This window comes from Labeo rohita, chromosome 20 (assembly GCF_022985175.1).
Source record: "Labeo rohita strain BAU-BD-2019 chromosome 20, IGBB_LRoh.1.0, whole genome shotgun sequence".
NCBI classification, from domain to species: Eukaryota; Metazoa; Chordata; class Actinopteri; order Cypriniformes; family Cyprinidae; genus Labeo; species Labeo rohita.
In genome coordinates, this window is record NC_066888.1 from 25,779,126 (window position 1) to 25,911,230 (window position 132,105).

Consider the following 132,105-nt stretch of genomic DNA (forward strand, 5'->3'; position numbering starts at 1 on the left):
AACACAGCTGACCCATCAGCCCAGACATTAAACATTACCACAGAATGAAGCCGTTTGCACAACCTCTGCAATTATCCTACACGTTTAAAGCGTACATTTACAGCCTAGTGTTTTCAGCACATTTTCTATCCTGAGGCCTCCACATCTGCTTCTATTGATAGCTGCCAGCAAGCTCCGCTAGCTGCCAGTGAACTTGAGAGAGAGATTGGTTGAACTTTCATTGTGACACTCTTAGTGCTGCCTTTTAGCGGAGAGCTTTGAAAACGAATGAATGCCAGAGTAGCGTCTGCAATGCAGGGTTTTTAATTGATGGTACGGTATCTGAACAAAGAAAGTGCGGCAGGCAGGGCCGCAGCAGCTGTGCTGCGATGCGGCTCCTTTCAGGTGTCCGGCGTACTTTCCTTGAGTGGGAATCAGTGATGCATTGGGTTGGCCATCTCAGCACTTTAATATGGGATGCTGCAGCCCTGTCAAGTCTAATTACACATGAACACATCCAACAGCATTGGGCCGCGTTCAGTTCAGAGGGATGTGTTGCCAAAGAGCATGTCGCATGGCCAAATCTTTATACAGCTCCAATAATATTGTGGACTTTACAATGATGGAACGTTTGCAATTTAGCCAGCAGGAGCAATCCCAGCTGAGTCACTATCAATATCCGGCTTGCTTTTGGGATGGGCTTTTATGGATTGGTGCTGTGGATGAGACCAGCATTACTAGGTTGAATCCCAGAGAAAGGATTAAAAAAAGTTACATTTTCTATTAAACGTCATTCTTTACAACCTGTTCACTTAAACTGGTCTACGCTAACATATTAATGGGTGAAATCTGGGCCACTAAACTTATAAATTCACTTGGGTATAAATTCTGAAGAAAATAAATAATTGGGTTGATTATTAAAATATTTTGGTGCTTATGTGGGTAATGCAGGTTTAAAAGGTTACTTCAAAACCTTTGTTCATCTTCAGGACACAAATTAAGATATTTTTGATGAAATACGAGAGATTTCTGACCCAGGTTGTCTTCCTAGGTCCAGAAACGTAGCAAAGACATCAGTAAAATCATCCATGTGACATCAGGGCTTTAACTGTAATTTTACGAAGCTACGAGAATACTTTTTGTGCACAAAGAAAACAAAAAACAACAACTTTATTCAACGATTCTTCTCCTCCTCATCCCGAGGTCCTTGTAACATTCCTGGACCAGGGAACATTTCAGTTGTGTTGCTTCACCAAAAATATCTCAATTTGTGTTCCGAAGATAAACAAAGGTCTTACGGGTTTGGAACGACATGAGGGTGATTAATTAATGACAGAATTTGCATTTTTGGGTGAACTAACCCCTTAACAGAATAGTTCACCCAAAAATGAAAAATGCACTCACTCTCAGGCCATCCAAGATGTAGGTGAGTTTATTTTTTCATCAAAAGAGATTTGGAGAAAAGTATCATTACATCACTTGGTCTCTGCAGTAAATGGGTGCCATCAGAATGACAGTTCAAACAACTGATATATATTTGTCATCTCATTCATTAAAACAGTCTAAAACTCAATTTTCATAATGTAGCCCAGTTAAATCTAATACACACATTAATTAAAACTTCATAAAAGCCTATATTTTGTTTAACTACTGTTAAAAATCACTATAATTTATTTTTAAAGGTAAAAAACATTATACAATACGGCAAGGCTTATTGAGAAGTTGAAAATGACATTAAAAAAATGTCATTATTTACTCACCCAAAAATGTTATGTTTCATTAACTAACATTAACTAACATTTCATTGCCTAACATTAAAGGGTTAGTTCACCCAAAATGAAAATTCTGTCATTAATTACTCACCCTCATGTTGTTCCAAACCTGTAAGACCTTCATTCGCCTTTAGAACACAAATTAAGATATTTTTTCTGAAATCTGAGAGCTTTCGGACCATAGACAACAACGCAACTACCACATTCAAGGCCCAGAAAGGTAGTAAGGACATTGTTAAAATATTACAGTGTGACATGAGTGGTTCAACCATAATTTTATGAAGCTACGATAATACATTTTGTGGGCAAAGAAAGCACTTCACTTTTTCCACATTTTCTTATGTTACAGCCTTATTCCAAAATGGATTACATTCATTATTTTTCTCAAAATTCTGCAAACTATACCCCATAATGACATAATTTCACCCCAAAAGTGAAAGTTTGTTTGAAATGTTTGTAAACTTACTTTAAACAAGAAAACCACATGTACATAAGCATTCACAGCCTTTGTCACACTCAAAATTGAGTTCAGGTGCATCCTGTTTCCACTGATCATCCTTGAGATGTTTCTACAACTTAATTGGACATTTAGTTTATTGGACATGATTTGTAAAAGCACACACCTGTCTATATAAGGTCCCACAGTTAAAGGTGTAGTTCACTTCCAGAACAAAAATTTACAGATGTACTCACATGTCTGTGTCTTTCTTTCTCAGTCGTAACGAAATTATGTTTTTTGAGGAAAACATTTAGGATTCCTCTCCATATAATGGACTTCAATGGTGCCCCTGAGTTTAAACTTCCAAAATGCCGTTTAAATGCAGCTTCAAAGGGCTCTAAACAATCCCAGGTGAGGAATAACGGCCTTATCTAGCAAAACAATTGGTTATTTTCTAAAAATATCTTAATTTCTGTTCTGAAGCTGAATGAAAGTCTTACGGGTTTAGCATCTCATTAGGGTGAGTAATTAAAAGAGAAGTCCACTTCCAAAACAAAGATTCACATATAATGTACTCACCCCCTTGTCATCCAAAATCTTTGTCTTTCTTTCTTCAGTCGTAAAGAAATTATGTTGTTTGAGGAAAACATTTCTGCATTTTTCTCTGTATAATGGACTGGTATGGTGCCCCGATTTTGAACTTTTCTCTCTTAACTTCAAAAATCATTTCAAAATCATCCTACATCGCTGCAGAAGTATCGACCCAGTCTTTGCAAAGTGAACATGCAAAGAAGATCAAACACCCTTAACAAAAAAGGTATAAAAGCGATATAGGGTGATTTTGAAGTTGAGGGAGAACATGAGATGGGAGTTTTTCGACATACCCTAACTGTCATGAACCAAAAAAAAAAACTGTCTAGGCAGAGTAAGACAAGACGAGCATTTGACACTAAAAAAAAATATAAACGGTATTATTTTTATGAAAATAACCGATCGTTACGCTTCTTTCTCAGCTGGGATTGTTTACATCCGCATTTGGGATTGTTTGAAGCTGCATCTAAACTGCATTTTGGAAGTTTTAAAATCGGGGCACAATACCAGTCCATTATATGGAGAAAAATGCTGAAATGTTTTCCTCATAAAACATAATCTCTTTATGACTGAAGAAAGAAAGACATGGGCATCTTGGATGACAAGGGGGTGAGTACATTATATGTGAATCTGTGTTTTGGAAGTGGACTTCCTTTAACCAATTCTAAACTCTAGAAGGAAACCCATGGCTCAAAAATGCTAATTCTCTTCCAGCTTTTAGGACTATGAAGACCTCTATAAGAAGGCTTCAGCATGCTCAAAAAAAACATCCTTATTCATACATTATGATCCCATCAATACTCCCATTAAAGCAGAGGCTCAGTTTGCTCTGTTACCTATTTTCTTCCTAGTTTATGGCTCTGTTGTTGTCTAGTACGGCGAGCATCCAGATGGCCGGTTAGAGCTGACAGGACTAAATTATGATTGGATTTGGCATGGCATAACAGGGGTTTGATGCACTCATAACATCCATAACACCCCTCCCTGTGAAATACAATGACAGAGCCCATTAGGCCTATTTTTGTTCTTTTTTTTCCCTGAAATTCCTGTTCTCCAAAAGCATTTGAATCAGGGCCTGACCTCTCCTCCCATTATGGTCATTTAGCGCTGCTTGCTATTGCACTCCAGACAGACTGTCTTTAAGTATTAATGACTTCATCAGCAGTTCTTTTAAATTACCCATTAAGATGCAGTTTTGTCCGATCCTTTACTGCTGGGTCTGCTTCCTCTCAGCAACAGCTACAGATCTCACCATGTGAGAAGGAACAAAACCTGACGTCTATTAGGGAGACGAACGCTTCTTTAAGTTTCTGCCTGTGCTGAAGGATTATTTTCCAATGAAGCGGCTAAAATCTGTATCATGCCAGGTTAGTAATGCTAGTTTTACCTGCTGAATGAAATTAAATAATTTGGAGATAGGCTGTTGTTTTTCGTCTGACAACTGCAAACTGTAAAATCCTTGGTTGTCAGACAGGGAATGCTATAAAAGTGAATGCTTTGTTTTTATAAGTTTATGCATCACATTTTGTTTCACAACCTGCTGGTTTATTGCTTTCTCTTTCCAGAAGCCGCATTTGTATGGCTCACAAAAAGTCTTTTTTTTTTTCTAAATTAGTTCTTTAAAATCATTCATGTATGGAAAGAATTTGGCTACTTTGCCGAATTTTTCATCATTATAGACTCATCAGCTCTTTCATTGCTGTTTCTTTTTTACTTACTTTTTGTTGCTTTAATTTTTTATTTCACAGACCAAAGACTGAAATGATGTTAAAAAACAAATCTGCATACCTTTCATAAATCTTAAATCAAAGTTCTTCTGGCTGTGACTGCGTTATGTCACTCAGCATTTTTTTAGTTCTGCATGGACTGCTCATTTTAAGTCATTACAGACATTTTACAACCCCTAGGGTTGAAAACAAGTTCTTATTTAGAACAGGTTCCAAAGATACAAAAACACTAGAGCTGCATGATTCTTACACATGCATTCCTCTAATGGCAACTACATGTTTTCTGTGTGTACAGTACCTATTCAATGGGACTATAATACTGTTATGGAATCTACAACACAAACAATATTGTCCAATTATGAGATTCTCAGTTGTGTTTCAAAAACATGCATGGAGTCCAATTTCCAAATGAATGACTCCTACGAGTCAGTCATTTTTAGTGGGTCAAAAATCATGTAGTGTAACTAGTAGTCATATTGCCAAATGAATGACTCCTATGTGTTGTTTGTTTTCAGTGGATAAAAAAAAAGAATGACTACGATCAAAAACCATGTATTTTAACTAGTAGAGTCAGTTTTTCAAAAAGAATGACTCTTATGTGTTGTTCATTTTAAGAAGATCAAAAATATACAGCACAATCAGTGTAGTCCAATTCTCAAATAAATCAATGATGCCCCATTCACATGACGCGCCAGCGTTAACGCTACACGGAGGGCGTGTCTGTATATTTGCATAAGTCGATCTGATTGGCTGACGCCCGCTTTGGTGCTTGAAAACTTGAAAATTTTTCACTTCTGTTGCAAGCAACGCCAGTGACGCGACGCAAAAGACCCATAATTCAGTCTGGCAACGCTTGATGTCTCTCCATTCAAAGTAAATGAGAAGCGTTAACACTGACGCCCCGTGTGAATGGGGCGTCATAGTCACTAGCTTTTAGTGGATCAAAAACAGACAGCAACTTGTATAGTCTGATTCCCAAATGAAAGAATCCGGAGTCAGTTCTGGATCAAAAACATACAATGCAACTAGTCTGATTTCCAAATGAACAAATCCTGAGTCAGTTCTTTTTAGTGGATCAAAAACACAAAGTAGAAAACACTAGTAAAAAACACTATTAGAGTTCAATTTTCCAAATGAATGACCCCTGAGTCGTTTTTAGCGGATCAAAAAAATGCAGTGCAATTAGCATAGTCCGATTCCCAAACAAATGATTCATATGAGTTGATTCTTTTTTTAAAGTGAATCATAAACACACAACGCAACTAGTAGAATCCAATTATCCAAATGAATGACTTCTATGAGTCAGTCATTTTAGTGGATCAAAAACCATGCAGTGCAACATGTAGAGTCAGATTCCCAAATAAATGACTCCTATGTGTTGTTGGTTTTCAGATCAAAAATATACTGCACAACCAGTGTAGTCTGATTTTCGAATGAATCACTCCTATAAGTTGCTGGCTTTTATTGGATCAGAAACATACAGCACAACTATAGTAGTCAAGATTTGATGTGAATCAAAAAAGTTAATCAAAGTTGTCCTAGGACAAGAACAGGTATTGTTTTGGTTTTAGGACAACTTTGATGAAAGGGTTTGATCCACTTCAAATGTTGACTACTGTAGTTAGTGGATCAAAAACATACAAAGCAACCAGTATAGTCCAATTCCCAAACAAACGATTCCTATGAGTTGGTTCTTTTTTTAGTGGATCAAAAACACACACCGCAACTATTAGAATCCAATTTTCCAAATGAATGACTCCTATGAGTCAGTTGTTTTAGTGGATCAAAAACCATGCAGGACAACAAGTAGAGTCTGATTTCCAAGCGAATGACTCCTATGTGTTATTGGTTTTCAGAGGATCAAAAATATATTTCAAATGGAGGACTTCTATGAGTTGGTTCTTTTTTAGTGGATCAAAAACACAGCGCAACTAGTAGATTCCAGTTTCCAAATGAATGACTCCTATGAGTCAGTCATTTCAGTGAATCAAAAACCATTTAGTGTAACTTGTAGAGTCAGTTTTTTAAATGAATGACTCCTATGTCTTGTTCGTTTTCAGAGGTTCAAAAATATACAGCACCATCAGCGTAGTCTGATTTTCAAATGAATGACTCATAAGTTGCTGGCTTTTAGTGGAACAAAAACATAGAGAGCAGCTAGTATAGTCTGGTTTCCTAATGAATGAATCTTGAGTCAGTTCTTTTTAGTACATTAAAAACATAAAGCACTAAAACTAGTACAGTCCAATTTTCCTATGAGTTGTTGTCCTATGAGTTGTTTTTAGTAGTTCAAAAACCCTTCAGTGCAATTAGTAGAGTCTGATTTCAAAAACGAACAACTCAAGTGTGTTGTTGGTTTTCAGTGAATCAAAAATATACAGTGCAACCAGTGTAGTCTGATTTCCAAATGAATGACTCCTATGAGTCACTGGCTTTTAGTGGACCAAAAATATACAGCACAACTAGTATAGTCTGATTCCCAAATGAATGATTCCTATGAGTCAGTTCATTTTTAGTGAATCAAAAACATACAAAGCAATCAGTATAGTTCATTTCCCAAACAAATGATTCCTGAGTCGGTTCTTTTTTTAGTGGATCAAAAACACACGGTGCAACAAGTAGAGCCTGATTTCCAAACAAAGACTCCTGTGTGTTGTTGGTTTTCAGAGGATCAAAAATATACAGCACCAGGGTAATCTGATTTTTAAATGAATGACTCCTATGAGTCAGTTCTTTTTAGTGGATCAAAAAACATGCAGTGCAACTAGTAAAGTGTGATTTCCAAATGAATGAGTCCTCTGAGCTGTTGGTTTTCAGAGGATCAGAAATATACAGCACAACCACCGCAGTCCGATTTTCAAATGAATGACGCCATATGAGTCACTGGTTTTTAGTGAATCAAAAACATACAGCGCAACTAGTATAGTATAATTCCGAAATGAATGATTCCTGAGTCAGTTCTGTTTAGTTGACCAAAAATATATAGCGCATCTAGTAAAGTCCAATTTTCCAAATTAATAACTCTTACGAGTCAGTCCTTCAGACTTTTTCAGATCAAAAAACAATATACACAGTATAGTCCGATTACCAAATGAACGACTAGTAGAGTCTTATTTCAAAACGAACAACTCGTATGTGTTGTTGGTTTTCAGTGAATCAAAAATATACAGTGCAACCAGTGTAGTCCGATTTTCAAATGAATGACTCCTATGAATCACTGGCTTTTAGTGGACCAAAAACCTACAGCACAACCAGTATAGTCCGAATCCCAAACGAATGATTCCTATGAGTCAGTTCGTTTTTAGTGAATCAAAAACATACAAAGCAACCAGTGTAGTCCGTTTCCAAAACAAATGATTCCTATGAGTCATTTTATTTTTTTTAGTGGACCAAAAACACACACCATAACTAGTAAAATTCAGTTTTCCCAAATGAATGACTCCTTCGAGTCAGTCCGTTTTAGTGGATCAAAAACCAAGCAGTACAACCAGTAGAGTCAATTTTCCAAATGGAGGACTCCTATGAGTCACTGGTTTTTAGTGGATCAAAAGCATACAGCACAATCAGTGTAGTCCGATTCCCACATGAATGACTCCTGAGAGTCAGTTCTTTTTAGTGGATCAAAAACATACTGCGCAACCAATATAGTCAGATTCCCAAATGAATGACTCCTGAGAGTCAGTTCTTTTTAGTGGATCAAAAACATAGCACAACCAGCAACCAGTGCAGTCCAATTTCCAAAAAAATTCTTCTATGAGTCGGTTCTTTTTAGTCAATACATATATGAAACAGTGAAGAAACTGGAATCTGAACCAAAACTGTTAAATTATTCTCAATTCCCTGCCCTAAAAACAACTGAACTTTTTGATTTGTTTCTGTGCATCGGTTCCTATCTTCAGTTGGTTTTTTTGCTTATTTAATGCAATGACTAGTTATCCAGCTACCACTTTTAGCATGACATTCAGAGCACTGCTGATTGAGCCGTCTGCAAAACACAATGCTTTTTTTCCTCGCCTTTGCACCATAGATAGAGCTACAGATAGTTTATTCATACCCTTGGCAAAGTCTTGTCTCATTTCAGGGACTTGAGAAGCTATTCAGAGAGGCAGCATTTAGATGTAAATCTGGCTGATATAAAACCCTGCTATTGTGAGATAAGGAGGTCACAGATGTCATCGCAGTGTCTTTTATGTGATAGCTGTTCGGAGACGACGAGCTAAGATTGAACCCTGAGGTGACATAGCGGTGCACTAAACAGGACAGAATGCGTCTGCGTCAACCTTCTCCCAGCGTGGGCTCCGCACGCACACACAAACACACGCACGCGCACGAAAAAAACACCCGTGATTCGCATCACAATGCCAGTCATTTTTCCTCCTCATTGCACCCGATTTCATCAGACCTGCATGTTTCATCTTGACCTGCAAAAGGGTTGACTGACTACGACAGCAATGCAGATGAGTGGGTGAGAAATGCAAAGCTTCTGTTGTATACTAAGCTCCGAAGGGACGAGACTAAAGATGCAAGTTTGTCTTCATGAATATGGGTCTTCCAATCCACCTTATTTTTCAGTGCGGAAGTAAGCTGTTTTCTGGTAATGTGTTAGACGTCCGGTTCATAATCCGCCATAGGGAAATAACGAGAAGAATATAACAAGAAGTGCAGTAAACGGTAAAACGGTTTGCACTACAAGCCAGTGTGTTCATAATTAAGATAATACATTAAAATTATATGATAAGACACACCAGTTCGCAATTATCAAGCAGCAAAACGAGCTTTTTTGAAGCTAAAAATAGCTGGAAGTGGATGAGACCGGAAGCCAGACACAAAAAAATTACAAATAGCTGCACCCACTCTTATGGGAAAAATAAGGTGGATAAAATGAATAAGAAAAAAGGTCAAATTTTAGTGGTGATGTAGTACTGTTTTAACTATTCCTTTTTTTTTATATGTCCATAAACTCCATTAATGTCCATAAATACCATTGGTTGAGGCCAGTGCTGCTATTGTGGCTGATGTAAATGGTCAAATTTGCTTTAGTAGAAATGTTGTATTTTAGTATGCAGTATTTTAACTTCAGTTAGTCCACATGTTACCTATAATGTCATCTATATACATTACATCTACAGCTGAAGTCAAAAGTTACACTTACATACACTTGGCAGAATCTGCAAAATGTTATTTATTTTACCAAAATAAGAGGGATAATACAAAATGCATGTTATTTTGTTAGTACTGACCTGAATAAGACGTTTCACATAAAAGATGTTGAAAAATAAAGAAAATAATAGCTGAATTTATAAAAATGACCCCGTTCAAAAGTTTTCATACACTTGATTCTTAATACTGTGTTGCTACGTGAATGATCCACAACTGTGTTTTTTGTTTTGTTTTGTTTTGTTTTTTTTAAGTGATAGCTGCTCATGAGTCCCTTGTTTATCCTAAACAGTTAAACTGTCCCACTGTTCTTCAGGTCCCACGAATTCTTTGGTTGATTTAGAGATCCATCTTTCCACACTGAGGACAACTGAGGGACTCATATGCAACTATTACAGAAGGTTCAAACGCTCACTGATGCTTCAGAAGGAAACACGATGCATGCAGAGCCAGGGGGTGAAAACTTTTGAACAAAATGAAGATTTGAAGAACAGTGAGCAGTTTAACTATTCAGGACAAACAAGAGACTCATGAACAACTATTACTAACAACAAATATACAAACAAACAAACCAAAAAAAAAAAAAAAAAAAAAAAGCTGTGGATCATTCAGGTAACAACACAGTATTAAGAATCAAGTGTATGTAAACTTTTGAACGGGGTCATTTTTATAAATTCAACTATTATTTTCTCTTTTGAAATGTAAATGTCTTTTATGGGAAGTATTTCATTCAGGTCAGTACTAAATCAAAAAATTTTACTATATTGACTATTCCTGAAAAATAAGTCATGTCCCAACTTCCTGTTTTAGTAGGAAACACATCAACATAATAAAGAAACCTGTGCTTGTCAAGCGATTTAATACGATCTTAAAAGCACGCTTATGTTCTGACATCTTAGGCTTTTCCCTATTCACTGAAATATGGAGACGGTACAGCTGAAAGAATAAAATGCAATTTGCTCTTTAAAGGTCAACTTTCTAAATGTTTCATTTGCACGGTTTATGAAAAAGGTTTCGCTTGATTTGCATGAATATTTAACAAGGCACCGTAAACAGCTTAACCTGAGTTTATCACGAGCTCTGTTTCTTACACGCATTCATTTACTACAATCTTGGCTAAAAACGCCATTAAAGAAATCTTTATGCAGTATGTCATGCTTTTAACGTATAACATGCAATATTTTATTATGTAAATTAGCAGAAAATGGTGCTAAAATACATTTCAAAGATGCGTTTTCATGTGCGTGTGGTTGCCGTCCACACACTCACACCACGATGACAGCCTGGCTCCTCTTCAGGGGTAACACCCCTGGCCTAAAAAGGCAAAGCATAATGCCGTTGCTGCCGGGGACTCTAAGAATAAACCACACAGTCCAGTCACAGATAAGGTTACCTTGAAACCCGTCCTCCCCTCTCTCCCATGTTTCCTGACCCACACACACATCATGGGCTGGTAACAAACATAAGGACAACCTAGGGCTTGATTTGCTCTTTTGACAGCCTAGCCTTGTTTTTTCCCTTGCTGCTGGTACTTGGTCCCCAGCTGGAAGCGTATACTTTTTTTTTCTATGCCACTTTAAGCAACAGGTGCCATTTTTTCGCTTCCTTGTAGGGGGCCCTGGCACAAGCGCAAGTTTTATTGGAACTCTAACAGGAAAGGCACAGTGAGACATTGTGGGGCTTTCGATCGGAAAACTATTCCGGACCGGGGGAATTGACTCTTGAGATTGTTTTTTCAGCCTGTTAGTGCATGAGAGAGATGGAAGGTACTGTCAACTTCATTTTACAGTTACATTTCTAACAAGTTAGTGTATGCAATGTAAATTTTGCTACTAACAGTATACAGTCAAGTATTTCAAGTTAACTTAGTTCCTTAGTCAAGTAAACTGTCTCTTAGACAGCAACCATCTGCTTTGCAGGGGAATTTTGTGGTTGAAAGCTGCTAAAAATACACCATATCATATGGCTCTATGGGAATCTGTAGTCCTTTGAAGCAGGCCTCTGATGTTGTTGCAGCTTTTTAAGGGTTTTAAGGTAGCGTTATCAACTGAAATACAGTTCAATCATCTAGAGAGGAAACAGATTTAAAGTAACAGTTCACCCAAAATTTAATTAATTTACATTTCAGACAATTTTTGAAATAATTTACTAAACTTCGTCTCTTCTGTGGAAGATGAAAGGAGAAATTACAAAGACTAGTCACTCTTTTCCATGCAATTACAATAAGCTGAAGATTTAAAGGATTAGTTCACTTCCAGAGCAAAAATTTACGGATAATGTTAACTCACCCTCTTGTCATCCAGGATGTTCATGTTTTTATTTCTTCAGTCATAAAGAAATTATGTTTTTTGAGGAAAACATTTCAGGATTTGTCTCCATATAATGGACTTCTATGGTGCTCCCAAATTTGAACTTCCAAAATGCAGTTTAAATGCAGCTTCAAATGGCTCTAAATGAACCCAGCCAAGGAATAACGGTCTTATCTAGCAAAGCAATTGGTTATTTTCTAAAAAAAAAAAATTACAATTTATATACTTCTTAACCTCAAACGCTCGTCTTGTCTAGCTCTGTGTGAACAATTTTTTTTCCGGTCATGATAGTCTCATTTTCTCCTCTAACTTCAAAATCATCCCACATTGCCGTTTTACCTTTTTTTGGGTAAAGGGTGTTTGATTTTTTTTTTGCATGTTTACTTTGTAAACACTGGGTCGGTACTTCTGCAGCAATGTAGGATTATTTTGAAGTTGGAGGAGAAAATGAAATGAGAGTTTTTAGACGTAACCTAACTGTCATGACCGGAAAAATACAGAGTACATACAGAGCTAGACAAGATGAGTGTTTGAGGTAAAAAAAATAATAACCGATCGTTTTGCTAGATAAGAACCTTCTTCCTCGGCTGGGATCGTTTAGAGCTCTTTGAAATTTTGGAAATTCAAATTTGGGGGCACCCTAGAAGTCCATTACATGGAGAGAAATCCTGAAATGTTTTCCTTAAAAAAAAAAAACAAAAAAAAAACAATTTCTTTACGACTGAAGAAAGACCATCAAGAACATCTTGGATGACAAGGGGGTGAGTACATTATCTGTAAATTTTTGTTCTGGAAGTGAACTACTCTTTTAAAAAGGACACAACGCACCACAAAAGTGGTCCATGCCACTTATACATTCTTATTATTGCAAGTCATTGCAATATAATTTATGAATAAATCGCTTTTTTGAAACGACTTGATTCAAAACGATCACTCATTTACAAATCAACCATCACTTCTTTTCTCAAGAACGGCAGATGTCAAGATGATCAGTGCACAACTTCAGTCTGTTTCACAGTTATTGTATGACTTTTGAAAACTTAGAATAAACTAGGAACTAGACATGCGGAGCACTTTTGTGAAAAGCTCCTGAAAAGCTTCAGTCCCCATTGAAAGCTTAAGGTTTCAGAACATTTTCATTGTGGACATCAAAACCCTGTCAGCTTCTAAACCACAAAAAGAAATGCGTTTAAAAAGTTTGAAACCTTTTAAAGTCATTATCAGTGACTTGAGATTGAGTTTCCAATTATTGATGTCAAGGGCCTGCATAAATGAGCCCCAGTCTTGCGTGAAATGGCTTAATGTTGCAAAGACTTAAAAGTAAATTTGATATTCTGATTAAACTGTGAAAAGTCTTTCAGATCAGCCTGAATAAATCATATCTAAAGTGACACTTGAGGAAATAGCGGCACAGAGTGTTATTTTATGCTGACTTCATTGTCTCAACAGCTCTCACTTACTAACCTAGGATTAGTTGCCATGGATATCCACAGACAGATCAGAGGAGGACAAGGTCTTATATTAAAATAAGCAATGAGAAAAATGTCATTTTTTGTGCCACCTTCCACCGCTTTCGGGTTTACATCGCAGCGAGAGCTGAAGTGGCATTTGCGTACTGTGTTGCCATGGAAAGATTTCTCCTAAGCCTTTTGTGTACACTATCTGCGATCTTATGTTTTCTGCACGATCAGATACTGAAGCTTGTAGACAATCTGCAAGGGCAAAGTCATGATAACACATAGAAAGATGCGGCAAAACTTCAAACCAGATGCAGCTAAGCATATGGTGTCTACAGAAAGCTCCTTGAGTCAGCATTTGGATGGGACGTCTAATCCTAAGTTTGACAACTGGGACCGATGTGAAGAGCTGCAACAGGTGGTCCTAGCTAACACTTCTGGTGTGTGACGAGTGTACCAAACCCCCACACACAGGAAAACGTCATTATCTTCAAGCCAAAAGCAGAGGTAGCACAATACGACAGTTCTCAGAGCAAATGGACCAACATAAACAACCACCGTCTTGGCTCAGATTCACAATGGATCATCCACAAATGCATTTCTGTAAACACAATCACGACAGTTTGTTTGCAAGAATCAATCATTTACGATGACTTAAGTCAACAATATTGGCAAAGATCAATAAATGGGTCTAGTAAACGTAGCGGCGTGTATTATAAAGGTCACATGTGCTGTATGTTTTGGCTCTCTGAGCAGCAATTCAGACTGAGCTGCCGCAAGAATTTATATCAATTTAGAAAAGAGGCTTTTAAAGGGGCTCCGGCCAACAGATGACACAGCGCCAGCATTCCTCATGTGGCCTTGGAGATGTTTTAACGATGAAACATTGCCATTGCAGATGTGTGCCCTATCTACAGACAAGTTCAATTCAATCTCTCTGCCAGGCAATGCATTGATAAAGACAAAAAGCAAACATTCATCTGCTGTCCAGCTCTCTTTGTATTTGTAACTCTTATGTCCTGTCTGCACCGAGAGTGAGAGACGTGACAGAGCTAGACAACTTCCAACATTATGTGTGTACAATAGACAGATTCTTTGTTGTGTTTACATACAAAATGTATGTGGAAAAATCATTCTATTGCCAAACATTTTCAAACGTTTCCACCTCATGTGTTGAAAAGCACAAGAATTGAGGGCAAAAGTTGGAGTCTAATATAAATTACTTGCCGTTTAGAGTGTGCAGACAAAATACTCTTTGTTTTGTCTGTAGATGCTCTACGCAGACAAAATAAACCATTTTTGTAAACTATCACCAGCAGATGCCTTATTTCTGGGAGCTACGGATTAGTAGACAATCATCTGAACTAGATGATTTTTCACTATATGATTATCATGGCCTCAATTCACGAAAACAATATACAGTATTGTGATATCTACAGAAGTCTTAAAAATAAAAATCATCAGTCAAATTAATCTTTATTTATTGCTTTCTTTTTTTGACCAATGAATCACTTTACTGTGTACAAAAGGAACAATTACACTAAACACTTTTTAGTTAAGCAGTGTCAAAGACAACTATGAGTAACTACATATTTTTACTCCAAACTTGCGTTATAGCGTCGATCGAGTGTTTGAAATAACTTCCTTTTGTAAACTGATTCTTATTTTATAGTATTCTATCCACCTTTTTGTTCTTGTAAGAGTGGGCGTGGCCATTTGTAAATTTCATGGGTGTGGCTTCCGGTCTTATCTGGGTCCATCTATTTTTAACTGCACAAAACAGCTCGTTTTGCTGCTTGATATTGCAAACTGGTGTCTCTTATCATATTATTTTACCCATAGGCACTGACAAAAAAGGTGGATAACTTTACATTGATAAAGGCCATGTCGATTAGCGTTAGCATTGCAATATAAATATATATTATCCATATTAAAATACCTGAGATGGCTTGAAGAACGCAGATAAACGCTCTCTGATGTGGCGTTTGATTGAAACAAATCACACGAGTGTTTACGCACCATAATGGTGATGCCGCTGGATTATGTCATATTATCGCATGTGTACTCTTCATTTTCAAATATCGCCAGTATATTGCGACACCCCTAATTAACACGATAACAATATTTCATTATTTAAATATCACGATTATTATCAATATGTCACGATTTGGTCATTTACCCAGATGCCTGCCCATATTGGTGATACTCGGTTGTAAACAACAGCATGGATTGCACGGTTAATGTACTACTGAAAATGTTGTTCTGCTAATTTGTGCTGTCTAAACCATGGAAAAAAATGTGTGGAAGCTGCTAAATCATATAGAGAAGGACTTAGTAAGCAGGAAAGGGTGCAATATCTTGACAAACTAAAGTTAATAGGTGGTAAAGATATGTCCAAAGCAGTATTAATTAAGATATTAGCCTAATATTTCACCTACCTGACTGGAAATTATATAAACAACCACGAATGTTGTCCCTTGATTCTTCCCCTGGAAATCCAAGTTCAGTTTGGCCAACCACAAACACCTTTTGTTTCTCAGTTTTTTGCACTCTTCTCTTTGATTTGTAACTTTTGCCCAAAACATGAGAAAACTGACCATTTTCAGCAGTAATAATCAACAAAATATGCGGGTTTCGTTTGGTTCAGTGGGATCGTTTATGCTCAGTGCCACCAATATGGCCGATTGATGACGCGTCGTCAAAACACTATATCGCGACACCCCTAATCTCAGCATTTACTCAACCTCATTTTGTTTTAGACAGGTGTTTTTCAGCTGTTTTTGTCACTATTATGAAAGTCAGACCCAAAATTCCAAGAAAGATAAAGATAGTATGCAATTAATTTATGAATTCTATATTGTAGGTCCTCTGAAGTGACACAATCACTTTGTATGATGAATATATGATCAAATAAAGCCAAAACATAGAGGAACTGACATAATTTCTATTTTATGGTGAACTATTTCTTTAAAGTGGTCATTCTACCTGTTTTAATATTGGTTCAAACTCCAACCATCTAAACTCTAACACAACTAAGATGTCAACTCCACCAGTGACTACTACTGTATAAAACTGAAACTGGACTAGATATTTACCATAAGTTACCAGCTGGAACCAGTTTGAAACCATGTAGAATGGTTTCTTATGGTTTAACCTGTTTTGTACCCTTCTTGTTTGCATTTATACATTTCTGAACCTCCATCTGTCCCTACAGCGCGGTCCTCCACCACCACGACTACCATAGTCGAGACCAAGAATGACGTGAGTGCAAATCCAGCACGTTCATCCAAACGCACCTTAACCGATGACCTGCACTCCACGTTCAGCTCCCCCATGGCCTGGATCCTCGTGCTGGCTCTCATCGTAACCTGGTCGGCTGTGGCCGTCATCATGTTTGACCTGCTGGACAGCAAAGGTCTTGAAGGTAGGTTCAGCTCTCTTATCTTGGTCCCTTCGTTTGAGAGTTATTTTGGTACAGCTGTTCTGAAGAGATTGTAGGTTGAACGCAGCAGTCGAGCATTACATAGACTACCTGATTGTGAGCTTTATATTATTTATTAACTCCCAGCTTAAAAGCAAAACAGGACTCAGATGAGGTGTAATTGGATGTTTGGACGAGTCTTTATGACGCGATAAAGCTTGTTTTCTTGCTGGAAGTTTATCAGCAGTGCCACAGGGCAAACTTGTGAGGCTTCTAAAAGAGCGGAAGGGAGGGATATTGACTGGTTCCTGATAGCATTGACAGTGACAAGGATAGATAGGGTGTCCCGTTGGCCAGGCTGCTATCAGCCACCGCTGCATTCATGTGGAGTCCTTGTAGGACAACGTTTTACCTTGTTACCACCTGATGATACATTAGATCCATTGTTGATGCAAGGAAGATGATTTGATGCTGAATTGCTTGAAGTTGCAGTCACCTGTTCCTCATTGTGTCAGCAGTTTGATAATGACAATTTTGAACTCCTTCAACTGAAAAAAAAATTGTCATTGTTTAGATGGATTTATCACTGTCATTGAGATCACATCTCATTCACAAATCATTTCATCACCCATTTTTGAAAGTATTTCAAAAAGCAAACATTAGACTTTCATGTCATGTAGTTCACTACATGATTGCACCGCCCCACATTAGGAGTCACATTTACATTTACTTATTTCTAATAAGTTTCCCTCCTTTTTTCACCCTGTCCATCACCATGTGTCATCCTGTTGCCATCCAATAAAAAGCCCATACATTATACTGTGACGACCCCTGTTTGCCACCTGGTAAAGACTCTTTGCCTGCAGTTCAGTGCTAATGCCAGTTTTGGTGTGTGTGTTTGTGTGTTTTTCCTGCATGCAAACAGGGAGCAACTGTCACTCTCATCTCTCGTTCGGACATGCAAATTTACTGAACCATGTAATCTGTCTGTCATGAACACGACATCACTTCCTCTAGACTGTCATGCATTCCATTCAGTGTGACACTACACCTTTGACTTTACCATAATGGCAAACTGAATTGTGGAACTAAGTTCACTTTAAAAGCAGACTGCACTGTGCCTTATGGTATTAAAAAAGTAATTGCTTCAGATTTCAGACATCTGATCGGGTTTTATATTTACTTCAGTCACCTTCATAAAAAGACAGTGCACAACTATGGCATTAATATTTCTGTATACAGTACAAGGAAACATCAGAATTTGTGTACTTCTGTCCATTAGTAATATCTAAACACCTGTAAAACAAGATAAATTTACTTCAAAAGCAAAAATAATGTAAAGTTTTGAAAGAATGCATCTGAATCACTAGCAAAGAGTATGATATGCTGATTAAAAGAAAAACATTTGCCAATGAGGTAAATATATAATAATAGTGTGTGATACATTCTTTGAAAATCTTAATACCCAGTTTGCTTCAAGTATATTTATCTTGTTTAAATATTTAGATATGTTAATTAAAATAAGGCTTTTGCCTTTACGCAACAACAGTTAACAGTGCATATTAAAAAAAAGAAATAAATAAAAAATTAAAATTAAAAAAGGTGTTGTGTCACCAGAATGTACAAGAGTGTTTGTATTTCATATTCAAGTGCATAAAATAATGGTTTATTTTGGTCTCAAACTTAAATATACACATTGCAAAAATGCAAAAAAAAAACAGTAATAAAAAAAAAAAAAACAGTAATAATCCATGTTTTTTTGTTTTGTTTTTTTTTTTTCAAATAAATCTGTGACCCTGGACCACAAAACCAGTCAAAATTGAGATTTATACATCATCTGAAAGCTGAATAAATAAGACACTGATTTGTTAGGATAGGACAATATTTGGCAGAGATACAACTATTAAAAAATCTGAAATCTGAGGGTGTAAAAAAAATTAAAATATTGAGAATATCGCCTTTAAAGTTGTCCAAAAGAAGTTCTTAGCAGTGCATATTACTAATCAAAAATTAAGTATTGATATATTTATGGTTGGAAATTTACAAAATATCTTTATGGAACATGATCTTTACTTAATAATCGAATGATTTTTGGCTAAAAAAAAAAAAAAAAAATAAAAACGATAATTTTGACCCATACAATCTATTTTTGGCTATTGCTACAAATATACCCATGCTACTTAAGACTGGTTTTGTGGTCCAGGGTCACATTTGTAGTTCCAAATGTTGCTGTGCATTGAAATGCAACATGAATCTAATTTAAGCTCAAGAGACAAAGAAATCTTCTTACCTGTTATATTAAAAAATATGTAGGCTAAGTTTATAATAAACGTTATAAAATCAGAACTCATATCATAGTATGGGCTTGATATGAGGGGCATAAAATAGTATGGCATCATCAAAAGGCTTGCGGCACTGATTTCATCAGAACTGCAATAACAAAGGGAATGAACGCATTTTGATTCTAAGTGCAAAATGCTCCAAAAAACCTGCAAAGTTGTTAACAAGAACCTGAAACTCATGCATGACATCAACACGTGCCAATTGCTCCCTTCCACCCTATGATATCCAACATGTTGACGTCTACTTTTGCGATATTGCTTTCAATAAGCCTCAAATTATTTACTTCAATCAATTAATTTTACTCTAACATCGATAACTATGCTTTGAAAGCAGTGAAGCGTGACTTCATTTATTAACTGTGTGGTATTGAACGGCAACTCCTCTTTGCCATGCAGAATGATTTGATTCTTTTTTTGTCATTAAATGCATTGAGCAAAACAATGATATTTTACCTGTAGAATATTAATGAAGTATTCTATGTTGCAGATTTCTCACGTTCTTTACAGGAGAAGGAATATATACTTTAATTTCCCTCTCAATGCACAGCTAAGCCTGGAGAAATGGGCTACGCGATGCGGAATCATGGGGAGGAAGTTGGCACTTTGGGCCGTCTTAACACAGCCTTGCATTTACAGAGTCTTTACCATTTGTCTTCAGGTGGTCTATAGTGGTGGTTCTCAACTGGTTTAGCTTCAGAACCCAAATTTTGTAACGATCCAACGGTTTTAAAACGGACAACCCTACAAAAGTAAACAGAAATATCCATACAACAAAATTATTATTACTTTTACCTTGTGTAGTTTTTTTTAATGTTTTTGAGGACGAAGAGATGTCATGCAACATTTTCGTGCTGGCGTCTGTCTTCTTCGTTTAATTTGCACCAGAAGTTAAGCCAGTTGAGAGCCACTGGTCTACAAAACAATAAAACAAAAAATACACAAGAGAACATGTATTTTCACCAGTTACGTTGAATGGTACGAATACTGTGATGACAATAAAGATTCTTTTAAAGATATAAGACATATCACTGTCACAGATAACAGGAAATTATGTCACATGCACAAAAAGTAATTAAAAAGTAACACTTTGTGTATAATATATACACAGTTCATGACTGATACCAAACTTTTCTAGTTCCCTTTACTGTTGGAAAGCTGTGGTCATGAAAAGAGGAGTATAGAGCGCAGAGGACTGTGCAGCGAAACTGGAGGGTGAAGCTTCACTCACTTTCAAGACAAGATTCAAAGACCACTGTGTTCCCCAGTGCTGTGACTGAGATTCTTTTGGGAATCGTCCCCCTCATGCCTGTTTCTAAGATGTGGAACAGTCTAGTGTCCTCTTTTTGCCCTGGAGCCTCAGTCACATGACTGGTCTATGCAACAGTATAATTCTAAGAACAACTTAGATCAACATGAGTGGTGCACATACTCACTTTCTAAGCAACTGCATCAGAGTTCCTCAGATAAAACTGAAACAAAGTACAAAATATTGATAGCTACTGTATAATGAATAGAACCAAACCTAATGTATGTCTGTTATATGCTTTTTGTGATTTTGCCAAGTAGGTAGGGCCCTATGATTTCCGCGATGTGAAAAGCACGGACTTTAAAAATTTAATTTTTGATAGCACTACTACTACTAATACAATTATTAAAACATTATTTTTAATGAATATTTCAGAAAAATGACTTACCAAAATTTATTTACCAGAAAAATGTAAATACACAACAGTTTTTCTAGTAAATAAATAAACAAGAAATAAATAAATAAATACATTCCTTTTTTTAAAAATCAATTCATTAGAGATGCTTTTGATTATTATAACTGAATAAAACCATTGAAAATAAAATCAAGAAAATAAATATATTTTATTCACTTTTAATAAATTGCTGTTAAATTGTGTATGTTTCATGATTTAAATTATTAGACATGCTTTTTGATTAATATATTTTGTAATTTAACCATTAAAACAGAGTCCAGAAAAATGTTTTAAAAAAAGGAAAATTTAAAAAAAAAAATAAATAAATAAAAATCGGAATTTAGGAAAAAAATAAAACCGATTTCAAAGGGCCCTTAGTAGGGCATGTTCATTCATATTTCTTGTTGGTCGTGTAACAATATTATAATCAACCTATCATTTCTGTTTTTCATTTAGGAGCATATCCTACTTGGCAAAATCCCAGTCAGCATATCATAAACATGACAATTATCATATTAATATTATCATGCATATTAAGAAATTGATTTTTACCATCAATGACAGTACCACAAAAAAATAAAATAAAATAAAATAAAATAAAATTCTTGCTAAGAATTTTCAGCATTGTTTTCCATTATTTTTCGTACCCAACTGGCAAAAAAATATTTTTTTTTTTCCTTGCATGCATATCTAACAAATTCAGAGTGGTTTAAAAAAATTGCCAGAAGGGTAAGAAAAGTATTTAATAAATATTTACTAGGAAATAAAGTGTAAAACTACATTAATTAACATGAACTAAGAGAAAACAATACTTTTACATTTAATAATATTAGCTAATGTTAATTTCAGCTTTTACTAACACATTATTAAAATCACAAGTGTTTGTTAACATTAGTTAATGCACTGTAAACTAACATGAACAAACAATGAACTGTATTTTTATTAACTAACATTAACAAATATTAATAAATAATGTAATAAATGTACTGTTCATTGTTCGTTCATGTTAGTTAATACATTAATGTTAACAATTGACACTTTATTGTAGTGTAACCAAAATATCTTGTGATTTTCCTTTTCAGGTATTTATTTTAAGGATGTTTAGGCAAAAAAATCCAGATTGGAAAAATTATTTCTGCATTATCACAAAGAGCAGGCATATTACTATATCACAGATAAGATTAAAACCACCACATTTGTGTACTGAACTCTCTGCATTTTGCCCTCAAGATATTTAAACGTCAAAACATTTAGTTTGAGCTCATTGTATCTTTACTTAAAGAGACAGTGCACCCAAAAATTAAAATTGTGTCATTACTTACTCACCCTTGCTGTTTATGGAGGCTCAGAAAGCTATCGGATTTCATCAAACATATCTTAATTTATCTTACGGGTTTGGAATGACACGAGGGTGAGTAATGACAGAATTTTCATTTTTGTGTGAACTCTTTAAATATTCATCTGTATAGCTTTGTGTCTCTTATATTGATTTCAATGGTTCAGCAGCACTGCTCAGAGAAAAATAGCTTTATAGCTTAGGAGATTTATTGGAATAATTTGTTACGTTGATATCAACTTTGTCTAAGATTTTATAGCATGTCAGATTATTGGTCTTCTTTTAATAGCAGATTTTGGTCTCTTGAGAAATCTAGAAGAGTCACGTGAGATTATAGGCAAAATATATGAGAAGTCATAAGCAAAAGTCTCCATTTGCTCTCATTTTAATGGTATTGCTATCTAGAAATCTCAATTGCAATTTTCCTTTCCTGTGAGTTTACACGTCACACTCAAGCAGCCGAAAACGTAAAATGTTGTCAGTTTTGAGTGTGAGAGCTTAGAGGGCAATACTGAATTTCCATAAAATAGGTTAAAAAGTTAATCAAACAAATGTCACTGAATTCATCAGTATTGCATTAGCATTTCTATGTAAAGGAGATGTCACAATTACGTTATGAGGCTTGAATTTCAATGCAGCCGGAAGGAGATGTGAGAGAAAGGAGAGCGTGACAATTTAATTTGCTATGAACCAGTAAATGCTATAAAAAAGGAGACTTACGTAACACATTCACACTATACACATGTATCCTGACTCTTGTACCTGTTTATTTTCTTGCCAAATGTCAATCTTTGCAATTTCATTTTCACTCAGCTGAAGTGTTTTTGTAATCACTGTGACATGGATTAATGTGATATGTCTCTTTTCACACCTTCCCTGTGATTTTGTGCCATGAGTGTGATTGTGTTTTATTTATGATGGTGGTTAAATTACCCCGATTATCCTGCCTACAGTTTTGACCCAATGAGCTGTATGCGTGTGTTACTATCCCACACCTCTGCTTCTGTGTCTCTCATCCTAACAGGACCTCAGCCACACCGTGTCAGGAAAACATTTAAGGAAGCAGGCAGCCTTAGAGGCAAGCCATCTTATATCTTATATCTTACACATACAGTAGTGGTCTTGGTAGTCAACAAATTTGAAGTAGTTATTTAAATGACTAATCCAAGGTCATTGTAAGGTATTAAAAATGTGACTAGAAAAAGAAAATTGATTGTAAATTTAATTTAGTCATCTTGAATGGCATCTTCAAGCAGTGTTTTTTTTTTTTTTTTTAAAGAAATAACGTTTTTATGTCAAGGTGAATGTTTTTATAGATCTATGAAAGTGATGTGTGCAATTTTTTGTCTGCCCTAAAATACTGACTCCTTTCCCAATTTAATTTGGAAAAATAAGCTATTCACATGTCGATTCCAAAGAAAAATACTACAGTCTATGGTGCGAGATCTGTCTGCCTTGTCAGTGAAAGAAAGGTTTTTAAAAACCTATTTAATTATTGAAAATAAATAAATTAATAAATAATATAGTAATATAGTATTATTTATATTTATAATATATATTAATTTATTTATTTTATTTTATTTTTTAAATATTTTGTTTAATTATTAAAATATGCAAAAACAGTTTTGGAGCCCAGAAATCACACACTTCACCTTTAATTAAGAAAATATTAGTTAAAAAAAATAAATAAATAAAAAATAAATAAATCGATAACAATTCAGACCATCTTATGCATTACATAACATTATGAATTACGATTATGCAAGATTAATTATTGAAATTAACAATAATAATAATAATAATAATAATAATAATAATATAATAAAAAAGTATTATTTTATTATAACTATATATATATATATATATATATAGTTATTAGAATTAGAATTGTATTAATATTAGAATATTAAAATTATATTAAAATATATATCATTTATATATCATTTTAATGACAGTATAACATTTTTTTTATTTTGCAGATGTAAAATATCTTTTACCTTTATCATTTCTCTCTATTTTATTTTATTTTTTTAATGAATTAGTTATTCATTATAATTTATTGTAATAATTATAATTATAATTATAATTTATTGTTTTATATATATATATATATATATATATTTTTTTTTTTTTTTTTTTTTAAATAATTAATAAAATATGTAATGCAAACAGTTAAACAGTTTTGGAGCCCAGAAATCAGGCACTTCACCTTTAATTAGGAAAATATTAGTAAAACAAAACAAATAATATCAAATCTATAACAATTCAGACCATTTTATGCTAGATAACATTATGAATTCCGATTATGCAAGTCATTATCAACCTAATAGGCTTTTTAGATTTACAACATTTTAAAAAATTAACATAGCTTTACTGCCCATCTAATATAATTTTAACACATGCTTGAGAATTTTATACCTGGTGCAGATTATAGTAGCTGGCCGGAATATTTTATAATCAAATACTAATTTATTCTAACAGGAGTAGCGAACATGAGGGTGTTTAGAGGCTATAATGGAGGTCTGAGGAGTCTGGAGTCTGTGCATGCTGTCACGTCACCCCTGCATAATGGCTTCTGGTAAAATGGCTTCGACTCGGGTCATGCTGTTCGCCTGCTGATAACTGCAGACAGACAGGCACTACATGATGATGTGTGAAATATGATGAGTATTCCTGTCGATGGGCAGTGAAAAGCAGGAAAACCCAAAAGTCTCCCTAAATGAAAATTGGTTTTACTGACTTGGCATTTATATTTGTAGCCGCATATGCAAACATACACGCACCTAGTATTTTTTTGTGGATGCTGAGACATTTTTTACTGCTAGATTTGCAATCATTCGTTTGTCGTCATGAAGATGTCATTCAGGATAATCTGAAAAGAAGAGCTTCATACAGTACATGACCAAAAGTATGTGAACACCTGCTACTGTAAATAAATAATTAATAAAAACAGCACACAGTCAAACAATTTGTTTAAATTAGGGCTTTTCAGAGTTTCTAATGGCAAGGACACCTGAAAGGACACCAAAAAGCTGCTTTGTAAAAAAAAAAAAATTAATATAAAAATATATATTTATATTTTTTATAAAGAGAAATGATAGCATAAAAATATTAAGATATTTATGATCTCAAAAATCTAAAATATGTATTTTATATTGTCATTAAAATGATATATTATATAAATAATACATTTAATATTTTTCAGATGTGTATATATATCTGGAAAACATTTATTTACCTACCAAATATAACAGTAATATTTATATTTATATGCATAGAAACCCAAAGAAACATTTTTAATTCCACATGATATATTATAGAAATACAGTATAATAGGATCAAAATTTATGCACATTTGTTTACTGGTAAAACGTGACTATTAATAATATGTCTCATACAACTATCTACAATAAATTATAATGAATAAATAATTCATTTAAATAATAAAAAAAGTCAGAAATTAATGATAAAGGTAAAAGATCAAGATATTTTATATCTACAAAATAAAAAAAAATTAAAATGTAAATAATAAATAATAAATATTCTAATTTAATTCTAATATTCCAATATTAAACCAATTCTAATTCTAATAACTATATATATATATATATATATATATATATATATATATATAATTCTACTTTTTTGTCAGAATTTAATTTTATATTTATATTATATAAATAATATATTTTGTAATAAGTTCATATAAATTCCAATATAATTCTAATATTCTAATATTAATATAATATGTGTGTATGTATGTATATATATAACTTTTTTCAGATTTCAGATAATCAAATTTATGCACACTCGTTTACTGTTAAAACATGACCGTTAATAATACATTTCATACAATTACATAGAATAAATAACAAAAAAACCCATCACAATTAATTGCATTTTTTCTAGGCTAGTAAGCAGTATGAAAAAGTAATAATGTCCCACAACAAGTGAACAAATTGAATGTCCATGATTTTAAAATGTTTAACCACATATTTTTAAAGTGTTCAGGTCTCCACATACTTCTGGTCATACTGTGTATTTTGTTAGCAATTGTTTAGAGTCAGATGATACACAGATAAAGATTTTTAAGTAGTTTTATAGAGTTTTGACAAACAGCTGTGACAGGTTGAATTTTTTGGCTGTTGTTAGAGCTGGTTTAAACAACTGTAAGTGTAATGCTCTGTCTAAAACGTGCTCTTAGGAGGTATTCAGCACATCAGCACTGATCCCATGAAGGCGGTGAGCGATGCCATGGACGACTCTACCGACTGGTTAACGTCAATCTTGACTTTTATGACTAATTTGGTAGCACCAGAAGAGGAGGAGGAGGAAGGTATATTGACTTGTTGTAGCCTTCATTCAACAGTAGCAGCATGATTCCATAACAAAGTGTTTACTGTAATATCAACAGCATCTCAGAAACCACAGACTAACCCGCAGCGGTTTGATCTGACGAGCCATGTGTACTAATAGGCCTTATTAGAAATCTGAGCTGGCTTTTATGGTCACGTTTTCCCCCTTCTGCAGAATAAACCTGCTTTAAATGGTTTCCCAAAGGGTTTGAAGAATATCATGAATCATATCTGTGCCAATATCTTTTTTCAAGCAATCTATATTCTGACATAATAGTAGATGAGCAGCTTGAAAATTCTAAATGATGTGTTTCATAAGCAAGAAATATTAAAGGATGGGTCACTATTTTACAGCTTTACACTACCTTGAAGAGCTTTGAGAAAGAGGATGAGGAATTTCTGGCAGGAACAGTCAACCCTAACTCTGTGTGCCACATGTGTGATTCTACAAAATAACAATAAAATTCAAACAAAAGAGTATCAAATCTCTGTCATTAATCGTTCTTTCTTTCTTTTTTTTTTTTTTAACAACATAGTTATTCGGTGTTTGTTTCACAAAGACTCATACACATTATTCTTGGTAAATTTGATTCAAATTGTGATTGAATATGTTTATTCATTTATGACATACATTAAGAAACTTCCAGAAAACAAAACAAGCATTAGCAAAGTATAGAATTTCATTCATATACTAGAGTATATATAGAGAATAGATTACATTATATTAAAAAACACTTTGACATAATATAGTATAATATTATACAGTTTATAACATATACATTTATATATATTACATTTGAAATGTAATGTTTATATTTTTAATATAATACAGAATATTATTTTAAATATAGTATAATATTATAAATAATAGAATATAATACAATATAATAAAGCAGGCCAAAGTTATGTCCTGTGGTTTGGATAAATGAATAAATAAATGGATTAATAAAAACTACTGTATTGATAAAGATTGTTGTATTTTCAGGGGTAAAAAAACAAAATAATGCAAGTAAAATAGCATAAGATAACACTTCTTTTCAGAGAATATATTACATCTATTTTCTTTTACACAATTGACATTTTAAGCTAAGTTTTCAAGAAAAGGCTATAATATAATATAATATAATATAATTCAATGTTATAACGAAGGCTAAAGTTGTGTCCTGGGGTTGAGGATAAATACAAACATTTTTATTGTTTAAGATTGTTGTAAAATACTAAAATTAGACAAAATAAAAGTAAAATTGCTAGACTTCTAGACTTTTAAGATATGATTTCTTTTCAGAGAATATATATTACGTTTATTTTTCTTACACAACTGGCAAACCTTTCAAGAAAATGCAATAATAATAATAACTACTAATGATAACTCACAACTAATAGCATTTTCAAGTATACTGAAAGAAAAACACTTAAAACCCTAAAACACTTTAAAAAATTAATACTTAATAATAAGTAATAATATAATATAATTAGTGCCGGGCAATGATTAATCACAATAACTTGCATCCAAAATCAAAGTTTTTGTGTACATAATATATGCGTGTGTACTGTGTATATTTATTATGTATATATAAAAACACACACACACACACACACACCTGTGTGCATATATTTAAGAAAAATGTTATGTTTATGTTTATATATTAAATATATATTAAATATATATATTGATATATAACTTTAATATGAATATAAATATTTTCAAAAATATATACTGTATGTGTCTTAATAATACTTACTGTATGTGTCTTAATAATACTTAATAAATATACAAAGTACACACACAATCACAATTACTTGTTGCCCAGCACTAAATATAATATAATATAATATAATATAATATAATATAATATAATATAATATAATATAATAATGTTATTACATTGGCTAAAGTTATGCCCTGTGGTTGAGGATAAAATAGGATAAAACAATATAGTTATATATATATATATATATATATAATATATGTGACCCTGGATCACAAAACCAGTCATAAGGGTCAATTTTTCAAAACTGAGATTTATACGTCATCTGAAAGCTGAATACATAAGCTTTCCATTGATGTATGGTTTGTTAGGATAGGACAATATTTGGTCTGGATAAAACTATTTGAATATCTGGAATCTGAGGGTGCAAAAAAATCAAAATTTTGAGAAAATTGCCTTTAAAGTTGTCCAAATAAAGTTCTTTACAATGTATATTACTAATCAAAAATTAAGTTAAGTTTTCATATATTTACAGTAGGAAATTTACAAAATATTTTCATGGAACATGATCTTTACTTAATTTCCTAATGATTTTTGCCATAAAATAAAAATCTATAATTTTGACCCATACAATCTATTTTTGGCTATTGCTACAAATATACCCCAGCGACTTAAGACTGGTTTTGTGGTCCAGGGTCACATACATTTGTAACGCCAAGCCAGCAGAGGGAGCTCTCACCCTAGGACTGCCTGCACGCTCCCTCTGCTGCTTCTACTGCTGCTTCCTGTTTGGGACTATATAAAGACTGACCATGTGCTCTATACTTTGCGAAGTATTGCCAGTTTCACCTGCCTTACCGAGCATTTATATTTACTCTGTTGGATTACCTGTTGCTATCTTGCTTTGTTTATGGACTACTGAGTTTACGGATTACCCCTATTGGATTGTTTGCTGTTTCTGGACTGACTTCACGGTATTTGACCCACTGCCTGCTTTATCTCTCTGCTGCTTGGATTACGTTTATGTATTGTATGCTGTTGGACTGCTTTTCTGGTAATCGACCCTCTGCCTGTTTCCACGTTTATGTGTGCTGTCATTTGTAATAAACTTCCGCAATTGGATTCAAACGCCGCCTCAGCGTCCTCGTTACAGAATACTTCGCCTACCAAGAATCCAGCGGAAATTACAGAGTACACGACCAGCTAACATGAACCCTGCAGTATCTCGCCTCCTCTGCCTTCGTCAAGGTGACAAGGCTATAGAGGAATATGTGGGGGAATTTTGTGGACTGTGTCACCTGGTTGACTTTAATGACGTGGCACTGAAAGACATTTTTCGGGTGGGTTTAAACGATCCCATTCGTTCATGGCTACCTGGGGGAAAGATTCATTGGTCACTAGAGAAATATATTGATCATGCCCTGCTATTAAGTGGATCCACGTTTACTGTGGGGATCGCGGATGAGGGACCCCGTGATCCTCCAGTAGCTACCCCACCACAACCAGCTCCCTTCACCTCCAGCAAACCAGAGACCCGTCACATCCCAACCTTCATGTCCGGTATCATCACCGTCATGCCAGAGGCTCCTCAAACCAAGCCTGCTAAGCCACAGCTAACTCAAGTCACGTCAACCAAGCCAAGGCCTGTTCACGTCATGCCTGCCAAGCCAAAGCCAGCTCAAGTCACGTCCACCAAGCCAAAGCCTGCTCACGTCACGCCTGCCGCTCCAGGGCCTGCTCACGTCACGCCTGCCGCTCCAGGGCCTGCTCACGTCACGCCTGCCGCTCCAGGGCCTGCTCACGTCACGCCTGCCGCTCCAGGGCCTGCTCACGTCACGCCTGCCGCTCCAGGGCCTGCTCACGTCATGGCCATCCGTCCAGAGTCTGCACCTGTCATGGCCGCCCGTCCAGAGCCTGCACCTGTCATGGCCGCCATCCCAGAGCCAGTCCACAAGATGGCTGCCATCCCAGAGCCAGTCCACAAGATGGCCGCCATCCCAGAGCCAGTCCACAAGATGGCCGCCATCCCCAAACCTGTTCACAAGATGGCCGCCATCCCAGAGCCTCTCCACAAGATGGTCGCTGTCTCCAAGTCACGCTACATGATGACCCACGTGCTGGACTCATCCCTAATGGCTGTATGGGCAGCTAAGATGGCGCTCCCTCATGTCACGGCAGCTACCCCTGATTCAAGTCCAGCTGCAGAGCCAAGTCCAGCTGCAGAGCCAAGTCCAGCTGCAGAGCCATCTTCAGAGTCAGGTCAAGTTGCAGCTGTGTCTCCTGTGTCAAGTCAAGCTACAGCTGCTGCTCCAAAGTCCAAAGCTTCCAAGTCCAGTCAAGCTCCAGGGTCAAGTCAAGCTCCAAGGTCAAGTCAAGCTCCTGTGTTAAGTCAAGCTACAGTTGCTGCTCCAGGGTCAAAAGCTTCCAAGTCCAGTCGAGTTTCAGGGTCAAGTCAAGTTTCCAAGTCCAGTCAGGCTTCCAAGTCAAGTCCAGTTCCAGGGTCAAGTCTAGCTACAGAGCCCGGTCAAGCTACAGAGCCCGGTCAAGCTACAGAGCCCGGTCACACAACAGAGCCCGGTCACGCAACAGAGTCAAGTCAAGCAACAGAGTCAAGTCAAGCAACAGAGTCAAGTCAAGCCAAAGCTACTGTTCTCCATGAATCAAGCCAGGTTTCGGCTGTTCCCCATGAATCAAGCCAAGTTACAGCTGTTCTCCATGAGTCAAGCCAAGATACAGCTGTTGTTCTCCATGAGTCAAGCCAAGATACAGCTGTTGTTTTCCATGAGTCAAGCCAAGACACAGCTGTAGTTCCCCATGAATCAAGCCAAGTCACAGCTGTTTTCCACGAGTCAAGCCAAGATACAGCTGTTGTTCTTCATGAGGCAAGCCAAAACACAGCTGTTGTTCTCCACGAGTCAAGCCAAGTCACAGCTGTACCTCACGAGTCAAGCCAAGTCACAGCTGTGCCCCACGAGTCAAGCCAAGTCACAGCTGCTGTTCTCCACGACTCAAGCCAAGATGCAGCTGTTGAGTCAAGCCATGTCGTTCCTGAGTCAAGCCATGTCGTTCCTGAGTCAAGCCATGTCGTTCCTGAGTCAAGCCATGTCGTTCCTGAGTCAAGTCACATTGCAGCAGATCTTCACAAGTCAAGTCAAATTGCTGCTGTCTTCCCTGAGCCAAGCCACGTCACAGTTGATCTCCATGAGCCAAGTCAAGTTGCTGCTGTCGTCCATGAGCCAAGCCAAGCCACGGTTGTTCTTCATGAGCCAAGTCAAGTTGCTGCTGTTGTTCCTGAGCCAAACCAAGCCACAGTTGATCTTCATGAACCAGGTCAAGCCACAGCAGAACTCCCTGTGTCAAGTCAGGCCACGGCAGGCCTCCCTGAGTCAAGTCAAGTCACGGCAGTCCTCCATGAATCAAGTCAAGAAACCGTTGTTCTATCAAAACCTCACCAGATCCCCTTTGACCTTCTCAAACCACCTCATATATCAGCTGACCTCGCAGAGCCCACGCTCCCAAGCCACGCAGAGCCCACGCTCCCAAGCCACGCAGAGCCCACGCTCCCAAGCCACGCAGAGCCCACGTTCCCAAGCCACGCAGAGCCCACGCTCCCAAACCACGCAGTGTCCACATTCCCATGCCACAAGTCCATAACATCCACACCCTCGAGGTCAACAGACATCCCACTACCTACTGTGCTACCTGTAATGGCCATCGCCATTTTCAGTGTGTGGGCTGCACACTGTGCTCCAGAGGCCTCGCCTGTCCACGAGTCTGCTCCAGAGGCATCGCCTGTCCACGAGTCGGCCCCAGAGGCCTCGCCTGTCCACGAGTCTACTGTCAAAGGGTCTGCGCCAATGCCCCCAGAAGTGGCAGCTCCGGCTGCAGAACCTCCTAAAGGGGCGGCGTTTCCCCACGGACTCTCTGTCACGGCCATGAAGGCCATTGATAACTTCCCTGCCACACCTGCCCAAGCATCTGCGCCCATGCCCCCAGAGGTGTCAGCGCAAGCTGTAGATCCTCTTATGGGGGCGGCGTCCCAAGATGAACTCTCTGCCTGTCATGCCACGGCCAAGGAGATTGTTTGGGTGCACACCGCTCTGCTATGCATGTCATTAGGCCCACTATGGATAACTCTACTCCTGTGTGCTCTACCTGCCCTGCAATGGCTCCTTGTTCTGCCTGCTCTGCCTGCCTCGCCATGGCTTCTTGTTCTGCCTGCTCTGCCTGCCTCGCCATGGCTCCCTGCTCTACCTGTTCTGCCTGCCCCACCATGGTCCCCTACTCTGCCATTGCTCCACGGCCCAGGCCCTCCAGTACTTCACAGTCTACTACTGCTCCACGGCCAAGGTCCTCCAAGGTTCCACTGTCTACCGTTGCTCCATGGCCCTGGTCCTCCAAGGTTCCACTGTCTGTCACAGCTCCACGGCCCTGGTCCTCCAAGGTTCCACTGTCTGCTATTGCGCCATGGCCCAGGCCCTCCAGTGTCTCACGGTCTGCCACAGCTCCACGGCCCAGGTCCTCTGAGGTTCCACTGTCTGCCACAGCTCTACGGTCCAGGTCCTCCAGTGCTTCACTGTCTGTCCCTGCTCCACGATCCAGGTCCTCCAGTGCTTCACTGTCTGTCCCTGCTCCATGATCCAGGTCCTCCAGTGCTTCACTGTCTGTCCCTGCTCCACGATCCAGGCCCACCTGCTCTACATGGACCTGGCCCTCCATCCCACCCCCTGTTTTGCCTCTGTTCCCCCACCCACCTGGACTGTTGTTGTTGTTGTTTTGAGCGCCAGGAGTCGCTCCTAGGGGGGGGGATTCTGTAACGCCAAGCCAGCAGAGGGAGCTCTCACCCTAGGACTGCCTGCACGCTCCCTCTGCTGCTTCTACTGCTGCTTCCTGTTTGGGACTATATAAAGACTGACCATGTGCTCTATACTTTGCGAAGTATTGCCAGTTTCACCTGCCTTACCGAGCATTTATATTTACTCTGTTGGATTACCTGTTGCTATCTTGCTTTGTTTATGGACTACTGAGTTTACGGATTACCCCTATTGGATTGTTTGCTGTTTCTGGACTGACTTCACGGTATTTGACCCACTGCCTGCTTTATCTCTCTGCTGCTTGGATTACGTTTATGTATTGTATGCTGTTGGACTGCTTTTCTGGTAATCGACCCTCTGCCTGTTTCCACGTTTATGTGTGCTGTCATTTGTAATAAACTTCCGCAATTGGATTCAAACGCCGCCTCAGCGTCCTCGTTACAACATTATTTTATCCTCAACCACAGGGCATAACTTCAGCCAATGTAATAACATTATTATATTATATTATATTATATTATATTATATTATATTATATTATATTTAGTGCTGGGAAAAACTTTAAAATTTCATGTTTAATTGTTTAATGTGTTACATGCCGTTTTTGTGATTAATTGTGAAATTTGGGTGTAAAAATAATTTCCACCCAAATTTCACAATTAATCACAAAAACGGCATGTAACACATTAAACAATTAAACATGAAATTTTAAAGTAGAGAGGCTGAAATAGTATTTTCTTGTAAAAGGTACTCCGACAGTATGTATTTTTAAATCATTTTTACATTGTTTAAAAAAACAAGACAACAATACTGACTAAGAATTTTCTTTTTTCAGCGTTGAACAGATGATGCACTGTTTTGGATAAATAAAATGGGTTCTTTAATAGACCTTAAAATAATGAGAAATTGTCAGAAAGGGAGAGTAAATCTCAGAAAATAGGCTTGCTTAAGAAGCAAAACAACCTCTTAATCTCTTTAATTTTGGAAGCTAATGGGTCACTGTGGTCTCATTGAGGGCAGCTCATATGGCTCTGTCTTCCACCACAGATGCACTTAGAAAGGTCATAAGCAATGTTCATTAGGTGCTTTATCTCCTTTGCTTTTTATCCTGATTTTGTATCAGGTTTATATTAGTGGAGTCCATTTTCAATTGACTTCCATGACCTTGAAATGATGCAGAAAATGCATCTGTTACTAGACTACCCAAAGTAACCATGCAGTGAGGGCGGTATAGACTAGAAGAATAGCAAACAAAGCTCCCATTAAAACTGACACTTTTATTATAGGCAAATATAAGCCTATTTGCTTCAATCTTCAATTAAAATCTCCAAAGAAAAATAAAGCCTATGAAGATTAAATAAGGCCTATGAAGTAATGAATCCACATTTTAATGACATTTACTTTCTAGTTAATTACCAGTGACCACAGAACTGTAATCAATTAAGAAACCCCCATAATGACTCAAGACTCATTAGACAAGCGTTTTAAGATCTACATGATTTGCATTACTACATTTAGTAGTATATATCATTAGAGCACAAGTGTTTGGAATCATCTAGTAGAAATACAGCAGAAATAAATGTTTATGGAGCTGTCAGAGAACAAATGAAGTACACATATTCACAGGGAACACTTTCAGAAACATTCATAAAGAGAGCTCAAAGCTGAGAGACACACAATAGTGACATTGCCAAGACTGTTGAACCAATAACACGCTTGGCTAAGATTCCTCATAAAAGTCACCTTGAGGTGCTCATTTAAAATAAATGCAAGTGGATTGACGCCACATTGCTTCAATAGGTCCAGTTATCAATGAATGCTTTTCAAATTGATGGTTACCTAACATACCAACAGCATCTTATGTAGGATATATCATCTCAGCAAAACAAAAAAACAGTGCAAGGATGCAAGGTATACAAACTGATAACAACTCTGTGTGCACACATATTATACAAATATATGTAGGTGATTCATACATAATAAATGCATAATTTCACAGAATGCATAAACAGTGGCAATTCAAGCATACGTGTATAGACTACTTGAAAAATGCATTTACCTGCGGTATGAAGTCGTTCACAAGCTGTACGTACAGGTGTTGAACATATAAAGACATTTTTTCCATCACTGTAAATAATAGGAAGTAGTTTCAGTTTTTTTTTTTGTGGATTGTAGATAAATATACAATGAATATGGCACTATATTAGCTCCCTGTGCACGTTAGTTGGTGTTTATGGCAGGAGAAACTGCTCCTGATGCTTTAGTACGCGAGTGAACTAAATGATTCACTTTGAATCATGAACCAATTCAGATCATTTGTAAAATCCTCTGAACGATTCAATAATAACAACAGATTCAAAAGGGTGATTCATTTAATCTAGTTTTGATTATAAATAGTGGACAGAAAATACTGAAATATTGTGAGGTAAAATGTCTTTCGGTTCCCTGTGCACTTTAGTATTCACTGTTTATAAGAACTGATTCATTAATAAGAACTGATCCAAAAGTGTAAGAATCGGGCCTCGCTGGTTTTGATTCTAAACAGCTGACACAAAATATAGGCACATACCAAGATTACTGAAATATTGTGAGGTAAAATGTTTTTCGGTTCCCTGTGCAATTTAGTCACTGTTTATGGCAGGAGAAACTGCTCCTGACGCTTTAGTATGTGAGTGAACTAAAATGATTCACGTTGAATCGTGAAATGATTCAGATCTTTTGTTAAATCCTCGAAACGATTCATTTATAAGAACTGATTCAAAAGTGTAAGAATCAGGCCTCGCTGGTTTTGATTCTAAACAGCTGACACAAAATACAGGCACATAACATTACTGAAATATTGTGAGGTAAAATGTTTTTCGGTTCCCTGTGCACTTTAGTATTCCTTGTTTATGACAGGAGAAACTGCTTCTGATGCTTTAGTACGTGAGTAAACTAAATGATTCACTTTGATCATGAACCAATTCAGATCGTTTGTTAAATCCTTTTAACAATTCATTAATAAGAACCGATTCAAAAGTGTGATTCACTTCGAATTGAGAAACGATTCAGATCTTTTGTTAAATCCTCTAAACGATTCATTTTTTAAGAACTGATTCAAAAGTGTAAGAATCTGGCCTCACTGGTTTTGATTGTAAACAGCTGACAGAAAACAGACACATAACAAGATTATAAATGTTTTACGGCTCCCTGTGCATTTTAGTCACTGTTTAAGGCAGGAGAAACTGCTCTTGATGCTTTAGTATGAGAGTGAACTAAAATGATTCACTTTGAATCGTGAAACGATTCAGATCTTTTGTTAAATCCTTTAAACGATTCACAGATAAGAACCAATTCAAAAGTGTGATTCATTTAAGAATGGGGCCTCCCTGGTTTTGATTCTAAACAGCTGACAGAAAACATAGGCACATAACAAGATTACTGAAATATTGTGAGGTAAAATGTTTTTCGGTTCCCTGTGCAATTTAGTATTCCCTATTTATGGCAGGAGAAACTGCTCCTGATGCTTTAGTATGTAAATAAACTAAAATTATTCATTTTGAATCGATTCAGGTCTTTTGTTAAATCCTCTGACTGATTCATTGATAAGAACTGATTAAAAAGTGCAATTCATTTAAGCATAAAACATCACTGGTTTTGATTCTAAACAGCTGACAGAAAATACAGTTACACACGACAAGATTACTAAAATATTCTGAGGTAAAATGTTTTTCAGCTCTCTGTGCACTTCAGTATTCCCTGTTTATGGCAGAAGAAACTGTTTCTGACACTTTAGTAAGTGAGTAAACTTAACTGATTTGGTATGAATGGTGAACTGATTCAGATCGTTTGTTAAATCCTCTGAACAATTTACTGATAAGAACCGATTCAAAAGTGTGATTCATTTAAGAATCAGGTGTCGCTGGTTTTGATTCTAAACAGCTAACAGAAAATACCAGACACACAATATGACTGAATTACTGAAATAGTGTGCGGTAAAATGTTTTTCGTCTCCCTGTGCACTTTAGTAGGACTATTCCCTGTTTATGGCACGTGAAACTGCTCCTGACACTAGTATGTGAGTAAACGAAATGATTCCCTTTGAATCATGAACCGATTCAGATCGTTTGTTAAATCTGAATCGGTTCACTTTGAATCGTGAACCGATTCAGATTGTTTGTTTAATCCTACCAAATTCATCGATAAGAACCGATTCAAAAGTGTGATTCATGATGAACACATTTTTATTGTGAGATACACCCTATTTATAGAGTTACAAACAAATCCTTGTCATTTTACAATACTGAATTACCCTGTTGTATTGTTTTTGACAAATGACAGACAAACTTACAGGGTCAAGAGCAGGTACGAGCAAATTTAGGAATTAAATAATTGGCTCCCTTTCAATTCAAAAGCTGGAATTTGGATTTAACTGTCCTCACTACAAAATAATTTGAATTGGTATGACAAGAAGAGGAATTCACTGAATTGCAATTCAAGTGATGCATACTGGAAAATTAAGTGTGCACAATATATCAGTTTTTCCACCCTGGTCTACAAAGATGCTTTTAAATATAATGAAATATATAAACTCAATACAAATTTCCATATAGGTGTCATTTCAGTTGTCAGCTGTGAATAGTGCACGACCTGATTTACTAGATTGTAGTACTATATACAGTAATGGGAATTTATAAACATATCATAGATATTCAAAACAACACAATTTAATAATCATTTCTGCAAATTAGAAATGTCATAAAAATCCTGAAAAATATTACTCAACCCTCTATATAAAACTACAATGCTGTGCTCTTCATTTGAGCACTGACAGGTGTATTTTTGTACCACACTGGAATAAAACATGCTCGCCAGATCAAATCGCTCAGCAGACAAACAAGCTGATTAATTAATCATTTTAATTGTACACATGTAAATGCATTACCAGGCATAAATGTATCTTCACAATAATTTAGATTTCAACCTGTTATTTGCATGCAAATTAAATGTGTAAGTGTGAAAGACAAAGACTGCAAGAAAACACTGTGTGTGTGTGTGTGTGTGTGTGTAGTAGTAGTAGTGTTGGCATGCCCTTTTTATTTTACAGAAGATCTTAGATGCTAGGAATAAAGTGCTGTGGATCGCAGACAAGCCTTTTCCCCTCTCTGATCCACATTTATAATTTATTCAACCCTCATCAATGTTTCAAAAGATCTATTTTGTAGGTTCTTCTCTAACACTGTCTTCTGTATTCCTTCCTCTTCTACCAATTTAGGTGAGCGTCATTTTGTGAGGAAAAAAGGTTAGTATCAAACTCTGCTTCACTTTGATCATGCATCCTATACAAATAAGAAATGCATTTTAAAAAGTGCACTTTGTAAATTTTCCAACATTAAAAAAGGTTTACACACAAACCAAGATGAATAATCTAGTCAGATCTGTAAGGGTAAGATAGTGTCCATAGCCTTCTGCACATCTTTTATACATAATATATTTTTAAATATGGCTACGACTTGAGCTTTTCCCCTCTAGAGTGACCTTGTGAGATGTGTCGTTCTTCATGGTTTTCTAAAACACTTATTCTTCATTTAAAGTGGAGCACGACAGCACTTACAGGGTGTCAAGTGGTGTTTGGCACAAATAATGATATTCAGACAGATGTTTTGAAAATTGATACATTACTGCTGAACTAAATAAGTATGCAAATCTCTCCACAAAACACTTTTCATATTAGGTCTATGAGACTTTCAGCTGTTAATTGGGGAAGTATTATGGGTGATATTTGAAGAGCAATCATTAGTTGCCTGGGAGGGTGAATATTTTGTCAGGCTGTTAAAAGAGTTCTTTTTTTAAAATAATATTTGCTATATTTGGAGTATCACAAGCCTTACAAAATGTACCAGACTGTAAAACTGCGTTCTCACAAAAGGAGTGTATATTACCATATGTGACCCTAGACCACAAAACCAGTCATAAATGTCAAGTTTTCAAATTTGAGTTTGATACATAATCTGAAAATTGAATAAATAAGCTTTCCATTGATATGATAGTCCAATATTTGGTCGAGATACAACTATTTGAAAATCTGGAATCTGAGGGTGCAAAAAAATCAAAATACTGAGGAAAATCGCCTTTACAGTTGTCCACATGAAGTTCTTAGCAATGCATATTACTAAACAAAAATTAAGTTTTGAAATATTTACAGTAGGAAATTTACAAATATCTTCATGGAACATGATCTTTACTTAATATCCTAATGATTTTTGGCAGAAAAGAAAAATTGATAATTTTGACCCATACAATGTATTTTTGCCTACTGCTAAAAATATACCCATGCTATTTAAGGGGCCGTTCACATATCGCGTCTTTTGCGTGCTCAAATTCGTTATTTCAAATGTAGATGCACGGCAGCCATGCTCAAAACGGAAGTGACGCGCACGCGGTGCGACGCATCGAGATAAAAACATATCAACTTTTCAGAATGCCGCAAGCGCACCATGGGTCATGTGGCAAGAACCAACCAATTAGCTTCATCCTTTCCCATAACAACAGTAAAGCTCAGCCAAGATGGAGAAACAGTTGATCATAGCTGTACAGGGATAGCCATTTTTAAATAAATTTAGTAGCAGAGCTACAGCAAGAGATATTTAGTTCCATTTGTCCTTTGGTTGCTTAGCAAAGGCAGACGCCACGGGAGCACAAGCTACAGAGCGCTTTGGAAAGTAGGAGAAAGCGGAGCGCCTAGCGCTTTTCATGCGTTTCAGGTGCGACATGTGAACGGCCCCTAAGACTGGTTTTGGGGTCCACGGTCACATTTATGATCTTAAAGGAGAAGTCCACTTCCAGAACAACAATTTACAGATAATTCACTCACCCCCTTGTCATCCAAGATGTTCATGTCTTTCTTTCTTCAGTTGCAAAGAAATTATGTTTTTTGAGGAAAACATTTCAGCATTTTTCTTGATATAATGGACTGATATGGTGACCGAGTTTTAACTTCTAAAATGCAGTTTAAATGCAGCTTCAAACGTAAACGATCCCAATCGAGGAAGAAGGGTCTTATCTAGCAAAAGGATCGGTTATTTTCATTAAAAAAAATACTATTTATATACTTATTAATGCCAAACGCTCGTCTTGTCTTACTCTGCTTGGACTGTTTTTGTTCTGGTTCATGACAGTTAGAAAACATGTCAAAAAACTCCCTTTTTTCTCCCTCAACTTCAAAATCGTCCTATATCGCTGTTTTACCTTTTTTGTTAAGGGTGTTTGATTTTCTTTGCATGTTCACGTTGTAAAGACTGGGTCGGTACTTCTGCAGCAATGTAGGATGATTTTGAAATGATTTTTGAAGTTGAAGGAGAAAATACGATTGGAGTTTTGAGACATACCCTAACTGTCCTGAGTTCAGAATACACGGAGTTCATGGAGAGAAAGGCAAGACGAGCGTTTGAGATTAAAAAGTATTTAAATTGTATTTTTTTTATGAAAATAACCGATCTTTTCAGTAGATAAGACCCTTCTTCCTTGGCTGGGATTGTTTACAACCGCATTTGCAATTGTTTGAAGCTGCATTTAAACTGCTTTTTGGAAGTTCAAAATCGGGGCTCCATAGCAGTCCATTATATGGAGAAAAATGCTGAATTTCTTCACGACTAAAGAAAGACATGAACATCTTGGATGACAAAGGGGTGAGTAAATTATCTGTAAATTTTTGTTCTGGAAGTGGACTTCTCCTTTAAGTGTCGTGACAGATCGTTGTAGCGCCTCAGTTCAGGCGGTATGTGAACCAATCATTTCTTCCGCTTTACTAGCTATAGCTTGAAATAAACACGAATAAATATCATAGTCTAACATTTGAACATATGAACATCTTGGATGACAAGGGGGTGAGTACATTATATGTTAATCTTTGTTTTGGAAGTGGACTAATCCTTTAAAGAGACTGTTCATTATCAATAACCCACTCCCATGTTGTTCCATACCCTTGTACAGATTTTTTCTTCTGTCAAACACAAAAGAAGATGTTTTGCATATAATGTATTTTCCATACAGTAAAAAGTGAAAAGCGATCAGGAGCTGTTAAGCTTCAAAAATGATAAAAAGCATGAAAAAGCACATAAGCAACAGACTGAAATTCTGCTAATTACTAATAATTTTCTCCTCTGTTACAGCTGTTCATGTGCCAAATTTGACAATTTGCATATTCAAATTGCACAAATGAGACAAGGAGAGGAAGATATGACTATATAGTGCATTGCTTTTCTGATACTTTCATGTTTTTTTTTTTCTTGTTGTGTCTGGAGCTTGACAGCCTTCAGCATTAACTTTCATTATATTCATGAATATCCCGTCATACGTCTCCTTTTGTGATTTATAGAAAAACAAAATTATTTGGTATGACAAATGTTGAATAAATTCTGAAAATGTTTTGGGCGACTTTTCCCTTTAATTAATTAAATAATGTTAGTATCATAGTTTAAAGTATGTTACACTGGTATGAAGAAAGTGTTTTTTAAACACTTTTTTTATTACGAAGGACCCAAAAATTAAACTTGATTACTAATAATTAAAGAAAAATATTTTAAATAAAAATATTTTTTATCATTTAATTATCACAATTCACTTAAATAGTTTTTTACATTTCAATGAAAATATAAATTAGAAATGAAGATGTGCTTTAATAGCTTGTTTCCCCCCCCTATTTTTCCTCTTGTGATATGGCATGGCGGGCCAAATCAAATGTCACCACAAGCCAACTTTGGCTCACAGGCTTTACTTTTTCCACCTCTGTGCCGCATAAACAATTGCATTTTTATACCATGCATTAAACCTTATATTAACTAACTAACTTAATGAGTTGTTCTTATGTTCTGTCTCACTCCTCTAGGAGAATTCTTGCCACCGAGGAAAAAAGGTTTGTGTCTTGAAGAGCGCTTGATGAGATTGCATTCATTAGAGAATACATAAGCCATCAGCATAACAGATAACAGTTTGCTTGAGTCTGTAATTAACACATTTATATTACAGTTGCATTAGGAGGGCAAGCATTAGAGTATTTTATGGAGAATGGGCATAATGCTGTCATTGATTGCGTTGTTATATTTGGTTCCATTCATAATCATTTCCCTTTGTTTTCACACACCCTAATTATGCTCCCCATGCTAATCAGTGTTCCATAAAGCTGCATGTATTTGTCCATTAACATCTTCATGAAATGATCATTAAGCCGTCTCTAAATGGTAAAGCTAATGCAGAAAGCATCTAAACACCATTATCAGTTTCAGCTAATGCAAATGTTTGTGAATAAAAATAGTCTCACATATGTATAATAAAAGTCTGGATTTGATTATACGGGCGACACATTTGCTGTCATTTGTCATATTAACACTTAAGGGAACTCTGCGAGCCTCATAAATTGGTGTGGCCTGGTTTTGCTTTAAAGGTACAGTCCATAATTGCTGACACATGGACACCTAAGAGAGCAGGAAATTAGCTGTGCACTCCTTAGACATATAGGCAGTGTCAGTGGAGGAGTACGATAAACCATAATTATTGTTCTAAGAGGATGCTATACGCCCTGCAGTCGCAAAGTAATTTCAGATCCCGTGAACTGCCCTTTTACAATGCATTTTATTGTACAGTGTTCTAAGAAACTCCTAAAGACACAATGATATGGGTTAAGACTGCTGTTTCCTTCCTGTGTGGAAAAAGGAAATTAAGATGGGACGTATTTTTTAATTAACCACACATAATGTATTTTCGTAGGCTAAGACCTGGAAACCATTTAGCATTTTAGCACTTCCAGTTCCAACATCCTGAAGTCAGTGGGTTTTCTGAATTTTTTTTTGTTTTTTGTTAAATCCCTGAAATATGCTCTGTGGTTAACACAAGAACAAGATATTTTAACATTTTATTCTGCAAAGTAAAACACATTAGTAATACCCCCTGTGATTTTTATAAAGCTTTTACTTGTGCTGAAAAAGGCGGTTGTTAACCACTGACTGAATGGGACTACAGAGGTTGTCAGGAACATTAAACCTCATCATGCCGAACAGAAAACAAATCATCCATTCACTATTCTGCCTTTACAGCTTGACTACATTTATAATCATGCTCTTGCAAACCAACTTTTTATGATGGCGCTCTCAGAAACTTAAAGGGATAACTTACACAAAAATGAAAATTTGTTCATGAATTACTCACCCTCATGTTATTTCAAAACCATAAGACCTTTGTTTGTCTTTGGAACACAAATGAAGACATTTTTGATTAAATTCAAGAGCTTTCTGACCTTGAACTGTCACATATGTATCAGAACAGGAAAGAAAAGATAGTCGCAATTTCAGTTCCATTTCATTACAACAGACATTGACTAAAATCCACAAACAGTTTGACAGTCTCTAATTTTGCCAAAATAGTGGCAAAATCATCATCATTAAAGGGGTCCTATTATGCTCTTTAACAAAGTCTTGATTTTGTTTTGGGGGTGTACTAGAACATGCTTTCATGCTTGGTGGTTTGAAAAATTTTTTTTTAACATAATTTACATTATTACAATACATTTCTCCCAGCCTGGCACAATAAGGCTCGATTAGTTCCGGGTTTAATGAAGGCCCACCTTCCGAAAACGAAATGTGTTGTGATTGGTTAGCTGTCCCACTGCTTTGCAATTGGCGAACAGCTTAGACGGTATTTCAGTACTGCCACGCCCCTTGTCAAAGAAGCAAGTTCCGTGTACAACTGTTACATTAAAGTGATTCTTATATATTAAATATGGATATTTTTCTTACAAAAATGCATCGATTCACTACAGGAGGCTTTTATTAGGGCAACCCCCCTGTACTGCACACGTCTGCGGCATGTTACTGCTCTGAAATGGCCACTCTAGTCAATGCTTGTAGCGGTTCTCGTCCCTACCCTCCCTCCAACAATTCAAATTTCCGTGGGTGGGATTTAATTTAATGATATTCTTATGGACCACGTTGTGACATCATTGCATGCGGAAAACAAACGCTGTAGTCCAAAGAAGCTGATCATTGTAGTTCTTGAAAAGGGATTTTTTAAAAACTATATATCTCACTTTTGGAGTGGACTTTGAGATTTGTAACTTTGTAGATCTTTATGCCCAAAGATACACACCACACACTGACTAAAGTTCAGAAAGTGAAAAAGCATAACAGCAGCCCTTTAAGAGGTCTCATCAAGCTGAGCGATGTATTCCATCAACATTTATACATTCTTTCTGAAAAAGACGTTAACAGTTTGCATGTTTTCAACTATCAATTAGCATACTGAAGGCATGCTATCACCGTAAAGCGTAAAAGTCTAATTATATGTTATGCATTGCATTGTGTATGTCTAGCCAAATATTATTTTGCTTCTCTCAAATCTTGTGGGTCTTTTGAATTGAACCCCACACATCACAGCTTCATTGATATTTCTGAAAACCTAATGATATAGTTGCAGAGATACGAGCCAAGGAGATGTTAGAAGAAGAAGGGGAATATGATGAGGAAGATGAAGAGGAAGAGGAGGAGGAGGAAGATGAGGGGCTTGCTGATGAAGAGGAGGAGGAGGAGGAGGAAGAAGAAGAAGAAGAAGAGTATGAGGATGACGAAGAAGAAGAAGATGAAGATGAGATTGAGGAGGAGGAGGAGGAAGAGGAGGATGAAGAAGAAGAGGAGGAGGAATTAGCAGAGGAAGCTGTGGTGGAGGAAGAGGAAAAAGAAGAGGAGGCTGAAGAAAAGGAGGAAGAAGAAGCTGATGCTGAGGAAGAAAAGGAAGATGAAGAGGAGGAACCAGCAGCAGAAAAAGCTGTGCAAAAGAAGCAGGAAAAAGAAAAGGAGGAAGAGGAAGCTGATGCTGAGGAGGAAGAGGAACATGAAGAGGAAGCTGCTGCTGCTGCTCCTGCTGTCAAAAAGAAAGTTTCTTCCGTCCCTGCTGAACCCGATGAAGAGAAAGAAGAAACTGCAGAACAAGCCACTTCTAAAGAAGCTGAGGCAGCTGATGATGAAGAGGATGTAGATAAAGAACCACCAGAGGAAGAAGATGAAAAAGAAGATAAAGAGAAAAAAGATGACGACGACATTACTGACCAAAAAGATGACCAAAGTGAGGAGAAAGATGATGACGATGAGGTCCAAGAGGCCGATATCGCCATTGCTCTTGGTATTGTAGCTGATGCTGGAGCAGACACTGATGTTGAAGCACAAGAAACTGGTGAGGAAGCTATACTTTTTAAAGCAGGTGGTGAATCAGAGCTATTAACAAGCATAGAGGAGAGTGCTGCTAAAGCTGATGATGCAGTCGCTGATTTAGCTGACTCACAAGATGGCTTAAGCGCTACTGATATCCCATTTGATGACCATGATGATAAAACAGCAAAAGAGCTAACTGACGATCATGGTGAGGTGACAGAAGACAGTCTTAAAGATGAGACTGGTGCTGGACTGAAAGACGCTGACGCTGGAAAAGATATAACAAGTGAGGGTGAGGGTGTTATTGAGGAGCCTGAGCTAGCTGATGATGTGGCAGATAAGGAGGAGCAGGAGGAAGAGGGAAAAGAGGAGGGAGAGAAACAGATAAGGGGTGAGGATGAGGATGATGATATAGTAACAACACCTGTAGTTAGTTCCGAACCAGGTGGAGATGAGACAACAGTTGTGGCTGATGAAGATGATGGCTCTTCACCTGAGCAAGGTACCAAGATTATTTTGGTTATTGACTCTAAAAGATATAATTTTTGTTTTGTTTTTTGTTTTTTTTTAAATGTGTCCATGTCAAAATAATAGATAATCTAGCCAGTGACATTTAAAATATAGACAGCAATTACCAATGTAGTCCAACTCCCGAATGACTCTTATGAACTGGTTCTTTTCAGTGAATCAAAAACATATAATGCTACTAGTGTAGTCTGATTTCCGAAGGAATGACTCTGGGTCTGTTCTTTTTAATGACCCAACCTAGGTAATCTGATTTCCGATGGAGTGACTCTCAGTCAGTTCATTTTAGTGATACAGAAACATATAGCATTACTAGTGTAGTCCAATTCTTGAACAAATCACTCTGAGATGGTTCTTTTTGGTGAATCAGAAACATACAACCTAACCTATGTAATCCAATTTCTAATAGAGTGACTCTGAGCTGGTTTGTGTTAGTGATTCAGAGACATACAGCCCTACTTGTGTAGTCCGCTTCTTCAATGAATCACTCCGATTTGGTCCTTTTTAGACAATCAAAAAGATACAACCCAACCTATGTAATCTGATTTCCAATGGAGTGACTCTGAGTCAGCTTGTTTTAGTCATTCAGAAAAATACTGCACTACTAGTGTAGTTCAGTTCTTGAACGAATCACTCTTAGATGGTTCTTTTTAGTGAATCAAAAACATACAACCCAAGTAATCTGATTTCCGATGGAGTGACTCTGAGTCGGTTTGTTTTAGTGATTCAGAACATACAGTGCTACTAGTGTAGTCTGATTCTTAAACGAATCACACTGAGATGGTTCTTTTTGGTGAATCAGTAATATACAACCCAACCAATGTAATCTGATTTCCGATGGAGTGACTCGGAGTTGGTTCGTTTTTCAGTGATTCAGAAACAACCATGTTACTAGTGTAGTCCGATTCTTGAACAAATCACTCTGATATGGCTCTTTTTAGTGAATCAAAAACATACAACCCAACCAATGTAATCTGATTTCCGATGGATTGACTCAGAGTTGATTCGTTTTAGTGATTCAGAAACATACAGCGTTACTAATGTAGTCTGATTCTTGAATGAATCACTCTGACATGGTTCTTTTTAGTGAATCAAAAATATACAACCCAACCTATGTAATCCGATTTCTCATGGAGCGACTCTGAGTTGGTTCGTTTTAGTGATTCAGAAACAACCGTGTTACTAGTGTAGTCTGATTCTTGAACAAATCACTCTGATATGGCTGTTTTTAGTGAATTAAAAACATACAACCCAACCTATGTAATACGATTTCTGATAGTCACTCTGAGTCAGTTCGTTTTAGTGATTCAGAAACATACAGCGCTACTAATGTAGTCTGATTCTTGAACAAATCACTCTGATATGGCTCTTTTTAGTGAATTAAAAACATACAACCCAACCTATGTAATACGATTTCCGATAGTCACTCTGAGTCAGTTCGTTTTTGTTTTTCAGAAACATACAACGCTACTAGTGTAGTCTGATTCTTAAACGAATCACACTGAGATGGTTCTTTTTAGTGAATCAAAAACATACAACCCAACCTATGTAATAGGATTTCCGATAGAGTGAATCGGCTCGATGTAGTGATTCAGAATCATACAGCACTATTAGTGTAGTCTGATTCTTGAATGACTGACTCTGAGCTGCATTCTTTTTAATGAGTCACACAACACAATCTAATTCCTGAATGAATTATTTTTGTTTATGCTTTTTTGTGAATTTATTACATTTTGTCAATAGCACTTTATAAATTCTCAAGAATTCTTTACAATCTGTAATTGTTATATCAGTTTGTAACTTCGTTTTGAAAACTTTGTAAAAACTTATAATACTTTAATCATTTAGACATCACTTGCTACCACACAAAAATAGTTTACTCTAAGTTTGCAGCTATACATATCCAAATACGCTGGTAGGAAAGGACCCCATTTGAGTTTGTGATTGAAGTCAAATTCATGCTGGGTGGATCAAAGAACAGCAGCTGGTGCATTGCTGTTCAGCTGCCAGTGAAACGGTTAGAATCCATGAGAGACTGCTTTCAAGTCAGCTGTCACCAAACACTTGTCTCGAAAGGGGTCATTCAAGGGCATCAAAGTTCTGGATGATCAATGAAAACACTGGAAAGAGATTGCGCCAAATGAAGATGCATATACAAGAGAAGATCAAAATAGGTTACTGTGGCCAAAATGAGTAAAAAGTTACAGCAGCACATAAAGCTATTAAAAACTTTTATGTACACCGCTTATACCTTTTGCTTTTTACTAATCGTAGTTGAACATAGGGCAGCTTGCTAAATTAATTTAGCTGATTTCTAATTCACTCTGTGCAAAGCTAAACCACCTGTTCCAGCTCCTATCTCGCCGCTGATGTTGCTAATGGAATCTGGAGGATCTGTCTCAATAGAATAATTGAAAAAAAAAAGTTCTGTATGTAAATTAAATCTGATTATATATCTTTGTCAAAATCGCTTGGCAGAGTTTAAGAATAACAGGTCAAAGGAAAATAAATTGTTACTGGTTGCTAAAGGTTGTGAAGACTTCGAAACAAAATCACAAAGACTTCCTGTAGCCTTATAAATATATTTGCTTTTCTTTCAAAGACATAACAACCCTGAAAGAAGAGGAGAAAGATGAAAGCGCAGAGGAAGTGGAAATAGCAGAAAAGGCACCAGAACCTGAACCTGTCCCTAAAGGTAACAAAGATAGCAATAGTTTGCTTGCATGAAGCATATAAAATGAACCAGAATTAAAATGAGAAAATTATTCCAACGCTAATGAGCTCCAAGGTTATTGGTTATGGAGGAGTGATGTTCTAGACAAGCGGAAGCCTGATGGTATTGGATGACGGGAGAAGAGGGCATGTGTGTGTGTGGCTGTGGATGTGAGGGTTAAGCAGACCCTTAGGCCTCAAACTTTGATCTCCAAAGAGTTCCTTACGGCTTATTTTTCCATCTACTTCACAGCATTAGAATGATGCTGGTGTGTGTATAGTTGCTTGATGTTCTGTGCTGGTCTCTGCTGCACTCTCAAAATGCAGTACTCGTTCAGAAAGCACACTTTTGTACTATTTAGGTACTAATGTACATATTAATATGTACCTTTCAGGTACAAAGGTGTACCTATTGAAAAGGTACCGCCACAGTGGCAGATTTTATACCAAATTTTTTTTTTTCAGAGAGTGTGTAAGACGCGAGAGGGAAATTGTGCAGCTGCAAACATGTGCCACTTGTTCAGCTACAGATCGCAGGGGTCTGACTTGATTAATTAAATATTTGACCCCCTATGAAACTGTTATATTAAAGTAGCCATTTACTGAACTTTATTTATTGAACTGAATATTTAAGATTTTTTATATATTATAGTTTATTTAATAATTATTTATTTAATAATTATTTTTGAACAGTTTTTGAAATATTTAATTTAAATATTTAATATTTTTAATGTAATAAATATATTTTTTATTATTTACTTAAAATATAAGTTATTTGATTAAAATAACTTATTGATTAAAATAATTATTTTAAAATGTATATGATTTATTTATAGATTATACTTATTCTTCATTATTTTTTAAAAATACATATTTTCAATTATCAATTTAAAAAAACTTTAATATACAGACGTTTTTAAAATGCACTGATTTTCTAAATTAATTTTTAATATTTTAATTTTAATAAATGTGTTTTCATTATTTACTTAAAATATATATTTTTAAAGATTTGATTAAAATAATTATTTTAATATTTATATGATTTCTTATGTATTAATTTTTATCGTTCATTATTTATTAAAAATACATATTTTCAATTAGCAATTTAAAATAATTATTTTAATATTTAATTTGAATTAATATATAAGCAAATATACAGATGTTTAAAAATGCATTAGTTTTCTTTTCCTCAACAGTTTTTGAACAGTTCTTGAAATTAATATTTTTAATGTAATAAATATATATTTTTAATTTTTTACTTAATATATATACATTTTTAAAGATTTGGTTAAAATAATTATTTGAATATTTATATGAATTATTTATGTATTGTATATATTTTTCGTTTTCCCGCAACAGTCTGAACAGTTAAATGAATATTGACTATTTATGTATTAAAATCACACACACACACACACACACACACACACACATATATATACATAAATTATATATAAAATATATATACATTATATATATATATAATATAATTTTTTGATTTCCCTCAACATATCTGGCTAAACACCACAAAATCATAAATAATGCAAAAAAGGTATAACCTCGGCCATGTTAAAATGAACATTAAATTAAAGCACAAAAAGCACAAAGACCTCTATAATATGATTCCCTCCAGTGAGATGTATTCCTCCCTTTCCAATTATTCTTGTTATTTGATTTATCGATATGGTGTTGAACTAGAATTTTTCTGAATTCCTCCTGAGGGCAAAAGTTCCGACTGGGTATCAGATTAAAATCTGGAGAGGAGATTGGGGATAAAGCCATGTGTGTATTGCAAGATGGAAATCTAATCCCGCTCTGAGACAGTGTATGACACAGCAGTATTACAGACTCAGAGCTCAGATGAGTTCAGACGACTGACTGCTGCTGCTTCTGTCAGGGAACAGCAGAATGAGGTGTACTTGTGCCTGCAGAGACGACACTGGAACACGATGAGACTGTGGCTACACACGGTGCCACAGCACTACATGAACAACTCGCACATATATATTATACAGAGAGGTTCAAATACATTTCAGAAATGAGAAAAGCTCATTATACTGGTAATTCTGCAGGGTATGTGGTTGCTAATGTTTTCTGACTTGTTGCTTGGGAGTCACGAGGCTGTAAGTAAGGTGTTCTGAGATGTTGCAAAGATTATATAAAAGTCACCTTTATTTATATTGTGCTGGATCAGCATGGTGTGGTTTAATTCGAGGCTGCAACACAAGTCAGGTTTTTTTCTCTATTTCTATTACGATGGAGTTTGGGTTCCTTGCCACTGTCATCTTTTGGCTTGCTTATTTGAAGAAACATATCTGGCGATATTATTGACTTGTTAGGCGGAAGACCAAAGAAAGACCAGGCAGATTGGTCTGACTTGAATCCAAAAAGTAAGGCTGATTAGCCCTTACTGCTATTTGGTCAGATTTCTTAGGACACTCTTAACGTAGTGGCTATGTTTATGCACCAGACCCATAAATGTTTTTATTTTATTTTATTTTATTTTATTTTATTTTATTTTATTTTATTTTATTTTATTTTATTTTATTTTATTTCAGCATAGCAACTGCATTTCAACAGCCATTCAGCAGACTAGGCAACTGTAGCAATCATGGAGATAACAAACTGCTCAAGTAAGCCAAAATAGCCTGTCATAAGATGTTTTTAGATTATTTAAACTCTCAAACACGTTTTTGTCAAGAATTCAAACTTTACTTTTCTAGTTAAATGTGTTCAGAGTTTTTCCACTTTCAGTGGTTTTGCAGCTACATATTGATTTGCACTTAATCTCCTGCTGTTTGTGAAATGAACAGATTTAAAAAAAAAAATGTATGTAAAGTCTGTGGGCATTTATGCACACTGAATTTAATATGTCTCATGCAGATCTCAAGTTAACTGTTGCCTTTATGATGTGAAATTAAATCTTTTTATTTTTAGCTATGCTTTCATTAAATTTCCACAGCAACATCCCTGATCGCTACACAGGTGTTGGCATAAAGTATTTTATTTTATTTTAAACAAACAAAGAATAATTCATAATTATTCATGAAAATAAATATGATAATAAATGCATTGCACTTTGTATGCGTCCTTTGGCCCCTTCATAATTCTGATTTTATTTATTTATTTATTTATTTATTTATTTATTTATTTATTTATTTATTTATGTTTTTAAAAAACAAAAATATTCACACTGAATTTAATATTGCTCATGTAGATTTTAAGTTGACCATTACCTTTATGAAGTAAAATTAAATAATTTTATTTTTAGCCATGTTTTCATTCAATTTTCACAGTAACATCCACTGATCACTACACAGGTGTTGGCATAAAGTTTTATTTTATTGTATTATTTTATTTTATTTAAAAAATGTAATAAAAAAGTTATATTTAATTTAGTTTAATAATTGAATTTAATTGAATTTTATTGAATTTTATTTTATTTTATTTTATTTTATTTTATTTTATTTTATTATTTAATTTTATTTAATTTTTTAATTAACAAAAAAGTTGATAATTCAGTATTATTCAGTAAATAAATATAGTAATAAATATTGCACTGTGTATGCTTGCGTTGATTCCTTCATAATCAATCATAATTTTGTAGTCTTTTTCCACTTTTTAAATTTTATTTAATTTTATTTAAAAAAGAATAATTAATAATTATTCATTAAAATAATAATTATGATAAATACATTACACTGTTTATGCTTTCTTTGACCCCTTCATAATCATAATTCTGATTTTATATTTAATTTAATTTAATTTTAAACAAAATAAAGTGGATAATCCAGTACTATTTAGTAAATAAACAATAATAAATACATTGCACAGTGTAAGCTTGCTTTGGCCCCTTCATAATCATAATTATAATTTTTATTATTATTTTATAATGCTTCTTTTTTATTATTATATATATTAATAATTATATATTTTATGTAATAAAAAATTATAATATATTTAATTTTTTATAAACCAAAAAGTTGATAATTTAGTATTACTCAGTAAATAAATACGATAATAAATATAGCACTGTGTATGCTTACTTTGACTCCTTTATAATAAATCATAATTTGGAAGTCTTTTTCTAAATTTTTTTCTTTATTTTCTTTTATTAAAAAAAAAAAAATTCATTATTCATTAAAATAATAATTATGATAAATACATTGCACTGTTTATGCTTGCTTTGACCCCTTCATAATCATAATTCTGATTTTATATTTAATTTAATTTTTATTTTATTTTATTTTATTTTGTTTTTAGTTTATAATTTTGTATTATTAACCAAAAATGTGTAAAATTCAGTATTAAGTAAATAAATGGCAGCAATACAGTCTGATCATAATGTGTTCAAGGTGCAGTGCATGTGCTTGCTTTGGGCCTAACATAAAGAAATGCATATTTTTTTTATATATATATATATATATTTTTTTTTTTTATTTTATTAAAGTGTATAATCCAGTATTGTTCAGTAAATGTGTGCGCTTACTTTGGCCCCATCATTAAGAAGTATTTGGGAGTCTTTTTCCACCCGTTCTTGTCCAAAAATATCCCAGGGTTTTGTCCTGCTGATCTGTTTCATTGACAAGGTTAACACAAATAGATTTGACTTGTTTTTGACTTTACTACTTTGTACTTTAGTTCTTTAAAATGTTGTGCTCCACAGAAAATTACAGCAATAACGTCACCCCATTCCATTTACTGCAGAGAGCAGGCCAGAGAAATGAGAATCTCGGCCCTGCCTGCAGGCAAGCAGCAGATACTCTGTCATTCCTCTATCAAGAACATCATTAGATATGTTTCACACAACAGAATAAATCCCTGCTGAGAGAAAGAAGCCTGCTGGTAGGGGAGAGAGAGCAAAAATGTGGGACTTGAAGAGATCCATTTTGACCCATGGGGTTGAACAGTCTGCACAGAAAGCACAAACAAAGTACAAAAAGGATCTGAACATCAAAGTTGGCATTGTGTGGATGTGTCTGTGTGTGTGTAAGCAAGTACATGTCTGTGTCTTTTGTCTTTCTATTTTCTTTCTGGGCTGCAAGACTCACACCTTTTGTTTTGTTTGCTTTATTCCTTAAAACAGGGGCAGCCAAGGAAGTGAAAGAAAAAGAAGCAGAGGAACCTGTGGCGGAGGCTGAAAAAGAAGGTCAGGACATAATTACAGTGCTGCTATTGTTTCTAAATAGAGAAACTATTTTATTTTATTTTATTTTATTTTATTATTATTATTATTATGTTTGTTTTTGTTTTTTTTAAAGAGAGTCAGTTTAAGTACAAATGTTGTCCCCAAATTTATTTTGTTTTATTTTATATTATTTTATTTTAAAAAGAAGGTCAGTACAAAATTACAGTGTAAGTGCTGCTATTGTATCCTATTTAATATATATATATATTTTTTTTATTATTTTATTTTAAAAAAAGAAGGTCAGTACAAAATCATAATGTAAGTGCTGGTATTGTCTCTAAATACAGAAACATTTTAATTTATATTTTAAAAAGAGTGTCAGTACGCAATTACATTGTAAATTGCTTATTTTATTATTATGATTATTTTTTTTAAAGATTACAATTACAGTGTAAGTGCTGCTATTGTCTCTTATTTACTATTAAAATATTTATTTTTATTTTATTTTGTTTAAAAAAGAAGGTCAGTGCACAATTACAATGTAGGTGCTGCTATGGTCTCTTAAGTAGAGAAATATTTTATTTTATTTATTTAATTTTTTTAAATTATTTTATTTTATTTACAATTATGTTGTAAGTTGCTTATTTTATTCTATTTAAACAAAAAAAAAGAAGTGCTACTATTGTCTCCAAATTAAGAAATATTTTATTTTATTTAAAAAAGGTCAGCACAAAATCTTAATGTTAGTGCTGTTGTTGTCTCTTATTTAATATTACATTTATTTATTTATTTATTTATTATTTGTTTATTTATTTAAATAAGAAGGTCAGTGCACAATTACAGGTTAAGTGCTGCTATGGTCTATAAATAGAGAAATGTATTTTAAAATGTTCATTTATTTAATTTTTTATTTTATTTTTTAAAAAGAGTGTCATTACACAATTGCATTGTAAGTTGCTTATTTTATTTTGTTTAAAAAAGAAGTGCTACTATTGTCTCCAAATTAAAAAACAATTTTAATTTATTTTATTTTATATAAAAAAGATCAGCACAAAATCATAGTGTAAGTGCTGCTATTGTCTCTTATTCAATATCATTTTTTTTTATTATTATTTAAAAAAAAGAAACTGAGTACACAATTACAGTGTAAGTGCTGCTTCTGTCCCTAAATAGAGAAACATTGTATTTTATATTACATTTTTTATTTAATTACATTTTGTATTGTTTTTTTAAAAAGAGTGTCAAAATGCAGTTACATTTCTTATTTTATTTAAAAAAGAAGGTCAGTTCACAATTACAGTGAAAGTGTTACTATTGCCTCTACTATTGAAGTGCTAATACTGTCTCCAAATTAAGAAACAATTTTTTTTTTTTCATTTTAAAAAGGTTGATACACAATTACAGTGTAAGTGCTGCTATTGTTTCATATTTAATATTACATTTTTAAAATTTGATTTTACTCTATTTTATTTTATTTTTAAAAAGGTCAGTACAAATTCATAGTGTAAGTGCTGCTATTGTCTCTAAATAGAGAAATAATTTATTTCAGTTTTATTTAATTTATTATATTTTTTTTTGTTATTTAAAAAAAAGCTCACAATTACACAATTATAATGTAAGTGCTGCTATTGTTTTTAAAAAGAAACATTTTATTTTACATAAGGAATTATTTTATTTTTTATTTTTTAAGTTTAAAATAAAATAAAATAAACTATATTTTATTTTATTTTAAAATAATTTGCAGCAGAAATTAGTGGCAATGACTTTAAATACACATTGAGCAGTGCTACACCAACGGAGACAGTGTCTAGTTACACTGGATTGGGGTTTAATGCGTAAAAGCGGCACAACAGTTTGACAAATTTATCCCAATGTCATTTCATACAAGAATTTACACAAATTCAATATATGAAGTTTCACTGGCAAATCAAAGTCAAAGCGATAATATCCTATCCTACAACTTCCAACGCCCCTGCTGATCTTAATCAGAAAAGAGTAAATGCATTTTATTAGCTAATAAACTTCAGCAGCAAAGGTCAGTGAAAAAACAAAGGAAGAAAGAATGCATGCTGTTTTAATAACACAGATCATGTACTCGGCTGCAGGGTTGACTGATATCAAAAATGGCATTAGCATTTTAGGTTAAAGGCATTTTGAGTGACACCTCCCTGTAATTCCCTGCAAGCATGTAAGCACAATCAAATCCGGCTTTTTGAATTTCAATATAATTATTATTCAAAGAGACTTCTTGGAATTCTCGCAGCCGCTAAAAACATTTCCCGGCTTCTCAGCCAGCATCCTCAGATATGTCATTATTGTTAATCTCCGTTTGTTGGCGAGCACGTCAACCTGTTTTTATTTTTAGCTGGTTTCCTTCTTACTATAATAATCCAATCTCTTTACAGATGGGGTGGTATTTCATCAAAAATTGTCACATTAATTCTGACAAATTTATGCAATCCAAACTTATAATGAAGGTGTCATATTTGTATCCCGTGATTTACTACCACCACTTTAAAAATTAATTTTGGTAATAACATTTTGATTTATGGACGTAAAATCTGGCATTGGCCTCTGATGTCATAAGCACATTATGGGTTTTAAAGATAATGACATCAATATATTAAGCTGTAGAAGACATTTATCTCCGTGTTTAGCTGCCAATGCGATCTTTATCATCCAGTGTTGATTTAAACAAGGCTAATCTAATACATCTCTCATTAGTCTGTGTCTTTCATCATTTTTTTTTCATATACATCATAATAATTTTCAGATTTAATAGACTTTTTTTGCGATTGATTTGATGTTGGTGTTGACAAGCAAGTCTGAGTATGCCAGGGAAAAAAACACAACGTCAGAGCTGATGTTTCATATGAACCAAAGAAGACTAAAATAGACAAGAAATTGAATGAATCACTAGTCTAAAATGACACTCACTATTTTGCATTTGTTTGTATCTAGACAAACAAAAAGAGCCCTCTACCTGTCCTTGTATGGATTCAGTAATACATAAAGAGCCTCAAAAAGCCCAAGACACTAAACCAAAGGAACAAAAAGGTACTTGGTATTGACTTGCAAGGTCAATATCATGCATGTTGTTTTAAAATATAATAAAAAAAGCCTGGGCATATTTTCAATTTTCTGCATAACACAGCCATTCTAAAGCAAATCACACTGGCCATGTCTCATGGATAAATCAGAGACATGTCAGTATATTTGTGGATTCAGCTCTAACAAATATTGCGAGCTTTTCATGCAAAAACAACTGACCAAGAGGTATTTTGCACATGCAATAAATTGCATGCTAAAAATGTATTGGATTGGTGAATGATGTGTACCTAAAAACGTATTTGCATCAGTGAAGTGACTGAACAGGTGAATGTACTATAAATTTATGAAGACAACATATGCATGCACACAACATGGAAAAAATGTACATACAGCGTATGCATTAAGTATGGGCCTTGTGGGTTCATTTCCGTATCATAATATTTGATTTGATATAATGTATATACACTACCAGTCAAAAGTTTTTGAACAGACTTTTTATGTTTTTTTTAAAGAAGTCTTTTCTGCTCACCGATCTTGCATTTATTTGATTCAAAATACAGCAAAATCAGTAAAATTTTGAAATATTTTTACTATTTAAAAAAAAACAATTCTATTTTCATATATTTTAAAATGTAATTTATTCCTGTGGTTTCAAAGCTGAATTTTTAGCATCATTACTCCAGTCACATGATCTTTCAGAAATCATTCTAATATTCTGATTTTCTGCTCAAAAACATTTATTATTCTTGTTGTGTTAAAAACAGCTAAGTAGAACTTAGGTATCTTTGATGAATAAAAAATTCAGAAGAACAGCATTTTTCTGAATAGAAATCTTTTGTAACATTATAAATGTATTTTATCATCACTTTTGATCAATTTAAAGTACCCTTGTAAAAGGCTTTTGAAAGGTATAGTGTATAATGTTACAAAAGCTTATTATTTTAGATAAATGTTGATTTTTGGATCTTTCTATTCATCAACAAATCCTGAAAAAATTTACTCAACTGTTTTAAATATTGATGATAATAATAATAATTATAATAATAAAATGTTTCTTAAATAGCAAATCAGCATAATCAGCATATCAGAATGACTTCTGAAGGATCATGTGACACTGAAGACTGGGGTAAAATATTTAGACAGAAAGCAGTTTTTCACAATAGCAAAAAGCAAAAATGTCACAATATTACTGCTTTTCTGTATTTTGGATTAAACAAATGCAGGCTTGATGAGCAGAAGAGACTTCTTTAAAAAACATTAAAATCTTACTGTTCAAAAACTTTTGACTGGCAGTGTATTTGCTCTCCTACTGACCCTTACTCCTTACTTTAAACTCATTTCTACTAAATACCATTGCTTTTACAATTTAATTTGGATGTGCTTACAGAATAGCACATGGAAAAAAACAGCTGTGCTTCAAAATTACATTTTGTTCCTCTCAGTAACCATGTCTGAAATTGCTAGACAAAACTTTTGCCACTAATGAGCTCAGCAAAACCATGTTTGGTGGTTTGTGTTGTTGTTTATTATGAGATTTTTATTATTATGTATCAAGCAGCAGACAAATGTGTCCACTTACAGTCGCCATCTAGCGGAACAACAAATTAAAGGGCTGTTAATTGTCACTTATTGTACTTTTTCTCCTTTTTTCTTCCAGCTGAAGCAGATAAAGTAAAGAAAAGAGGTGTGTTTATACTGTATTTGTTAAGTGAAAGACTTTTACTGCAGCTAATAATGCATTGTTTTACAATTACAATAAGCTAATAATCGATACTTTTGAAAATACTTTAAGTATGTTTTCTTTGAGCATCATGGATTATGCTTGGACATACAAACATACAGTATTAGTTTTAAAATCATTCAAATAAAACAGTAAATTAAAACAGTTTAAGTAAAATAGCTCTCTCAGTAACAAACTACATATTTAAACATTATTTAATTGTAGGCATGAGACCACAGATGTAATACAACAGTTGCATGAACATAAGTTAGTAAGTATTTAAAATACAATATGGTCTGTTAGCCTGCCCATTTTTGTTCTTTTAAGCCTGTAGCTTTAGAAATGAATAAAAGGTATATGATCTCATCTATGACCTATAATAATATATGAATCTGTTTTAGAGGACATCACTGAGGATCTTATATGAGTAAAATAGCTGGATTTCTCGCATTTCCAACAGCTTTGACAAACACAATAGTGCCCCCTGGTGCATATCTGTTCATCTAGATTTTTTTTTTTTTTTTATTAAAACCCCAACCCTTAGGAATACTTTAGGACATTAGGAGTATTTCTGCTCTAACATGCTAATTTTAGAGAAGTATAATATATTCCAACATCCGTCATGACTACTGATAGATCTGGCAAAGACTTTTTTTCACCATCAATGTACAGTATCAGTGATTTAGTCATCATGAAGTGACCTGTTGCTGCAGACAATTTTCAACTCTCTCTAAACAAAGCACTTTGGTCTGATTCATGTCTGACTGTTTTTCATTTCACAGCTAAAAGAGTCACCCTTGAGCGCAAGAGTATGTGATGCATTGTTTTGTTTGATTAAAGCTGGTTTAGCTCAAGGCAACTGTCGATTTCTAAAGCACACTGCTTGCTTTAGCAGTACAGCTCAACAAGCCTGTGCAAAACTAGTAAAGTAGTAGACTAATCTATTGATAAAGCATATTTAGGTGCTTTAAAACATTGTTCTGTTATTGGAGTGTAAATATTAATGCAATAAAATTATCAGATCATTGTGAGCAAACACCATGGGACATTTCGTGCCAATTTTTATCTTTACGAAATTAATTTATTCTTAAATTCAAATTCAATTAGCAAAATATACTTTTTCAATTAAACGTCCTTTATGGTGCATTTGACACAATGTTCTCATTATGCCAGCAAACACTGTAAAGATACTGTGCAAGAGGCACAGTGTAAAAATTCATTTTCAGCTAAGCAAATTTGTGGCAACAAATTTGAAGATAATCATACATGTTTTGATCTGGAAGGAATTTTAAATTGTTTAATGTGTTTTCCCTCTCCAGAAGCTGAGACTAGGAAAAGGGAACCCCTGCTTAAACAGAGAAAAGGTGCAGTAACCTTCTTTACATAAAAAGCACAGCTTTATTAAATATAAATAGGCACTTTAAGACATTGTACTTAAGTCTTTTTTTCTATTTCACCCCCTCACTAACATTTGCTCATCAGAAAAAGAGGTTCCAGTAAGAACAAGACTAGAGAAAGCAAAGAAAGGTACAAAAGAATAAGTACAATGTGTGCCGGCTTTTTTGTTTTTAGATCATAACATGAAAGACATGTTTCAAATTATTTTGATAATCATAGCAATGAATAATGCAGATTTAAATTTGCTCTCTGCTTCACAGCTCCAAAAGCAAAAGCAGCGGCTGTCAACATACCCAAAATGAGAAGTAAATTCACATGATCTAATCATACATTAAAGATATAGTTCATTCATAAATGAAAGTTCTGTCTGTCCAAACCTCTCTTTCTTTCTTCCATGGAATACAAAAGGAGATATTTTGCTGAATATTCACACACTCTTTAACACACATGAATACTAACAAGGGACTATCAAACTCCAAAAATGACAAAAAAGCACCAAAAAAGTGGTCCATAAACTACTACTTAAAAGATTTTTAATGTTCTTAAAGAAAGCCTCTTCTGCTCACCAAGCCTGTTTTTATTTGATCCGAAGTACAGCAAAACAGTAAAATGTTGAAATATTTTTACTATTTAAAATAACCATTTTCTATTTGAATATATTTAAAAATGTAATTTATTCCTGTGATTACAAAGCTGAATTTTTAGCATCATTACTCCAGTCACATGACCCTTCAGAAATCATTGTAATATTCTGATTTGCTGCTCAAAAAAACATTTATTATTATTATGTTCAAAACAGCTGAGTCCATTTATTTCGAAACAGCATTTTACTTCGAAACAGCATTTTATGTCGAACAGCATTTATCTGAAACATTATAAATATCTTTATCATCACTTTTTCATCATCAGTTTAAAGCATCCTTGCTAAATAAAAGTGTATATATATATATATATATATACACACACACACACACACACACACACACACATATATATATATATATATATAGTATTAGGTGGAAGAGTGGGGTTGGATCAGCAAAGGACCTCGAGTCGGGATTCGAACTCGGGTTGCCGCGAGCACAGTTGTGCTATATGTCGGCACACTACCGACTATCGGCGCCGACATAAAAGTTTTCATTTCTATAATTAAAAAATATATATATATTACTGACTCCAAACTTTTGAATGTTTTACTGTATAATGTTACAAAAGCTTTTTTTTATTTCAGATAAATGCTGATCTTTGGATCTTTCTTTTCATCAAAGAATCCAAAAAAAAAATTTACTCAACTGTTTTAAATATTGATAATAATAATGATAAAAAATGTTTCTTGAACAGCAAATCAGCATATTAGAATGATTTCAGTTTTTATGACACTAAAAACTGGAGTAATAATGCTGCAAAATGAGCTTTGATCACAGGAATAAATTACATTTTAATATATATAAATAGAAAGCAGTTGTTTTAAATAATAAAAATATTTTACAATTTTCCTGATTTTGCTGTATTTTTGGATCAAATAAATGCAGGCTTGGTGAGCAGAAGAGAATTCTTTAAAAAAAAAAAAAAAAAAAACCATTAAGAATCTGTTCAAAAACTTCTGGTAGTGTATAAGTTGTGAGTGATATTCCAAATCTTCTGTGAAAATATAAATATGCACATATTCAAATTAAATAAATTTACTACCATGGAGACTAAGATGACAACTTATAATGATATGGCACAAATGATATGCTGTTATGGTGCTTTTATATAATTTCTGGACAGGCCCTGGTCACATATATTTGTATTATATGAAACAGAGCAGCATGAACATCCTGCTTAACATCTTCTTTTGTGTTCTACAGAAGAAAGAAATCATACCGGTTTTGATCAATGAGTAAATGATGACAGATTTTTCATTTTTCAGCTGAACTGTTCCTCTAAGTTGATGGCAAATTTTAAATTCCATTTGATCTAACTATGACAGTGGTACATTCCCTTCTCCTAATAACAGGATCTAGAGCCTCGGAGGATGTGCAAGTGTCAGCTGCTCCAGCTCCGATAGAAGATCGTGAGTGCAACTCATAGCCTTGTGACTTTTTAATATTACATTGCGTTATATTCACATAATGCAAAAAGACAGCAGCAATAACACGCAATCTACAGTCAGTCTGTTGTAACTCTGAATCCTTCTTTTCACAACCTGGAGAAACAGTTCCCATGTGCCGACCAACACCTGTGTACTGTCCAGCGCCCCCTGGCTGGTATGGTGAGTAATGCAGCCACCTACAATTACTGTAACTCAGTGTATTTTACATAAAATACCTTTAAACATGGTTGAATTATTATTTAATGCCTTAAAATGTGTTTTATCATTTATCTTACAGTGCATCATATAGTTACAAGCAGCCCATTACCACCATCGGCTATTCCAGGTATTCAAAACTTTTTTTAATTTAAATATATTCATACAGATCACTGATATAGGTTACTGCTAACTGAAAAAAAATCTAAAGAATTAATACATCACAAGACTTTTATTAACACTACAGTTGTGTTTTTTTCAGAATCAGAAGTTCCTATTTTAACAACTCATCAAGCTCCTACTGTTCTGAAAGGTGTTTATTTCCTAATATAATTAAGATTTAATTCTATATGATGATAATTTTGCATTTGTCTTAAATTTTTTTTTTTTATATATATATAATTTAATGTTTCCTTTGCTTAAGAACCGGAAGCTGATAAGCCAAAGCCAAAACAAGCCACTAAAAAGAAAGGTGTAGTAGTAATTTATCTTGAGTTTTGTGCCAGCAGTAGGAATGCATTATATTTTCTAGGACCTGAAGCATGTAACAACCTTTGACCTCTGATTTCAGAACCAGCTGCGCCAAAAGAAAAAGAAAAAGCCAAAGCAGCTCCTGCAAAGAAGGGTGAGATCCTTTAAAATGAAAGGCAGTATCTGAGTTAAAGTATTATTAATCATGTAGGAGAAGATGCTTTACTCAGTGTTTGTCAGTATTATAACAACTTGGATTTGAATTTGTGCATTTATATTTCCTTTTGTACGTTTGTACTGTGTGTCTTCAAGAGGCCACAGTTGCTAAAGCCAAAGTAAAACCTTCAGTGGAAAAGAAAGGTAAGAATAATTGAAAAATGATGGTTAAATATAAATTTCAGATCTATTTTCATACTAAATAAATCATTTTTTATGATTTAGGGCCAACTGCTGTGAAAGAGAGGCCTAAAAGGACAGGTAATTATGGTTCAGGAACTGACTTTGCTGTAGTTTTATATTAATGAGCAGTAGCTTATAATTTCCTCTTTTGCAGAGCGAGTGATCACTAAAGAAAAGGCAAAATCTACCTCTACTAAGAAAGGTACTTTTTTGTGGCATATTATATTATATACACATATGTAATATTATATTTCAGACACTTATCGATGTATTTATACCATCATAAAGTTTACCTGTGAAATAAAGTGACACTACAGTGCTAAATATAGAATAAATAGAGTTGTCAGGGTTGTTTGGCCTATAGGAATCATAAATCTTGAATATTAATTCTCTCTCCTTTTCTCACTAGAGCCAGCAGTAACAAAGAAAGCAAAAATAACAACAACCTCACATAAAGGTAACCTCACAAACTGCACAGCTGATTATTCATACAGTATATATAGCTGTTATTAAAGTAGTAAGAAGTCTTAATCCTTGTATTATTCTCTTGCATTAATTCCTTTAAGAGGTTCAACTGTATGCTAAACTGGGAGTTTAGAAATTGGCAACCGTTATAAATATATTCACATCGGATGATATTTCTCGCTTCTATAGGCAAGGGCCTGTTAGCCACCCCGTGGCAATGTCATAAAATGTTTTGCCATACTGCTTGGACTTTCAGGGTTTTGCTAAGAGTATATGTAGTGGTTCCTGCTGCTTGTTCTTTTAGTTGAATTCTGCTTTGCTCCTTTACTGTACTTTTGAATCAGTTGCTCACAACAGCTTCTAGATTTGCACAGATGGAAAATCATTTGTTGTTGTACGCATTTCTCAGCATACCATTTTGTTTATTTGATGCCATAAAATCCCCACAGTCATGCATCTAAACATCAATTATGAAACACCGTTTCATTAAGATGTGAAGTACAAATATTTATCATTTTTTCGTGTCATTTATTTGATTATTTTATAATTCATCCAATAACTCTGTATTCTTTTTTTGTGTCACTACATTGGAAGAAGAGAAAGCTGTGAAAGAAGTGAAGCCCAAAGCAGAGGGTAGGTTATTTTACTGTAAAGATTTCAGTAGTGTTTGACAATGACAAGTTTTGCTATTGCTCAGATTTAAGAGTTAGGGATTTGAACAATCCACTATTTAATTTTAAAACTTATCTGACACCATTAGATCTGCTTACATGAATCTTAACAGTGAGTTTTAAACAAACACCACATCTTTCTTCAGAAAATGTAAACATGTTTAAAAATATGGGTCATTCTATAATTAGGGGTACATTTAGAATTTGACAATATGAAGAAAAAAGTTTTTATTTTTACCAAAAACCCACACATGACCTTACATATCTGCTTTTGAATGTAAGAATATGTGCATAAAATACCATCTATATTTGCTATTGTCCACCGTGTTACCTTTACTGGGTAACACAGTTAACAGTTAACTTAGTTGACATTTTTAGTGTTTTGGGCCTATACTCAACATGGAAGCCTAGAACCACTGAGCATATGGTATGTTTAGAAATATATTTTCATAAATAAAACGTAAGTTTTAGTTCAACTGTCTTGTTAAAATTTGCTGTACCCACAATTACAGAATGACCAATATATTGTTTGTACATTTCAAATCTCTTGTTTTTATAAACATGTTTTAGTGGATAAACTAAATTAGTAATAAAACTGGTAAATTTTATTACGCAACTGATGATGGCGGCGCACATGGAGACGGCAGCTCAGTGCTCTCATTCTAGGTGTTCTGTTGTGCTAGTATTTGCACTTGTGTTTTCTATGGGATTTGGAATTTTGGAAAGTGGGTGTGTACACTTTTTTTGGAATGAGAGACAAAAATGATTTTTGCTTGGAATGTTGGACAAATGACAATAAAAGTTTTTGTTTGTTCGTTCGTTCAAAAATATGAGCATTGCAATCTTGCTCTGAATGTGTTGAAGACAGTTTGTTCTAGTGGATATTTCGATCAGTAATCCTCCAAACAACAACCACTTTTGATTAATGATTTTATCAATGTTGAGTGATAGGTCATTGCGTTTTAGATTGCTAATGGACTGTATAGAATTATTGCGTGCAATACTTGCCGACTTCTTGACAGGAAATCAGTATACAGTATTTATGTGCTTTTAACTTCTTTAGTTCATTGACATCTTCTAAAGGCTAACACATCAAATACTGCAAGAGCTAGCAATTCCTGTTTAGTGTAATCGACAAGCATGACTAAAAGTAAAAGTGATAAATCAGTGCTCTTTAAAATATATATTGTATACTGTGTTATACTGCATACTGTACAGTAGTGCTGGGCTGTTTGACCAAAAATCTGTACCATGTTTTTTATTAGGATTCTGGCGATTTCACAGTTTAAAACATTTTTTACCTTACTGTGCAGTTGCAGAAGCACTGCATTTTAAACAAACAGGATCCAAACCAATAGGCTACATGTTGTATGAGCAGTTTTTGATGCAAACTAGATTGTATAATTTCAAAATTTAAAGCGGTCTGACTGGTCTGACTTTAGTTTTGTGAAATTATGCTACATAAAACATCTGCATGAAACATAAGCACATGGGCTGAATGAGAGCGCAAATTCACTCACTGACAGCAGGTGGCGCTACTGGAACAGCAGCCATACAACCTTGATTACTGTTGTAAACAAAGCAGTGCTGCGCTACATTAAAGGGATCATATGATGATGCTAAAAAGAATGTTATTTTGTGTATTTGGTGTAATGCAATGTGTTTACAAGGTTCAAAAAACACATACTGTACATTATTGTTGCTCCTCTCTCCCCCACCTTTCTGAAACGCGTAGATTTTTACAAAGCTCATAGTTCTGAAAAGCGTGGTGTGCTATGATTAGCCAGCTATTCAGTGCTTTATGATTGGCCAAATACCTCAAGCGTCTGACGAAAATGTTACTCCCCTTACCATGTTGTGATGCCGTGTCCTGGCATGATGAGACAAAAACAACAAAACGCTTTATAATGAGGCATGTGCGCCAGACTGTCCTTGCAAAGTTGGAATTGCCCCACTTTATAGTGGCCACAGCCAGCATTGTAGGCTACTCTCCCAGCTTCAGGAAACAATCCTCCGTAAAATGCGCTGCACATACTCAAATATTTGCGTTATACTGTTCTGGAACAGTACTGTAAATATAACTTAACCAATGATTTCTAGTTGTTTACTGATTTGGAAGGCCAAACAAAGTACTTTCGCTTTCGCAACGAAACACACTGCATCTCCACAACATGGCAGCGGCTGCAACAATACTACAGCGAGAATAAAACTTATGCCTTCTTTCGTTGCGTATTCATTTGGGCAGAGTCATGCAAATCTTCCCACACCATGACGTAGACATGTGGAGGTGTTTTTAAATGAGCTGTTTTAGGAAGGCGTGGCTGAGTAACTTTTATAAAGAATATCTCTTTGGGTTTGAGACTTGAATCTTTGCAACTTTACGGATCTTATATATGCACAAACTGCTTGTAACAGCCTAAAAGACAAAGGAAAACATCATATGGCCCCTTCAATACACAATATATGGAGGTAAGATGAAAATACCATCTAAACTTTTCTGAAGACAGTTAGCTCCCCTCAGAGATACATTCATTAAAAAAAACCTTGACCCCCAATCAGGTATTAATTTTTTTTCCAATATTTCACGCATCATGAACAGTATTTTCTCCTTTTTGTGCTCGTCTTCAGCCTCTCTGACTTCTGTTCACGACCGTTTACAGTCGGTTAATTTGCCCAGTTAAAGAATTAGTTGTGTGTTATTAATAGTTCTCTAACCATTAATCAGAAGTGTAGGCAGGTAACAGGGATTTTCTTTTAATTCATGTAGCTGTCTACACTGTTTAGCTCACGTTTTTAATTCATACCGTGTGTGTTATTCAAACCAGTTTACCATTTGAACCAGTATATTGCCCAGCACTGCTGTCCAGTATAATGTAACATCAGTCTAATATGTCTGATTATGTTTGATCTTTAGCTAAGAAGAAGGTTGCATCAACACCAAAAGCCAAACAAGCCATTAAAGAAAAAGTTGTGGGTAAGTTCTAATGATTATTTAACACTGCATTATAAAAAGCTTGTTAGACATCTCTGTATCTTTGAATATCCCCCCAAAAAGAGAAAACATCTTTGATTTCCATCGCTAACAACCCTAAAACTGGATCCAAAGTTTTTGTATTTTATTCTTGAAGGCTCACAGCACAAAACAGACAAGCATGACGAAATATTGAGGAATTGTTTTTATATTAATTTCCCAGTGGATGCTTTGTGTTGTGAACACTGGTACATGTTTGCTTTGGTTTCTGGAGAACGTACCGCATAGATGATTGTAAGGTGGATCAAGCAAAAAAATAAATAATAAAATCTCGCTAGACTTCAGTTGACACAAGAAAATTGGATGTGTCAAGTTGTATAACTTCAGATGAAGTCATGGCAGAATTTCTCTATTTTTATGACAGGAAGTGCACCTTTCATGTTCTGCTCCATGAATATGTAATCACATAACTGAGCATGTGTTCCTGACACCTAAAGAATAGAAATAACTCTTATTGTAAACTTGAGTAAAAGCATGCATACTTGAAGTGCAATTATGAAGGTGTCACATTTACATACTGTGTAAATGTAAAATCACAGGAGACTAAAAGAAAATATGACAAGCCCATATTTCCTTCACCTCTAGGAACACCTGTTCCAGATGAGAAGAAAACAGCTGAAGAAACCCAAGGTACAAAACAGTCCATGGCTCTGACTTTACAGACAGAAATTTATAGGGATAAGTCATCCAAAAATGATTCCAAATCAGTCACTTCTAAGGTTCTATTTCAGTTAGAATGCTGCCTAATAAGGCAGTGACACATCTCTCTAGGTTTTGGAATGCAGCCCAAGTTTCCATGGTTAATCTTTACTAACCATAATTCTGTCCTCACATTTCTGTCTTCAGAGAAAGCAGCTGAGTCACCAGCACCAGCAAGTAAGTCCAGATGTTTTTTAACACCCATTAGGTGTGGAATAGTATGGTGTGAAGCTTCTACAAGCTGCTTTTTGTAGCCTGTTTGCTTCATATACAGTACCTAATCATTCAAAAGTCATAAGCAATAATCAAATGCATGTGTTTGTGTAAGCAGTTTGAAACATCTGCAGACTGCATTTAGAAATGCATTGCTAAGCATTCATAGTGATCCTGCGTACTGTACCTGCATATTGTAGAACTTGGGAGAACTTCAAAAACTTCCAGGCGACACTGAGGTACAATTCCCTATTCACCGGATGTATTAACTTCACCGTTTCAATAACTGGAAATCAAATGAAGCACATTGTTACTATTCAAGGTTCCCACTTAAACCAGAGAGATTAAATTATTTTTGAACAGCATTAGTGAAATTGCAAATTAAATGCAGCTATTAATACACTAATGCTGCTGGCTGCTTGGCCCTGTGTGAACTCCTAATGACATTATTCTACTGTAACACCCGCCTACTTTTTTAACAACACAAATCGCTTCACTTGCTTGTTAGAGACTGAAGGTCAAATTTACTAACCGTTGTACCACTTTAGTGCATGTTATCTCAGTAAAAACCCTGGTTCTTATTCACAAACCACTTGCACAAATTCACAAATTCACAAATTGACTTAAAGAAGTTCACTTCCAGAACAAAAATGTACAGATAACTTACTCACCCCCTTGTCATCCAAGATGTTCATGTCTTTCTTTCTTCAGTCGATAAGAAATTATGCTTCTTGAGGAAAACATTTCAGGAATGTTCTCCATATAGTGGACTTCAGTGGTGCCCCAAAGTTTGAACTTCCAAAATACAGTTTAAATGCAGCTTCAAATGGCTCTAAACGATCCCAGCCGAGCAAGAAGAGTCTAGCGAAACGATCGGTCATTTTCAAGACAAATTGACAATTTATGTAATTTTTTACATTAAATGCTCTCTTGTTTTCTTCTTCAATGTCAAAATCGTGCTACATCGCTGTTTTACCCTTTTTATTGTAAAGGGCGTTTGATCTTCTTTGCATGTTCACTTTGTAAACACTGGGTCGGTACTTCTGCAGCAACGTAGGGTGATTTTGAAGCTGGGGAAGAAAATGAGATGGGAGTTTTTCAACATACCCTAACTGTATTGACCGTAATGAACCGGGAAAAAAAAAAAAAAAAAAAAAAAAAAAAAGAGTTTATGCAGACTTAGACAAGACGAGCGTTTGAGGTTAAAAGTATAAAAATTGCTAATTTGTTTCAAAAAAATGAACAATCGTTTTGCTAGAAAAGACCCTTCTTTCTCGTCTGGGATAATTTAGAGCCATTTGAAGCTGCATTTAAACTGCATTTTGGAAGTTCAAACTTGGGGGCACCATTGAAGTCATTATATGGAGATAATTCCTGATTCCTGATTTTTTTCCTCAAGAAACATAATTTCTTATCGACTGGAGAAAGAAAGACATGAACAACTTGGGTGGCAACGGGGTGAGTAAATTATCTGTCATTTTTTTTCTGAAAGTGAACTTCTCCTTAAAGAAGCAACATAAGATCTCACTAAATTTTGCTTAATCTGTCCACATAATTTTATCCTTAGTTTTTATGTCTGATTCCGTCTGTATGTAAGGCAATATGCAATGGCAAATTGCTTCGATCAGGACAGTTAACTTGTGAATGCAACTTTTGTATTATTTTAGTGCTTTTATTCTTCAGATGACAATTTCTTACTCCTATGGTTCACCAAGAATTTCTCTTTAGTATAAAAATGTATTTCTCCTTTGTAAATCTCAGTAAGTTTAAGGATATGAAATCCTGCCAAGGTCTCAAGTGACTTTTTTCACAAGCCTGCTTTTCATCCATTTAAAGTAACTTTTGAAGGTCACCATTACTTTTAAATTCAAGTCTTCCACTCTGCCTCAGTGGGTATTTGCAGATATCGTGGTCTGCTGCTGCATGTAAAAATGGTTTCTCTGAGAACTGAGCTTTGTCATGCCACCTCATAACAACCGTGATAACCAAATGTCACATTAATAGATATTCTATACTAAATTGAAAGTCCTTGCTTTGTCATTTAAAAATTTGCTTATGCTGCACTTCGTATTATGTACTGAAAGTAATATTTTTTTTTTATTTCTCTCTTTAAAAACTTTAATTAGAAGAGCTGAAAGTGGAGGAAAATGTCACAGAAGGCAAAAAGCCAGGTAAGGTTACTCTAATTCTGCTTAACTGTTCAACAACATAGATTGCATTATAGAAGTTTTGCTACAGTCGTCTGTATCCTCTGTAACAGAGTTACATCTGTACATCATGTTACACATCAATATGCAATTTTGCATAGTATGTAACCTGTTGCTGGACAAACCTGAAGCTTTAGACACAAACTTGTTTTTGTTTTTTTTTTGTGTTGTTTTGTTTTGTTTGAACCTGGGTTTTGTAATCTATCTATTTAGTCATATGACATATTTTAGTACAATAATAAATACTTTCTATATAATATTAAATAGTTTGTCATTATAAAAATTCAGGACCAAAATTAAACTAAACACTTTTTAGACATTTCAATAAATATATAAATGTTTTTTTAGAACGGTTTTATTTATTTGTTTGTTTGTTTTAGCTATCTGTTGTTAACCTCCAGCAGACCTTTATATGAATAAAGATGCAATAGCTTTCAGTTATAATAATAATAATAATAATAATAATAATAATAATAAATTATTATTATTATTATTATTGATATTATTTGTTTGAACCCAGATTTTCTGTATTTGTTTATTCATTCACTCATTAATATAAAAATTATTTATTTTATTTGTTTATTTATCCATTTATTTATTATTGTTTGAACCTGCATGTTCTGTATTTATCATTTATTTATTTATTTATTTAGTGTGTGTAATATGAAAATATTTTTATATAATAATTAATAGTTAATAATTAATAGTTTTTATTACAATAAATATGAAACAAAAAGCTACACTCTTTTTTGATATTACAATAAATGTATGAATGTGTTTTTATTAGTATTAATTTCACAGTTTTTATTTTATTTTATTATTTGTTTGAACCTGGATTTTGTGTATTTATTTATTATTTTTTAATTATTTACCACGTATGTGTGTGTGTGTGCGTGTGTGTGTTTATAATATGAAAATATTTTTATATAATAATTAATAATTTTTATTCTAAATATCACACATTTTTGATACTACAATAAATGTATAAATGTGTTTTTTAAAATGTATTCATCCGTTTTTATTTTATTTTATATTTTATTATTTGTTTGAACCTGGATTTTGTGTATTTATTTATTTTATTTATTTAATTATTTTGCTTGTGTGTGTGAGAGAGAGAGTGATATGAATATAAAAACCTGAACCTGGATTTATTTATTTATTTTGTGTGTGTGTACATGTGTATAGTAAGACAATATTTTTATATAATTAATAGTTTGTATTGTAATAAATATTACACAAAACAACAAAGATAAACTCTTTTTTTATATTACTATAAATGTGTTTTTAGAAGTATTTATTTTGTACAACCTCAAAACTGAGAATCACTCATTCTTTCTAATACAGGCAAGATACCGTACTTCCAGTGTGTTTTAATGAGTTCAAAATCCAGCCAGTATCCACTGCGGCCCATGTCCCCTGCCATGAGTCCAGCTATTAACCCCACCATGATGAGAGCCATGATGGAGCAGAGGGCAGCGTTGCTGCAGCAGAAAGCCCGTGCAGCTGGCCAGTAACTGGACGACAGACTCCGTCCGGCCCTGGCAGGTGCAAACTGCTTATGAACTGCTGTAAAAACACAGTGCTGCTGGGCTCTCAAGAGCCATCCACCTACACCATCACAGACTTTAACAAATAATGAGTGGAGGTCCCTGGTTTTTCAGTGGACACTCTCCAGTGGTTTCTGAATCTGATCAGTTTCACAATTTTGACAGAAAAAGAATATTACATCTAAATAATAATGTACATTTTGAAATATATATTGAATGCATAAACACCTGTCAAAGAAATGTTGTGTTACTGGGTAGACTTACTTCTTTTATTTATTTATTTGAGATCTTAAATCATCTGTTTACATTTTTTGCAGGGAAGATTCTGCTGGGGGTTTTTTCTTATTGTACATAAGACTACTCAACGGCTAAGCAAATTTAGAACTGATAAATAATTGAAGCGTTGCTCTAAATATTCAAGATATTTATTTTTCTATGTCAGAGTATATGATCCCATTACGGAAAGAAATCTAACAGCACACATTCACTAAGGGCCTTATCTTTTGGCCCAGGCCATTTCCTTTGACTCACTGGTAATGAGATTATGTGTAGTGTGTCTGGGTTCTAACTGGGTCTGCGATTTCTCTGCATTTGTATGCATGGCCATTAGAAAACAGGAGGACGCCATTTGGACCCAATCCGATTGCTATCTTAACCAATGAAAAGAGCTTACATGCTTATAAAATTGAAAGAGACATTAAGAAATGAAGCCACACAAAAGCCTACAGCCTCTAAAGGCTTTCATTTTACTTGACGAAGAACTTTCTTGAGTATCTCTTTAGTTAGTTGAAACCCCTTATTGGAGGTTATTAGATTAATAGTAGTGAATGGAATAGTGTATGAATATGTAAAATCAAAGTTTTCGTGTACAGGTAAAACCCAAAGCAATTGACCCTTTGCAAGCACCCGCCCCACTTCGTTACTGTTGCTATGTCTGACAAGCCATACATCATGTTCTCACACAGTTAAAAATAACTTTACAAGGCGGAGCAAAGAGGAAACTGACAACGTGCCGACAGACGAGACAAAGCAGGTTACTTTTGATACAAAACAAAGACTTTGATACAATGACTGATTCGGCGTTATGATTGGTCAGATCGCCTGTCAATCAAACAACCTGCGAAGGGTCAAATTGTGTAAAGTGACACAGTAAATACAGTGTCCACCATGTTTTCTCTGTTTTTCGTTATTTTCCTAGATCAGTGGTCTTCAACTTTTCCAAACCAAAACATTTTTGGATACATGTATAAAATGAGCTGCAAAAAAAGTAATGAAATAAAATAAATAAATAAAGCGTAGATGATGAATTGATGATGCTGAGTTAAAAAAATATCAATGAAAACTCTTCATCACTCTTCATTTTTTTTTTACACAAAATAAGAATGAACATTTTTCAAAATGTATAAAGTTATATATATCACATTTGATACATTTATTATCATAATAAAAGCAGTCTAACGTCAAAAGTTTTGGTTTTAATGACAAAAAAATAGGTATTTAAAATATAATATATATATGCTGAACAGATAACTCTTTACTTTTTTACAGACTTTTTTTAATTTTCAAAAATCATGTTTTTTTATTTTTATGTTTTTATTATGATATCATGTTTTTATTGTGTTTAATCATGTTAGTTAAATGTATTTTTTAGTTATTTTTTATCTAATCAAAATAACCCAACTACAGTTTGATTGAGATTAATTGGAATGCACAGTGAAATAACATGATTTTTGGAAATTAATAAAAATGTAGTTGTCCGTTTGCAAATGAACTCCTCATAATTGTGACCCTGGACCACAAAACCAGTCATAAGGGTCAATTTTTCGAAATTGAGTTTTATACATCATCTGAAAGTTTAATAAATAAGCTTTCCATTGATGTATGGTTTGTATGTATGTATATTTTGCCGAGATACAACTATTTGAATATATGGAATCTGAGGGTGCAAAAAAAAGAAAAAAAAAAAAAAGAGGATAAAATCACCTTAAAAGTTGTCCAAATTAAGTTCTTAATAATGAATATTACTAATCAAAAATTAAGTTTTGATATATTTACAGTAGGAATTTTACAAAATATCTTTATGGAACATGATCTTTACTTAATTTACTAATGATTTTTGGCATAAAAGAAAAATCAATAATTTTGACCCATACAATGTAGTTTTGGCTATTGCTACAAATATACCCCAGCAACTTAAGACTGGTTTTGTGGTCCAGGGTCACATATATATATATATTGCAGTATCAATATGCACCCCTGCTGAAGACCCCTGTCCTAGATAGTCATCAAACAGTGTGTGGATTTAATATAAAATACAGTAGTAGAATAAAGATGTATGTGTATAATATTTGACTTTACTTTGACCAACAGTGATTTTCAAGATGGTGATCTGAGATCACTGTCCAATCTTGTTCCTGTAACAGTTTGCCTTGTTCAGAGCAAATATTACGGGTATAACAATTTCATCCAGAAATACTTTGTCTTATTCAAGAACACACTGGCGTATGATCTTTATTTTCAGTAACTTAAGGATCAGAATGACCTAAATGTCCTTGAATGTATTCTCATAATCCACTGCAGTGGAAAAATTAAAAATGACAAGAACGAGAGTGAACAGCCGGCCGCATTTTGAGTGCCGCTGTGCATATGGGCTACATATGGTCGTAGGAAGACTGTATAATGTTTATACTGTACGTAGTGACTGCAGCAGAAGGCTGTTTCTCTTTAATCAGGACAGTTAGCTGTAACTGTCTGACTTTGAACAGAGAAGTAGGCCAGAGAAATAATCTCACTTTGAAGGTACAACATGCAGCTTCATGCACAGAGCTGAGGGAATGTCAAGTGTACTTTGGATATTCCTAAAATAAATATATATATGAATGAACACTACAAAAATCAATGACACTGTCTGAAACACACATAAACATCATTTTTGTCTGACTGTGAGAAAAATCACTGTCTTACCAAAAATGAGAGACAGTTTACAGTACAAATGCAATGTTTACAAGGTAGAACCTCAACTGTTGATTCTCAGAAGGCTTTGCGCACCATAGATGTATAAAATTCATGTTTAGGGCTAAAAATGTTATATTAGGATGTGATAGAAGTTGTTCTTAGTTTTTTTGAATGTGTTTGGTATTTGCATGACCCCTGAAAACAATGAAAATGTCAGTTTCTGATGTGCTAAAAGAGCTTGTTGCACTGAATTTCAATAGAGGCTGCTATCTTTCTTTCATAAGACTTGAGCTGATGAGGTTAGATACCTAGAACTTCTCAACTTTGTTAAGGCACGCTGTATGTTTAGCTTATAAAAGAATGGATCGTTTTTTCTTTCACTAAGTAGACAACTGGGATTTTGTGGTTTGATTTAGCAGAGTAATGTCAGATTGTGCCATAATTTGTCATCGCATCACAAAGACCTAATTCACATTTTAAACATGTCAAATTGTCATGTTCTTATGAATGTTGAATAAGATCTGTCAGTAGAACCAAAAGAGATTTTGACTAAATCAGTGTTGCTTTTTCTTTATTCACATCTTTATCTTGGAGTGGGCAAAATTCTGGTAATAAAGTAATCGCTTTGTGCACACTTGTCTGTGACAATTTCTTTCTTTCATGTACTTATTCGTTTGGGTGAAAAATTAATATTTTATTTGCATAAATATTATGTGCCAAATGTGTCAAAAGCCAAATGTGCGAAAGCAATTATAAATTAAAAGATAAGAAAAAAGCGGCCTGTGTAATTCAGTCTGTCAGGTTTTGTTATAAATGAAACATCACAGTGTTTAAAAAAAAATTTTCCCAGCATATGATGGTGAGCTGGCAATGCTCTTATAAGTTTTGTAGCCAGTTTAATTTTCAATTTGACATGAAACTGAACCGAAATAATTTAATATATATTTCATTGTCTTTTAACTGTGATAATCATTTTTTTTTAATTTCTTTTAGCTCTAGTACCTCAGTCATTTCTCACAGTAAAAACAAACTGTAAAGGAACCATTACAAAAAATTCAAAGTAGTTAAGAAGCCAAAAAATATGGAAGCCTGTTTCTGCCACTGAATAAAAAAACAGTAATTGTGACTTTTTATCTCGCAATTCTGACTTTTTTCTCAGAAGTGCGAGTTATAAACTCGCAATTGTGAGTTATAAAGTCAGAACTGCATGATACAAAGTCAAAAATTTTATAGCTCGCAATTCTGACAAAAAATATCAGAATTCAAAATTACAAAGTCAGAATTGTGAGATATAATTCTGAGAAAATATCTGTCTTTTTTTCCATTCAGAACATTACTTTATAACTCGCAGGTTATATCTTGCAATTCTGACTTTATTTTTCATAACTGCAAGTTTATGTCCAGGGTTGCCAATTGCTACTTAAAACTAGCCCAAAACCAGCCCAATCGCATCCCGGGGGCTAAAATACACGTTTTTGTGCAAAAGTGTAAAAGTAGGCCATTTCCGGAGAAAAACACAGACTTGGCAACTCTGTTTATATCCCATAATTCTGAATTTTTTACTCGCAATCTTGACAAAACTGACTTTTTTTCTCAGAATTGCATGATACAAACAAACACATTTGACTTTTTTTCACAAAATTGTGAGATAAACACTTAAAATTGCAAGTTATAACGTCACAAGGGAGTTTATATCTTGTCATTCTGACTATTTCTTGCAGTTTTGAGTTTATATCTCACAATTCAGACTTTATTTTTTACAATTGCATGATACAAACAAGCACATCTGACTTTTTTCTCAGAATTGTGAGATATAACCTTGCAATTCTGAGAAAAAAGTCATAATTGCGAGTTTATATCTCACAGTTCTGACTTTATACCTTGCGATTCTGAGTTTATATCACGCAATTCTGAGAAAAAAACTCGCAATTCAGACTTTATTTCTCACAAATGCGAATTTATATCCTGCAATTTGGGCTTTTTTTCCTCAGGATTTGCATGATACAAAAAAGCACTTCTGATTTTTTTTCTCAGAATTGTGAGCTATAAAGTCAGAATTGTGAGATAAAGTCAGAATTGTGAGATATAAACTCGCAGTTCTGAGAAAAAAAACAATTGCGAGTTTATATCTCACATTCTGATTTTATTTCTTGCAATTTTGAGAATATATCACGCAATTCTGAGAAAAATAATCAAAATTCATAGTTACTAAGTCAGAACTGTGAGATATAATTTCGAGGTTATATCTTGCAATTCTGACTTTATTTCTCATAGGCTAATTGTGAGTTTATATCCCACAATTCTGAAAAAAAAAAAGTTACTCTTTAGAACTCTTCTAAAGAGTCAAAAAACTCTTTAGAACATGACTATTTCTCACAGTTGCTAGTTTATATTCTGCAGATCGGAAAATTTTTCTCAGAATTGCACGATACAGACAAGCACTTCTGACTTTTTTAGGTTAAAAATTCTCAAAATTCTGAAAAAAAAAAAAAAAAGTTTTTTTGTGAGAGAAAAAGTCGCAGTTACCTTTTTTAAAAAAATATTCAGTGGCGAAAACTGTTTTCCATTAAAAGTGAATGTTTCTTCTTTTCTAAATGCTGTTTTTGACAAATTCCTATATATTTTTCATGTAAAACAAAAAAATCAGTCAGCAAACAAATGGAAACTAAACAGTATGTTTACTTACTACATATTAGCTCAAAAGCACTTAATACTATTGTTAACAGTGACCACTGGCCTTCTAAACTTCTATAAACATTGTGTTTTCCCAGCATGCTGTTACTGGTGGATGTAACCACAGCTAGCTAATGTGAAATTTTTTTTTTTTTTTTTTAGTCTTAAAAATGTAAAAATATCTTACCTTGCATGACAGAAACCCAGGAATCAAATCCATACACAGAAAAAAGCTCAATAGGATATCCTTGACACATTTTTTCAGAAATTAGCAAGTGCTAACATGGCAGCTAGCTACCTTCAAGTGCCTAGCCACAACATGGGCTGAATTCAAAATAACATACTAGCATACATGCTACATGCATTGCAGAAATAGTATGGAAAAGAGTAGTATGCTAGTATGCTACTGAGAATTTAAAGACTGTTTCTTACTATGTAAAAATAAATAAATAAAAATCAGCAAATCTACTATTCCAAATATCCCTTTCTTATGCTCTAGTTCTTGACTTTAAGCTATATTTTAAAGTTCATCTACATTCGGTTTTACACAGCTGTTAATAAGCATCTTACACTTATCATACTTTCTCCGGTTTCTTATGAGATTACATGGCTGTTGTCTGGAAACTCTTGGTAGGGCCATTCATATTGTTAATTGAATCTAATCTGCTCTGGAGAAGCTGGTGAACAGATTCTGACTTTGCTGCTGTAATTCTGCCCTCTTCGAACCCACATCTGTTGAGAGCAACATAAAACAGGTCCACTATTTTAAGCTGAATTCTCCATGGCTGCCTGGATATAAAAAAAATACAGGATCTAAGCCAAGGTTCTGGATTCTAGGCCTCAGTCTGGATAAGTAGTGTGGCTCAAGCAGGTCACATCAGCTGATGAGTAAAGATATCTGGGTCAGCCAGATAACTACATGATAGCAATGTGCTCCATGCTCTGAGCAGCTCTATATAAATAATTTAGGAAGGGGCGGGACTTTTTTTTTGAAACCAGAGCATGACAAGTGACATATATGTATATATACTGTATGTTAATTGTATACTCCTATACATATGTTAAAAAATAAACAGTTAAATATTATTTGTAATATATTTAAAAAATATGTATAAAAAAGTCTGTGGTGTCAAAGCTGAATTTTCAGAAGCCATTTCTCCAGTCTTCAGTGTCAGAAATTTCAGAAATTATTCTAATATGCTGACGTGCTGCTCTTGTTTAACATCAATGTTAAACAACAACTGTGCTGCTTAATATTATTTATTTATTTAGGAAACCATGATACTTTTAATGGAATATTTCTCATTTTAGTTTAAAATATTATATTTTATTTTATATTTTATTGTTGTAATAATATAAAAGTCTTCACTGTAACTTTTGTTCAAGTTAATGGTCCTTTCTGAATAGAACTATTCATTTTATTAAAGTATGGAACATTTATCATTTTTTAGTTTTAAATATTTTATTTTATTATTTTATTTTTGTAGCAACATAAAAGTCCTCACTGTCCCATTTGATCAACTTAATGGTCCTTACTGAATAAAACTCTTAATTTTAATAACGCATGGAATATTTCTCATTTTAGTTTGAATATTTTATTATTTAATTTTATTTAATTTTATTTTTGTAGCAATATAAATGTCCTCACTGTCACATTTGATCAAGTTAATGTTCCTTGCTGAATAAAACTATTAATTTTATTAAAGTATGGAATATTTCTCATTTTAGTTTGAAATATTATATTTTATTTTATATTTTATTGTTGTAATAATATAAAAGTCTTCACTGTAACTTTTGTTCAAGTTAATGGTCCTTTCTGAATAGAACTATTAATTTTTTTAAACTATAGAACATTTATCTTTTTTTAGTTTTAAATATTTTATTTTATTTTGTTTTTATTATTATTTTTTTTTTTTTTTTGTAGCAATATAAAAGTCCTCACTGTGCCATTTGATCAACTTAATGGTCCTTACTGAATAAAACTCTTAATTGTAATAACGTATGGAATATTTCTCATTTTAGTTTAAGATATTTTATTATTTTATTTAATTTTTGTAATAATATAAAAATCTTCACTGTCACATTTGATCAAGTTAATGGTCCTTGCTGAATAAAACTATTAATTTTATTAAAGTATGGAATATTTCTCATTTTAATTTGAAATATTTTATTTTATTTTATTTTATTTTATTTTATTTTATTTTATTTTATTTTATTTTATTTTTGTACCAATAAAAGTCCTCACTGTCCCATTTGATCAACTTAATGGTCTTTGCTAAATAAAAAAATAAATTTTAAGACTTTACTGTCACAATATAAAAGTCTTCATTGTCACTTTTGATCAGGTTAATGGTATTTGCTGAATAAAACTATTCATTTTATTAAAGTATGGAATTTTTCTCATTTTAGTTTGAAATATTATTTTATTTTTGTAACAATATAAAAGTCTTTACTGTCACATTTGATCAAGTTAATGGTCCTTGCTGAATAAAACTATTAATTGTATTAAAATTAAGTTAAGTATTAAAATTTTGTAAAGTAAAATTATAATACATAATTTTAAAGCTCTTATTGTGAAGATCTTTGCTAATCCTATCCAAAAACAACTAAATTGGCTTTTTTGTTTAAATGAACTAAACCTAATATTTGCAATTAACTGAATTAGATTGTGTGCGTCCTGATATTGGCAATCATTCAGTGTGTCTGAAAGAGAAAGCAGCTCCTCTAAGAGACAGAATTTGTGCATATATGTTCATTAAAAAATTATTCTCAACTATTTCTCTCATACTCAAAGTGGAATAAGCAGAAAATATTTTAACATGAATGAAACTCTAATTGCAACATATCATATTCAGTTAGTGTGTCATTCATCATGGTTGTGCTGCATGAACAGCCATGATTCACAAACACCCTGCTGCTCCATAAAAGCAAGCAGTCTTCCACTATCATCAGAAGCGAAGCATCCTCAGGGCAGGATCAGTGCTTCATCTCCATTTAAAACCGCCCGGTTTAGACGAGGCCAAACTCTCCAATATGGAATCTGCTGTCTCGAGAAAACAGCGTGACTGTGAATCTCATATTAGCACTGGCATCCCATGGTCTCGGTAGACAATAAAAGCCCTGGAGATAAATAGGTCTGCACATCCTCACCGAGGAGCGACTCCTTGCGAGTATGTGGAAATAAAGAGGCCATGCATGCGGAGAATGACAGGAAGCACCATTATGGTCAGCAGACGTATGACGTGGTCTTAAATATGACGAATGCTTTTTAATTAGACTCTCCGCTGCAGTGTATTACATGCGCGTGGCCATCAGAGAGCTGCAGCCTGATTGCACACTTAAGGTGGTGTGAGCTGTTATGATGACACCCTCACTAAATAATGCAGGAGGCCAGTGGTTTTGTGCTGCGTTTGTACACCAGGGCTCAGGGTGTGTCCTCAGCACACTCAGCAGACGCTCTGAGTGGGCGGCACAGAATGAGATCAGGACAACCGGAAGATTTTGGCACCGCTTTTGCGCTCTCAGCAAACAAACTGTCCCTTCAGAGTGTTAACGATGAATTGAAAGTTATTACCTGCAGACATAAGCTAAAAAGGCTTTATGGACTGTATGAGCGTTTTTATCTACTAAAACATGTTCATGTGCGGTTATGATACCTCATCTTATTGGTCATTCAATAATTGTGGGTACATCTCATGTCCGTGAAGTATATTTTTAATATATTTTCATCAGTATAGCCCAGAAGCTTAATTATGTTGAAAAAGTCATATCTTTTGTTAAAAAATTATGTTCATATCACATACAACCCTGGTATTCAGCAGTCCATGAAAATGATCTCAAATATAAATTTCATAGTTTTGCCTTCCGTTAGATTAGGTTATCAAGACATTTGGGTGTGTGCTTCAAAAATAATAAGTGTTTATTGTGATATCATTTGTTTTATTTGTGTCCGAAAAACCATTGTCAACTAAGTTACCCACTAGGTAAAAAAGCAATGGTTTGTCCCATTCTCGCATAATTTGCACAGTATGATGATATTTCCTCTAGAAGCACATGGATGAAACATTAGAAGTTACGTTCTCTCTCTTTTCCCCTAATATTGGTTAAACTATAGCAAACCTGTGTCAAGAGTGGATTAACTGACTGTCAACAGTGTTACACAAGTATTAAAGCTCCAAGACAATTTAACTAAATCTTATGTTTTGTTTATGAAAATATATTTCTAAACATACCATATACTAGTTCAGTAGTTCTACTGTAGGCTTCCATGTTGAGTAAAGGCCCAAAACACTACAAATGTCAACTAAATTACCTGTGAACTGTGTTACCCAGTAGAGGTAACATGGTGGTCAGTAGCAAACATAGATGGTATTTTATGCACATTTTCCAACAGATCACCTTTATTTATATAGCACTTTATACAATATAGATTGTTTCAAAGCAGCTATGTAAGGTCATGTTTGGATTTTTGGGAAAAAGGCAAACTCTTTCCTTCACATGGTCAAATTCTAAATGTACCCCTAATTATAGAAAGACCCTTATGCGAGATTTTCTCCTGGTGAATAATAAACAACAACAACAACAAAAAAGATGTTATATGATGAACTGCAGTTTTCAAAGGCTATATTTACACTATCTTTAAAAGTTTGGGGTCAGTAAGACATTATTAAAATAAGTCTTGTGCTCACCAAGGCTGCATTTATTTAATAAAACAAAACTAAACTATAGGCTAATACTGTGAAATATTATTATCATTGCCATTTATTACCAAACACATTTTGTGTGTTTTTGCGACTTTGGAGCCCACTACAGTTAAGTGAGTGGAATTCACTGTCGTAAATATACCGCTGTTCAAGTGCATTTGTTGCGACCGTAAAGCATTGCCCTATTTTCGCAAAATTTCGTACTGTTTACCAAACTCGGAAGATATGTAGGTGGGAGACCGAGCTCGAAACAGAAACAGAAGTCATTCACCCTATTAGACGTCATACCATGCATAAAAACTGATATTTTAAGGTAAAAACTTACATATCCCTGGTGAAAAAAACAGCATATGCTGGTAGCTATGTTTTGATGCTGGGATGCTGGTTTAAGCTGGTCCTTAGCTGGTTTATGCTGGTCCTTTGCTGGTTTATGCTGGTCATGTTGCTGGTCAAGGACCAGCATAAACCATCAAAGGACCAGCATAAACCAGCTAAGGACCAGCATAGACCGGCATCAAAACATACCTAACCAGCATCCCAGCATCAAAACATAGCTACCAGCATATGATGGTTTTTTCACCAGGGATAGTTGCTTTAAAACATATTTTAAAAGTATTTAAAATCTTCAGTGTCACATGATCCTTCAGAAATCATTCTAATATGCTGAATTCTTCGTCATCAGTTAGGAACCTAGGTGTGCTATTTGATGGTAATCTTTCCTTTGAAAACCACATCTCTAGTATTTGCAAAACTGCATTTTTCCATCTCAAAAATATATCTAAACTACGACCTATGCTATCAATGTCAAATGCTGAAACATTAATTCATGCGTTTATGACCTCAAGGTTAGATTATTGTAATGCTTTATTGGGTGATTGTTCTGCTCGCTTAATAAACAAACTCCAGCTGGTCCAAAATGCAGCAGCTAGAGTTCTTACTAGAACCAAAAAGTATGATCATATTAGCCCGGTTCTGTCTACACTGCACTGGCTCCCTATTAAACATCGTATAGATTTTAAAATCTTGCTAATTACTTATAAAGCCCTGAATGGTTTAGCTCCCCAGTACCTGAGTGAGCTCTTATCGCATTATAGTCCCTCACGTCCGCTGCGTTCTCAAAACTCTGGCAATTTGATAATACCGAGAATATCAAAATCAACCGCGGGCGGCAGATCTTTTTCTTATTTAGCACCCAAACTCTGGAACAATCTACCCGACAAGGTTCGGGACGCAGACACACTCTGTCAGTTTAAATCTAGATTAAAGACCCATCTCTTTAACCTTGCTTACACATAACAAATCCACATTCTTATAATTCAAATCCGTTAAAGGATTGTTAGGCTGCACTAATTAGGTCAACCGGAACCGGGAACACTTCCCATAACACCCGATGTACTCGGTGCATCATCAGAAGAATAGCATCTACGCTAATATTAGTTTCTCTCTTATTCCGAGGTCACATTAACCACCAGATCCAGTCCGTATCCAGATCAGATGGTCACTGCAGTCCCCCGGATCCAGTCCGAACCCAGCCCAGACGGTGGATCAGCACCTAGAGACGACCTCTACAGCCCTGAATGTCAGCGGAGTCCACATCAACTAGATGAGCCCCAGAGACGGATCCACATTAAAGACCACATCACCTAGACGGCTGTCGGCACAAGACCACGGGAACTTTGGCCAGAGGAGAACTGGCCCCCCGACTGAGCCTGGTTTCTCCCAAGGTTTTTTTTTTTTTTTTCTCCATTTGTCACCGATGGAGTTTTGGTTCCTTGCTGCTGTCACCTCTGGCTTGCTTAGTTGGGGACACTTTCTCTTAACACAATATTGCATTTTATTTTATTGTTTTTGATTAACTACCTTTACCTATAATGTGAGTGTTTAATGTTGCCTTTGGCATTGTTGATGTACTGTTTCCTATTTAATACTGTACAGCCGCCTTGTCACAATTCTGTATTGTTAAAGGCGGTATATAAATAAAGGTGACTTGACTTGACTTGATTTGGTGCTCAAGACACATTTCTAATTATTAGCAATGTTGAAAATCATTTCGTAGCTTAATATTTTCATGATAGAAAGTTTAAAAGAACAGCATTTACATGAAATATCCACCTTGTTTTTCCCGTGAAAGAGGGCGTGGACATTAATAAACTTTATGGGTCCGCTTCCAGTCTCATCAGAGTCCAGCTATTTTAAGCTCTACAAGTTCATTTTGCAGCTTGATATTGCAGATTGGCGTGTCTTACCATATTACTTGAATGTGTTATCTTAAATATGAACACACTGGTTTGTAGTGCAAACAGTTTTACCGTTTACTCCACGGTGCTGTTCTTCTCCTTATTTCCCGATAGAGGGTTTGCACTTACGTCACTTTCTGGTCAGTTACCCGGATGCGCGGCCATATTGGCTGTACTTGGATGATCAACAGCTTGGATTGCAAGGTTGATGTACTACTGAATGTGTTGTTCTGCTAATTTATGCTGTCTAAACCACAAAAAAAATTGTGGAAGCTGCTAAATTATATAGAGAAGGACTTAGTAAGTAGGAAAGGGCGTAATATTTTGACAAACTAAAGTTAATAGGTGGTAAAGATGCGTACGAGCAGTATTAATAAAGATATTAGCCTAATATTTCACCTGCCTGACCAGAAATGATAAGAACAAACACTAATGTTGTCAAGATTCTTACCCTGGAAATCCCGGTTCAGTTTGGCCAACCACAAACACCATTTGTTCCTTAGACAGTTTTTTGCACTCTTCTCTTTAATTTGTTATAACCTTTGGCAGTCTATAATGCTCCAAATGTTTTTCCTGGACCTTCCAGATTAGTACAGCCCAAAAAATGACAATAAATGACCATTTTCAGCAATAATAATCAGCAAAATATGCAAATTTTGTTCGTTTCAGTGGTATAGTTTACGTTCAGTGCCGCCAATATGGCCAATTAATGACGCGTCTTGAGAACACTCTATAGCTTACCTCTGCGTTGAAGAACAAGGTGGAAAGATCTTTTGTAACGTAAGTATTTTTACTGTCACTTTTGATCAAATTAAAGGCATTAAATGAATTAGTTCAAAGACGAAACTGATTCATTGGTTTAAACTATGTATATCAATATTTATTGGCTGCTTTTTTTCCTTTCGCAGTTTAGTTTCAGTTACATAATTTATCTCAGCATTTTGAAAGGACATATACACATATTTACTTCCATTCAACATGTTCCTTTAAACCACATGTATTGTTCTGCATGATAATACCTCTATACTGCATGGGCTTCTCAGCACTAACACCCTATTATACAATCAAAGTGATATGGAAAAGATAAGCCAACAATCAAAGAAATACCAAATGTATTGTTCCTGTAGTCTTTAGAAAAGCAGGGGATAATTGTCGGTTTGCTTGACCCAGGGTTGCTTTGGTTGTAATGGCAATACATGTACGTATCCATAGAAAGCAAGGCTAGAAAAATGGAGACAATTTGATCAACATTCCGATTGCCTAAAATACAAACAAGGCTGTTCATAATTCAGCATGACCAAAAAACGTATACGATACAGGAATACAAATAAATTCAAGGTGTATTAAAATACTGATCATGGCATTAACACAGCTCTACTAAATATATACTGAAACAATTTACACCATCGTTTGAGGTCTTCCTGCTCACGTGACACAGGAAATGTAATAATGACTATACATAACGCCATTCTCTCAACCCAAAGTAGTGACATTAGTCTCTGGGAAATACATTCTGATTCAAAACAGCCAATTTTCAACTTTTTGTTCTCCCTGTTTCTGTTCAGGATGATAAAGCAAGGTTTTAGAAACAATTTTCGCTCCTCGAGATGTTAGAAGCCCAGTGAGTCATGAGAGTGGGCAGACTTTAGTTTCAGCAAATAAAAACCAGAGATCACCTTCCTTAGCACAACAATCTGTCAGCAAAATATAAAAAGTCATAATCTGGACTGCTTGTTGTGAAGAGAGGCAAATCTGGTATAGATTAAGTTTTTAAGCCTTAGTGTTAATGGAAAAAAAGGGATTTTTTTTATGTTTACATAAACACTGAAACATACATAAGTAATGTATTAACAGCATCTAAAACATAACTTTATGTAAAAACAACTTCAGAGATAAATGCATGAAATGAATGATTATTGATACATTACTGATTGCAACGTCTGTAATATATGACAAACATACAAACAAAACTTAACATTTTGTCTTCTGTAGCCTCTGAAGGGGAGTACTAAATGAAAAAAATATATGATATTTAGGCAAAATAAGAAAAATGTACACATCTCCATTCTGTTCAAAAGTTTTCACCCCCTAACTCTAAATGCATAGTTTTTTCTTTCTGAAGCATCAGTGAGCATTTGAACCTTCTGTAATAGTTGCATATGAGTCCCTCAGTTGTCCTCAGTGTGAAAAGATGGATCTCAAAATCATAAAGTCATTATTGGAAATGGTTCAAATACACAAAAATGCTGAAAAAACAAGGATTGGAAACAGTGGGCAGTTTAACTGTTCAGGACAAACAAGGGACTTGAACAACTATCACTAAACAAAAAAACAGCTGTGGATTATTCAGGTAACAACACAGTATTAAGAATCAAGGGGTTGTAAACTTTTGAACCAGGTCTTTTTATAAATTCAACTATTATTTATTTCTTATGAACTATATGTAAACATCTCTTAAGTGAAATATCTTATTCAGGTCAGTACTAATTAAACAATAGCATGCGTTTTGTATGATACCACTTATTTTGGTAAAATAATTAACATTTTTAATGATTCTAATGTAAATTTTTGACCCCAACTGTATAAAGATACATTAGATGCTGTTAATGCACCATATCGAAAGTTTCAGCATATATGCAAGTGATCAGCAATGCATGTGTAATAGTTAAACAGTTGTAGATTCATAAGAAAATAAAAAAAGGACCAAACTGAGCCACTTTACAAAAATTGTACAATATGTGTCACACAGAATAAAAAGATAACTTCAGTATTTCTAAATTTGACTGTTTAGCCAAGTTAGAGGCTTTGATTACGTATTTATATTGTAAAATTTGTCTGGGAAGTATCGCTGAAGCCTGGAAGATTTGTATGTACTTTATGTATTTTAAATGTACTTTATATTGCCCTTGTTCCATACACGCACACAAACCGAAAATAAAAAAATCCCTGAAATAAAACTGGTAAATTATGAGTTTTAAATTCGCTCATTTGGGTTTGAATCTAAACCGCTGTAAAAACCTATTGCCAAAGACTATGACAACACCGCATTCCATTAAACAGCTGAATAATTTAGATTAAACTATTTTCACACAATCTAAACCATAAGCTGACCAAGATACGCATGTGGAAGCATGCACTAGCATGTGTCACTGTACAACACCTTGTTTATGGCTCTGTATAAACCTCTGTGTTAGTGTTACAATTTAAATGAAGGATTTAAATGATACTTTAAAATAGTGCAACTAAAAACGAACGTCTTTATTTACTCACCATCGTGTTGGTACAAACTCCTCAAAACTTTCCTTTCGTGTTTCATGGAAAAATATCAACATATGGGCAGCATATAGTATATATATTAACATATATCATTTTTAACTACTCATTTAGTTATTAAAAACATAAAATATCAATAATAGTTTATTTTTTTTGCAATAATAAGGGTGAGTAAATACATATTTTTGGGTGAACTATTCCTTTAACTTCAAAAGCAATGACTCTGAAGTTAGAAAGATGGCAAAGATGGTACTTGTACTGTATCTGGTCCTTGGTATGAATACAAATGCCTTGGAAACCAACTTAGCCTAATGTGGAAATGGTTACGAAATAAAGCAATATTCCACGACAAAGTGTAAACAACAAGGCCATCAGTGAAGAATCAGCTAAAGCCTACTAAATGTGACTCAACCCCTCTGGGATATAAGAATACTGAACTGAAAACACAGCCACGTTGTGGTAAAACAATATTAGCCAACGCTCATTAGAAAAACCTTTCTTGGTAAAGGGGTATTTGCTGTGAATCACTGAAACCTGGACCAAAGATGGTGTATTCTTTAATGGAAGTAGCATATGCCTGACGCCGTCAACAGCTCTATGCGTTCCTTTCGAAATGCTCCTGAGCGACTCCTGATTTGGGGATTATAAATGTCGGAAACCCCAAAGCTTGTGAATCTTTATAAGCATGATTACCATCCTACAGTACCATGTTCTACATAATAATCACGAGAAGCACACACAGGATATTCACAGCAGTCTTTACAGGTTCATGTCACAATTACTCCCTCAATCTCACGTCTAGAACTGAAGTGTATTTACAGATTTGAATTGGCACTTGACAATTACATACGGACGTCCGCCGTTAGCTCTTTGCTTCAAAAATATCATTTAAACTGGCAGCTCTCTGCAGTGTTCCTGGAGGCTGTTCGTGTGTTCTTTCGCTTTTTAACATTTCCTTTCTTTGTACATTTTTTTTTCTCGTGTTATAGGAACAAGGTGCGCTTCTCCCCAGCGTACGGGGCTTGACGTTTCCTCGTTGCCTGGGGAATTAAGAGCCTTTAGTCCAGCGAAAGCAGCGGCTGCATGTTTTCTTCTTCGCTTTTCACTTTCTCCGGTCGTTTCAGGACACCTGGTTCCACCACCGACTGGGACCTGCAGGTATAAATAAAATATGAATGAACTGGATTTCAACATGCACAACTGAGAAATGGAAAATCCTGAGAGTGAAATGAAAATCTAGGATGCAAAATCTAATTTAAACCTGAAAATAAACAAGAAAAGTTATGACATGACAATGAAAGATAAAATGTATTAGATTATTTTTTATTACATTCTTTATTTTTAATATAAAATAAAAATATTAATTAAAAAAAAAAAAACTTGTGAAGTTCAAATCAGGAATAGTTCAACCAGAAATGTAAATTTGTTGAAAATTAGTGTTAATTTTGTCAGCTGTTTTCAATTTTAGTCTTAGTCCTGTGTTAAATGTCCTTGTTAGTTATCATATTTAGTCAACCTTATCCTATTTAGGTTTAATCAAGTTTAGTCGACTAGAAGTGTCAGTATTTTAGTCTAGTTTTAATCGAAGAAAACCTGAAGTATTTTAGTTTAGTTTTAGTCAGTGAAAACTTTGCATTTTAGCAATAAGAATATTATTAATTAACTATTAATTAATTAATTTTGGCAGCCATTTTTAATTTAGTCTTAGTCTTACTCAAATGTACATTTTAGTTTTATCTAGTCAACCATGTCCTGTTTTTGTTTGGTCAAGTTTAAATCAACGAAATGTATGAGCATTTTAGTCTAGTTTTAGTCAGTGAAATCTTAGTCACATTTTTTGTCAATAGTTAAACTGATACAAATTATTTTCGCTCAAAATTAGAATTGTAATGATTGTTGTCATTTGAGTAATTTACTTTTGCATTTTAGGTGTTGCACTTTCACCAGTAAGCACAAATCAATAGTATGTGGACTCACACACATGGTTTATTTTACCTCATCTAGTGTACCAGTGGTGGTGAACGTTGGTCCTGGAGAGCCACAGCCCTGCATAGTTTTGCTTCAACCCTAATCAAACGCACCTGAACAAGCTAATCAAGGTCTGAAGGGTTACTAGAAAGCAACAGGCACCCCCTGCAGTGTACTGATTTATTATGGGCTTTTTATTATATAAATTAATACCAAAGACTTATGCACTCTGTCTACATTATGAAAACTGATTAAACAAATGAAAAATATTATTATAGTGAAATTAATTCCTAATAGTAATTCTACTAATTCCAAATTGCAATTGCCTATGTTTCTCTACTAAAACAACAGCAGTTGAGTAGGAGCATTTATTCAGCATCCACAACTCCAGCTTGTTTGTCGGTGTTTTCAGATCATCAGTAGCGGCGCTTCCGCAATGAGGAGCGAGCATGTGCGCATGGTTGCCAGATTGCTTAAAATAAGTAAAACACCGGGCAGCAAGTGTATATTTGTAACAGCAAAGCTCTGATTCAGGGAATTGATCTCTTGTTATCTGGCAACCACATGTAGAGGAGTAGTAGGGGCGTGTAAAGCAGTCCACAATAACATTTTGTCTCCTTTTCTTTGACGAAAATAAAGAGAGGTTTATTTTAGATATATTTAATATTAATGTTCTTATATATATTTATATATTTTAGTCTTCTCATTTTTCATCAACAAAATTGCCCGTTGATACAGTCATAGTTTTCGTTTATTGACCTTATTGTTGTCTCGTCTTCATCTCGTTTTAGCCACGGGAATAAAGCTTGTCAACAAACATTTTTCGTCTTAGTTTTTGTTGATGAAATTAACACTACTATTGAAAATGTACTCACCTTTAAGACATTCAAGATGTAGATGAGTATGTTTTGTCTTTAGAACAGATTTGGAGAAATTTTGCATTTATTACTTGATCACCAATGGATCCTCTGCAATGAATAGGTGCCGTCAGCATGAGAGCTGATAAAAACATCACAACAATCCACAAGTAATCTACTACATCAATTAACGTCTTCTGAAGTGAAAAGCTGTGCATTTGTGATATCATTAAGACGTTTTAACTTTAAACCTTCGTCCATAAACCATAATAACCATAATAACACTACCTCTTTTGGAAAAAGTCCATCCCCGTTGTCCTCTCACATCAAAATCCACCAACATAATTGTTTATAACTGTTTTTGCTTGTTAATGGTGCTTAATCTGTGTATATTTCTCTCCTCATTGGAGACAACTTTTTTTCTACTGGAGAAAGTAATATTATGGATAAATCCCTCATATTTTAACTGGAAACAAGTTAAAAATGTCTTCAAGATGGATTTATTACAAACATGCTGCTTTTTGCTTCATAAGACGTTAACTGATAATACCAATGGATTACTTGATTGAGGATTATTGTATTTTTATTAGCTGTTTGAACTCTCATTCTGACTGAAGTGATGTAATGCTAAATTTCTGAAGAAACAAATTCATCTACATCTTTGATGTCGAAAAGAAATTAAGGTTTTTGAGGAAAACATTTTTCTCTGTATAGTGGACTTGGGGATGGGGGATCAACGGGTTGAAAGTCCAAATTGCAGTTTCAATGCAGCTTCAAAGGGATCTACATGATCCCAGCCAAGGAATAAGGGTCTTATGTAGTGAAATAATCTGTCATTTTTTTAAACAAATAAAAATGTATATGCTTTTTAACCACAAATGCTCGCCTTGCATTAGCTCTGCGATGTGCATTTTCACACACTGCATAGTTACGCTGAAAAAGTCGCGTGCGGATAGTTCTTTATCTGTGTACTTTGGTTTAAAAAATGTAGGGTAGGGTGAAAACTCCATTTCATTTTCTCCTCTAACTTTAAACATCGTTGTTTTACCTTTTTTTTGTAAAGAATGTTTATTTTTTATTTTTTTAGCACATTTGCTTTGTAAACACTGGGTTGGTACTTCTGCCTATGTCACATGTGCATGATTACGTAATGCGTGAAGTCAAACTAGTGCATGACGAGCATTTGTGGTTAAAAAGTATCGTATAGAGCCGTATGAAGCTGCATCGAAACTGCAAATCAGTCCATTGAAGTCCACTATATAGAGAAAAATCCTGCAATGTTTTCCTTTCTTTTCGACTGGAGAAAGAAGGACATGAACATTTTGGATGACATACGAGTAAATTATCAGGAAATTTGTATTCTGGAAGTGAACTAATCCTTCAGTACTTAATCATATAATCTGACATGAAGTATAAATAAATAAAAAACCCAAAATAGCGACATTCACTCTTAGACATTTGGACCCCAATGAAACATTTAGCTGCATAAACAGAGCACTGCACGTTCAATAGTACAAATTAATGATGCATTGTGCATGCCACAATCATTTAAAGTGAAGGATGTGTAATGGAACATGTCATGTTAGTGCACAGTGTTGGCCTACTTTTGTTTTAGCCCTCTCGTAGAGGCATAAGAAGCTTTGAGGACAGTGTGTTGTCGTTTATCATGCGCAGATCTGGGGCACTTTCCTCTGACTGACACATTTATGTATGAACCGTGATTGTAATCATGAAAATTCAACAAAAACAGAGGTTTCTTATCAAGCAACTGCTAGATTTAACTAAAGAAATCTAGTTCGCACTCAATAATGTGATAAATTTGATGTACTGAATATTCAGAAGGAAATAATGTAGGACAGGGCGATTCCATTGGGATTTGACTGGATTGTGAAAAGTGGGCTATGATATGTTAGAGGGAATATACAGTCATCCAGTCATTACTGAAATATATATATATACATATTTGTGAACTATAAAAATTGATTGCTTTATTTAAAGTAAATAATTCACATATTTATGTTGGCTTTAAAAGATACACACTACCAGTCAAAAGTTTTTGAACAGTATAATTTTTAATTTTTTTTTTAAAAGATGTCTCTTCTGCTCACCAAGCATGCATTTATTTGATCCAAAATACAGCAAAAAAATTACAATTTTTTACTATTTAAAATAACTGTTTTCTATTTGAACGTATTTTAAAATGTAATTTAATCCTGTGTTTTCAAAGCTGAATTTTTAGCATCATTACTGTAGTCACAAGATCCTTCAGAAATCATTCTAATATTCTGATTTGCTGCTAAAAAAAAAAAGCATTTATTATTATGTGAAAACAGCTGAGTAGATTTTTTTCAGGTTTCTTTGATGAATAGAAAGTTGAGAAGAACAGCATTTATCTGAAACAGAAATCTTTTGTAACATTATAAATGTCTTTATCATCACTTTTGATCAATTTAAAGCATGTATAAAGTTACAAAAGCTTTTTATTTTAGATAAATGCTGATCTTTGGATCTTTTTATTCAAAGAACTGCAAAAAAGTACTCAACTGTTTGTTTAAATATTGATAACAACAATAATAATAAATATCTCGAACAGCAAATCAGCATATTAGAATGATTTCTGAAGGATCATGTGACACTGAAGACTGGAGTAACGATGCCTTAAAATTTAGCATTGATGACAGGAAAAAAATACATTTTAAAATATATTTAAATAGAAAACAGTTACTTAAAAAAAAAATCTAAATTTTACTGTTTTTGCTGTACTTTGGATCAAATAAATGCAGGCTTGGTAGGCAGAAAAGGCTTCTTTAAAAAAACAATAAAAATAGTGTAGCTGTTATAATTTGCCTTCTAAGACATTCAGTACGACCCCAAAGGAACAGTTAAAGATGTAATATGTGATGTTTTTTTCTCAATACCACACGTAAAATAAACTACCTGACAGACATCGCTGAAATGGGTGTCTGGAGAAAACCCACCTGTTTCTGTGACAGACCTAGACTGTGGCATCAAAGTCTGAAATCGCTTACAGCGAACAACCATAATAACACAAAATATCTCCTGAGGATACTGAAATACATCTTTTTTCAATTAACAAATCACAGAATGACGCACAAAAGCTTTTAAACTAACGTCACGGCAAGAATCCATGCAATTTGAGTGCAACCCAATGCAAACACAAGAGGAAACTGAGTTGGCAGGGGAAAAAAGTGATGTCCATATGACCTTTCCAGAGCAGACAAAATGACGAAGTGTGGTTTTAATTACTCTGAATAATTTACCCTTTTGAAGAATGTGGGAGGTGTTAGCTTTTTAAAATCAGACATTCCTAGGCTCACGCTCATTTTAACACAATGGCATTTTAGGAAGTATGAGGGAATGGAAATGTAAAGCACTCTGTAAATACTACTGTTGCTTGATTCATTACTGTCTGGAAGAAGAAATGTCAGTGGTGATGCATCTTGCATGTATGAATATGACAAGTTCACAACAGCTGCATTGACAAATTAACTAATTATCTTAAGACACTGTCTTGGGCCTGAGGTATTAAAAAAGAACAGAAACTAAAGATGAAAATAATAATAATAATAATAATGTAATGAAAACATATTATACTATACTTATTTTATTTTTATGATTAATAAAATAATAGAAAAACAACAAAAGTACTGTATATAATTTTTTATGACATTTATAGTACTATTATAATATATTATTATTATATATTTATATTATTATATCGAACTAATAGATTATCTTAAGACACTATCTTTGGCCTGATAGTATTAAAAAAGAACAGAAATTAATGGTAATAATAATAATAATAATATAAATGTAATTAAAAAAATATACAATATTTTTATATTATTTTATTTGTAATAAAATAAAAGTATTGTATAGTTTTTATTACATTTATATTATTATTATAATAATGTATTATTATAATGTAATATTGATAAACATGCATATTATTACAAATTAATAGATTATCTTAAGACACTGTCTCGGGCCTGATAGTATTAAAAAAGAATAGAAACTAATGGTAAAAATATTATTATTATGAATAATAATATAAATGTAATAAAATCATAATATACAATACTTTTATATTATTTTAAATATGAATACAATAATAAAAATAATCTAAAAGTATTGTATAGTTTATTACATTTATATTATTATTATTATTATTATTATTAATTGTTATTATTATTATCATTAATCTATATTATTATTACAAATTAATTGATTATCTTAAGACACTGTCTTGTGCCTGATAGTATTAAAAAAAGAATAGAAACTAATGGTAAAAAACTCAATAATAATAATAAGATTATTAATAATATTATTATTATAAATTTATATTATTATCACAAATTAATTATTGATTATCTTAAGACACTTCTTGTCTTAAAAGTATTAAAAAAAATAGAAAATAATGTTGAAAATAATAGTAAGACGGAAGTGAACCTCAATATATATATATATATATATCATCAACAGCAAACGGCTAAAACCCGTTGAATTACGTTAATAATATAACACTAGAGAATAATTCACAATACAGAGTGCAGGATTTCACCAAAGCTTATTTTTTTTTATGTACATAGATGTGTTATGTGCGGACTGGGAGGTTTCGTTTAATAGCCAAAGCTGTTTAGGGAACAGTACTTTGATCTTAGCAATAGAAGAACATCTAAGAACTTTCTTCCAAATACTGCATCCCCCAGATGCTTTGGTAGAATTCAAACACTACAAACAGTTGCTTCAAATGTGAGAGCAAAATAAGCCATTGCAAACTAGGCTATATTTGGTAACCAACGTACAGCCCCAACTGCAGAAGGCAAGGAAAGAAAGTGAGATGTTTGCCACAGGTAAACCTCCATAATGCATTGTTTTATGCTCTATATGCGACATGTATAGGCAATGCATCATTTAACGCAGCTCACAGCAACAGCTTCACTCCCTCATGCTGATTTAATGACCCAGTAAGTCGAGACACCTCACCCTGTCTCGATCAGTGAAACAATCTCAAGTCGCTCGGTCAAACACATACTGTAAGGTCATCCCAAAATACCTATTTTATTAAGAAGAGCCGCATTTTATTATAAAACTAGAGAGTCGGTTGCTAAGCACCGTAACTATGAAGAAACATACAGTTTGCTGCTAAAATGTGACTCCTTTAACAAACACTGTAGCTTCTTTATGCCTCTAGCAAAGCTGCTTATTTTTGTTATCCAGAGCAACTCTCTTGATAATTCTACTTGAATGAAGACTGCGAACAAGCAAATGCTGTTTCCATGGCAAGCCACCAAATCATGTCATTTAACAAGCACATTAGAAATAAACAACATACAAATAATGGTCAGTTCAGTGACCTCATGTGCTTGTTTTAATGGGCACCAGTGTTTTGGTTAACTGAAACAAAATGAAAACTATTAAAATGTTTGGAGTAACTAAAAAAGGCTGAAAAAAAGAATGAAATAAAATCTATAATAAAATAAAATATTACAAAATATATAAAATAAAATAATATTAAATTAAAAATGTAAACCTGATTTTTTACATTTAAAATTAAATTTTTTAGAAATAATTTTTATTAAAATTTTGTCTTGGCAACTGACTGAAAAAGTTAAATAAGCTAAAATAAAAATATATTTAAAACAAAACAAAGCCAATAAAAAAATACAAAAGCACATAGCAAAATTACAAAAAACTAAACTAAAAATAAAATAAAATAAAAATTTAATTTAAAAATAATACTTGAACATTCCACTATGTTTGCATAAAACAGGCAAAAATATTTTAAATAGATATACCAAAAAGCTAGAAAAACATCAAGTAACAGACCTTTTCATAGTTTTGGGAGACAGATCTTTCTCCAGGTCTTTGACAGATAAGGTGTAGGATTCAGGGCAGTAGTCCGTCTCCTCATCATACGCGTGGTCCAGCAACGTTCTGGCCCAGGTGCCCATGTCATAAGGCGGCAGCATGCCACCCAGCTCAGACGGCAGAATCTCAGGCAAGATCAGCTGGTGCAAGCTGTTCAGATTGTTTCCATGCATGAAAATCTAAATATACAACATAAAAAATGTTATTTGCCTGGTCATTTTTTCATAGTAACTGAACGCTGCAGCTTTTACTGTTTAGGGTTCAGTGTTTTGCACTAAATTCGATAGCAATGCACTGCGCTTTTTTATTCTTATTTTATTGCATGTACAACAAAGCCTGTGTATTTTATGAAAGCCCGTTTTTGCCACTGAATAAGAAAATAAAAAAGGTAATTGCGACTTTTTATCTAACAATTCTGACTTTTTTCATTGCAATTGCAAGATTACATCTCACAGTTCTGACTGTTTTTTTCTCAGAATTGCGTGATACAAACTAGCAATTCTGACTTTTTTCCCAGAACTGTACGACACAAACTTGCAACTGCGAGTTAAGTCAGAATTGTAAGACATAAACTCACAATTCTGAGAACGTACCAGTCTTTTTTTCCCCTTTTAAAAATTGGACTTTATGGGCCCTATTATGATTGACTATCCATTAAGACATGAAGGCATGTTGAAAAAAAAAAGCGCAGTCTATTTATATAGACTATAGCCTATATAAACTATAGCCTCAAAACTGCAACGTACCAGAACTGTGCCTGAACACACGTTGTTTTCAGACCAGCGCACCCATGGGTTAACAAATGGGTGCAAATGCATTTGCTATTTGAACAAAAGGCGTAAGACATGAAAATGATAACTGCATTGAACTGAAACTGGCAAAAAACACTTGCATCGCACCTGGCACAGCATTGCGCTAAATGTATAATAGGGCCCTATATCTCCCAATTCTGACTTTTTTTATCTGAATTGTGAGATATAAACTCACAATTGTGAGTTATAAAGTCCAATTGTGAGAGGGAAAAAAAGAAGTTTTTTTTCTGAGATAGGTTAATATCTTGCAATTCTGACTTTATAACTCGCAACTGTGAGTTTACATTTCACAATTCTGAGAAAAAAAGTCAGAATTGCGAGATATAAACTCACATTTGTGGAAAAAAGTTTATTTCTCTCAACTGTGAGTTTATATCATGCAATTTTGACTTTATTTCTCTTAATTGTGAGTTTATATCTCACAATTCTGATTTTAGAACTTGCAATTGTTAGTTAATATCTCAATTCTGAGAAAGAAGTCAGAATTGCAAGATATAAACTTGCATTTGCGATTCGCATTTATTTCTCTGAATTGTGAGTTTATATCACAATTATGAAAAATAAGTCAGAATTGCAAGTTTGTATCACAATTCTGAGAAAAAAGTTGTCAGATAAAAAGTCGCAATAATTTTTTATTCAGTGGCAGAATTGAGTTGAGTTTATCTGACACATAAAAAAGTAACAATACACTGTTACATCTTTCTTGTCAAGGATAACAATAAAATTTCATTAACTTTCTATTGTGGTCCTCGCTTTAAAAAAAAGAATCCTAAAAAACCTTAATTAATAATCCACTCACACCCATAAAAGTACAAACCATGGGCTTCCATAATATTTAAATTTTATCATATGTACATAAACACAACAGTTAACAATTATATGTGATAAAAATTATTGAAGAAAACAGCCACACAAGTCAATAACTCTGAAAATTAAAAAATTATCTCACCCTTTTTCTTGTTTTGTCTTTGAGGAAAGGCCGGATGACTGTGTACAAAGCGTGGATGTACCAAGGTTGGTTGACAAAATGAATCCCTCCAAACCTTGCTGGAAAGCTATCCTGTGGGTAGTAGAGAGAGAGAAATGATATAAAAAAGTTTTGTGGCTATTTTCACTGAGAAATTGCTAGTAGATCAGAAGAAAAAACAAGTTGAAAAACTGAAATAGTATTTTCTTGTAAAATATATTCTAAGAATCTTTAAAAAAAAATACAGTGTATGTAATGCTATGTAAACAAATGTTTATGCATCTTTTTAATTGCTAGAATTTGTGAGGAGAAAAAAAAATCCGCCGTACAACCTTAGGGTTTTTAGTTTTTACCTCCTTGAGTCTAGTTCACGATTCCACAGAGGATTACACCAAATAGTGGGCATAATTCCCATTTCTCCTGATACCACATTGCTAAAGTTGATAAATACTTTGCTGTGTTCACTAATCTGCTCTGAACAGTAATCCATATTCATAAAGCCGACTGCAAGAGTTCCGGGAAGCTTCATAATGATGCTGTCTTGCGGTCGTTCGCTAAGCTCACAAAAATCAAGACACAAGTAATGACGGTAAAGACTTACAAGTCCCAGGTTATATGATATAAACCTGTGTCTAGTTAAGTCTTGAGAAAGCAGTCCATCATGCTTAGGCTGCATTCATTTGATCAAAAACAGTAAAAACAGTCATATAGTTGAAGATATTTTAAAACGTCATTTATTTCTGTGATGGCAAAGCTGAATTTTCAGCATCATTACTCCAGTCTTCAGTGTCACATGATTCTTCAGAAATCATTCTAATATGCTGATTTGCTGCTCAAGAAAACATCAAAATCAGTCGTACTGCTTGAGGAAAATGTTATGCATATCTCTCGGGATTTTCTGATGAATAGAAAGTTGTAGTAACTTAACAGTCCTAGCTTTTTACAGCTAATGTTTTCCTAGACTGTGCCGTTTTTAAATTCAATGCCTGTCATCACATCATGGCATTGTTTACTGCTTCTCATTGACTCTCATATCATAACAGATCTGTGTTGTTGGCGCCACTGGCGTGATGCCGATGATGGACAGCTGCAAGCAAGCGGGCCGTAACCACAGAGGTCCCCGGGCCAGTGTCCGATGGCAGACCGCAGGCTTGTGGGCGTAAGATCTGGCACTGGATCTGACACAGAAGCAGGTGATGCTGCAAACGCATGCCGATTGGCCGGCGCTTCAGAGGAGGGGCTATGAGGCATTTGCCAGCAGGTGGTGTCAGCACACGCGATGATATCTCTGCTCTGAGATCCCGCTGCTACTACTGAGCGAGATAAAGGTCTCAGCTGCATTAAACATGAATAGCTAAACTCTGGTGTGAGCTGGTGAAACCTGACTGATCTGTGTCCCTGCAGTGTGACAGTGGGAGGAGACAGAGGTAACTAACGGGGGAGGGGAAGCTGCCATAATGCTCTTTTTACTGGAATCTAGAATTTAGGATTCACATCGTCTGATCCTGCAATGCTGAAAAAGCATTATTAAAAGGATAGTTCACCCAAAAATGAAAATTCTGTCATTAATTACTCATCTTCATGTCGGTCCAAACCCGTAAGACCTTTGTTAATCTTCGGAACAGCATAATATTTTAAATGAAATCCGAAAGCTTTCTGACCCTCCGTAGAGAGCAACGCAACTACCATGATCGAGGCCCAGAAAGGCAGTAAGGATATCGATAAAATAGTCCATGAGACATCAATGGTTGAACCATAATGTTATGAAGCTACAATAATACTTTTTGTGCACAAAGAAAACAACAACGACTTGTTGTGGGTGGTGAAAATAAAATCATATACACACAACAACGAGCGCGCTTAGTCCAGCAGACGGCATTAGGTGTATTCGACTTAAAGTGGCATTGAGCAGACCGATCCATGAATGGGTACTTTGATGTCATACACCTGCAGCACCACTTTAAATCGAACGCACCTTTTAATTTTGTGTTTGGTGAGTTCCGTCACGAAATATACGCCATTCAACCCGACCAATAAGGTTGTGAATGTATCACTATGCCTTTAGGTTCGGTATCTTTAGATTCGCTGTCAAAAATGCCAGTGTGAACGCTAAGCAGACCAGGACCAAATGTAACATTTCCTTTTTTGGTCCAGACCAAATTAACCAAATGAACTGAACTACAAGTGTGAACACACCCTTCATTTATGTTTCAAAGATCAACGAAGGTCTTATAGGTTTGGAATAATATGAGGGTGAGTAATTGATGACAGATTGAACTATCCGTTTAAATTTAAAACTTGAATAAATTTCATGAATAAGCTGGGTCTCAGTTCTACAACCTAGTGAGCTGTACTGCTGTCTACACTAACAATGTGTAGATTTAACTCAGAAATTGCTAGTAAATTTTACAATTAATTGCAGAGAAACTGCAAGTAAGTTCACTTCCAGAATGAAAATTTCCTGATAATTTGCTCACCCCCATGTCATCCAAGATGTTCGTGTCCTTCTTTCTTTTATCGCAAGAAATTCAGTTTTTTGAGAAAAACATTCCAGGATTTTTCTCCATATAGTGGCCAACGGGTTGAAGGTCCAAACTGCGGTTTCAATGCAGCTTCAAAGGGCTCTACACGATCCCAGCTGAGGCATAAGGGTCTTATCTAGTGAAACGACTGGTCATTTTCTTAAAAAAACAAACAAAAAAAAAAAAAACAACTTTTTCACCATAAATGCTTAACTTGCACTAGCTCTGCGACGTACGTGCGCATCTTCACGCATTGTGTAATCACGTTGGAAAAATCATGCGTGGTTAGTTCTTCATCTGTGTACTTCGGTTTAAAAAGGTAGGGTAGAGTGGAAAAACTCCATCTCATTTCTCCTCCAACTTCAAAATCATCTGACATTGTCGTTTTACATTTTTCTGTAAAGGGCGTTCGACTTTCTTTGCACGTTTGCTTTGTAAACACTGGGTCGGTACTTCTGCCTACATTTCACACGTAATACGTAACGCGTGAGGTCGGGTTAGTGCAAGACAAGCATTTGTAGTTCAAAAGTATACAAATTTGTCTTTTTCTGAGAAAATGACAGATCATTTCGCTATATAAGACCCTTTATTCCTCGGCTGGGATTGTGTAAAACCCTTTGAAGCTGCCTTGAAACTGCACTTTGGACCTTCAAACCGCTGGCCACCATACATGGAGAAAAATCTTGGAATGTTTTCCTCAAAAACCTTAATTTCTTTTCAAATGAAGAAAGAAAGACATGAGCATCTTGGGTGACATGGGGTGATTACATTTTCAGGAAATTTTCATTCTGGAAGTGAACTACTTCTTTAAACATGAAAATATGAAGCAGAAATACTGAAATACTCCAATAAGCTAAAACTGTTTATGGTCTGCTTAGCTTACTTCAAAAACAAACAAAAAAAAAAAAAAAAAAAAAAAAGACCAGCTTATAGCTGAATTGAACTTAATAATTAATGAACTTGGCAACATTGTGAGATATTAAAATGAATTAAAACAATGAACTAAAGTGAGCTGAATAATTATACTACTACTGCCTTCTGTAGTGCTGCATTACAGCTGAAATTGAATTTGTTTTACAACATTAACACTCCGTTTTACAGTTTATTAATGCGAAATTGCTTTGAAATAATCTGTAGTGTATAATTGTATCTGTAGCGCTATATTAAATAAATGTGACTTGATAAAGCACAACTCACTCAAACCACATGGGAGATTTGACTTATAACTGCTCACATTTTCAAGGCTCTAATAAATGTATATAAAATACACAGCGCACACACAAATATTGGATAATCCATTTTACATGGATTCAAGGCAGCCACTGCAACTCCAACTTTTAATACATTTTGCACTGAACTCCTTCCATACATTTTTATATATTTTAAAGAGGCTTCTTGGGAGGCTTTGTTTTTCTCCTCTAAATGCTCTAAGAAATCAGCTTTCATATTCAGGAATCCTGTCACCAAAACTAGGACAGCTAGCTTCACAAAATCAGGATGAACGTCACATAATACAATTAATATTCATGAGCAAAGTCATGCTCGGCACTGTTTGTGCACTGACAAAATATTAACATTTTATTAACTAATTAAAAGTAATTGTGGACAAAAATGTGCAGTTTTATATGCATAGTTGTCAGTGTAAAGTCTCAGGCCAAATGATAAAAAAAATTAATAAGTGCCGGAGTGACTGGAATTTAAAAGCATGTCATACTTGTAAAGGATTTTCGTTACGGATTGTTTCTACACTCCTGTATAAAGGCTTTTTGCAGAAGGTCACCACAGCTGAGCAGAAAACAGATAAAAAACACTGATTTTTGTAATGTCAAGGTTTTTTACATGAACTACTCATAAAAATATAAAAGACTCTTAGGGAGTGATCTGGGTTTTATACATAATGCTCCTGTTTTGGTCAAGTGATGCACTCAAATGGATTGTTGAAAAAGGCTTTCGTTTGCTTGTATTAGCTTGAATACAAAGCCATCAAGCAGCTAACATAGATTCTGGCAGCAGGTCAGATTGACTGGAAAGGAGTAGAGCCACAGGATAATTGCTCTTAAAAGTGCCTCATCGTGAAATCAGGAACCATTTAAAACATCAATCTGCAATGTTAAATAATTACCGGTTTTAAACAGTGCCACTGAATCACAGTTTATCAAAGGACGGCTTTACGTAGAGCTTCATGGGGTTGTTTTTAGTCTCTGTATAAGCTGATGGACCGATGATTTCATCTGTGCATTTTGTTTCGGTGGCTTGACATGAAACCTCCATCTCTTTTCTTGTCTGGAGTCACTGATGATGCACGACTGAACTCCACCAAGGTAATTGAAAAAAAAAAAAAAAAAAATCCATTTGCTGGAGTCCTTTTGAAAGACGTAGCCTGAGGAAAACCAAGTATTTTATCATGGCCCCCTTACCAAATAATACATATCAGTCAGAGTCAGTGAGCTGTCCTAGTTTCAGTGACAGGATTCCTGGATATAAAACCTGATGTCTAAGAGTCTTAAGAAGCGAAAAACAAAGGTTTTGTGACCCGAAAATACAAATAGTCTTCTGTAGGCAGACTTTTTATCTATCAGCATAAAATGTGGTCCATATTATGGCCAAGATTATTTAACATCCAAAACTGATTCAACACAGCTTAATTTTGATGCAGTCCCTAGTAATAAAAAAGTAATATATTTTAAATGCCTTTATTTTATACAAAGTATAGCTCAAGTCTATTAACATATTACCTAACATATTACATAGAGTACTACTTGTGCCCATTGCACATTTCTTAATATTAAGCCTAAAATATATTTCATGTCTTTGTAGTTCATGTCTTTCTGTCTTCAGTCGTGAGGAAATTATGTTTTTTGAGGAAAGCATTTTCAGGATTTTTCTCCATATAATGGACTTCATTGGTGCCACGATTTTGAACTTCCAAAATGTAGTTTAAATGCAGCTTCAAAGGGCTCTAAACCCTTTCCCAGCCGAGGAAAAAGGGTTTTATCTAGCGAAACGGTTGGTCATTTTTTCCGGAAAATTTGTATACTTTGTAAGCACAAAAGCTTGTGTAGGACAGACTCTGGGATGCGCGTCCACGACGCTACATACCATTGAATCAGAATCTTCCATTTTGGAAGTTCAAAATCGGGGCAACAATGAAGTGGGCTGAGTAATTATTTGTAAATTGTTGTTCTGGAAGTGGAGTTCTCCTTTAAGTACATGATATGTAAATGTATTTGTAGTATACTTAAAAATACTATATTTTAAATACATTTTAGTATATTTATTTTTCACTAGGGGTTACACTTACACTTACACTTACACAATAAAATAAAATTGAATTAAATTTAAAAAATCCAGTAATAACATCTAAACATCCCTACATTTTACATTTATCTCTCTTCATTGCCAATTTTTTAAAATGTAGTTTTAGATATTTATTGAAAACAAGATAAAAATACTGAGTAAAGAAATTATTTTATTATTATTTATACTACCAGTCAAAAGTTTTTGAACAGTAAGATTTTCAGTTTTTTAAAGAGGTCTCTTCTGCTCACCAAGCCTTCATTTTGATCATATTTGATCCAAAGTACAGCTAAATCAGTAAAATAAATGAAGTATTTTTAATTTTAAATTTTATTCTTGTGATTTCAAAGCTGAATTTTAAGCATCATTAATCCAGTCACATAATCTTTCAGAAATCATTCTAATATTCTGATTTGCAGCTAAAAAACATTTATTATTATTATTATGTTGAAAACAGCTGAGTAGAATTTTTTCAATCTTCTTTGATGAATAGAAAGTTCAGAAAAACAGCATTTATCTGAAGTAGAAATCTTTTATAACATTATAAATGTCTTTATTATCACTTTTGATCAATTTAAAGCATCCTTGCTAAATAAAAGTATTATTTTCTATAATTTCATACTCAGCTGTTTTAAATATTGATAATAATAATAATAATAATTTATCTTATTTTACACCATAATAAAGACTGGTTCACAATTTTAGCTTTGATCACAGGAATAAATTACATTTTAAAATATATTCAAATAGAAAGCAGTTATTTTAAATAGTAAAAATATTTCAGAATTTTACTGTTTTTGCTGTACTTAATAACTGCAGGCTTGGTGAGCAGAAGAGACTTCTTTTAAAAAAAAAAAAAAAAAAAAAAAAAAAAAAAAAAAACATTAAAAATCTTACTGTTCAAAAACTTTTGACTGGTAGTGTAACGTCATCACCCCTGTAAGCTCTATTAAATCTTATCATAGCACATTGTTTCCAGGTGGATTTTTGCACACATTTTTGCACACTTGCATACAGAAATTGCATAACAGCCAGATTTGAGGCCATTCATGACGTTTTTGTGTGTAATATACATCAGGCGGTCCATGAGCCATGTTTTCTGAAGCTAAGGTTAACATACAAACAGTTAGCATCCCGTTAGCAATACTGTGTCTAAAATTAAGACAAATTAACTATAACTTCGCAAAGCCATACTACGAAGCTTGACGCTCTGTCACATACCATTGCTCACGTCAATAATTGAGCTCTACAGGAGACATTTTATCTACACTTGCCAGATCCAGCCCACTGAGCTTAGCAACGCAAGGCCGCTAACACAAAGACGAAGCCCTACTCACTAGCTGTCAGCTCTCCTACAGATCAGAACAGCCCCGTTAGTGCGATAAACAGAGCGCGACCATAACTGTGCCACTTTGCAGAGAGCAAAACAATTAGTCTAACTTCAGTCCTGCAGGCCCAGATATGTCTAGTGCCGTTTCCCAGATAAGCAAGACGCGTAGGAGCTCTTTGCTTTCTGGGTGGCAGCAGCGGATCTTAGCATCCCGAGGAGTCGAACCAACTGACGTGAAAGATGCAAACTCTTTCCATGTGCAAGTTGCCCTGTTGATTAAACAGGGACTGAGAGGAGCCCTCTTTCAGGGATCACACTTTTCTGTGTTTGCTTATGGGACAAAGACTGCTGGGCACTATAAATAATGCACAGACCTCCTGACCACATAGCTGTTCAAGCAAAGAAAATGAACTTGAATCGAATGTCTTTGGGTTGGAGAATGCAAATTAAAAACTTCATTGGTTTCGGAAAGAATTTAAAGTTCCTTATCGGAATCAACTGTTCCATGAAGAATGTTTAACATTCATGGAACTTTTCCATTACACAAAAGATTCTATATAGTGAGAAAAAGGTTCTTTAGATGACTAAAATGTTCTTTACACAATAAACAAAATGGTTCTCTGAAGAACTCTTTACTGAAAGGTTCTTTGGAGGAAACCAAAAAACCTTTTGAAGCTATTATTTTGTAATTAAGCCAAAAATGAATGAGAGTGAGTAAATGATGACAGAATTGTATTTTTTGGTGAATTATCCCTTTAAGAGATGTTACATTGTATAATATGGCTTTTGAGACAAATACAAAAGAGACATTTCTTGTGGCAAAAGCAGTGAAGCTGTTGAATATGATTCACTCACTTCTTTCTTTAATGATGGGTATATGTACATCATTCAACAAGACTTAAATGATTTGACTTTATGCAAGGTCACCAAGTTTGCTAAATTGCCAACATAAAAATAAAATAAAATAAAATAAATAAAATAATAAAACAAAGGTTTTGATTTTATACAAGGTTACCAAGTTTACTAAACTGCCAACATACAAATAAAATAAAAAATAATAAAATAAAATAAATCAAAAATAAAATTAAATTAAATCAAAAATTAAATAAAATTTAAACTAATAAAATTGAAAATAAAATAAAAAATAAAATGAAATAAAATAAAATAATAAAACAAAGGATTTCTTTATGCAAGGTTACAAAGTTTACTAAACTGCCAACATACAAATAAAATAATAAAATAAAATCTAATCTAAATCTTAAATTTAAAAAAAAAGTAATTAAATAAAAAAATTAATGGAATTTAATTAAAACTAATATAATAAAATAAAATAAAAATAAAAATAAATAAAATAAAACAATAAAACAGCACTCTATAAATGAAATGTATTAGTAATAGTAGTAATAGTAGTTTTAAAACAAAATCATTGCTAATACTCAAACAAATGATATTACCAGAGGCTAACAAATTGCTTTTTTTTATTGCTTAAAGTGCAATAAAAAAAAAACTACTCATGACTAATATCAACAATTAAAATAAATGTAAATAAAATAAAATAAATAGCACTATATAAATAACATCTATTATTATTATTATTTAAAATAAAATAAAATCATTGCTGATACTCCAACAACTGACACCATTCTTAGACAAGCAATAAAAACCTTGCAATTGTAATAAAAATGACAATAAAGTCTTGGGGCATGTTGTCAAAAAAGGTCAAGTTGTGTTTAATAAACTATATATGGCAAAAACTGTGTAAACTTAATGTTCTGAAAGATATTTTTCAGATTATGTAAGGTAATTCAGGTTGCTAAACTAAAGTACATGCAAACAACTAATACATAAAATAAAATAAAACAAAATTAGATAGAATTAAATAAAAAATTAAATTAAATTAAAAACAGCACTCTATAAATGAAATATATTTATTATTATTGGAAATGTAAATTATTGTTGGAAATGTAATTATTATTATTGTTATTATTATTATTATTGTCTAAAATAAAATCATTGCTGATACTCCAACATGTCAAAAAAGGTCAAGTTGTGTTTAATAAACTGTGTCTGGCAAAAACAGTTGGAAACTAGCACAGTGGGGAAATGTTCTGGAAGGTCATTCAGTTTGCTAACTAATACCAACAAATATAATAATAAAAAAATTACAATAAAATAAAATAGAATAAAATAGTTGCTGATGCTCCAACAACTCATGTCAGTCTCAGCAATAAAAAACCCTTACAGTGCAATAAAATGTCTTTTTTATGGGGATGCACCAATGTGATGCATGTCAATCTGTCAGGACAATGAACTTCTTGTGCTTTCTAAGATGCACTTTAAGTGCCCTACATAGAAACAAGCACATACGGCCACGGTAGCTGAGTGACATGAGTGCGTTTCTCTCTCTCTGTGAGCACAGCCCATCTGGAGGGTGCATAGCATGGCGGTTGGACAGGTTGCCAGGGAAACTCGGCATGGGGTGGGCTGGGGAAGATTGGCCCATTGTGATTGGCTGCCAAGCGTGGGTTATTTCTCAAGACTAAGAGAGACAAAAGGCATGTCCAAAGCACAGAAGCAAACAACAGAGGCTGAAACAACAAAGCACTGCTCCAGGAAAGCCAAGACCACTTTCTCTCACTTCTATTCGACTCAGGAGTATGTTTCTGTTTATTGATTTTGCTAAGAACAGCCATTTTCTGTGCATCAAGTGCTTTTTTCTGAGCCACCATTTGCTAGGGAACATAAATGATACAGTAGATGGCTCTACTCTACTGTAAATTTAACAATAAACACACATTACCTCAAATAAAACACACATTGGGCAATGCCTGCAAACAGTGAGGTTTTCTAAGAAGAATCCATTAGTTCTTTTCAGCCTGGAAAAGCATACATGATATTTTCAATAGCAACAGATTTTAGCTCATCAAATGGACTCAGCAGAAAAAACTAAAAATGAACAGAGAACATAAGGGACTTAAGAATTCTCTCCTAGTCCTTCTGTCCATGTCTCTCTCTGTCATATGTGCTCACTCACTGCTATGACAATAAACTAAGCTAAAACACCAAAAAGCACTGAGCCATCAAAAAATAGTTTTGATGCTTCATTACATTGATGATTGAGACAGACAGATGTCCATATGAACAATGCCATCAGATTGATGTAACGCTTCACATGACCCCGCGCTTTTGGGTCGGAGAGCTGTGCAATTTCCCCTCTGGCTCTAAACATCATGTTTAATGACTCAATGTACATACTGTGGGTCTGTCAGTGTCAAAACAGAACCACGGGGCATCACACCTCTCATTCTAGCATTCATCATCTGACCTATATAAGCATTTAGAAAACGCTGTCAGCATACACTGCTGTTCAAAAGTTGTTCAGATTTTTTTTTAGTCTCTTATTCTGCATTTAAGGCTGCATTTATCTAATCAAAATTGCGGTAAAAAATGTGAAATATTATTACAATTTAATTTTTTTTTCTGTTGTAACATATTTAAGTTACAATTTATTCCTGTGATGCAAAGCTGAATTTTCAGCAGCCATTACTCCAGTTTTCAGTGTCAAATGATCCTTCAGAAATCATTTTAATATGCTAATTTGGTGCTTAATAAATATTTCTTATTATTACAGGGTTCAACGTGCTTAAAGGAGAAGTCCACTTCCAGAACAGCAATTTACAGATAATTTACTCACCCCCTTGTCATCCAAGATGTTCATGTCTTTCTGTCTTCAGTTGTGAAGAAATTGGGTTTTTTGAGGAAAACATTTCAGCATTTTTCTCCATATAATGGACTGATATGGTGCCCCGAATTTGAACTTCCAAAATGCAGTTTAAATGCGGACTCAAACGATCCCAAATGCTGTTGTAAATTATCCCAGTCGAGAAAGAAGGGTCTTATCTAGCGAAACAATCGGTTATTTTCATTTTAAAAAATACAAGTTATATACTTTTTAATGCCAAATGCTCGTCTTGTCTTACTCTGCTTGGACTGCTTTTGTTCCGGTTCATGACAGTTAGGGTATGTCGAAAAACTCCCATCTCATGTTCTCCCTCAACTTCAAAATCGTCCTATATCACTGTTTTACCTTTTTTGTTAAGGGTGTTTGATCATCTTTGCATGTTCACTTTGCATAGACTGGGTCGGTACTTCAGCAGGCAAGATGAGCATTTGAGATTAAAAAGTATTTAAATTGTATGTTTTAAATAAAAATAGCCAATCGTTTTGCTAGACAAGACCCTTCTTTTTCGGCTGGGATTGTATACAACCGCATTTGGGATCGTTTGAAGCCGCATTTAAACTGCTTTTTGGAAGTTCAAAATCGGGGCACCATATCAGTCCATTATATGGAGAAAAATGCTGAAACGTTTTCCTCAAAAAACATAATTTCTTTACGGCTGAAGAAAAAAAGACATGAACATCTTGGATGACAAGGGGGTGAGTACAGTATATGTGAATCTTTGTTTTGAAAGTGGACTTCTCCTTTAAAGTGCTTGAAGTTCTTAAATTTGACTCTTTGAAATTTAAGGTCTGGAAAACCCTTGAAAATAGCTATATTCCTGAAGAGTGCTTACATTATTAAAAGATAGTGTATCTATGAAATAAGAGGAACAAAAACAGAAACAGATGAACCAATTAAAAATGAAAATGCCATCATATTTATTTCCATGACATTTCAAACCTGCATTTCTTTCATCTACAGATGACAAAAACAGATACTTTTAAAAATTGTCAACTATTTTTGTGAAAACCAGTGGGGCCCAGAACAACTGATTTTAATTATAGGAACACAATACACTGAGGCATTACTCAGAATGTCTTCTTTTATGTTTCACAGAAGAAAGAAAGTCATACAGGTTTAGAATGGCATGAGGGTGTGTAAATTTATGACTATATTACTTTAGGTCAATTGAGTGAATCATGATGCTCCGATTGATGCAAACTTGTGACTTATTTTCAAGCGATTCACTAGCAAAAACCAGATCAAATTAAAAGTGCCATTCATTTTTTGAAATTAGACATCTCTTTTAATGATTTTAAAAACCATTAAAAAATGTTTTAAAAAGATTCAAAGCACCCCAATCGGATCTTGTATCTCAAATCATTTGATTCAGATCGGGCATTCAAATCGCATATCATGAATCATTTGATTTAGATCAGGACTTCGGATCGGGTTTATGAATCTTTTGACTTAGAACAGAACTTCACGTATTGCGAATCAGTTGATTTAGATCAGAACCTCAAGTCGCGTATCATGAATCATTTGATTTAGATCCGGACTTCGGAGCGGGTTTTCAAATCATTTGACTTAGAACGGAACTTTGAGTATCGTGAATCATTTGATTCAGAGCAGGTTCTTGAATCATCCTGCGAACTGAATGATTTGTGATCTGCACTCTGAGTCCTGATCTGAACTGATGGTTTTCGAATCATTATTCAGATCGGGACATCGGAGCGTGGTTCTTGAATTATTTGATTTAGATTGGAACTTTGGAGCAGGTTCGTGAATCTTTTGCTTTAGATCAGAACCTAGGAGTGCATATAGCGAATCATTTGATTCAGATAGGGAATTCAATTTTTTTTCTTAAACAGTTCACATTGAAGATCAAAAAAGTAGTGCTTGAATTAGTAGCGCTTGAGGAACAAAAACAGGAACACATAAACCAAATCAATTGAGTGAGTCATTTAAGCTGGAACCGCTCCAGTTGAGGCAAGCTTGTGATTTCTTTTCATTTCAAGCGATTCACTAGCAAAAACCAGATCAAATTAAAAGAGCTATTCATTTTCGAATTTCGACATCGCTTTTAATGATTTTAAAAACCATTTAAAAACCATTGTGTCGCAACATGATTCGCTGTTTCGAAGCACCCCAATCCGATCACGTATCGTGAATCATTTACTTCAGCTTGGGCCTTCAAATCGCATAGCGCAAATCATTTGATTTACATCAGGACTTCAGGCGGGTTCTTGAATCATTCTGTGAATTGAATGATTTGTGATCAGTGCTCTGATCTGAGTCCTGATCTGGAATGATGGTTTGCGAATCATTATTCAGATTGGGACTTCTGAGCATGGATCGCAAATCATTTGATTTTGATTAGAACTTCAGAGTGGGTTCGCAAATCTTTTGCTTTAGAGAGCATATCACAAATCATTTGATTCAGATTTTTTTTCTTAAACAGTAGAAAACATCAAACCATAAGGGAGATCTCTGATTGAAGATCAAAAAAGTCCTTAAAAGTCCTGGAATTTTCTTTTACAGTATCTGTACAAACCTTGTTTTTATCACTGATGAAAACAGCAGAGCTCAGTATTTTTGTGGAAACCATAATATATGTTTTTTCAGGATTCTTAAAAAAAAATAAATTTTTAATTAATGAAAAGTTCAAAAGAGCTTTGAAGTTGTATTAATATTTGAAATATATATATAATTTACATTATAAATGTCTTAACTGTAACTTTTGATCATTTTAATGCATTCTTACTGAATAAAAGCATTAATTTCTTTAAAAAAAAAAAATAAAAATCATACTAACCCCAAACTTTTGAACAGTAGTAGTGTATATCTGTAAATGCATTCATCCTAGAAGTTGCATTTTGTAACTTTTTATGCGTGTGAATCTGCTCAAAAAAGTAAAAACTTGAATTCCTGTAAATATTTACATATGTAAATCGTGACTTCTGCTGACAAGCTAGCTGCTGAGCACTCTTTTGAACTGTAACTAATTAGCTGTGGCTGTTTTCCCTCAATCTACGCTATTGTTTCCCTTTCAAACGGCTACAAAAGCGATGTCCCACTCAATGTGAACAGCACATTGTGGATGCAAGATGCTAATGGCGGCGATCAATTATTCACCAGCTAATCTGTCTGAAGAGGCACTGGAATGTGGAATAGGCTCATCATGGACCCACATTAATATTCAGTCAACAGGCCTCACTCGGCACTGCCTACATGTCATATCAGACCCAAGCGCTCCTCAAAGGAGCGATGTCTAAATGAGAGCTTTCAAGAGGCTGCTTCTGAAAATGGACGAGCCTAGGCGCAGATTAGTTATTGTTAAATGCACAGGGACCATTTTATAGCACAAAGGACAATTGCTGCTCGGTTATGTTTAATAGCGATGTTAAAATAGTGTAAGTTGTACATTTTATGCAATGTGAGTGATGCATAGATATTACTTAACTTCTTTCAGTGTAACTATATGGGACCGTTTTGCTTGTTTCATCATTCAAAAGGTGAAAAATGTTGGTCAAAACTCCAAGAAAATTAAAATAAGCTGCAGATCACCCAAAAATTAAATTCTGTCTTTAATTACTCACCCTAATGGCGTTCCAAACTGGCAAGACCTTCGTTCATCTTCAGAGCACAAATTAAGATATTTTTGATGAAATCCAAGAGTTTTCTGACCCTGAATAGACAGCAACGCAACTACCACGTTCAAGGCCCAGAAAGGTAGTAAGGACGTCATTAAAATAGTCCATGTAACATTTGTGGTTCAACTGTAATGTTATGAAGCTACAACGATACTTTTTAAATCCTTAAACCTAAGTATGAGCACCACTAATAAGTCAAAAATGTGTTTTACTTCATTACAGTGAAAGGTAATGGATCTCAGAAAAGATGCGTACTAATATAAAAAGAACCTGAATAACTCCAAACTATTAACATCCAATACTGACGTTTCCCCATTGCACCCGCATCCAGCCATTAAAACTGCTTTATGGTTTGATAAATATGATGTAAATTAAGCACAATACCCATTCTCGATTTCTATGCAGATTGTGTTCCCGTGCGTTAGATCATTGGGTCAGCTCCCGTTCATGTTACTCAAAGAGAATGGCAAATGTTTGACAGGAAAGGGATTCCTCTACAAGCACCTGTTCTGCCTCTCACATGCAGAATTTCCCTATGCACTTCTCATTATTCAAGCCTGAAGCACATTTTATGAACATTACATATTTGATGTTCCATGGCTTCCAAGAACACACATTTAGATGCATGAAGGTACAAATTAGAAGAATGCATTGTAACAAACATAAATATGAAATGAAAAACAGACAGTTGTGTTACCTGCAGGCCCTCGATTGCCAATCTCAGCATGCTTGGAGTGAGCTTGGAAGCTTGCTTGAAAGTGAAGTTACTCCAGTCAATGATCAAGACAAATCCATTTACTTGTAGCTCGGGATCTTCTATCATTGCCTCCAGAGAAAGTAAAATAGCTCGCAGAATATCCACAAAAGTGTACCTGCAGAGAAACACAAGCCTTTAGAAGTATTCACAAACAATGACATACTTAAAGGAGTAGTTCAGAACAAAAAAATTACAGATAATGTGCTCACCCCCTTGTCAAGATATTCATGTCTTTTAGAGTTGTCAAAAGGTACTGGGTTCGATATTTTCGGTACTGAGATTTTAAAAACCTGCTCACATTTAAGCGCTGTTGAGACAATTTTTAAACATCGCTGATTGGCCATAGACAGGCCAACAGACATGACTATGATTGGCTACAATTATAAGCACTTCACACTCCTCACCGAGCGCTCACACATGAGCACAACGGGAGTGTTTGAAAGCCGCATCTGTCAGCGGATCTGTCTATATGCAGATGTATTAGGGATCCGCTGACTCACGTGGCTTTCAAACGCTCCCATTGTGCTTATTTGCGAGCGCTCGGTGAGGAGTGTGAAGCGCTTATCATTGTAGCCAATCACAGTCATGTCTGTTGAGCACGTGAACACTATGGCCAATCAGCGATGTTTGAAAATCGGCTCAACAGCTCTCAAATGTGAGCGGGAAATGGACGTTTTTAAAAATTCAGTACCGAAAGTACCGAACCTCATACCTTTTGACATTTCAGGATTATGGTGCCCCAAGTTTGAACTTCCAAAATGCAGTTCAAATGTGGCTTCAAACAATCTCATATGTGGTTGTAAATTATCCCAGTCGAGGAAGAAGGGTCTTATCTAGCGAAACAGTCAGTTATTTTCACTTTAAATAATACAATTCATATACTTTTTAATGTCAAACGCTCATCTTGTCTTGCTCTGCCTGAACTCTGTTTCTTTCCGGTTCAATACAGTGTGGGTATGTCGAAAAACTCCCAAAATTTCAAAATCATCCTACATCGCTGTTTTACCTTTTTTGTTAAGGGTGTTTGACCACCTTTGCATGTTCACTTTGCAAAGACTGGATCGGTACTTCTGTAGCAATGTAGGAAGATTTTGAAATGATTTTTGAAGTTGCGGGAGAAAATACGATGGGAGTTTTTCAACATACCCTAACTGTCTTGAACCAGAATACACAGAGTTCAGGCAGAGCAAGACAAGACGAGCGGTTGAGGTTAAAAAGTATTTAAATTGTATTTTTTTTATGAAAATAACTGACCTTTTCACTAGATAAGACCCTTCCTCGGCCGGGATCATTTACAACCACATTTGGGATCGATTGAAGCCGCAATTAAACTGCATTTTGGAAGTTCAAACTCTGGGCACCATAAAAGTCATGCTGAAATGTTTTCCCCAAAAAACATAATTTCTTTAAGACTGAAGAAAGAAAGACATGAACATCATGTATGACAAGGTGGTGAGTACATTATTTGTACATTTTTGTTCTGGAAGTGAACTTCTCCTAAGTTTGCAGATATATACACATTTTTCATACAGTTACTGAGTAATTTTGCTTCATGTTGGTCAGAATTTCTGTTTAAACTTCTATAGGGCTTTACATTCCCATAACGCTGCAATAAATGTAGCAAATCAGGCACGACTTGACCCTAGTGTTCATCACACATTGTTCCTGTGAGAGGATGCCAAGAGCCCTGCCATCCGAGGCAATGGTGCGACTGGCATGAATTCAAAGGCTGTTTGATATGGACTCGAGCACTATGTACTCTTCAGTCTAAAGAGGTGAGACTAAACACCAACAGTTAGCGGCATGATTTCGCACAGCATTAAAGCAAATTAAATTTGAAGAAAAACATGTATATTTATCATTTGCGTAATCTCATACATCAATGCACAGTGCCTAAACAAATTAATGCACATATTTATGTACTGCCATTTAAAAGTATTTAGAAACTTAAAATGTATAAATGTCATAGAATTATATACAAAATGCCTCCAAGAAAAATTATAGTAGAGCTTTTTGCTCAAAATAATTCAAAGATATTTATACATTTAAGTATGATTTAGAGAAATAGTTCACAAAAAAAATTCATGTGCTCAAAATTTACTCATCTTCAGGATGTAGAAGAGTAGTTGAGCATTGAATGTGATTAGCATTGCAGTGAATGGGTGCCATCAAAATGAGAGTTCAAACAGCTGATAAAAACATCCACAAGCATTCCACATGACTCCGGTCTGGACCACAAAACCAGTCATAAGTTTTACGGGTATATTTGTAGCAATAGCCAAAAATACATTGTATAGGTCAAAATTATCGATTTTTCTTTTATGCCAAAAATCATTAGGATGTTAAGTAAAGATCGAGTTCCATGAAGATATTTTGTACATTTACTACCGTAAATATATCAAAACTTATTTTTTGATTAGTAATATGCATTGCTAAGAACTTAATTTGGACAACTTCAAGGTGATTTTTTTGCACCCTCAGATTCCAGATTGTCAAATAGTTATATCTCAGGCCAAATATTTTCCTATCCTAACAAACCATACATCAATGGAAAGCTTATTTATTCAGCTTTCAGCTGATGTATACATCTCAAATTGGGTCACATATTTGTTTAGAATGAAGCATATGTGTTCATATTTCTCTCCTGATTCAGAAAAGATTACTTTTTCACTGGAAAAAGCAATATTACAGAATGAGGACTCATATTTTAGCTGGAAGCAACGGTTTCAAAACACCTTAAGGATGGATTTCTTAGAAACACGTAGCTTTTTATTTTACAAGATGTTAACTGGTGGACTGGAGTCGTGTGGTTTACTTGTGTATTATTGTGAAGTTTTTATCAGCTGTTTGGACTCTTATTCTGACAGCACCCATTCACTGCAGAGGATCCATTGGTGAGTAAGTAATGCTAAATTGATCCAAATCTGTTCAGACGATGAAACAAAACTCATCTATTTTGGATGGCCTGAGAGTGTGTAAAATGTCAGCAAATTTTAATGGGTGGACTATTTCTTTAAGTGTCCAAATATTGTTGAGGCCACTGTACATTACAGGGTGAATCAGAAACTTTAGGCTACATTTAAGTAACATACTAGTATTTATGTTAGTTTATGCACACAGCAATTGCCATTGTGCAATGTGCCATTTAGTAGATCACTTATGCAGGCCACTTACAGTGCATTTATTGCATAGACAGTGTCCCTGGAGTAACCTGGGATGAAGTGCTTTACTCAAGGACACGTTGATCGATTAACCTTTGTTGGGTCTGAACTCTCAGCCAAGCCTATAGGCTGTTGAAATATTACTAAATGAAGCTATATATGGGTACAGTTTTGATTCAAAATGCATTAACAAATGCATAAATACCTCCTATTTGCCAAATTCAAAGTTACTATTTTGTCATGTGACAACAGAGCAGAGATGCTTAAACTGCCTTGACTGTATGTCAAGGTCACAATGTTTTTTTTTTGTTGTTTTTTTTTTTTTAACAAGATTACACATTTTGAGAGAGTTATCCATTCTTTAAAACAGACATATTCCACAGGTACTTAGCACATCTGTTGTTGAATTTATGTTGTCGTACTGTAAATAAAAACATAAAAAGGAATGTCATGTCAAATATTGGGTCAGGTCAAAGGTCATGAGGGGTCAGGCTTGGATGATCACACCCATAATGGCTAGAATGTCTTTTAAAAGACCTGTCAACTGGGACAGCATCCTTTGGAAGGTTAAATCAAATTTTCTTAAGAAAATTGTATGAATGTTCTTTAAAAAATGCTTTTTTTTTTACCATGGACCACAAAACTAGTCATAAGTTTTTTGAAATTGAGATTTATACATCATCTGAAAGCTGAATAAATAAGCTTTCCATTGATTTATGGTTTGTTAGGATATGGCAATATTTTACAGAGATAAAACTATTTGAAAATCTGGAATCTGAGAGTGCAAAAAAATATTAAGAAATTTCCTTTAAAGTTGTCCAAATGAAGTTCTTTGCAATGCATATTACTAATCAAAAATTAAGTTTGATTTCCTACAGCAAGAAATTTACAAAATATCTTCATGGAACATGATCTTTACTTATTATTCTAATGATTTTAGGCATAAAAGAAAATCTGATCATTTTGACCCATGCAATGTATTTTTGGCTATTGCTACAGATATACCCGTGCTACTTATGACTGGTTTTGTGGTCCAGGGTCACAAATAGTAACATGCAATATGTGTAACATGGACACTGTAATGTTAAGTTTAAACCAAAGGTAACACATTTTACATCCCATACATCACGCTCTAGTGAATGACAGAAGACCTGTGCTGAAAAGACAACTCTGACAGTGCGCATCATTACCCACCATTAGCCAAAATCCGATAACGCCTTACCTGCTCTGATCCCAGTTGGCGGCGAACAGAACCAGAATCTTCCTCCCGTATCTATCCAAGTTGGACAGAACCCCAGGAAATCCGTCCTTCAGAGCCTGCTTGATCCCCGGATCGGTGGCCTTGAGGTTCTTGAACATATCTAGGTTCTGTTGCCGGTACTCAAAGTACTGGGCCAGGAGGCGGAAGGCCTCGAAATGGTTAAATTTCCGGGCTCTAAGAAAGCGCAGGATGAAAGCGTCGTCTGTCCTGAGAAAGCCAATGTCTGGACGGGTGATGATCATGTCCCTCACCTCCTGTATGTCCTGATGCAAAGTGTCGGGGTTCTCCTTTAACTCCACCTTGGCTTTCTCCAGGGTTTCTGGAGACAGGCCTGCCTGTAAATGAGTCATTGTCCTTGCACTGGCCCAAGACTGACTATACTGTACCGTATGCACTATCACTATATATTCCCTATGTAGCTGATGATGAAAATACCAATCATAAAGAGCCCTATCGCTGCAGTGCTTGCAAATAAAAACCTGACTTTGGAGATGGTCCTGAGTGTAAGCTATGACACTGTTAGTTCACCTCTTCTGAGTTCACCTGTATTGTGGGTTTATTAATGCTTGCTCTGCAACGTAAATTCACGTACATTCATGTGGTCGTGCTCATCGATTGTATATGTGTATGCATGTATGGCTTAAGCAGGCTGAAATCTTAGTTTTAGTTTGCGTATGATCAAATCGGAGGCATTCAATCGACTACAAATCCCACCCCAAAAGCATCTAAGAACGAGCATCACGGTTAAAAGCGCTGCTCTATCCTACCATCATCAAGCGGCCAGGCAATGCGGCACCCTGCAGCATCTCTTGTCATGAGTCTCCATTTAACGCGCATTTCAAATGTTGCCGTGAATTGGAGTCCGAGCATCATCACGATCCCAGTCTCTCTCAGCGCTCCGTTTCCATCCTAGACGTCCTTCGGAGGAGACGATATGGTGTCGGTCCGGCTCCGTATGGTTCCGGTGATGTGGTGGACGGTTTACGTCAGTGCTGCTGCTGCTGCTGTTGCTTCGCTTTGTTGCTGATGAGAGTGACTTCAAGCATCGCTCCGGTGATACAGTCTGTCCGTCATCACATGGCGGAGGAGGGGAGAGCGTTCGCTCTGTATCCCCCACGAGACTCACTAAATAAAGCTTTGGCCATTTTTTGCCATTCGCCGAAATTATTTTATGTTTCACACATAGTAGTTGATGCATATTTTTTTCTGTTGAAAAAAAGTACAACAGTAATAATAATATAAGAATAATAATAACAACACTTATTTATTAATTATTATTATTTGCAGTTGTAATTTATTATTTAGCCTACATTATAATGAAATGTATCGTGTCGGTATTTAATCTGTATCGCGTACTTAATCTTCTTTTAAATATGCCGTCCCCAAACTATAATAATAATAATAATAATAATAATAATAATTATTATTATTATTATTATTATTATTAATAATAATACTAATTATTATTATTATTATTATTATTTTTAATAATAATAAATGTTATATTATTATTAATAATAATTATTATTATTATTATGACTAGTTCGGGGACAGCATTTAAAAAAATATATATATTTTTTTGTATTATTTAATAAAATGTAAATATATATATATATATATGTTTTATATATATTTTTAATATAAAATATAAATATATTTTAAATATATGTTATATTTAATATATTATTATTATACTAATAATTATATTGACTTTACAAAGTAACGAATTATTAATTTATATTTTTTAGTATTACAATAATTAGATATAATTAATAATAACAATAATAAAACTATTATTATAGTTCGAGGACAGCATTTAAAAAATATATTATTATGGCATGACACACTTCATAATAATGTAGGCTAAACAACAATAATAATAGTAATAATAATAATTTATATTTTATATTTAAATATCTAATATTTAATATTATTTTTATTATTATTATTATTTTAACCATTAATTATACTGTCTTTACAAATTAACAAATATTATTATTATTATTATTATCATCGTTTAGGGACAGCATATTTAAAAATAATAATTATTATGACGTTTCATAATAATGTAGGCTAAACAACAACAATAATCAATAATAATAATGTATATTGAAATATATTTAATATTTTACTATTATTATTAATTATCAAGTTATATATAATAAATTATTAATAAACTATCATATTTGTAGTATCATCATATCATCATCATCATAAAAAAATCTAAATCATAATAAAATTATTGTTGTTATTATAGTTTGGGGACAGCATATTTTTATATTATATAATATTATATTATATTATATTATATTATATATTATGACATGGCACGTCACAATAATATAGGCTAAACAACAATGACAACAACAACAATAATAATATATTTTATATTTAAATATGTTTAATTTATTATTATTATTATTATTATTATTATTATTATTACTACTACTACTACTACTACTACTACTACTATTAATTATACTGACATATATAACAAATTATTAATAATCTATTATATCTATCATTTATGTTTATTAAAATAAATTTAACATATTTAAATATTAAATATATTATTATACATTATTAATCATCATTATCATTGTTTGAGGACAGCATATTTAAAAAAAATAAATATTATTATGACATGACACATTTCATAATAATATAGGCTAAAAAACAACACATTAATAATAATAATAATAATAATAATAATAGTAAAGCAACATTTGCAATCACTACATCGCACTGTAAAAGGTTCAAAATGTCAGATAAGCTAAAAATATGTTTTATTTCAATGAAATAACTTAATGAACCTGACTACGTTAGGTTACATCAACAGAGTAATTATATGAATTAGATTGGATAGCAATAGCCCCTTAAGGTAACATTTGCACATTTTCATTTCATATTTTCCATGCCATTAATATTTTAATTACCTAAAACTTAATCATAGTAACGTACTTTTATTATCCAAATTTCACAGTAACATTCATGTTTACTAATTTTTCCTAATAGGCCAGCTGCATTTTAATTTTTTCTCATTTTTGATGTAAAACCAGTATGGTTCTATTCATTTTTGTGGAGGAAGGGCATTGTACCTAAGAGCTATTGCCTATGGGTCAAGAAGCCTGGGCCTCCTACACAAGGCGGGGCTTTGTATTCAAATTAGATGCAGGCAAAGTAATGTAATGCAGTTGTGAAGCATTCTGCCATAAAATAAACAAATGCAGTCACAAGCAGAATTGCACAGGTTAAACTAGCTACAGCCAAAGCAGTGAAACAGATCATATTTACCATCTGGAAAATAAAACACATTCAGAAACAGAAGCCAAGCCTTTAGGCTATCCGTGACCATCCACTAGTTCAAGCCTGCAAAGTACTCAGTCGGTCTAAAACGCATGAATACAAACACATGGTAAAGTGAAATGCACACACCACTGAGAACACGTTTATATATATGCACATATGGTCAAACAAAAGCTTGCACGAACACTTACAGGCAGGTACTTGACTGAGTGCAATCAAAGCCCTCAAGCACCATCTGTGATGATGCAGTCGCTTTCTATTCTGAGTGGACTGATTCTGTCCTGTGGCTATGATTTCGTAATGAAAATCTCAGTAACAAGGCCATTTTTCAGGAGATTCTGATGAATTATCCTTAAAATATGAATGTAAATGAAGTCTTTTCAAGGCCTCTGGACACCAATACTTTTCATTTACTTTTTCCATTTAATTTAACTTTTTTTTAGTATTTTCATTTAAAAAATTAAATATTGTAAATTAATAATATATTATTATTATTGTTGTTTGTTTTATGAGTCCAAATTGGTTTTATATTTTTACTTTTTATTATAAGGCTAAAATGGGAGTCTGCGGTGACTGATCCTGGATCAGACATTGTGTGGAGATTATGAATGTCATACAGCTGGCTAGGTGCTGGTGGGTGGGGACGGGCAGGCGGGACAGGATAATGTCACGTGTTCAGGTGGGGGGAGGGCCGAAGGGCCGGTCACAGCTGAGCCTGGAGGGGGAAGGGCCCCCTAGGGATGCTAGATGGAGGGACGATAATTACATTCAGCTCTCTGGGAGATGTGGAGGAAATCAAATGAATGGACCTGCTTGCATTTGAAATTACCTTTGTTGCTGAAGAGCAGCTGTCACTAAAAATGGGTCTGCAGCCATTTTGCCTTTCTTTGGACTGGCTTGATGGTGTTCATGAAGTAGATAAGAGGTTATGTCACTATTTAAGAAAAAAGACAATGCGACGTTTCAAAGAGATTTTAAGATTAAAGTATGCGGTTTTAGCATTATGCACAGTTTATCTCAAAGGACACAGAATGCAAATAATGCTCTAAAAAGGCTCTTATTATGCTCTTTTTTAACAGGTGATTAAAAAAAAAAAAACCCTCTACGGATCAATTCTCCTTGATTTGATCACTCAGAGGCATAAACAATTTGCTCAAAATAATTAATTAAGAAGCAATTAAAGGGGTAATCGGATGCCCATTTTCCACAAGTTGATATGATTCTTTAGGGTCTTAATGAAAAGTCTATAATATACTTTGGTTAAAAATTCTCAATGGTTGTGTAAAACAACACCCGTTTTACCTTGTCAAAATGAGCTCTGCAAAAATCATCCTTTTTTGTTTGAGGCTGCTTTAAATGTTAATGAGCTCTGCTCGCCCCGCCCCTCTCTAGCTTTGTGGAGTGACGAGCCCGTTTACTTTAGCCGCATTTAGCCACTAAACTTGCTAACTAGCACATTATTAGGAAAGGTGATTGCAGAGATTTCTTAAAAAAAAAAATCCTTATACTCACTTCTGCTGTAGGTGAAGCTGGATCAAGAATGATTTGTGTGAACATAGACGCATTTATGTAGATTGGGAGCCGCATTCCCTTCACAAACAAATGTAATCCACTGCATCTTCAGTGGCTCAGATGTCGGGAGTAAATGACGACCACTACCCAGCAAGCAATAGTCGTCATTTCAACGTCTAGTTTAACTATAGACCCGATATAGTCCGGCTATTTGTAACCCACTTCTAGACCAAATAATCTTGAATTTAGTTACATGTCATTTTTTGGCAAAATACTTGTGAGATATATGATATTTCATCATGTAAGTAAAGTCAACAGCGTTTACAAGGTGTTTGGTTTTATTTCTATATTTATATATATTTATATATATATATATTTATAGTCTATTCTAGGGCTATGTCTAGACGTCTATTAAATTTTCACTGACAGCCCAATGACAACCTTATTTTAGCCTAGACGTCTAGGCTGTGTTTCAACGGCTAATATACGTTTTTTTAGACCAAAAATTGCTTGCTGGGTATGTTCATTATTACATCCAGTAACACAACACCTCAATCGCTCAATCTGAGATATTCTTGTCTAACGTACATCCCTGCTCCGGCATCAAAACAATGGAGGTCGGACTGTGACAGCTGATCTGAGGTAAGATGCTCATGTCAATCAACTATTGTGGGAGCGGCCTCTGTCGGTGTGACGCCACAGACAGGCATCTGAGAATGGCTCAATTTGAAAAAGGGGATACTATTTTTACAGATTAATTAAAAACCACTTTTATCATTACAGGGTAGATTTGTACATACACTGCCAACTTTTTAAGATTTATTTTTTGCCATTTTTGCCTTTGTTGTATAGGACAAATCAGATATGACAGGAAGCGAAGTGGGGAGAGAGAGAGGAGGGTGGGATCGGGAAAGGTCCTCGAGTTGGGATTCAAACACGGGACATCCGTAATGACAAGGCTATCGGCGCTGACACCAACAATGTTTTAAACTATACTCTATAGCCGTGTGTTGCTATCAGGGCTGTCCCAAGCATGCTTGCAATGTGTTCACTGTCAAACTCTAAAATTAGATTTTTTTTTTTTAATTCTTAAAAAATGCTTTTGTTTGGAAAAGTTAATAATTTTATTTTATTGACAAAATATTTTAGTTTGTCATGTATATTTTCTTCTTTAGATCAAATAACATTTTAAGCTGTCATATGGTCATGTTACAACGTGCCCCTCACGTTACAATGTACCCCACCATGCATGGGGCATGTTGTCACATTTCACTTCCATTCTTTTGAGGTAAATAACGAAAAATGTAAACACTGTAATTATGAAACAAAGTGACATATTTGTACTAGACAAGTGTGAAATTAATGTGGATAAAAACAAATTGAGAAATTCAAAAAGTGTTACTTTGTGCCCCTCGCTCCCCAATAATTTCATATTACTTATTTTTTTAGAGATGTAAATAAATAAACAAACAAATAATAATAAATATTAAACAGATTTTACAAGCATACTTATTTTTTATATATATATATATATTTGTTGAGTTTTCACATCAGTTTTCACATTATGATTGTATTTGATATTAAAGTGCATATTAAAGTGCATAGAATCATCAAAAAGGTTTCAACACATTTAGAAACAAGACCTACTTTGTAACTGTATTTAAAATTAAAGTACACAGAATCATCTGTAAGGTTTCAACAAGTTCAGAAACAAGAATTTAGTCTGTTTTGGTGCATGTCTCTTTAAATGATAATGAGCTACTACTGCTAACCCCACCTCTCTTCCATTTTTGTTTTCGTGTATTTGGTGGCACGTTGCCAAAACGAATCTCACTCTGACGTCGGGAGAAAATGAAGACTCTTATTTATGGTAAATTTTACATTCAACTACAAAACACCTGCATTGCTTAGGAGTTGTTGTCGCTACAGCTGCAGGGGAAAATAACGCCGTATATGCGGAAATATGCAAATTAGAGACATTCCGTCAGCGCCGTGGGTGGGGCCTGAGCAGTATGATGTCATATTGCTCAAAAAAAACAAATCATCTTGATAAATGAGACTGTTAAAATTTTCTAGGAATTAAAAATAAAAGAGTGAATGTATTTTTATCATTGTAGGGTGGTTGTGTCCACAGACTGCTAAGATACATTTATATGCAAACACCATGTAAAAGTGCATTTTGCATCCAGTGTCCCCTTTAATATATAGTGGGTTTAGGCCATGCTATGATGCTTCAAATTAATTTAATTAATTGTTTATGAATGTAGAATCTCTGTAATATAAATAGGCACAAGTGAAAACCACTGGTGCTGCAAATGCTGCATATCAAGGCAATGTCCAAGAGCTTATCGTTCAGGCCAGATGGTGCGTGCATGTACCCTCAGTCCATCAAACTCCCTGTAACACATAAGCAATGATTAAATTCTACATCACTTCACTCTAATACTAATTGGAATCCTGTTTTAATTAAGCTGATAATAAACATTTATCACAGATTCACTTATATGAGCTAAGAGATAGTAAATGGGTAAACTAATGCACTCGGTGGAAGCAGCTTGACTAGCCCTGAACTCTTCTGCTTATGTTTATTCAGACTGTTATTTAAATGGCTCAAACTGTACTTGTTTTGCTAGTTTTTTTTTTTTAAATATTCAGAGTTTTTGAATAATGATATTTTGAGGGGGTAATACATTACAGTCCTGGCATAACCCGAAATAAATTACACTCCAGATGGTCATCTGCCTCTTAGCAGTGGCATGAGCCATTCCTCCTAATGGTGACATCTGGGCAGACATACAGAGTGTTGTATGGTGAGACGAGTTCAATTATACACTTGTGATAAATAGACTGTAAAAACCTGGTCTGAATCCAAAACGCCTGGTACATGTTGACAAATAATGTCATGTTTAATTATCGCATGCATATGTGGAGTTTATTTCCCCAGTGTGGCTTCTTTGTGTGGTATTCAATAAAAAATTAATTATCATTCACCTTTGTAAGTGTGCTTTATACCAGCATTGGGCAAATTCTGAATTTAAGATGTTCACGTCCTAAAAGATGATGAATTGGAAAGACAGGAAGAGGTATTTAGAAAATGTTAGTCCAATGCAAGTTTTTTTTTTTAAAAAACCATACATCATTTAGATTAATTTAGACACACTGATTAAACACTTCTAGCAATATACTGTAAAAACAATTGACATTGCAATCAAAACTGTTTTAATTTTTTAATTTTGCAGTATTCACCACATTGTTTCAGATGATTAAATAGTAATAGTAGTAGTAGTAGTAGTTGTAGTAGTAGTAACAATAATAATAATAATAATAATAATAATAATAAAAAATAAATGGGGAAATTAAATGTTATTCTGACATGGTCAATAAAACAAAAGTAAATACTGAAATCTTAAAATAACATATTTATTAATAATAATAATAATAATAATAATAATAATAACAACAACAACAATAATAGTTACTTAAAACTGAATAATATATATATATATATATATATATATATATATATATATATATATATAGTATTTATTATTATTTATTAATAATAACTATTATTATTATTATTATTATTATTATTATTATATTATAGAAAATGTATTAGTTGTATTCAATACTGATATTACATATTACAATATGATAACAAATATTACAATATGACAATAATAAAAGTTACTGACAAACACAGAATAATAATAGCATTTACTAATAATAATAATAAACGGGGAAATCAAGTTTTATTCATAGGTCAATAAAATGATAGTAAATGTATTAGTTGTAATAAATGCTGATAATACTGAAATATTAAAATATAATGTTTAATAATAATGATAATAAATGTTACTAAAACATAAAAATAATTGTATATAATATTATTACTAACAAATAATAATACTAATTATTATTATTATTAATTATATGAAATGTAAATGTGTTAGTTGTATTCAATACTGATAATAATTATGAAATATTGAAATATTGAAAATTTATTAATAATAAAATAATAATAAATGTTACTGACAAACACAGAATAACATTTTTATAATAATAATAATAATTTATAATAATTACAATTATTATTATAATTATAATAAACATAATTATATATAATATACATAATATAATTTAATTGATAATAATTACATCTATTATTATTATTATTAATTATAAATATTGTTTTATATATAATATAATTAATAACAATAATACTAATAATAATAATAGAATAGAACTCAGTAGAACTTTTTGGGAAATTAAGTGTTATTCTGACATGGTCAATAATATATAGTAAATGTATTAGCTGTATTAAATACTACTACTAATAATAACATTAAAATAGAATAATAATAATAATAATAAAATAATAAATGTTACTAAAAAAAGAATAATAACAGTAATAATAACTTATGTAATAATAGTTTCTATATAATGATAATTATTATCATCATTATTTATAATTAATATATGAAGTAATATAATTGTATATATAATATATATTATAATAATTATGATTATTATTATTGCAGTTGAAAATTTAATACTAAAAATTTAGAAATACAATTTATATACAAAGCAGGGAGAGGATTAATGTAAATTAATGTACAGAAGAAAACTAAATTAAAATACAGAAATGTATATAACTACATCTAAAAAATAAGTAAGCAATTACGTGTAAATGTATCAGCGTATATACCACATATACTCAATTTTGATTTGTGACATTATAATGTCATGCTATACTCAAATATATCAGAGATCTGTGTCTGAATTATGCAATTAGCCACAGCCATTGGATATATCCAGAACAGACTAAATATGTCTGTATAATAACTTGCATGATTGTTGTCTACTTGACCAGATGATGGCAGTATTGTTCCACAACTGTGATCAATATAGTGTCAGCAACAAACAGGTGCATGCAATATACCTTCACTTCACATGTGCTCCGTGTGTCAGCTGATGTTCATGTACACTGTAACAAAAGTCATTAAACAATAAAATACTGTAAAAGTCACAATGACCTCTTCTTTAACATGACAATGTCTTTGGAGTCATAAACAAGGTAAATACTGTAACACTCTGCAAATTATGTGACATAAGTGCCACTAGAATACTACCATTTGTGACTCACTAACAGAAATTGACAGTCCCTGGAAAAGAAAGGACTGTCAAAGGTGAGGTAGTAATAAAAGAGAGAGTATAATGAGCCAAACTGCCTCTTTATATTAGTGTAACCTTCAACTCTAGATCAGCGATGGCTGAATGCAGATTTGACCATGTGGAATAAGCCAACAAAACCTTGATCCACTCTCAGGGACCCCAACACACTATCAAAATTTGTTTATCATACAAAATCATGACAACACAGCATATTAATATTACCATAACCTCCACTGGCCCAAAATGTGAAAATAATAAAGATATAAATCAGGCCACTAAGAAAGAAATTCTACTTTTGTTCAACGACAAAATAAGTGGCAATTTTAGATTAGCATTTCTTTATATTGCATAAATGTTAATTTGAATACCACACTGTTTTATATTCAATATGCATTCAAAATGCATGACTTCTGAAGACTTTTCTCCTTTCAACATTCCTTACAAGCCACATTCGGAGTCAGATTCCTTTTTGCACAGCCTTGCTTTGTTGCACATTGTATTTACTTGTCTAGACAGCATCTCTGAAGGTCCAATGAAGACTTTGTAGCTGTTTCGTTCTTTGCCAGAATGCCTTTCTGTAATCACAAGCATAAAATCAGAGTGAGTCTTCCATGGGCATCAGCTGACACTGATGTCACGCCCAAAGTGAAAGGCTATTTTCTGCAGCGATGCCGGCCTGTTTTCGACTCTCAAAAACATGAGAACAATCAGCTTAGGATTCAATAAAGTTTGAAACCCTACTGCTTGCCTTCATATGGGTTAATAAAGGACGAAATTCCACTCATGCATGAGACTAAAGGAAAGCCGCAGTCGGGTGTGTTGCCCTCCCTCCTTTACCCAGCCTCATTTTGGAGGGGAATTACACATTAAGGCTTTTCCCAAAATTTCTCATTTTGCCTGGCTCATGGCCTTTCATACTTATTAGGGGTACCACAAAGCCAAGAGCTAACAACTAAGAAAAAAAAAAAAAAAACATTGAAAACTGCATAGCAAACACCATTGAATTTGAAAAGACTTTTTAATCCAAGTCTAAATTATTTATTCAATTAGAACTCACTTTATGTATACTACAGAAGCTTGTTTCCACCACAGAATTAAAACATATTATTTAAAAAAATAATAATTAAAATAAATAAATAAATACAAAATCAACCTGTAAAATTAATACATTTTCAGATTTTTTTGTGAGATTGTTTTGTGAAATTGTAAAATGTAAACTTAACATTTTGAGAAAAGAGTCACAACTGTGAGATGCAAACTTAAAGTTCTGAGAAAAAGAATAATTGTGAGACGTAAATTCAAAATTCTGAGGAGAAAAAAATCTGAAATGTGAGATGTAAACTTAAAATTCTGAGAAAATAAAAATCAGCATTGTGAGATGTAAACTCAATTCTGTAAAAAAAAAGAAAAAAAGGAGTCATAATTGTGAGATGTAAACTCAAAATTCTGAGAAAAAAGATCAGAACTGTGAGATGTAAACTCCTAATTCTGTAAAAAAAAAAAAAAAAAAAAAAAAAAAAGGAGTCAGAATTGTGAGATGTAAACTTAAAATTCTGAGAAAAAAAATTGAGGTGTAAACTCAATTCTGTGAAAAAAAGAGTCAGAATTGTGAGATGTAAACTCAAAATTTGGAGAAAAAAATACAATTGCGAGATGTAAACTTAATATTTTGAAAAAAAAAAAAAGTAAATTGTGAGATGTATACTCAAAATTCTGAGAAAAAAAAAGAATTTTGAGATGTAAATTTAATATTCTGAAAAAAACAAATCTGAACTGTGAAATTAAAACTAAAAATTCTGAGAAAAATAAATCTGAGATGTAAACTCAAAATTCTGAGAAAAAAAGCCAGAAATGTGAGATATAAACTCAAAATACTAAGGAAAAAAAATATTGTGAGGTGTAAACTCAATTCTGTGGAAAAAAAAAGTCACAATTGTGAGAAAAAGACAGAATTGCAAGATGTAAATTTGAAAAATTAAGGAAAAAAAAAAAAAGTCAGATAAGAAAGTCACAATTACTTTTTTTTTTATTATTAATATTCTTTTTTAATCTGTGGCAAAAACTGGCTTCCATAATATACTTATATTATTAATGGTGCAAACCATTATATATTAACCTAGTGTCAAATGTCAAATTCTCCTAAGCCCGTCAATGTCTAAACCTAATTAAAACACAGTATGACTCAACAAATAACACAAGAGTGCCTGATCCAGCAGGCAATGCATTCTTAAGTTCAATCACTCAGTTGTCCTTGAAAGCCATGAGACTGCAGCTATAAGGGCCGAACCATTGAACAGACCAGGTACTGTACTGTTCCTACTGAGCCTTTATAAGCGCAGGGTCACATAAGCGAGACAATGCATGCCACAAACGGAAGCTGAAGTGCATTTACGGTTCCTCAGTTTTCAAACAGAAAGTTACTCTTCCCAGGACTCATGTGACTCTGAACGCAAACTTATACACTGTGCCAGACAAAAGAGCTCATAGCTAAAAAGGAGAGAGGAAGTGGCTTACGACATTTAGTGCTGAGTGTGCACACGCAAAAAGTCACATTTTATTGCCACAACTTACTGTTCACACAAAATCAAACTTTTGTCAGCATTTACTTTTTTATTTACTGTTGAGAGCCCTCTACACTGTAAAAAAAAAAAAAAAAAAAAAAAAAAAAAATTGTTGGGTCAACTTAAAATAATTTGTAACCTGACTGCCTTAAAATTTTAAATTCAGTCAACTCAAAAAAAGTTTATTCAACTTGAAATGTTAAATTATACTAAGAGACAACTTAACATTTTAAGGCAGCAGGGTAACAAATTATTTTAAGCTGACTCAACAAATTGTGTTTTTTATTTTTTACAGTGTAAGAAATTGTTAGTGGCAAACGGCTTCTCAGAAATACCAGCCGAGTTTCTGTCCGTTTCTGAAAACAGGTCAAGAGCTTTATAATTTCTATACTGAACTTAAATCAACTGGTGTGTAATCTCTGCCTCAGCTCATAAAATTAACCATCATATTTCATGAATTCCAATTCCCTGGGGGCTGCCACAGTTACACAATCAGCACAGTAATCCACAGCTTAAATAGTGCAGTAGGTTAAGCAGTCGCATCAAAGCAATAGTCTGAAGACTGAACAGGCTTTGATGAGGGTTTGGCCAAGCATAATGAGACCCTGTAATCAGTGGCGAGTTGACCCATGCCCGTCTTTAGCATTAACCTTCCCTGTTACAGCTCTTTAACTTTTAAAGTAGACACAGGACTGCCAGCCGAGCTGAATATATGTGACAGCAATAACCAGCTAATCGGTCAGTAAGTAATCTGTTATGATTAGAGCCTGAGGTCTCATATGTTTACAGCAAAGAAAAAATGGTGGAAAAAGGAGAATCGTAGTAAGCAATAGATTCTAGGATGATGCTGGGATAAACTGCTACTTTTTGCTAGTTTATACTGTAATATAAGGGTCATTGTACAAAATGTCTGGCATTTGTTTCTCTGAGCTATGTTTCAGCTCCATTACCATAATATTTTTCATTTCATCATTTCATTTTAGAAAATAAAATAATATTAGATTAAATACGTTTTCCCTAATTGTGGAACTGAACCCAGCATTTGAAATACTTTGCAGTCAACCCCATTACATTAATATTTTTCCCAAAATAAAATAAATTAAAAGTAAAAGAAAAAAAAGATAAAATAAAATAAAATACTCTCCATCTGTCGAACCCATTACCATAATGTTTTTAACAAAATAAAATGAAATTAAATTAAATAAAATGCTCTCCAGGCTGTTGAACCTATTACCATAATATTTTTCACAAAATAAAATAAATTATAAGAAATAAAATAAAATAAAAAGCAATAAAATGAAAAAGTAATAAAAATAATATGATAAGATAAAATAAAAAGTAGTAAAATGAAATAAAAAAAAAAAGAAAAAGAAAGAAAAATCAATTAAAAAATAAAAAATAAAATAAAATAATGTAAAATAAAATAAAATAAAATAAAATAAAATAAAATAAGGACAGAACTGAACCTAGCATTTGAAATACTATCCAGAGTGTCAACCCCATTACATTAATATTTTCCCCAAAATAAAATAAAATAAAATACAGGCTGTCAAACCATTTACCATAATATTTAAGTAATAAAATAAAATAAAATAAAATAAAATAAGGACAGAACTGAACCTAGCATTTGAAATACTCTCCAGACTGTCAACCCCATTACATTAATATTTTCCCCAAAATAAAATAAAATAAAATAAAATA

The 132,105-nt window shown here is 34.0% G+C and overlaps 2 protein-coding genes across 7 annotated transcripts; one reads left to right on the forward strand and one right to left on the reverse strand.

Annotated features, from left to right (window-relative positions):
• Positions 1 to 11,071: 11,071 nt before the first annotated feature.
• On the forward strand, positions 11,072 to 75,398 carry trdn (triadin). 6 transcript variants are annotated; one of them, XM_051137742.1, is made up of 32 exons: positions 11,072 to 11,431; positions 16,646 to 16,855; positions 17,659 to 17,697; positions 23,255 to 23,308; positions 26,435 to 26,566; positions 38,363 to 38,389; positions 41,975 to 42,001; positions 44,548 to 45,306; positions 48,412 to 48,504; positions 53,608 to 53,670; positions 56,611 to 56,706; positions 58,358 to 58,384; positions 59,203 to 59,229; positions 59,740 to 59,784; positions 59,903 to 59,947; positions 60,079 to 60,123; positions 61,818 to 61,874; positions 62,013 to 62,072; positions 62,191 to 62,238; positions 62,371 to 62,421; positions 62,533 to 62,580; positions 62,680 to 62,733; positions 62,892 to 62,939; positions 63,021 to 63,056; positions 63,133 to 63,180; positions 63,388 to 63,435; positions 64,038 to 64,076; positions 67,029 to 67,088; positions 67,731 to 67,775; positions 67,992 to 68,021; positions 70,184 to 70,228; positions 71,609 to 75,398. In XM_051137742.1, exons 1-32 carry the CDS (start codon positions 11,416 to 11,418, stop codon positions 71,776 to 71,778), a joined length of 2,592 nt encoding a protein of 863 aa, XP_050993699.1. In that variant the 5' UTR covers positions 11,072 to 11,415; the 3' UTR covers positions 71,779 to 75,398. The 6 variants fall into 6 exon arrangements, with proteins under 6 accessions (XP_050993699.1, XP_050993700.1, XP_050993701.1 ...); XM_051137743.1 differs by having other exon boundaries at positions 70,187 to 70,228; XM_051137744.1 differs by having other exon boundaries at positions 62,019 to 62,072.
• An 11,797-nt stretch (positions 75,399 to 87,195) lies between these two features.
• clvs2 (clavesin 2) lies at positions 87,196 to 118,934 on the reverse strand. Its single transcript, XM_051137748.1, has 5 exons — positions 117,812 to 118,934; positions 113,369 to 113,543; positions 98,131 to 98,241; positions 96,328 to 96,548; positions 87,196 to 88,804 (listed from the first exon to the last, which is right to left on the reverse strand). The coding sequence occupies exons 1-5, from the start codon at positions 118,198 to 118,200 to the stop codon at positions 88,711 to 88,713; spliced, it is 990 nt and encodes a 329-aa protein (XP_050993705.1). The 5' UTR covers positions 118,201 to 118,934; the 3' UTR covers positions 87,196 to 88,710.
• Positions 118,935 to 132,105: the final 13,171 nt, after the last annotated feature.

Bases quoted from the DNA above. Each gene is read 5' to 3' on its own strand.
- clvs2 (XM_051137748.1), bottom strand. From the start codon at position 118,200: ATGACTCATTTACAGGCAGGCCTGTCTCCAGAAACCCTGGAGAAAGCC. The intron at 98,242-113,368 runs GTAACACAACTG...TACTACCCACAG, and splicing joins TGGCAATCGAGGGCCTGCAG to GATAGCTTTCCAGCAAGGTT. The intron at 88,805-96,327 runs GTCTGTTACTTG...TTATACCTGCAG, and splicing joins TCTCCCAAAACTATGAAAAG to GTCCCAGTCGGTGGTGGAAC.
- trdn (XM_051137742.1), top strand. The intron at 60,124-61,817 runs GTAAATTCACAT...TCCTAATAACAG, and splicing joins CAACATACCCAAAATGAGAA to GATCTAGAGCCTCGGAGGAT. The intron at 62,422-62,532 runs GTGTTTATTTCC...CCTTTGCTTAAG, and splicing joins AGCTCCTACTGTTCTGAAAG to AACCGGAAGCTGATAAGCCA.